The following is a 144,179-nucleotide window of genomic DNA, read 5'->3' as shown; positions in this document are numbered from 1 at the left end:
TTGGGGTTGGGAGTGAGGGAAAGTTGGCAGTCCAGCGTGGGGCTTTTCAGAGCCCCTACAGACAACTGCATACCCCCTGTGGATTTTACAAGCTTTGGATTCATCAGCTACCTTGGAGCTACAAGTTGTTTTTTGCACAGCCTAAGCTTACAAGGGTGGAGTCAGCAGCTCTTCTAAGCCTGGAAGAGTTGACTCAAGGACACACAGGACTTCTTACACAGCCTGAGACAGCCGGGGACACAGGAAACGGTGAGTGTGTCTGCAACACACGGCCAGGTGTGGTGTGGGAGGCTGCCGCGTAAGCGGCACGGAGCCACACGGTTTTGGCACATGGTTTCCCCCTGCCTGACCCGGTGGCCATGGCACCAGTGTCCTAGGAGCTGGTGTTTCCCAGCTCTGGCATGTGGCAGCCATGTGTTTTTTGTTTCTTTCTCGGCACCGTGGTGCATGCCCACGTGGTTTCTGGTGGTCCCTGGCTTGGCGGGAGGGGTGATGGCGCTCCCACCCACGGCTTTGGCCACGTGTCTTTAGCTGCTTGGCAGAAGTGGCTGCAGCTGAGTCTAAAGGACCCACAGGTTCTCTGGCAAGCAGTTGGTCCCTTATCCCAGTGTGTGTGGGGGGGAGCCAAACTGAGAGAAGCCTGCCAGTGCTGGCTGTGTTGTTTTTGCTGTGAAAGAATGCAGACTGGTTGTGCAGGTAACTTTTAACATTGAAATGGGCTTATGACTATCTGCACACGAAAGGAGTTGAAATTCCCAAGTTTGGGAGATTTTAAGTAGCACAAATGTTAAGATTTCTAGAATTAAGTTGAAACAGATTGTCTGTCGGCTGTACTGACGCTTTCCACAGCTAGACCTGCTAGATGTGGATCCTGTCTCTTCCTGGGACAGAACAGGAAGCTTGTTAACCCTTAAAGTAGAACAGGGAGACAAAGTTGCTTCCAAGTATCTTCCAATGTTTCTTTTAATTCAGAAAGAACTGGTTAACAGGGAAGTGAAGAGACAGTCACAGCACAGCCGTTTCCACCAGTTTCCCCTAATCCTTCTTCCAAACCCTCTGTTCCTGAGCTGAAGGAGATGCATGGAGCAGCCCAAGAAACACAGGAAACCCGGCTTGGCTGTAGCTCTTTCAGCCCCCTGTCTCTGGTAGCTGTGTGCAGACTAGCAGAGATCTCTCCCTGCACTCTTTTACCTTGGTTGTTACTCCTCAGTTACATGTTCTGTTAGTTCTAAAAGTGGTGACCATCCCCTATTCCCACATGGCTGGGATCCAAGGTAGTGCTGGCCATGTGCCAGCCGGCCATGTGGTGGGACCCCCATCTTACCCTCCTTCTCCTCCCCATAATCCCTTCTGCCCACCTGTCCCAGCCCACACCCCTCACCCCACCCACAACCCCTTCCTTCCCTCGGACATCCCTCTCCCCTCCACCCCGCCCTGCATGACATCACCCTGAGACCCCGCCCCCAGGCATTGCAATCCTGGTTCCCATGGTGACCCCACCCCCATTCCAGTCCCTGGTTCCCATGCCCCGTCCCCCTGTTCCCCTGGAGTGGGGGGGTGGTGACTCCCCGCACAGCTCCCATGGGGGTGGGACTGGGCCCCTCCCTGGACCCAGTGGTGGGCCGGGACTCCCCAGCCCCTGAGGGGGTGGGCGGGGGATAAAGACCACTGGGGATGATGAAGATATGCTTTCAGCTGTTCCTGTAATATATATTGGTAAAAGAAGGATTAATAGACATTATCAACCTTTCTCTTACCAAAATAAAAAAGAAATTTGCAAAGCCTAAAGAGAATTTGGTAGAAATAGTGAAATCCTTAAGGAAATGGTGGGAACTACTTTAACATCTCATGAGTTAGTTCCAGCTGATCTTGGGGACCTCTTCTGGTGTCTCCTAACCCCCTCAGAGTTTGATCTTTGGGAAAACTCATGGAAAAGGTCCTTAAAAAGCCTCCTGGCTGAGCTCAAGCAAAGCACCCAGGATGCAAAAGATGCAGAGGATAATGAAATCACTTTGGAACATCTGTGTGGGGAGGGGGTGTGGGCTAAACCTGAAGACCCGGCTCAGGTACTAAAAAAATCTATTTTAGATAAAATCTGTGGTGTGGCAGGAAAGGTTTTTAACCAGTTGGCAATGGTTGAAACCAAATTCTGCTATATATTCTGCTAATATTAAACAGTTTCCATCAGAAAGTTTTTTGCAATTTGTTGACTGGCTTTGAGTGCACATACAAAGGCAGGTGGAAGGACCAGTGGTGCAGGCAGAGCTGATTAAGGAGATGGCTCAGAGAAATGCCAACGAGGCCTGCCACAGAGTGATGCTGAGACTGCCCATTAATCCTCCACCCACTATAGCAGAGATGATAGAGGCATGTACCAAGAAAGCAGAGCTGTTTGGTGGCCAAGACAGGAGGTCGGGACTGACAAACCCAAGGACTGTAGCAGCAGCAACACCAGGAATGAAAAAGCCACAGATGTCATTGGAGCAGCTCCAGGCTATCATCTTCTTCCAGTGCAAAAGGCCAGGACAGTTCGCCAGAGACTGTCCTCAAAGCCAGCACCAAAAGAAACACCAAAAAGCAGCAGTTCCCAACCAACAAAAAAACTGGAACTAGAGTGCAGCCCCGCCCAGTGCAATAATATAAATGCAGTGGGCTTTAGAGTGAGAAAAGCCTCTCTTTTAATTGATAAGGGGGAGGAAGGGAAGCAGGGTGTGGGACTGCGAAAAAATAATTGTGGGGAATGTGTGCCTAATGAAGTCTGGCAGCCTCACAAGCAATCCAGACTTGCAACAGCCAAAGCTTTTCTTTTCAGGTCTGCTCGTTGGACAGTCATTGGAGTGGACCTGCAGGACAATTCATGAGACATGGCAGGACTGGATAGTAAGTATTTTGTTATTGGGGACACCGCACACACACCCATGGAAGTAGAGGTGGCTCCCATGACAATTAAGGGAGACCTAACACACCTCACTCTCCTGCCACGTTGTCCTCAGCCACCCTTCTATTTGTCCAAGGGGAAAATTGCCCAGGCCATTCCTGTTCCAGCAGAGGTCCCAGTAGATGACAAAATACCTGGCATCTACTGGGCAAAAGTGGTTGGCAAGGATGACCAATGGATCAGTTCACCTCCATGTGGAAAGGTTGATTGACGTCGGGGCAGATGTGACAATCATACCTGAAAGTGTGTGGCCTTCACATTGGGTGAACCCATGGCTGGCAAAATACAGGGTGTTGGAGGAGTGAAATTGGCAAAAATCTCTAAGAGCTTTGTTCAGATCAAGGGCCCAGATGGAAGATTGGCCAGTGTCCATCTGTTTATCACTAACTACAAGTGCCCCCTGTGTGGAGAGACACCATGTCCCAGTGGGGAGACAAACTAATTTTCCCTGAGACTCCCCAGGATTTTTAGGAGTGGCCGCTGTGGAGGGCCACTCCTAAAATTAACATGGCTGGATGATAATGCAGTCTGAGTAAATCAGTGGCCACTCAGTAAGGAAAATCTCAGGGCACTTGAAGAGCTTGTGGAGGAGCAATTGGCCAAAGGCCACATAGAAGAATCAGCTAGCCCTTGGAATTCCCCACTCTTTGTAATAAAGAAGACAGGGAAGGGTAAGTGGCGCCTCCTTCAGGATCTGAGAGAGATAAACAAAGTAATTGAGACATGGAGTCACGCCAACCTGGGATGCCCTCCCCAACAATGCACCCACAAAATTGGCAATTAGCGGCTCTAGACATTAAAGACTGTTTCTTCCAAATTCCCCTACACCCAGCAGATGCACCACAGTTTGCTTTCTTGGTTCCTATGGTCAACTGAGAGGCCCCAATGAAAGTGTACAACTGGAGAGTTCTGCCTCCAGGGATGAAATTCAGTCCCTCCATCTGCCAGTGGTATGTAGCTTCATTGCTGTCCCCAGTAACGCTGAAGAAAGAGAAGCCATCATTTTGCACTACATGGATGATGTGTTAGTGTGCTGCCCCAATGACACTATACTGCAACACACACTTGACCTAGTGGTTAAAGTTTTAACCTCCAACTGCAAGAGGACAAAGTTCAAAGGATGCCGCCTTGGAAGTACCTGGGCTTGGAGATCACTGCACAGACCACTGCTCTGCAGAAATTAGAAATTTTTAATAATCCCAAAGCCTTAGTGGATCTCCATTCCCTGTGAGGGTTTTTGAACTGGGTCAGACCCTGGCTAGGTCTCACTAATGAGGACCTAGATCCCCTGCTCAATTTATTGAATGGGGGAGAGAGAGCTGCTTTCTCCCAGGGAACTGACTCCAGAAGCAAAAACTGCTATTGAAAAAGCACAAAGGCCTTTAACAGAGAAACAGGTTCATCGCTATAAGCCTTACTGAGCTGCCTTTCAAATTCATTGTCCTGGGGAAACTACCACACCTACATTGGTTGATATTCCAATGGGCAGAGAGATTCACTCTTAATCATAGAGTGAGTCTTCCTCTCCCACCAATGACCCAGAACTATCACCAAGCCACAAAAGCTGATGACTCAGCTGATCCAAAAGGCCAGGGTGAGGCTGCAGGAACTGGCTGGTTGTGACTTCATGTGTATTCACCTCCTGGTCAAACTTTCTGGGGAGGGAAAGCACTCTCCTGAGAAACTGACCAAGGACATGTTTAAGCACCTGCAGCAGAGCAATGCTAACCTCCAGTTAGCTCTGGACAGCTACGGTGGACAAATATCCGTCTATGCACCATCACACAAATTATTTCATGAGGAATTCCACCTCATTCCTCGTGAGAAAAGGACCATTCAAAGTTCTTAAAGTGTTCACTTATGCATTCAGGGTGTCCCACAAGTCGGTGATGACTTGGAGAGATCCCCAGACTCAGCATGGGGAAGCTGATGTTGAGTTTGTGGAGGGGTCACCCCAGGTAGCCAAACTGGCTGCGGCCATGAGAGCCTTTGAGAAGTTCTCGGAGCCAATCAATTTGGTTACTGACTCAGCCTACATAGCAGGGGTGGTGTCCAGAGCGGAACAGGCAGTTCTCAAGGACATTGAGAATGAACATCTCTTTAGGTTTCTCTCAAAACTGATTAATTTAGCTTCAGCTCAAGAGCATCCTTTCTATGTGATACATGTGAGGTCACATACTGATTTGCCAGGCAAAGTTGCAGAAGGGAACTGTAAAGCTGATTCCCTTGCTGCTCCAGCTGAAAGGGTATGTCTTCCAGATGTATTCCAGCAGGCTAAGCTGAGCCATCAGCAATATCATCAGAATGTGCCAGGACTGATCCATCAATTCCAGCTGGCACAGAGTCAGGCTAAGGCCATTATGGCCACCTGTCCCAGTTTCCAGCTCCAGGCTGTGCCATCGCTAGGTATCAGGGTTAACCCCCAAGGCCTTGGGAGCTGCGAAGTGTGGCAGACAGACACACACATATTCCCAGTTTTGGTCTCCTTAAGTATGTGAGCATGTGAGAATTGATACATACTCAGGTGCAGTGTATGCCTCTGCCCATGCTGGGAAAAAGGCTGTGCATGCCAAACAACACGTGGTGCAGGCCTTTTCAGTGCTGGGGATCCCTAGGGAAACTAAAACTGATAATAGTCCAGCGTATAAATCCAAGGAGTTCCTCAAATTCATCCAGCAGTGGGAAGTGGAACATAAAACTGGCATCCCCCACTCCCCCACAGGTCAATCTGTGATTGAGTGTACACACCAGACGCTCAAAGAAGTCCTAGCCAGGCAAGGTAGTAAGACAGTGTGGATGTCACCACAACAAAAGCTCTGCAAAGCCATGTTTACCATTAGTTCCCTGAAATGTTCATTTGAAAACATAAGTCCTCTGGTGGCTCAGCATTTTAACAATGATGATCAATTTAAGTTGTCACAGCGAGCACCAGTCATAATCAGGAACCCAGAAACCTGGCAGACCAAGGGCATTTATGAACTTGTCACCTGGGGGCACTGCTACGAGTGTGTGCCCACCCCTGTGGGCCCATGTTGGATACCCCAAAAGTGGGTAAAGCCTTTTGTTCCCAAAAACTCAGCCCCAGCAAGAGACGGAAGACAAGTGGCAGTCACTTCCAAAGGAAGACACCGCTGGAAAGAGGGAGAAGAAACCTTCCTGACATCTGGTTACTCTCCAGCAGACACTTACTGACTGTTAATATGTTTTTAAAAAGTTTGTTTTTTCTTTTGCTGAAAACCTACCTCCCACTCAACCTCATGATGAGCCCTAACGCAGTTGTCATCCTGTTCATGTGGACTGGTTCAGTGAATTGGTCAAAAGCTGGGGACTCACGAGGTGTTGGACTTCAGTAGTTAAACCCTTCTTTTAATTTTATATAATTAAAAAGGGTGAGATGTTTTATTGCATTATGTTGCGAGAAATGGTTTCTCCCTGTTGTCTGCCGTCTGGATCTGTGATGTATTTGTCCCTTCCCCCTCACTCCTCCTCTTCCCCTGCCCCCTTTCCCTCTGTTCAAAAGTTCGGTGCGAGAGACTCTCGCTCTTTTTGCCCTGGAACCGTTCAGATTAAAACTGGGACACAGTCCCAGGAAGAGAGAGCCTCCTTTGTCTTTTATCTCTGTCCTTGCTGATTTCCCCCCTCCACCCCAGGTGGACTGCAGCTAGCCAGAAGAATTCTTGGGGTTGGGAGTGAGGGAAATTTGGCATAGTAATATGTGTGCTCTAATATGTGTGCTACAAACCCAGCCAAAAGTATATCCATATACAGTGCTTGGAGTTAAAAGATTTGATGGAAAGGCACAAGCAGTTGACTACTCAACATGAACAGTCTAAAGACTCAGCTATCCTGTTACAAGAGCAAGATCCCTGATCTGCCACACAGTGCACAGACCCATTTGCTGCTACCGAGTAAAACCTTGGATGCAGAGCACTGTTACCTAAATCATCTAAAAATAAAGTAGCAGAAGCTGTTGCCAAAATCTAAGTTGCATTCAGACTGCATGCAGGACTTGTGAGTACTGCCTAGTACCTAAGGTGGTCCTAGGAAGAATGCCAAGATGTACTATGACAAGTACAAAGCACACATTTTACTAAATCCTCTATGGAAAAAAACCCAAACAAACCAAAAAACAAGAGCACAGACTGAGAAACAGCTGTGGTACAACCTGAGAAGGTGTCTGGCTTGGTTGAGCAGCAAAGAATATATTAGCTTGTCTGAAGATAGCCAACCAACTAATAATTTCTGCAAGGACAACCAACAGCTTATGAGATAAAAAAGACAAATAATGCTAAGTATCAAGATTTGGAGGATATAAGTCACACCTTCAAGTATATCTAGGGTAAGAACAAATAGTTTTGACCTGTGTACAATGCATTGCAAACCTACAGAAAACCCATTTGAGACCAGAACCATCATAATTTCCTTGCAATTTACTGATCATTTGCTTCCAATACAAGAAATCCACTTTTCCTGCCTACTACATTAACTACTACTGATCTACCATCCTCTCACATTCACCATATATCTCTTTTGAAGGGGCTGTTTCATACTGTTTACTTCTCTGAAATAAACAACTCCAATCTGTGATTATTTTACAAATTCATTACATCTTGATAATTTTGTCAATATTTGTCTTCTGTGAGTTCTTGCACTGATTGTAATTCCCTTCTCCTACAATTGCTTCCAAAAATTCTCTTATATGTTGCTTTCATTTTAATTAGACATTTAATGTCTAGGAAACATGCTAATATATCTTGTTTGCCATGACTAAAATTATAGTCTAGAAGCATATTGAATCAACTATTCTAATAGTATAATGCATTGTCATAATAGAAAAATACTTTAATTTACAAACAATCACTGTGTATCATAGCTCACAATTTTTCTAGGTTTCTAAGCAGACATCTTAAAAATAATTTCTGATGCTGGAAACTAAAAGAATTATGGTCCCATATTTTAGTTAATCCTAACATAATTTTTGTGGATATAAAATTTTCAATTACACAATGTTTGTGAAACATTTTGCAGCCTCTGTCTGTCAGTTCTTAAAATTGCCTCCAGATTAAAACTATAATTTGGACAAGTGAAGTCCAACATTTCTCTGCCCTTACTGGTAAAGTAGTCACAAATCATTGCTCAGAATACAAATTACAGATGCATCATACCAGTATTGTCAGAAAACAAGGAAACTGCCAAAGCAGCACTCTGTTCTAGATTAGCATGCCTTGAGCATGGGGCTCTCAATGGAATTCTGTACCAAGTTCCTCACTAATTTTGTATAAGAAATTACACTATTTTAGAAAGGAAAAATGAAATAGTTATAGACTAGTAGTTAAAAGCAAGCAAAAGAATGAAAAACAGCATTTTCAAAGACTGGAAATAAATCAAACTTAGCTCATCAAACATCTCTGCCACAATTCATGCTTATTTTTTCTTTGAAGAACCTGGATAACATGGAAGAGGAGTCCATTTTGAAAAAGTTAGTCTGTGAGTGTTAGTCTTGGTACCATGGGAAGCAGAAGAATGAAATAAGCAGGATAAGGTCAACACATTAACATTTACATGAATTCAGATTCCATATAGCTTTAATCCTCTTCAGTGACAGGCAAACCATCAGAGAGGAGGAAATGAGACTTCAACATTAATTCAAAATGCCTGGTTTAACCTTTAGAAAATAATTCAATTTTCTCTTTCTTTCCCTTTCCTGTTCTCCTTCCCATACGCCACAAAGGCACTTTTCTGTTTCTTCAAAATTAACTATGTCTTTTTCAAGCTTTCATTTAAATTTGGAGAAACTGTCCATGCACATTTTATGAGACCTAAAGTACACATGTGGGACTTAAACTCCTTTCAAACTCTTTGTGCCTCATTCCTGTAGACTTAACTGAACTAACAAAGAAGATTGAGTCAGGATTAGCTTCTATTCACCCAAAATACCAGTGGACAAATGTTAGCAGTCACTGCCTGGGAGTTCCAGGTGAACTTTTCAGTAACAAATCACCCAAAAAGAGACAAACAGGCCTAAAGTTACAATGAAGGGCACTCACCAATTATTTTAGACAGAGGAGTAAAAAATTGTTGTTCCAGTGTGAGAAAGCAAAGCAGAGGAGTGGAGAAGGGAGCAGTGTGAGAGAATTTCAAATCTTAAATAAATAGAACTTTAAAATGTTTTAAAACATTGAGAAGACTAAAGCTTTAGAAAGTGGGGTTTTTTTTGCATGGTTCCTTGGGCCTACGTAGTCTAATAATTGTTCTTTCTACTGGGATCCTTCACATTCCCCAGGCAGGTGAACTGCAGCTTGCAGTTTCTAGCAAACTGCAGTTGGGAGAAGGACCAGTTTAAGCAAATCTGGCTCTCCTAGATCAGCATAATCATAATGAGATAACATAGTGTCATTGTCTCAGGTAGTGTCCCAAAGATCTCAACATACTCAGACCCACACCCAAGTGGATAGACACCAGCTCACCTTGCTGGTGAGACAGTCTGTAAAGATTGAAATTTTCCTTATCCAATGATAGCTTTTTTCTAACCACATCAGACTATGTTCCTCTTCTTTCTGAAAAGGTTTTCTGTTTACCTTCATATAGGTCAGTGTGCAAGTGTGTACTCATCTGCATCACTCTCTTAAATAAATCTTAATGGCTTCCAAACAGCTTGTCTTTCGTTAAAGACAAGCATCTCTTATTTCTCTGTAGATAAGGCGCTGCAATAGTATATATACACAAAAATGAGGATAGTCAGTTCCTACATAGGATGAGACACAGGAATGTTACTGAGGTTAAGCTCTTGCAGGAGAAGTGTTCTCATACTACAGGTAATTTGGAATGTCATGAAGCAGGACTGAAGAAATGTTTATTGAATTCAAAGGTGCATGCCAAAAAACAAAAACCAATCACATATTCCATTTCTTGATGAATAGATGAAAGTATATGTTTGTTCCACTTAATTTCTATTAAAAAAAATGAAAGAGTTAAAAAAAGGAAAAAAATAAGTCCAAAGCAAAACAATCTTTCTTTTAATTTCTTCTATCTTCACTATGGTCAAAGAAGTTCCATTCTTTTAATTTCTTGTCTGGCACTGATTTCATCTTAAATACAACCCAGTCGAGTACTCATTTGCCAGATTGCTGCATTTTTAAACATTCTAAATAGGACATTAGTTCTTAGCATGAATGTTTTGAAATCTGATCAACAAGCCGTTTCTCAATACATTAGGCAAAGCAAGCAAAATTAGGCTGTTTTATGTCAGGTACTTAGCACAAATCCCTTAATAATGTGTTTGAGTGCAGAAACCATTAATAAATGCATAATTCCCTAAGACAGGCTTGATTAATTAAGTCATATGTGTATCCTTCTAATTAAAAAAAGAACATTAGGCAGATGAGTGGAATTTCTGAGTACAAAATTCAAAGGCTGTTTTGCTTTTATTTGAACAACGAAAGAAAAGCTGCTCGTTAATATAGCTGCCAAAAAACCAGCAAGAGTGCTGACACAAACCCCCCAAACTCTGACTTGTTCAAAACAGCTAAGTATTTACTTGCTCATTTGTAGACCAATTTTTAATCAGGTAGCTGCTTGATTAATCCAGGCAGTTCAAATTACAAAGGCAGCTGGTGCTTATATATACAAAACTAGATGATATGTTGGTTGCATTTTTTCCAGTAAATTGTTTAAAACCAAAGTGTCACAGGTTTTTACACTCTCAGGAAAAACTATTTTATTAGAAAATAAAAGTCTAACGGTTGACCCCAGATTCTTCCCAAGCATGCACATGGTTGTGTGGACTGCAAATTTTGGTATGATAGCATAATATGCAATAATGAAGCAACAGTTATTTTTAAATGCATAGCTTTTCTTGCAAAACAATTAGTTTTTGGGGGTTCCTTGCTAAAACAAGTAAACAAAACCAGAAAGAGCAGAAAACATAATGTTATGAGATATACCATGAATATAAAAAAATTCTGCTAAGCTAACAGATACGGTTAAACATAACAATTTGGCCAAGGTAATTTTTGAGGATAAGTAGGACTGATAACAGTCAGCACAATTTGGTATAATAATGCTGCTAAGTCAAATACAAGCCTAGTACTGTAAGATTTTAGTCTTAGAAACATTAACCTGTTGAAGATAAATGGTAAATTTAGTGGCTCATAGGTGGGCAAACCTGGTACCTGTCAGACACAGACAACAGACTGATCTACAGATTAATCCCAGTTAGGGTAAGCACTCTACTGCTTTGAGTAGGGGGTTTGATATGAACTTCAGAGATCATTCTGTGACACTGGACCTTGAATCAATGCCCTCCTTTTCAGAACACAATGTTCTGTGGCTCTTTAATTTACAGGGAAGTGCCTTAATTTTGGTGAGAAAATGACCAGGTGTGTGAAAGCAAGAGGGAAAAGAATAGGCAACAGTGACTAAGGAGCAGAGACTGATAGATTTGATAGAGATTTTACAAAACATATTTCATCCATGGGACAGGATGGAGATAGGAAAATAGAAACAAGGGTGTAGAAGTGATGTGAGTAAGATTTATGAGCATCCCAAGGAATATTATTTTGACCTAACAGAAGGCTTGAATCTCATGGCCTGAAAGAAGCTAAAAGTCAGATCCAGATGTAAAGCCACTGAATTGGTTTCTCCAAATGCAACCAATGATTCAAAGGGATTAAGTCTTCTAATTCTTCCACTGCTGTATCCTAAACCATCAACATAAGCAACATTCCCAAATAAAAAGCAAAGCAGCTAAGCATAAAACCAGCCAGAAGGCTGTTGTATGTAGTCCTAATTGGTTGGTGCAGCTCGATTTCCAGTCCAGGCCTTATGTCTAGGCAATTACATAATTCCTAACAAGATTGACAAGACTGAAATAAGACCCACCATGACTGCCATTTTTTCCCCTGTGTCTTCCTCTAAAAGAGAGCTGGCTACAATGACTGAGAGTGTGGCTGAAACTTAGGCAGACAGGCTGAGTCTGCTGCTATGAAGAAGACAATACATTACTGTCACACAATGAGTGCAAGATGACTTGCTGTGTTGGACATTTATAAGAGGTTACATAAGGGCACAATTGTTGTGCAATCTGGAATGTGACTTTGAATTAAGCAGGAATGTACTTTATTAGACAAGTAAGAACTGCATACAGCTCATCATCTGAGTTCCAGCTCCTTGAGTTGCAAGTCTGAGATCTCCACTCAGAGATAGATTCTTGAGAACCTCTATCCAAAAAGACATACAACACTGCACTTGCCCTTGCCTACTTTTGCCATAACATATATCCAGGCATCTACCAGAGTTCTGCTTAGTAGATTGATACAAGGCTACCACTCTTTAAAAAATCCAGTAAAGAAGACTTAAACCAACAAGGCCTTCATCATAAGACAACAAATCCTGTTACTAAGAGGTTGGAGAATTGCAGGGAAATCTACAGAGACAAGATGCTGGAAATGAGGAAAAGGAACGTGTACAGTAAAAATCAGGTTGGAAAATGCTTATATTAGGAGGGACTGTTGTTACAAAAATCAGACTTGAAAGCAGCTTGTCTGTTGATGTGGTCAATAAATATGATAGGAATGACAGAGAAAACAAACACAGTCAGTCTAGATTTAAGTGTTTAATAGTAACTCCTGTTAAAAAACAGGCTCCAGCTTGGCCTCAGTTGGAGACAAGGAAAAGAAAATAAAGTTTCTGTATTCTAGAGGGGTTTGAGCTTAATGGAATTAATTTTTGGCATGGGAAGAAGTAACATTTGTAACCTACAAATCAGCCACCTTTTCCACCAATTTTTCTATCCAACGCAACTCAAACTCTCAGTGTCTTCCTGAACTGTAATTAAATCCATGTACTAATTTCTTCCTGTGAGAAAACTATGTTCTTTCTAAAGTTTACATGCAAGCCTAATATCTTCTGTTGTTCTAACCCTACCTATTATTCCTGTGCTATCTTCCATCTCCCATGCCCTTTGTCTGCTGTCCTCTTGAAAGATTTGCCAAGCTTAGTACACTCTCAGGAAGTTATAACCTCTTTCACATCTCCCACTCACCAAATTCTTCCCTTCCTCTCTTTCCTTCTACTGTTCCATCCACAGCCTTGTCAAAGGCCTATGCATTTTGGTTGGTGTTGTGGTGTTTTAATTTTGATTGTTTGCTTTGGTCTTCTGAGAAAAAACTCCAACATATATATATATCATAACATCAGTTATGCTGCATATTGTACGTGTGAAAATGAGTTGTAGTGTGATCTGGAACCTGACAGTTTGACTGATGAGGCTATTCCTGATTTAGGTGACCTCAGAATGTGAAGTCATGTTGATTTACAAATTGAAATCAAAATCAGACATTACTCTGAAGACAAGCATTGAAAAAAACTCCAATATGTAAATTTTTGTCAGTATTGTCCGTTTTCCTTAAACATTTGTTTTTTTGCTGTTGCAGCTCCTTGGCTCCTGGCTGGCAACACATAAAGTGCAAATCTATTCCCTGAAGACCAGGATTCTATCATAGCTTATCTTTCCTTCAGACTCTGATCAGATTATGATCCAGGTCCAAGTGATCTCGTCATGTAAGGTTAAATATCACATCACACTAATAAAAAAATAATTAAAAAAAAATAAAGTTGAGATACAGAAGTTGTCTTCTCTATGAAAAAATCTTCTTCCCTTCATGGTTTCTCTTACTGTCTTCTGGATCAAAAAGCTAAGCAACTTGGACAATTCAAGAATGAATTTTATAAGTAAGCATTCAATTTTCCTCTGTTTTTTGGTGTTTTTTAAATTATTTTTTGGGGTTGTTTTTGGGTTTGTTGTTTCTTTTTACAATATCTCTGCTTTGTAGACAATGCTTACATTCCAAGTATATACTCCAGGACACCAAAAGTACTCATTTTCACCTCCCCCACATACATAAAACTTTCCTATATATGTAAACCAGAATTTAGACTGGGTGTGTTGACACGCTTCAAAAAACAAGGAAAAAATATTTGTCAATTTTCTACTTGACTAAGAAGAGCATCTCTTGCAAGACCTCATTCTGGTTAATATCAGGGGCAGACAATGCAGCATGGCCATCCAGAGACAAGTTTCCTCAACAATTACATTTTCTTCCCTTGTACACAATCCCTGTCTTATTAAATGTTTGCAGACCATTCACTGCAGGAGACAAGGGCAGAGCCAATTCAGACCGAAGTCTGGAACAGGGATAAACACTGAAATTCTGGAACTCACCTAACAGCCAAGGGTCTGGAGCCAGGGCCAGAATACAAGCCAAGGCTGAAGCCAAAGACAGGAACCAAACAAGCTGCCAAGAGGCAGGACCCAGAGCCAGGATATGATCCAAGGGTTGTGAACCAGAGCCAAGATACAAGTCAAAGGTCAGGAACACGTGCCAGGGACTTGAATCAACAACAGGCTTCAACCATTCAACAGCTAAAGAGAAAATACAGACACCACTTTAATGCCCAGCAACTAAGGACATGGCCACTCATGTGACTGTGCTGCTGAAAAGCATCAGCCCTCTCTCACCTAACAATTTCTAATGGACTCTAGCTAGCACTGAGCTCAGGCCAAAGCCAGCAGTCCAGACTCAAATAAATTGCAAGCTATTTAATCACAGCTAAGTGATGGGGTACAAGCTAATTTCTGAAAGTGGCATCACAGTTTGCTTGTCCCCACCGCCCTGAATCAGCTTGATAACGTAGTTCAGTACACATGCATGGGGTGCTGTATCCTTGTATCTTTGGCAGGGTGAGTGGGAGCATCCACTACTGACAGGAAATTACAGATGTTTAGATGACTGGAGATAGGAGCACAGAAAAGTTACAGGTACACAACTACTTTTGAGGATAGTTTTATCAACAAACTCGTTGCTATAAAAACAGATATTCCAATGAAGCCAGATGGCAATCTGATCCCTTTTTCAAAAATAGTACTGTCATACCTGCTCAGACAAAATTTAGGAAAAAAGAGTATGTGTAAATAACATCCTTGTGTGCAGACACAGACAAATAGCCACAACATGATAACTAATTCACTTTTTCTTATAAAGTCTGAAAAGTCTTAAATGAAAATTAGAAGTTTTAGAAATCAGAGTAGGAGGACAGCATGAAATACCTTATCACAATCTTTGGCAAACTGGAGGAAAAGAAAACCGGTACCTGCATGCAAGCTGTAGACGTAAAAAGAGTGCCTTATCTCACTAGTAACAAAATAAGCCTGAGTGGTGGAGAAATGAACTATAACAGATAATCAGAGCCCATTGCACTGATGCCTCCAAAGTTTATTCAATTACAATGATAAAATAGTGCTGTCTAATTTGCCCGGATTAAACACCTGGCATTTTCCCAAACTTCATCCTTTCTGTATCAGGTTTGAAAGAAGTTTTAATGAAATAGCATATATTCCTTTAAATTAGCCTTCAATTTTTACTTTTGCAGATGAAAAATTTCAGGCTTTGTAGCAAGAAACACGTTGTATATTATCAGCATCCAAAATCATCAGGAGTCATGGTCTTCACACTCTTCCACATTTACGTTAAACATCCTGCTGACTCAGGTGAGGTAAATGACTGCTTTTGAAAGCAAAAGGTGATGGTTTTCACTCAATTTTCTTTACAAATAGTTTGTAAATGCATGAAAAGTTGAATTAAGTTTGGTTTAGAGATTACAGTAGTTTCTGTAGTGGCTCCTTAGGCAGGAAGGTGGGAGGTAGGGCTGTACACAATGTTATTCTTAAATAGGTGGGATAAGGGAAAAAAAAAAAGTAGAATGATACATGTTTTGAAGTATGTTAGAAAATACAATTGATAGGGTATATCAGTCCAAACCTCTCAAATAATGGCTGTTTTTCTTGTCTGCTAAAAAAAACCCCAAAACATGATTCTCAGACTTCAGATCATTTAAAGTTTTAGGCTTTCATGTGGCTGTGCTCACTAGAAAATCAGCGTATACTCTAAGACAAATTTTCTCAGTGAAGGAAGCTGTGAAATGACTGTGGAGAGGTTTCCAGCTAAAATGTCTGGGCTGAGGGGTAGAAGGCAAAGACAATTCCTTCTATAATTTTTTTTTTTTTTTTTTTGTGAGACTCTGTTGGGGAGATGGATGTAATTCTTCTTGCTAAATAAGCTATACTGCCCAGATAGCATTACTAAAGCCCCTTTCTTTCCTGTCCTTGAAGGTCTGTATCTTTCTAGTTAAATACTCAAAAATATCTACTATCAGTAGTGGTAATATCAAAAAATGATCAAGCATTTGTTGCATAGGTGTCAAGCATCTCATGAACAGCACTGTTAAGACTTTATATGGGATTTTTTTGCAGACTAAAGAAATATCTACATGTTGATAGGGCAAGTCCTATGGAGTGCTAATACACTTTAGAACAGCTAGAAAGGATTTACTTAGGCCACCCATAAAGCAAAAAAGGGTAAAAGTAGCTTCTAGCTTGTCATTTAGCCTGAGGTCTAAAAATACTTTGTGACAAGGTTATGACATATGTCCTACAAGTAGAAGCTCACTTCTCTACAGGGGAAGTACCTGGCTGCTATAAAAGCTGGATGGATTGTTAACAACATAGGTGCCCCTGTAATTTCACAGCTGCCTAGAGGGTTCATCAGGTATCTCTTCATTTAAACATCAGCAAGTGCCTGGAGGCAAAACCATATGAGATGAAAAGGGCTCTCCCGGTAAAGTAATTTCTTACTTGTAAATCCTACTAATTTATGAACCTGTGTTAATTCCTCAAGCTCTTTGAAGAACTATTACATAAATCTTTTTAACTGCATTATCATCTCTTGCACACAAATCATAATTTATTCTAAGGACTTCAAAGGTCATCAGTTATCCTGACTGCAGCTTCAGCCTGACGTGGCAATCCATTAAAAACAGAGAGATTTTTACCAACAAAGTTTTTCACTTTAAATTGCCAGATGACTGAAACTGTTAAGAGGTCACTTTCAGACAAATAGTCATCATATTTTTATCATCTTTAAAATCCTCTGTTAAATTCTGCAGTCTATTAAGACACCAACCATTTTCCCCATGGCCTGTATTATTCAAGAATTATTCAACACCCTCATTAATGATATATAAATGTATATTTGACCTTGATGAGTTCCATCTTCAGTATTATCCCAAACAAACTCTTAGAATGGAGCACACATCAAAGAATAAGCTCCTGCTTTGCAAACATATTCAGAAGAATTTTCAATGTATTTCTTTAGTGTTCAAAAAAGATCTTCCTGCTTCCTATCTGTTTATACCCCTGTTTTGAATATGCTCTGTGTATCAAAATGCTAAAATGTCTGAAAAAATATTTTGAGTGTTTATCATACAAAGTCTAAAACACACCTCCAGAGAAACTGGAAAAATGTAACAATGAAAAAGCCCAAAGAATAAAAACAACAACTACCAATAAAAAAAAAACAAAAATGAAGCAACAAAAAACCCCCACTGAACAACCAAAAAAAACCCCAACAAATCAAAAAGGCTTGAAAGCAAATCAAACAAAGAGGGATTTACCAAATGGAAAAGGCAGCTGTAATAGCTGAAGTATTTTTATCAGTATTCTAACAAATAACACCTCCTGTGCTTTAAATATTTAATGTGAAATCCATGGATTTATATAGCTTACAAAATGCCAGAGGCTTATTATCTTTACAGATTGCATGACAGGAATATTCATATAATTTGATTCCACTTTTTAAGACAACAGGAATTCCTCCAGGTGCTAATGGTAGATAACTTGTGTGCTGCTTCAATAATCTACTAATTATAGAATCCCTCAGGTAGAACAATGTCATTAATCTCATTAAATTATTTATATTTCTGGAAAGCAAAATCTTATTAGGTCTTTGGCATTTGACTGTGTATATTATGGAGCTGTGTTTGCAGTTTATATTGTGGAGGAAAAAGATCTATATTTTACCTAAGCATCAACATAACTGGAAAAGCACCAGAGTCTCTTCTATCCTAACTTACTTTGCCGTTCATAAATTCCAGAGCATACCCTGCATTGAATAGGTTGTCCATTTAGAGCACTATAACACTTCTGAGAATGAAGGTTTGTTGTAGGCATTTATTAGGCACCTTGTCTTCTCAAGAGCAATATATAAACAGACAAGGATGGATTCTCATCCACCCACTATATGGTAAGTATGATAACACTAGTGAAATTATCAGACACTCTAATGTAAGATCAGAATCAACCAACTGCCAGAATTAAAGTGAGGGTTTTAGTTTTCTACTAAATATAGCAGGACCAACAAAAGCAACATATGTTTGCAGAAAGCACAGTCTGATCTCACTTCAATAGCTTTGATTTTAAAACAGGAAGGAGCGTAGGGGATTGAGAGCTGGTATTAACTCATAGCTTAGCACATAATAATGATACTGAAACTAGATTCATTTTAAATTAGCAAAAACAGAAACTTTGATTAGTTCTTGCAGCAGGTAAGATACTTTCTGCAGCAAGCATCATCATATCACATGGGATAGACAATGTGGTTTTTTAATAGAGAAGAAAAAGATTCCACTGTCATCTCTGTACACCATTGTACAATATATCTTCTATTCTGCCACATGCCTCCATTTGAAACTTATCTTCCTAGATTTTCATGACAATTAGACAAGTGTAACCAACATAAATATGTTCCCATAGTAAAGAAATAAAAACAACAGTAGACTTTTAGTAATTTAAATATTAATATATTTAGAGATTTTTTAAGGATGTGATTTGGCGTTGCACCTGTTTTAGCTGCTATATCAGACAATTTACATGTACAATAATTTACTGAATATTATAAAACTGTCTCAGTAGGTCATTATTCTGCTAACATTTATTTACAGTCACCATAAATTCACATCCATTTACAGCTACAGACAGGCTTAAAAGTTAGCAGTATCCCTTCAAGCAAAAGATTGCTGTACTGCTTTTATGAAAAACATCAACTCATGATCATTTATCTTCTTGCCCTTCTAAACTTCAAGAATATTTAAGTACAAAATAAACTGTGTAGAAAAAGTTGAGAATACCAGTGTCCCATTTGGTGCTTATTAAAATATATGATCTAACTGTTCTTTCTTGCTTTAAAAATACATGAACTTTTACATTTCAGATTTTGCCAAGAATTCCAGTTTTGATATTGGAAATAACTTATAAGGACATACTGTATGTAGGCAGCCGCTCTAAATATTGCAAGCATTATTATAAAACATTGTAAGTCCTAATATTACCAAATAAAGTAGAGGGTTTTATTCCTTTATACGAATTACTAAAGATTCCTGCCAGTGCATTACTGTCCATCTATCAAATTTCTGAAAACGGATGAGAAGGGGCAGCTTCACATATTCAGCTGACTCTTCTGCAAAAAATAGTTGCAGTTTGTGAGTCATCTCACTTTCTGGCAACGATAACCTGAAAAAAAAAGTGATAACATATTTCACCTCTGTACTATGCAAATCTGGTCCTACAAAATGTAGGACGTTCATCACAGTGAAAGTGAGAAAGAGGAGTCCTCTTCACCCTTCTATAGCAACCCTTGCAATGTGTCATTGCAAAAAGCCCCCTTGCATAAAACACAGTCTTTCTCTCAGTCCAAGTTCTCTCCTAGTTGATCTGGCACAGTATAACTGAGATTAAATAAACATCAACCATTTGTACCATAAGAAAGTTCAGTGCTCTTTATATCAACAGGTTTCTGATGTGCCTCTTTAGAACAGACTTTCCCAGGGGAAGGCGGTTTGCATGATCTGAATGACAGCACGCTCCTGCTGATTATCACCCTGTTGGTAGACTTCCTTAAAATCTCTTAAGTGACATAAATGCCCATTTTTTCAGACACAGCAACTTGAGTGATTGCCAGAGGAAATTTACAAGCCATCTAGAAAAATGCTAAAGTGATGAGTCTTCCATCTGCCTTAAATCACAGGCGTACTAAGCATGTTCCTACAATCAGTTCACTGCTCAGTTGGACAACATTCTCAAGGTTTGGTGCTTTCTTATGCTTAAGAAAGTCCTCTGCAAAGAATGAGATACATAGATACAAGCACGTTTTTTTGTGACCATCCTCACTGTTCCTCAGGCCAAGTATGTCTGATTCATGTTTGGTAGATAGGGCGTGCATCTGTTAATTAGCCAAGTTTATAGAGAAGAGAAAAAACATGCAATATCTCACCTTCAAGTTTAAAGACCCCATTTCTTTACAGATCTCTACAGATCTTCTCTACAGCTACTGTGGTATCACAAGGCATTGTTCAGCATATATAATGTTTCTGCAAAGTCTACTTTGGAGTTGATTACTATATGGAGTGCTAAAAATCCAGGTGGGTGGATAAATAAGGTTGTTCAATGCTGAATGAGCAGTAAAGACCTGTTAAAATCTCTCTGCTGAAGGATTTGAGAGTGTGCTCTAGAAGATACTCTTGTTTTCCTAGGTCCTCTAGCCATCAAATCCCAAAACAGTGACTTTTTCTCACTTCTGAGATGTTATATCACCCATCAGAAGACAAATCTAGATTCTGAAAGCACTAAAACCATCACTGATTTCTATACTTTTTAGTGGGAAGGAGAAGATTATAAGAAATGACAGAATCACTGGTAGGTAATGCTGCCACACTACTCATAGCTCTCAGTGCAAAAAGGTTTTTGGCTTAAGCTATCATGCCTTCTTATCTAATGTGAATAGCTCTCTTTCAGTCTTTTATAAGATAAAGATAATGAACTTCACCAGGAAGATAAGTACAAGAACCCTGTTATTTAAAAAAAATTCTAAGGCTCCACTTACAAAATTTAATTTCTTTTGCCCTACACAAAGGACTGTTTCTGCTTATCCTCAAAAAAATCCTGAAAACTAGTAATATAAATTCTTAAAGCTTTAATTCATACATAATATTATTTTTCTTTCACTGCAATTTAAAAGGGTCTTAAGTTCTCATGCATGTGTACTCCATTACTCAAAGTTAAACTGTGAATAGCAGACCAACAGTTCCTCTCACCTGAATGCAAATAGAAATACTAATAGAGTCCACCTAAAGGGCACAAAAAACTGAGGGAATGCAAGACAGAATAGCATAAAACAGGACTAACAGATAATCTATTGTAAACAGCAGAAACTTTTCTAGCTCCAGTACACTACAATGGCTTGCACAGCTGAGAGTGTCCTGGGATGAGAGATGGGAAAGAAGGATCAGACAGAACAAGGCATCACAACACCTTGTCAAAACTGGATTTCAGTTAAACTTCAGTGAGAGATCTTTGATCTTCTGGCTATCCAAGATGCCAGAAAGATGCTCAGTGGTTGTGACTAGAAAGGTGAGCAATCAAAAACATCTGCCAGGCCAGAAATACTGTTTGCAGTATTAAATGTCTACTCACAATGGCTATTATAGTTGATTTTTTGTAGGAGGATAAAGGCTACTATTTTGCTTTTTTTCGTATATCACTATGTATTTGACTATGGTTTTATGGTTGCCATGATTTTTTGGCAGATTAAATAATTTTGTGTGTAATTGGAGGATATATAGAGTTGTGAATTTTAAAAAATAACTATTCTTGCAACATCAGCAATATGTACAAAATTCTTGTTCCTCCTACTCATTAAAAATTACAACCTCAGGTACAAAATCATTCACATTTTAGCCACTGAAAAAAATCTAAAATCTGATTCTCAGAATTTAAATGTGCTCAGGCAGGTCTTGTGCCTCCAGCAAAATGACACCTGATGTCCTTTATAGGAATTAACAACAAATACCAGCAAGTGTGAATGAATGCATTAGACGTCTGACTGTTCTTTTTGTCTCCATCATTTCTAAGGCTTCTTTTCCATCCAGTAAAACAATTATATCAGCATCACTCAGATTCACTCTTGGCTTTGTGCATAATCCATAATGAATATTGTCCCTCTGTGTATATCTGATTAAACTGCTAAGAAATTCAAAACAACAGCAACAAAAACCAAAAAATACTGATAGTCCTAACTAAAGAAAGCTGTCATCTCAGATACCTATAGCCCATTACCTAAGAATCCACCAGATTATAAATTCAATGACCATTTATAATAAAAATCACTATATTACAGAACTACAGAATACTGTAATTCAGAGACAATGCATCACAATATAAATTGTAAGTGTACTTGTATATTGTCGCTCTAGATTAGGAATGGCTAAGAAGCATGACACAACTCTCTTGTGAGGTGAACAGGAGAGAAAAGTTTATTACCTCAGATCTTCTTTTATAGACTGATACACAAAAGTTAAAACGCCTATTGGTCAGTGAACTATCACCATCATTGGTCAGTGGTGTACACCACCCCACAACCTTCTCTAAGAACAACAAGAAACTAACAAACAACGTGCAAGGCTGTCTTCTATCTCTGAGGATTATTTTAATTCCTCCTAATGATTTTCCAGGCTGCTTTCTCAGGTGAGACTGAAAAATCTATGCAGCCTGGTTTTCCACAGACACTGTTCTCCCTGCTTTCTGCTCACATTTAGCATCCATAGTATACGGTGGGTAAGATCAGAACACTTAATTTAGTTCTAAAAACTCATCTCAAACATATATTTTTATATCTTGGTTTAATCCTCACGTGCTAGCTGAATGCAATGTTTATTAGGTTTTGGGAAAAGAGGGGCTAATCAGCCAAATCTGCCAAAGAAAAAAGATAATTCTCTAGCAGTAGGAATGTGGACTATATATTCTTATTACTTTTTCTGTCTCTAGCTTTCATGGTTGTATGATCAACTATTTATAAATATTGTCTTTTCTCAGAATGTCCTCAGCAACATGTAAATATAATTTCAATATTATAATTCATTCTTGGTGCTTCAGATGATTCAGCAATACTCCAAGCCCCAACCCTTCTTGTGTTGCTCAGAAATATCCAATGCATAGAATTATGTACAACATAGTATTATTCAGGTTAGAAAAACCTCTAAGACTGTCATATTCAACTATTACACCAGCACTACCAAGCCCACCACTAAACCATCTCTGTTAGCAATATAGGTCTTTTACATACCTCCAGGGATGGTGACTCAGCCACTTACCTGGGCAGCCTGTTCTATTGCTTAGCAACCCTTTCTGTGAAGGAATTTTTCTTGGTATCAAATTTAAAACTTCCCTAAGACATTTTGGGTCCAGTATGGATCACATCTAATTGCTTCCTACTTGGGAGTAGAGACCAGCCCCCACCTCACTGCACCCTCCTTACTGGTAATTTTACAGAGTGATAAGATCTCCTATCAACCTCCTTTTCTCCAGACTAAACAATCCCAGCTTCCTCAGACACTCCTCATAGGACTTGTGATCCAGACCCTTCACCAGCTCGGTTCTTCTGCTCAGAACACACCTCACCACCTCAATGTCTTTCTTGTCATGACAGGCTTTATACTGAACACAGGATTCAAAGTGGCCTCACCAGTGCTGAATACAGAATGACATTCCTTTCCCTAGTCCTGCTAGCCACATAATACAAACCAGCATGCCACTGGCCTTTTCGGCCACCTGGGCACATGCTGGATCATGCCCAAAATGCTGTAAACCAGAACCCCCAGGTCCTTTTTCCCTGGGCAGCTTTCCAGTCACTTTGCTCTAAATCTGTAGGGCTTCCTGGGGCTGTTGTGACTCAAGTGGAGGACCACAGAGTTGCCTTGTTGAACCTCATACTGTTGTTCTCAGACTCAGTCCAGATCCCTCTGCAGGGCCTTCCTATGCTACAGCAGATCAACACTCCCACCCAACTTGCTGTCATCTGACTGAAGAGAGACTCATCCAGGTTGTTGATAAAGATATTAAACAGAACTGGCCTCGACACTGAGCTCCGAGAAACCCCACTGGTGGCACAGGATGCGGCACTATTCACCAACCTTCTCTGGGCCAGGGGTTTTTAACTCAGTGAAGAGTGCACTGGTCTAAGCCATGAGCAGCCAGTTTCTCCAGGACAGTGCTGTGGGAAACTGTATCAAAGACTTTACTGAAGTCCATGTAGACACATCCACATGAGTGAGTGAGTGAGTGAGTGCTTTCACCAGCTCCCTTAGTACCCTCAGGTTGATCTATTACAGCCTCATAGACTTGGGTGTGTTTAGTAGGCAAGCAGGTTGCTGACCATTTCTTCCTGGACTGTGGGGTCCTTATTTTTCCCCCCATCCCTGTCTTCCAACTTGGGGGCCTGGGTACCCTAACTATTACAGACTGAGGCAAAGAAGGCATTACAAGCCTTAGCCTTTCCCCTGTCTCTAGTTGCTGACATGGAATTGGCATAGTATTTCTATATGGCATCCCGTAAAAGCTGATCACCCTGTGCCACAATGAAATGCAAAGGCTACACCTCACCACATGAATTATTTTCTAGTACTTCAATTGAAGAGAATAAGCATAAATAAGGATAGCAAATGAAGCTCAGATAAGAAGTGAGGTTTAATTTTCTGACATTATCGTTCCCAAGGGTGCATTATCACCACTTAAAATAAATGTAATTAATTCTAATTATAATCCTGCTCAGAATTTGCATATCAGAATTAGGACAGGCCTAAATCTTCTCTAAAATAATGTAACATCTTTATGTTTAGTATTCATCACACCCATGTACATTTTTCAGGAGTATCTGCACTGTTTGGGATAATTTCAGAATGAAGACTGGTATGGTAGGTCTAGTTCAGAAAATTCCTGATTCATTTTCTGCTCCATAGACCACCAAAAGACCGAAAAGTTTTCTTGACACTTATTAAAACTGATGGCCATTTTTGAATGCTTCTCAATATCCACCCAAAGGGCTGGTGGATGGAGCTCCTATCCTTAAGACTCCTTGAATTCTCACTGAATCTACCGACCAAAACCTTCCTTCCTGGAATGGAAAAATATGACTCGCTTCCCAACGAATACTTTGAACTTTGAAATGAGGCCCTTTCAGGCCGAGGTTTGGGAGGAGTACCAGTTCCTTCCTGCAGGGGGCGCTGTGGCGCGGCTCCCTCACGCCGTCATGGCGGCTCAGGCGAGGGGAGATGGCTTCTCTTGTGAAACTCACAGGGAGCAGCCGGTCTCAGTGCCACTCCGGGTGATGAGCTGGACTGTAGCAGGAACCCCAGAGCAATGTGGGGGGACAGCAGAGGCGAACAGACCTGGGGGCAGCAAATCAAAGTATAGTAATAACCCCGGCACAGCAGCAAGAACAGCAGCCAGGTGGACCCCTGGGGGAGGTCAACCTAAAATGTAGTGAAAACCTTGGTGAAGTGGCAGGAAACCATGGGGACCAGGTGTGGGGGGATGTCAAGCTAAGTGTAGCAAAAGACCCCAGAGCAGTGTCAAGAAACTACATGGGCAGGCAGGCCCCACTGGGCAGAAATGGACCTTGGCGTCACTCACTGGAGCTGGCAGCAGTGGTGAAGGCAGACAGGTCCAGTCGAGCAGCAGCTGATGTGGGCAGCTGGTAGAAACGAATAGACAGACCCTGGGAGCAAACCTCAGCCCCATCCAGGGAACGACAGGCACCCTCTCCCCACACCATGTGTGGCTGCTCGCCCCTCTGATTGCAGAGAGGAAAAAGGGCTGAGCCCAGCCCCTGACCCCCAGCCAAGTCTCAGTTAGACCCCAACATCTCATGGTATTGCTGCACTTCCCAAGAGAAATTCCCCAGCCAGAGAGCTCACCTCCCAGCTAAGAGAGTGCTGCAACCATACCCCCACCCCTTCCTCTCCCAGGACCATCTCAGTGGAATTTGAAGATGCCCAGCCATGTTTTTATTGTTAATATTGTCTGTTCATCATCTCCAGGACAACAAATGGGATGAAAAATTCCCAGACAGAAATTAAAAAAGAAAAAGCTTGACCCCCAACACAAAGATATTTACTTTGTCTTTCTGTCAGAAAGTTTGGAATTTCTACTTGTTGTTTCAGAAAACTAGAATTTTGACTGTTGGACCAGCTTAACCATCCTATGTCTGAAGTAGACAAATCATTATCATAAGAAAAGGAACACCATGGAAGAGTATTTTCTGTGCAATTCACCTTCCTTTATTTTCCCATGGGTCCATTTGGTGTCCTCAACATTAGAATTTTAACATATTGGTCAGACCACACCCTTGCCATATTCTTTAGTTCCTTCTAAAGGCTGCCTGAGTGATGAAGGCAGCTAAGACATGAGTAGGTGCCTGATGCGAGGGGTAGCTGGGACCTATAGACCTGTCACCCTGAGTGCAAATGCGGAGGAAGATTTTGGCCAGCCAAGTTGGCTCAAACAAAGCCAGCAGCAGCATCAGCTGCAGCTCAGACAGCCAGCACTGGGTCTGCCAGCAGCACCATCAAAACCAGGGGGACCTGCAGATGATTTACACAGCTCAGCTCTCAGAAGAAGGAAATATCTAGCAATAAGAATCTGGCTGTACTCCTGATTCCCCCTAGGGAAAAAAGAGGGCACCCTTCCTCAAGGCTTTCCACAGCTGCTCACAAAAATCTGATGCAATCAGCACACTAACCTTGAGAAGAGGTATTTTGGCAGCAGTTGCCTCATGTATGGGGTCATCTTGCTGTGAGGCAGAGACACTCAGTTACATATTGTGTTTCCAGTTTATTTTCTTCAAAAGAAAAACATGATGCTGCTCCACTGCTGCTGTCCATTGTGCATGCAAGACATCTGCCAGCTTGCACTAAGCTGATTTACATCCAGTGGTGGACATGAGTAGGGAGGTGAGAAGATTCAGAGTTAACTAGATTCAGTCATAAGATAATTTTGGTGTTTATGATCATATGTCTGTGATGGGCATTACTCAGAGGTACAAGCCGTGCCAAAAGGAGAGAGATCAAGATTATTGCAAAGCTCCAAACAATAAAAATAAAGCCATGTTTGAGGAGGGAGATGCACACATTTCATCCTTGCCTAGACATGACTCATTAGTACTCCTCTCTCCATGCAGCCCCAGAGCTTCCCTCCCTCTCCCTCACTTAGAAACCATGTTGGCCATAGATTTACAGCTATATCACGTTCCCTGCACACAGACAGGCATATGCACATCGTGCATAGAAATTCAAGGACTAATGTTAAATAACTTTTTGTCAGTAAATAGGGATGCAATCGGATTAGCTTTCACCGCCTGACTGTTATAAATGACTCAGACCCCAAGTGGCAATGAGTTATAAAAGTTTTATTGAGAGCTAATAAAAAATTCACAAAGCAAAAGGGACAGCGCTGTGAGGGTGGCTGACCACCAGAGGCTCATCCACAAAATGGCAGCTCTGCCTTTCATACCCCAGGTGTTGCATCAGCCAAAGTCATATTCACAAATGGTTGTACATATTCAAACATTTTCCTTATATATCCCTGGCCTGTCCCAGAGTCTGCCAGTTAACTCTTCTGTACCATCCATTGGTGGAGACCTTCTTCAAGTTGATTGGAGGTGAGGTGTTGTCATGCAAAGCCCCCCCCAGAGACAAGCTTCCCTCGTTCCAGGCTGCCTATTGCAAGGGGCAGGGGTACACACCCTTCCCTCACATGTCTGGTAGCAACACTACAGAGAGGAGAAGAGAGGATTAAATGAAGAGCAAAAACAGGTCCAAAAACAGCCTACAGCAGAGTCGTACATCAAAAGATATTTAAACCTCAACAAAGCTTCTTTTAATACGCATCCATTCCTCATTTGCGAGAGCCGATCACCATACCACCCATCTATAACAGCGACCTTACAGCCACACTACCCACCACTTAGAAACATTGCTTCATTTTCCTCATAACATTGATGCAACAAAGAATGATTATAAACATTTTATAGAGACACAGAGTGATTAAGCCATTTGCTCACAGTCAGCCGCAGGCTTCCACAGCAAAAGTCATAAAACTTAAAATCCCACAATTTGAAAAGTACAGTCATCCATCATCTGTCTCCTTGATTACTCTGATGCTACATGAGAGAGTTTCCATGGATCATCATGTTCCACTGCATTCTAAACTCAATGACCATTTCTCAGATTTGAAAATAATAGAATAAGATAAGGGAGACACTATAGGACGGGTTTAAGCTTAAGAACAACATGCAGATTAATTGCACAACAAAACGTCAGGGGATTATACAAACAAGTACCACATTGTTTACATTAAAGCAGAAAGGAAAAAAAAGCCTAGTACAAAGGAAAAATACTTCAAAACTACAGCTATGGTCAAAGAACTACAAATTATTTAGAAGTATCTACTGGAAATCTTGCTGAGAGATTTTGGTCACCTTGGACAGAGCCTCCTAGGAGGAGTCTTCATGCTCCTCTGAAAGCAAGCGCATTTCTTCAAATTGCTCCCCCTCTCACTCTTGTCCTTGACAGCACATGTAGATCTATAAGAAATTTCCCAGATGAGAAGAACAAGATGCCAACTCACTGTATAACTTCCCTCTTAAAAGAGCTAATTTAAGCACTAAGACATCTAGTTTCCAAACAAAATCTTAACCCAGAAGAAAGTGTTTCCTAAAGAGAAAAGCACAAAAATTAAGACAGAAAGTTGGTTTTCCAGATATACAGTACCTAACTTGAAAACTTCTGCTGTTATACCACATCCAAGGAAAAACACTTCCTCTATTTCACTTTACAGTTAGAAAACACGTGAAATGAGATGGAGCTACTCATGAGCTACACAATTTCAAAGTAAGTGTGAGGTAAGCAGAAGAATTGCAATGCTCTTTTCCTGCCTTATACTGCATACTGATTTTTTTAATTCAGATAACTTTCCTTTTATTTTTAAGGGGCTAAACTTCTGCTTTGTTTTAATGTAATATGGAATATTATTAAAATTTGCACCATTTTAAATTGTTGCATAGCTATGTGATAGAAAAATGTAGTCTTTTGACCATTTATAAATAGTTTCTGCCACTCTACTCTTCTCCGGTGAGATCCCACTTGAAGTGCTGCATCCAACTCTGGGATCCCCAGCAAAGAAATTACATGAAACTATTGGAATTAGTCTGGAGGAGGCTACCAACATGATTAGAGGGGTGAAGCACCTCTCCTATGAGGAAAGGCTGAGACAATTGGCATTGTTCAACCTGGAGAAAAGAGGATTTTAGTGTGACTTAACTGTGGTCTTCCAGTGCCAAGAAAGGGGGACAGGGGCTTTTTGCAAGAGCATATATTGAAAAAGACAAGGAAGAATGGCTTCATACGAAACCGAGTAGGTTTACATCAGATATTAGGGACAAATTCTTTACTGTAAGGGTGATGAGGCACTGGAACAGGTTGCCCAAAGAAGCTGTGGATGTCTCATCCCTGGAAGTGTTTAAGGCCAGGCTGGATGGAGCTTTGAACAACCTGGTCTGATGGAAGGTGTCTGTACCTATGACAGGGGGGTTGGAACTAGATGATCTTTCCAACCTAAGATATTATGTGATCCTATGATAAAAATAAGTAAATTATGCTTATTTATGTGCTTAGTTTGTATAATAAGGAGATATTTCATTTAAACATTGGGTTACACTGAATAATGTCACTGTTGGGTGAACTTTAACATGGAAAGCTTAGTCTGGCTGATCTCTAGTGATTCATGAAAATAAGCTCTTTATAACTTCAATGAGGATACCATGTCTCACACAAAGGAAAAAAAAAACAAAGGAAGATGTAGCTGGAGTGTCAGGGAAAGTTGCTCTAAGTGTATAGAATAACTGCATCACACACTTCAGAGGGGAAAAAAAAACAGCAAAGGAAAAATACTTTTCTCTATTAAAAAACCTCACCATTTTTAGGATATTTTCAGGGGTTAAGAGTTAGGGGAAAAAAAAAAAAGAGGAAAAGATGAATAGAAAGAAACAAAAGAGAGAGAGATAAATAATCTATTTCAAGGCTATTTGAAATTTTGGCAAATAGGATAAATGTTTATTATCTCTCTCCCTGCTTCTTTGTAGTTAATCTGTGAAGGCAACTTTTAATTTCTTGTGATCTGGAACCCAGAAACCTTTTTCTGTGTCTAAATATCTACAGAGAACAACAGTTTCTGGAAAAATACTTCACAATAGAATAACCTAGAAACAGTGGAAAAGATACCATAAAAAGATACCATAATGTCCTTTTAATGAAGTTTCTTATATTCATGTTCTTGCTGGGACATGAAAAATATCAGTGTAGGAGGTTTATGATGGGAAAAGAATCCTTCTCTCTGCCCCACATGGTATAACATACACATCTCCATTATAAGCTTCCTTCTTTTGCTGTGTGAAAGAGCTTTCTCTGTGCTCTTTTCCAGCAGTTATGCACAAACCATGTTTTAACCTCCAAAGCCAGGATAGTATAACTGAGACTCTGCCTCGTGGTTTTCAGATTGCTCACACGCCTTGTCCTTCTCTTTTTTCTCACCATTCCATGCTTGTTCTGCAGCTATATATTACTACCACCCCGAGCACCTTTTACTTTCTGTCATGCAAGGGCCTTTCACCTTCTTGGTTAGTACTCGCAAGGTACTTGTTTGTTCAGTGACTTCTCAAGATGTGATTGACATCCCTCACTTTCTTCTAATTTGACGTCAGGGTCTTCATTCTTTTAACGTCTTCCACATGGAAATCCCATAGACAAAAATAATTTGAAGATGATGCAGTTTCATTTTCTTTCTCTCATTTTTAAATAAAAATTTCCAAATCCCTGCACTTGTCACTGCTTTCACTGGGCACTGATGGGGCCACCTTTCAGCACTATTGTGAATAGAAGTTCACACTCAAACCAAAAAAGGACATCATTCTGTTAATAAGTCATCTGAAGAACAGTTTTCTCTTCCTCCCTCAGATCACCTTCCTCTTCACATTAGGAACTTATGTACATGATGCAGACACATCAGGAAAATCTCATGAAAACGGATGCTCACAAATGAAGTTGTGCTAATGCATAGGTCTTGGTGCTTGGATATTGGCTTATTTATTTTCCCATGGGAAGATCAATCTATTTTTACCCTACAACTTTCTTCACTTTGTGTAGAGAATAAGAAATGTTTTCCGATTTCAAACATATGCATAGCATTTCTGCCCTAATCTCTTTTTAAACAAGCATTCATAATTTAATCTTAAATCTTTAATGTAACATTTTCATTTTTCAGATAAAAGCAGCCTGAGGTACTCAGGTAAAAGCAGACTGAGATGTTGCAACCATAGACCTCAGATGTCCTTAGAAAATTCAAAGTGCTTTAGCTAAGCTGTTCTCAGTTTCAGTATTGTGGGTGTTTGGAATTAGCACTTGTCACATTTATCTTATGTTAGAGTGGTTACAAATGCATGACTGAAACCACGACATTTTAACAAGCTGCCACTGTAGATTAGTGCTACCTAGCTTTTACATGGCATTTTAGATGTGAATCTCAAGCACAGTACAGAAGATGGTAAGCAACATGTCATTAAGCAGACAAATAAGAGTGACAGACAGTGCGGTTAAAAAGCCTGCAAGAGGCTGCTCAGAAAAGCCATTCGTGACGACTTAAACAGGGGTCAATAACATCCTGAGCCACAATGGTCTCTTCCTACCTGCCAGCAAAACTTCAGAAACAACTTGGAGACATGGATCCAAAGAGTAGGGTTTCCATTCCATGCTATGGATCTTGAACCCTTGATGCTGCAAAAGAGTAAGGGCAAGGCACAAGACACTTTGTAAGACTCCACTTCCACACACTGGCCTTCTTCTAAGATATATTCTCAGTTGCTGAGATGTATTTTCACCAGGAGTGCTTTTTCCTTTCTAGCACACTCAAGTGCCATATTTTGAGACTATTCAAACCAGATACTACTTCTGTAACCACTTGAAACCTTCCCAATTCATACTTGAAAAGCAAAGAAAGGCTCTAATCAAAACATGCTTCCATATGAAAATATCAGTAACCATCTGAAATTGCAATGTATTTCTTTAGCAGATGATTAGAAACAAGCTCGCTCTTAGCCAGCCACTCTACACTACTGTGCTGTACTGTATCTTCCTTCACTAAAGAACACTGAAGCTTTTTTACTAATCCCAGTCTCTAACATTGACAAAAAGCAGGTTAAGCTACAGACAAAAAAAAAAAAGAAAAAAACTATTTCAAACATCCTTTTGATCGAAGAAGATGAAGGTAGTTTATGCCAGTTTAGAAACCAGGTGGCAAAAATAGCAAACACTCCTGGTTTTTAAAAGCCAACAGTTTTTAAAAATATTTATTTTAAAACGTCCATGGGAGAAGTCTTTGGCTTGAATAAACAAATATTCCAGCTACATCTTTCAGGAAAGGGAAATCTGTGAAGAAGAACTAGATATTCAAACCTGAATTTCTTGGTTACTTGCAGAAAGAAGCAAATGCGTAACATAGAGGACTATGCTTAAGCATCTCTGAATCTCTGTGTGTCTGACATGTTTAAGATTACTTGGAAAGCACCTCAGAGAGGACTGAAGCACTGACACTGTTTACACCTGCTTGTGCCTCAGCACTGCATCTTGTGTCTCTGTGACAACTAAACATTTGCCAATTTTGGCAAAGGGATTGGAAAACCATAAGTTTTCTGTTGTTTTTCCTCTCTAAATCTTTTCAACACTTTGAAGAGTGGTTTCATGCTACTTCAGCTATATGATATGGTTTAAAAGTTTGCATACCTTAAGTACAGCACTCAGAATGAAAAACACTTTGAGACCTACTTTTGAATTGTTGGTCTTGCATGGAAACTTTGGGCTTCGAAAGAGGACTTACGTTTCCCATTTAAAATTACTCAAAGTATTATGAAGAAAGGGGCAAGATGGATATAAACTTTCAAGGGACAAAAATAAAGTTTTAAAATATATTTCATATCATATTACAAGGGGCTTCTAGTTTGAAGATTTCATGTTCATATTCTTCTTGTAGATGAGTCTACCCAGTTGGCCCATGTTTTCTTGTGATGCGTTACTTGTATTCAGAGTGGTGGCATTCCCTCTGGCATCTCCCCAGTGAAACTCAGTCAGGAATTTTGAGCACTAGGAAAAAGAGGAACCTGAGGACACAGAAGACTGCAGTATCTGAGAACAGAAGGAACAACAAAAATAGATTTTCTGTGGAAAAAATAACACGATTCTTGAAGACAAATGAGATTTTCAATTAGCCTTAGTTACAAACAGCAACGCCCTTTATATTGTTAGAGGTGCAGGAGATATTGTAAGTGAATTTCTGTAATTAATCATTACAACAACAAATAACAGATTATCTAGTTAGATAGTGATATAGAGATAAAGCACACTTCTAAAGGAATTACTTTTCAAATGAGCCAATTAATATATTTCTTGTACTACAATTTTCAACTTGCTCGGCTGACAAATAATGCAAGCTGAGAGAAAATTACAAATTTTAATGTCCAAGCAATTCTGTCACAACCTTGATATTTATTGTATATACACACAAGGGCACGGACAAAGTGAAATCATTCACTAAATCCCACTTATATTCATAGACAGGGAATTCAGTGAGTTATATTTAGCAATAGCTGTAAAAAAAATAAATATACATATTGATATTTCTATCTATGCATTGGTAAGTTTATGTATTTGTTCCTGGATGAAGGGCTTTTTGTTTTGATTTAATAATGTAATTTATTTATTTCAAAATGAAGAAACTGACAATAATATCGTAGTTTTTGGCTAAGAAAGGAACTCTGTATTGTTTAGAGTAACAGCTGAAAATAAACAAAAGATAAAAGCAAGAAAGCGATATTCGAAACCTTTAATGGTACATAAGGGGGTACTCAAACCATCCCACTCAACTTTTTGTTTTTTTAAAAAAAAGGAAATGGAAAAAAACAACAAAAGTATCCACAAGGACAGTGTAGGATTATTTATTTCAGCAAACAGGGCATTCACAGCCATCTTATTCCCTGAGCCAATATTTGGAAAACAGTGTATTCCAGAAGCAGTTTCTAAAGCCCCTTACATCTTAGCAAGACAGAAGAGGGTAGAGAAATTTCAGCCAGTATTATGACCTATATAAAAGAAATACAGTAAGTAAAATTACTAAAATGATACTCCAGGGATTACTATACTGAAGAGGTGTTAGATTTTTTTTCTTAAAGGATGATGGTTAAGAAAAAGTGGTTTCAAGCTCAAAGGGCAGCATTCATGCTACTCTCTCAGTTACACTCTTAATTTTTGTTTCTAAATCTTGTTCTATAGATATGCTCAATTTTTCATTCCTAGTTTCTTCTTCATAATGTCAAGGCTGCTTTCCTCCTTCTCATTTTTTTTACTTATCAGGTTGTTCAGATGTTGTTAGAGATGATCAGAAAGAAATTATTTTTCTGCTCAACTGAAAGTTGGAAACATTATTCCACGGAGAAATGACAAATTTACTCTTCACTACAAAATAAAGAAAAAATTAGATTTAACCATAATTAAAACATGTGCACTTTGTTTGCCAGAAATAGCCTCTTTCCTGTGCTTTCATTAAAAAAAAAATTAGTGCATGCTTTCCCTTGAAGTCTAGCCTTTCAAACAACAAAAAATTCAATAATTTCCTACCAATCCTAAAAATTCCCAATGCACAAGAAACTAAAAAGCTTCAATGCACAAGAGGCTAAAAAAAGAGGATAACACAAATCCCTCAAAAACGCCATATGAATCAAAAACTTGCCTTCATGAGAACATAGCCATCTAAAAGAGCAAAGTGGCCAACATCACTCTCCTTCAGTTTCTCCCCACTGCCTGCATAAAGAAACCTAGTGCTCTGCCTAGTGTCTTTCTTCTTCTCTGACTCTCTTCCCATCATCTTTCTTTTCCAAAGCCATTCAGTTTCAGTTCATTCAAACCTGTTCAACCAAAGCTTGGGGCAGGCTGCAGGGAGTCACATATGGGGCTCACTGTCACCAGAAACATAGATAGGATAAAGCAAGCCTCTTTCATGTTCGAAATTACTTACAAAGGTGTAACTTTTAGGTGGAAATGAGGATGGGTATCAACAACAGGGGTGACTCTTTATTTCTATAAATTTTCTATATATATTTCTATTTATTTTCTCCCTTTTTAAGCCCTTACCCAACCCTGTGGAGGGATGCATATGGGTAAGGAAGCTTTGTGCCACATGCCTATGCTCTCTGGGTAGTCAGTGGCTCAAAGTCAGTGCAATCACCGGAAGTGGAAGATGTTGTATTTTGGTTTTCTGGCCTCTGGGAATGGGTGCTCAGCAGGACTCTGGTAATTTCCATGTCCCCTACTCCCACGCTTCCTGTTTGCAGAAAAGCAGTTTCTAGATCCTGGAACTTCCTCCTGCTCCTTCATCTCCCACTGTATCAGTAGTCACATAATGGGTACGTTAAAAACAATTTTCAGATTAGGAAGAGTTAATCAAAGTATTTACATGGTCCACACTCCTGTTGATGCTTGGAGTGGCACCCTCTTAGCTGGCTTTCTATTATTTCTGTTATTATTTTTATTATTTTTTCTATTACTAAATACATCAGGTAATTTCCATATTTCTTCTAACAATGACATTTAATATGTGTTTTCATTATTTAAAAGCTTATGTTTTTCTGGCCTTGTTTAGCCTTGGTTTTATCAAATGCACATAAAATAATATCCACAATCATATCCTATCCTATCATATCCTTGTTCCCCAATTATCACACATTTAATTCACACTAACAGTTCTTGCCTTTTGCCTCATGTTATCTTCAAAGAGCAGTATAGTTGCAATTTGCAAAATCTCGTGAAAGCAGAGCCATGCCCATTCAGCTTTGGAAAAACAGAGTTTAAGTTGTACTGATGTGATTCAGCTTCCATTCTGGAGGCTGACAGCTGTGTAAGATGCCTTTCAACACAGTGAGAACAAGGATTTCCCCTCCTTGCTCGTACTGAGTAACCTGGAGATGTAATTTATGATGAATTCACACACAAAATGGTCAGTGGTTCAGCACAAACCAAACATAAGCAGACACATTTCTAAACCCATCCGTCATGCTGCTTACACAATCTGTTGATCCATTGAACAAATATACGTTGAAAGATTAGGCGGGAGTTGACTGCCATTCAGTAAAATAAATGTGGACTAGACTCATTTTCTGCCTGACTTAACACTTAAGGATTTGTATTAAAGGGGAGGGGGAGGGAATTCCAGCCACCTAGATTTTTGGAGTGAGGTTACCCTCCCAAGAACCTCACACAGAGGTCCCTACCAGCCCTCTTTCACATACTGAATCATCTGTTTTTTGAATAAAATTGCTAGGCAAGTGAACTGGTACTAAAGGAGAACTAATTCTGCCTATTCAGTTTTTTTTCTTGGCAGAAGAGAAAAAAAGCAGAAGGATGAAGTTGTATGGTGTACAGTTGTAAGTTAAAAGCACTAGCTGTGCTGTCATGGTCTTTGTTATACTGTTGTTTCACAACAGAATTGCAGAAAACTGAAGATCATTAACTGAGGAAAAGCACTCATGCTGCCTAGGGCCATCCCCTAGCATGCATTAAACTATTTACTCAGCTTCTTTTTGGTGACAGTCCCTCAAAAAGCAGCAGCTTTCCTAGAGGAAGACTCCTTGAGTTTGTCAGAAAAATCCTTCACCAGAAGACATACTGGTTTTTGGAAACTGTGTCAAAAAACTGCATTTAAATCATGATTTGTTGAGAATAGAAGTACCCAGAGGGAAATAAGCTTGTTTTATGGTTCAGGTTTCCCAGGAGACTTTGGAAATACTGGCATACCCAGTAAAAAGGGCTACTGATAGTTCAGGTAGGTGAGCTGACAAGAGCTCCAACAGGCCTAAAACACCTCAGGTAAATAATCATCACAAAGCATTACCTTTTCTGACAAAGAAACAAACAAACAAAAAGAAATCCAACGAAAAAGTTTCTCATGTGTCTTCATAGAACTCTAAAATGGAATTATGAATATTTCCACTAGGTCTTCAACAGACACCTTAGGAAATATTGAAAATAAAATAGATACAGCTGTTTTGTCAGGCAGACCTGAGTTTTAAAAACATGGCATGGAAAACTGTGATAAAATTCCAGATTCACTGCCATCAATGACAGCATTTCTGCAGGTGTGAATGTCTGTATTTTTGAAAAGCGTACCAAGAAACCCTTCATCCTTCCATTGTGAGTCTGAAGTTTGAATCCCACATGCTTCTGGGAATGCATCTTTAGTGATTCCAGCAACCTGTACCACATGTCTGTCCTGTGGTCCTAGGTCTCCTGGCAGCATCTCAGAGGTTTCTATCCCATGATACCTGAAATGTATTAGTAAAGATTTTGGAACAGGTGACAATTTTCTAAGCATTTTGATTCCAACCTCTAACTCTTGCTGCATTCTCACACAAGACAAAATTTACCAGGCTGTGTATGAATATCATTACACGACCCGCTGTAGTGGAGTGTTCTCTTGGACCAACACTGGCATGTTCCCTTGAATGTTTTGCTACTTCACAAATAAAAACACCTTGCAAGCACCAGTGTTTGTTTCTCTTGTGTTATAAAAAGGCTACCTCTTCCATTTATTTCTTTGTTTTCCAATAAAAAACCCCAAAACCTTAAAGTGCTTAACCTAGTCTACTACTCCACCTTTCTGCCAGATGGTTTAATTTACTCCAAAGCAGATCCTATAGTCTTTAGCACAAGATGCCTTTTTGGTATGCTTGTTTCAATGAGTGGAGCCTAATGAAATGCTGATTCCTACTGGACACTACTTCAATACTGAAAGCGGCATGTCAGCAAAATAAGTAAACCCATTGTTCCAGGTACAGCAAGCACTGTGCAAACATTACTATGGTTGATTGCATCTCACTGACTCATGTGCAAACACTAGCTTCTGAATATTAAAGTTCAAGTTCACTGTAGGAATGGAAGCATCATAGAAAATAGAAGAGGCTTTGCTTAACAACTGCGTAATACATATGATAAAAAACACAGGCATACTCGTGCATCGGTGCTAGCAGTTTGGTGTTTTCTTGGGGTCTTTTATTCAGATGGATTTTTTTTCGTCCACTAGTAGTCGCTCTTAGAGTGTCTTTACCAGAATAAATTCTCATATAAATATTTTCTTTAGTTTCTCAGAATTGCTTCATCTTTAGCCTGCTTTGATTAAACAATTAAATAAGTACCTCTGTACCAAATTTTGGGTAGTTTTGGCAAATCTTTGAAATAAGTTAAGAAAGAAATCCAAAATAATGAAAAGGTATAGGAAGAAACAGTCTGGAAGTGTAGGTAATGACATCTATCTTATTTAGGACTAATGTTTCTTATTCAATATACTGGTCCAGCCATGGTAGGAACAAGGCAGCAACACTGGCTGAATGCATTACAATTACAGCTCCATATTATTCAAACATCTAGAATAATCCCAGACAAAACACAATGTATTAGCTATCTCTAGATACCCTAAGTCAAAATTCAATGTTGTACACTGGCATACTTAGAAAAATAGAAAGGGGAAAGAAAAACTAGATGAAAAAATGATGGGAATGGAGGGAGAAAAAGATTAGTTGAATAGTTTAAATCCTTCAAAAACAAAATAATCAGGCACTTGAGATTAGTTTGGCAGACCAAGGCTTTTTAACCTAGCTGCTAAAATTATACTAGAAAAGAAAGCTACAATATGTTTCTAATGAATTTGCTGGAGACAGTTTGCATTTTAAAGAAAACATAAACTTGACCATCTGGATTAAGTTACGGCAGATTGCTGAGTATTTTTCTTCCTCCAGTCCCACGTATATGACTAGCAACATCATATTTGGCACAGCAGTAATCTGTGATAGGCTCCATGGCTCTTTTGAAAGCCTGCTGGTACCTGCTCCAAAATTGTGTAATTGGTAATCATCATGACAAATGACAAACAAGGAAAGCCTCATTTGGTAGCTTCCTTTCCTTCAGACAGCCACTATTATTGTTCTTTTTTTCATTATGTCATTGCATATACTCAGCAAGTAGCATCTCCAGACACCCAAGTCAGTGTTTGAGGCCATTAGTGTCTAAAAGGAGTATTTTGCACACACACACACAATTAGTACCTGCCCATAAGATCTATGTTATTCATGAGCTCCTAGGAGTGCAAAATATGCCTCAGAAGTTCAGAATAACATATTTTGAATTTATTGCTCTTTCTCCATTCTCCTCAAGGTAGATGTGTCTTCTACTTTTTGTCCCTACTCACCTGAAAAGAGGAGCAGACAAGCTATACTTGTTTTGTTAGGATTAGCAAAAAAAAAAAAAGCAGAAACCAACAAATAAAAGTACACAGACAGCACATAAGAAATCCTGAGCTAGAGGAAAGTGTTCAATAGCTTCTGAAGTAGCCCAGTTCTCCATTCGGCACAATGTACTTGCTCTTCACAAGGGACAACAGAATTATATACAACTGATACCCAAGTCAGGCTCATCTCTCTAAAAACTTTTAAACTTTCTGCCCTGGAACTTGGAGATGAATTTGCCAGCTGCTAAACCCAAGAATTTTACAACCATTTTCTTAAACAAAGATTGAAGTTTCAAACACATTTAATCTAAATTTTCAAGGATAACAAAACACAATCCTGTTTGAAAGACAGGAAGTTGAGCCTTGGAGTTTTTCTCAAAGAGGGAATCCCATTGTGTATTAAAATACCTGACCCAGCAAAAGGTAAGCAGTAGCAAGAAGAATGTATTTACTATGTCTTGAGAATACAGAACAAGTCGCTCCTGATTACTGTTTGCACTGCAGTGAACCTTGAATCTCCTGAAGCAATTTGTTCACCTGCATCTGCAAGCCACATTATTGACTGTGTTTTATGTGGTAGGCCACATTTTACATTACCACCAATATCCTCACATAGTTTTTGTTCTATGCTTATTTTACTTACACTTTACAACTTTAACTTACACTTGACAACTAGCAAACGTGATCTGTACGTCTCAATGCCATTGTAGAATATGTGGTGTCTAACTGGACAAGACCACAGTGGATTTTACAATAGCTGAAGTTACAAATAGCTGAATAAGGAGCATAAAAGAAGGATCTCTTCTGGTCTGTCACACTGCACCTTGGACACATGTGCTTATCTGACAGCATGAACAGGAGAGCTGAGTTCTCCCATCTCTTCTCCATTAGGCATGCCCAGAGGAAGATGACCATGAAAAGACTGCTATCCTTTTGAATCCACACTTTGCATTATTATCAATAGCCAAGTGCATTCCAGGGTTCCAAGTTCATTTCAATGTTCCTGTGCCTGCTCAAGTTATACAAAGACCTTTTAGGACAACTTGAGCAGAATAAGAGCTTTCTAGTGCTTCTGCAGTTCACCTGAGAATAAGTCCTTCTCCATAAAGTCCATGCTGCATGCAAGTGTTGTGTTTGAAGTTAAGGTAAAGTCATCTCAGCTGCTGCATGGGAGGGAGTGATTTATAAACAGAAGAGTTTTAACAGTTCTCAAGGATGGAAACCACAATGGCATTTTTAAGATAAAAATTTCTTCTTCATATAACGAAAGGGGAAAAAACCATGACATGATTTTACAGCCTACTCAAGACTGAGTCATAACCATAGAGGAGTTAAAATTACCATTTTTTCCCCCCTACTCAGGAGAAAGAATCATCCACAAATAGTTTTTCCCATCAAACTATTTCTGCCGGACAGGACAAGGCACATCTCTCTGGTCTGCACAGCAAATGGAAAAGAGGCAGCAGCCCTTATTCCAGCAGCATTATGAAAAATACCCAAAAAACTCCAAGCAAAAAAATGCTCCCCAAAAACCAGAGAAGCTATAATATGAGTATCTAGGCACTGAAACATGCTGTCCAGGAAACATTTGGTATCTCAGTTCTCAGAGTTAAGCAAAATCCAGCTGGACAAGTCTTAAGCAACTCAGCTTTGAAAAGGAACTGGCAAGAGGTGAGAAGCTTTTAAGACAAACATCAGCATAAAGATTATGTTTCCTCCTTGGTTTTATTGAAGTATTGAATAGACACTAGGGAGCAAGAACAATATATGGAGATAGGGGCCTACACTAAATAAATGAGGTAGTTTTATGGGACAAATACAAGAGAATTGGCTGAAAATTAACTAGATTTTTGCAAAAACTACCGTAGATGTGTAACAGAGAAGACCTACAGTGGCTGTGAATGTGTCATCCTCCCATTGGTGGAGTAAGTAGGTCTAAAGAGAAAGGCTTCTTTCCAGTCATTTGTTTGGTTTGGTTGTGGTGGTTTTGTTGTGGTTTTTTCCCCAGTAAATTTCCTGCTGGATGCCTGAATTGGTAGTTAAGAGACAACTTCCCTCTACCCGCAGCAGGAAATCAAGCACATACTGATTGCACAAAATGACATTCATTGTAAAGCTAGCAGAAATGACAAAAAAACCTCTTTCTGCAAGTACAACCAGATACTACACAGTGTGGCCTACTAAATTGCCAACACCCAGCAAATTGAGATTTAAAACTGTTTTTAACTAGTTTAATCTAAAGAGGTTAGTCCTAATTTACCCATTCATGCAGAATAGTCCAGCAGTCCAACCCAACACACTCACCACACGGATTCCTCAGGACTGGATATTTTGCTTATGTGCAGCACCAAGACAAACAAACATCAAGGAGGGAAAAAAAGTAGAAGAGTTACAGATGTTAGAGAGGTCCTTCAAATCTCCAATTAGATACACTGGAAAAAGCAAATGCTTCCTTTAAAAAGCTCAAAGCTGAAGAAGAAAATAAATTAGTGAAAGCTCAAAACTGAGGCAGAAAATAAATCAGTGAAAGTAAGATCAAATTAAAGCTGTTCATCTAGAAGGAAAAAGTTGATTGCTGTGGGATACTCAGACAATTGCTCGGAGCTGAAGCTGCTCTTATTGTTTAACTTCTGTTTTCTTTCATTTTGCTTTTGCAACATGAATTTCTTTACATTGGTATAGCAGCAAGCTACTTCCCAAGGAGCTGGACAGACAGTCAAATAGCTGGCAATGTTTTCCTTTTGATTGAATGTCTTGCTCAAGGCATATTTTCAGGCTTTGGATGAAAGTGTAGGAAATTGTCATTATAAGTCTTTGACTTTTAAAAGCAGTGTAGTGGGGAAGACACTGCTATAGTACATACTGTGGGACTTTTCAAAGCAACACAGCAGAACACTATTCTGTCACTACACATGAGCATAACAACTCACATAAATATAAAACCTACTTTCAAGGATTTCTATGGCAGCAGACATAGAAAAGATATGACGATTTTGAACAATACAAGTGATTTTCTGTATTATTTACCAGACTTCAAAAAATTAGAGAGCAAAGAATTTCCAGTAAGATTACAAAGGATTTTTTTGGGGGGGAGGTAAATGCCATACAGTGTTCAGCACTTTATGACATGGGCCTGTGTTACATCAAAACAGGAGCTTGTAACATCTTACTATAGCTATGTCATGCTAAAAAGGCAGAGCCTTCGTCTGGGCAAATACTTCACCTATGTATTGCTCTATATCCAGGTTTCAAAGTCTCCATCTTGACTGATCAAGAGTTAATAATCAACATGCTTGCCTTGTTTTCCGTCTTTTCTTGATATTGTATTCCTGAACAGGAAGATGAAACTCCTTACAAGTAAGATGTTTTCCTGGGAACAGAGAGGACCTTTGATGGTACTTACATGCAGCTTGTTTTCATTAGAACAATTTCAAGCAAGTTGTCTCAAACAAGAATGCTAAAATCTCTTCCAAAACCACATTATACTTTAACCCGATTGGTAGCCATTGCCTGGTTGGATAAGACCGTTTCTCAGGCACTTATCAAATACACAGATAAACATTTGCTTGGTTATTTGCTTTTCAACTGCCTGATTCCTGAGAATATTAAGAAAAACTCAGAACAACCAACAGTATGTTCCAGCTTTGCTGGAATTTGGTTCAACACAAATGTAATATTCCACCCAAATATCTTCAATCAAGAGTCTTGGCTTACCTTTTTGATGTCATGTCTTAATTGCTGACCAAGTGTACTGTTCCTAGTGTATCTCAATTTCTTCTGTAAATGGAAAAGTCTTCCATGCTGCAGAAAAACAATGTTCTTTTCCAATCCAATTCAGTTACCTTCGTTTCTAGTAAACAAGCCCCAGATAAAGTCCTTCACCTAGCTGGAGAAAGGCAGCAGAGCCAGGGTCTGCAATTCCTTCCCCTCAGGTACTTTGATTCCACTGCAGAGCAGTTTGCTGCAGGGAGGTGATGGAGATGAGAAGTTCACTACTAAATAGTGGACACCAAGTAGCCATAAGCAGCCAAAGACTTGGTGTCACCCCCACAAACACCTTCACTCCTATTTTTTTTCCTTCACTTGTCACTGGACTATCTTGGACAAGGCCAGACCCCCAAAAACACTTGATGATGGGGCTGTAAATTATTTTAGAAATTTTGTGGCTTATCCTCATCCATGAGAGATTTATACACAGTCTTTTGGTCCCAATCTCCCACTGCTGACACTCTCCTCTCCTGAATTTCTCCCACCAGGCCTCAAACATTGGTCCCTCTCCCACACCTCCCAATCCCTCAGCTCCTTGCCCAGGACTCTCCAGCCCTAGCCTTATCCCCAGCAGCACTGGGGCAGCCTGGGCAAGATGGAGGCCAAGCTACAGCTTCCATCTTGTGTGTACACTGTTGCTTACATTTCCCCATGCCCAACTTTACTAGGGGAACTGTACTAGGTGTCCACCAGAACACGGTGCCTCTGCTCCCCCAGACCTTTGCCAACCCTATCTTGGAGGCCACTGGTCTCTCCCAACTAATGGTCCAATTGGTTCAAAAGAGAGGCTTTGCTCTACATCTTCATTCCCTCCGTGCTATTTCAACCTACCCCCGCACCATCCCAGCATGAAAATCCTTTAGAACGGCTGTAGTTATGCTATATGCCTCCTTAGTGCCTTTTTATAGAAGAAAGATGAATCTTTGATAGAATATAAAATAAAAATGTTGGGAGAGTTCATAGAAATAAAAGCTTTTTTACTAAATGGACCAAGCAGTTTTGGATTTTTTTTTCAGTGTCAGACTCTTAAGAAAAAATGGTAGGGACCTGGTTTTCTCTCAGCTAGAGTATCAGGAAGGTATGGTGCAGGAGAAAGGATTTTATCACAGAGTTCAGCAATACTCAGATACAATTTTTTCATAAAAATTAAACACCCAGTAAATGCCATTGATGAAGAACTTGAAAAAAGTTGTGAATGAATGACCATGAATATGATTCTGGGTACAATGAATAGTAAAAAAAAAAAAAAAAAAAAAAAAAAAGAAAAAAAAAAAGAAAAGCTAAGAATTTTTGCTGGGGCTAGAAAAAATGACACTAGCAAAAAAATTAATGTTCACCAGCATACTGCCGTAAATTAGAACCATTTTATTGTTCTGCACTTGGAATATTAGAAATCTGAACAGAGATGAGTAAAAAACCCTGCATTTTCCTAGTGTGGTAAGTGAGAAGCATTACCCAGGAAGACATAATTAAAAAACAAAATCAAGCTGATTAAAGAACTTGGATAATTTTTCTGATATGCTATTAGCTGTAATTATGCATTATGAAAAACATGGTCTCACCAAAGTTGGACTGACCAGAACTTACATTGACAATAATCAATATTTGAACTAACTACAGAAAAAGGAAGCAAGCACAGTTTAGTGTGCTGTCTTTTTTTTGCTCAACAACTGTTGTAGGATAAAGGTGCTATTTATGGTTTGCACATCCTTTCCAGTCATTAAGTGTTGGCTGAGAACTGGTTTGTCAGGAGTTGTTTTTCCCCCCTGCCAATCCTCTTTTAAACCAACCAGCTGTCCAGAGCAGCTTTAGGTGCACTCCAAATTCCTCACAGCCCAGTCTGAGTTTTGGTTCTTTCCATAACAGAACAAGAGCTTGCAGACTTGAATTTATGAAAAGAAAGCTTCTGCTTTTCATACAGAATGATTTGTTACCTCCTTGCTCTGTGTAGGATAATAGGCTTAGCCTCAGAGTATGCGTGCAGGTAACACACAGTGCCATCAGCCAGAAGAAATTAAATTCTGAATACTTTATCACCCAATTTAGTTTGTTTGTTGCAAGAGAAGACAAATTCAGTGATTTGCCAGGGCAGATTTTCTGTATCCTTTAAATAGGGAAGATTTTCTGTGTCCTCTAAATGTTCTTTGCTCATCCAATATATGTATTGAACTGTACAAAAAACCCAGTTTGTTACTAAATGGCAAGGTTTATTTTGAGAATGCAATTAATATGTAGTACCTTGGAAGATGAACAGCTATTGTAAATACAGAATCAAGGCTCAAGCACCACAGCTCTTCTGTTCCTGTATTTGTGTTTTACAAGAAATGACACACAGCACTAAACTGCATAACTTTCATAAAAGGTGTTATAACTAATTTAGAAAAACAATGCCTCAACGAATTAGCATTTCAGACTGACATATGTGTGCATTCATGATCACAAGAATTCAAAACAGTGGTCCAGAGAGCCCCACAATGTGAAGTTTTCTTGATTGCCTTCAGCTGTGCTTTGAAGTATGCACAATACCTATTTTGCCCTGCTGCCTCTGCCTCAGCTCCATAAGGCAGGCCACTAATTTTCTTTAATCAGCGGTGTGAGTGTTCGTAAGCCCTGTTAGCTCATTTACAGCAGTGGACACTAATACAACAGGAAATGAACCTATTGGTTTCACTTAGATCCCTGGGCAGCTGCCAGTTTCCAAGAGATCTTGTCTGAGTATGAAAACAGCAATGCTCTTGATTGCAAAATTACTTTTTCCCTGCTGCTGCTGCCCTCCTCCTACTTGCTTCTGATCGATATACCATTCCGATTCACAACAACATCTTCCTCAGGAGGCTTTGAATCAACTAAGTATAATTGTTAGCTCAAAGAAAAAGCTGGCATTTATTTTTATGTTGCAAACTAACTCTACATACCCCCTCTCAGAATTCTCAGAAAAGTTGAGTCTTTATTGAAAGGCCCTATAAAACTGAGGTAAAGTACAAAATGATAAAGGTAGCTGTAGTAGAAATGACAGAGGATGAAGCTCATTGTATATCACACCATAAAGAACACATAGGAATCAATTTAAACATGACAGAAGTGAGCTTCCCAGCAGCAAGGAATTTAGTGCTAGAATCTATGGTAAGTATTGTGTATTCCATGACTTTTTACAGTTTGCAGTTACAGAAACAAATCAGTTCCTTTTCACTGTAACTGCTCCAAAATCACATGTATAATATGTATATACAAGTAGAATGAAATAGCCCAAAAGCTGTTCCTAGTCTGACCAAGACTTGACCAAGCAGAGGCACCTATTAATTTTTTTGCAATTAGCTTCATAAATTACCTTTCAGCTTTGTCACTAAACCTTTGAATCTGATACGTTCTATCATTTAAATACATAATGGGTTTTTGCCCATCTGTACAACAAAATTTTTGTATAAGGCTCTAACATATCTTCTCCCAGCTTCCAATGGGAATGAGCTGGGGGGCAGCAAAATCTACCACTGATGCTTAAGCTTCCTGGAACAGGCTGACTACAAGCATAGCTAGGATAATAATTCCTTCCCTCCTTCAACCACACATAATACAGTCTTTATTCAGCAAAGTCGTTTCACACCATGCCAAAGGTCAGCTTTTGCTATATTAATAGCTGCTCTGGGAGGATCAGTGTTGTGCTATCCTACATTTTTTCCAGGGCCTGGAGATGCAATTTCCTACAATCTGCAGGCAATTTCCCACCAATTTTCTTGGGGAGCTAATAGGCTGTGACAGGAGATGGAGCTAGCTAGCAGCAGGCGGTTTCAGAAAAGACAAATTGCATCTCTGCCACCTAACTGGGCAATCTAGAAAGACAGAGTTTATAGCTTTGTAGTGTTATTGGGCCCCATGCTAACAGTAAATCGTTCAAGCTGCTATCTGAATTTCATATTCTTTTCCTTCCAAATTGTTATCACCACATATCACTTTGTTGCACTTTTTCTACGAATGACAGTTAGACACAGACCATGTGTGATTACTGTTTTAACTGCCCTTTGACTAGACAAGCCCTGCTAAACGCTATCCACATCACAAACAGAGAAATATAGTGTCTCTGTCAAACAGTGATATTTTGATTATTTTAATACTTGTTAAGGTACAAAGCAGACACCTATGAAAAGGGATTAATTTGTAAGTTAAATTCAAATGAAACAGATGGAGCAAACTAGGGGAACATTAAAACTGTGAGCACACCTACTGTGGTACGAAAGTCCCACCGATATATAGTACAAAATGAAAGCAATAAAACCCGCCCCCCAAATATAACTGGTAATTTCTCCCTCTACTCTAGCAGGTTTTGAAACCTAAGAAGTTAACCTGAACAGTCAAATCAGTTCAAAACCATCCATGCAACAATTTACCTTGCAGATTTAAAATGAGCAAGACAAGTAAAGCTCTAAGAATGTATTATCATATCCACTTTAGTAGAAATGAAACAGATTTAAAGCTGCTCACCTCACCTAAGATTACAAAAAAAATTAGTAACTAAAGCAAATGATTCAAAGGCACATAGCACTAGCAACTATTGCAAGTGGTATCTATCACTGTACTTCCCCTTACTGTTATAGCTAACCCAGGGGATAAATACTGTAAACACATTCTATTACAGAACCCTGTATATCTGGATGTTTTCTTCAAAACACAGAGGAACAAATTTCTGAAGGCATGGAGGTTATACAATAGTAATGAAATTATTATAATTAGCAAAATTTGCAAGGTTAATATTTTTCCCCTTCCCCCCTACCCAAGAATAAATTAGGTAGAGTAAAAACAATCCCATCTAAATTATTGCTGTCCACTGGGAGACAAAATTAGTACTGAGATGTATAAAATTTTACTATAATTCAACCCTAAGGAGTTTTTTTAATTACTTAAGTAATGAAAAAATGTAAAATTACAGTGAACAAAGTGTTGAAATATTCTAACATGCATTTTGGAACTCTCACATTTAAACCACTTGTCATTAATATCCCCATTTCATATTTGTGGTTTTTAATAAGTTACAGCTACATAAAATACTGAAGAACCAGGAAGATTTATAAATAGAATACAAGGTCAATAACTTGTACTCAACAAAGAAGAGTATCTACATAAGCAAATAAAAAAAGCTATGAAAACCATTCAAAATCCAGAAGTATTTCCTTAAACAGATTCACTAATAAAAATACAAGAGTATCAGGACTTGAAAATCTTGAATTTGACAAATGAAAATCAATGTTTTATCTATACAAGTCTATAAACTTCTTGAAGTACACATTCAAAAATTCAATTATATCATATATTTGTGAATATTCACTCAACTGCTGTCAGAAATACACATCTCACATAATTAACAATCAGAAAGACAGAGAAAAATTAGAAGCATTATGTATGTATAACTCATTAAAACAATCTCTAGAGATCTAATGTATATTCAGGAGGAAACACAAAGGAGCATGGTAGTAAACTGATTTCTGTATGAAAAAGGAAACTTATCCCAGTAAGTAAATTTAATGTGGCCACAAAGTTGAATCACTCCGAAGTTTTGTTGCATGCATGGCATGCTAAGCAAATACCAGGCTGACATTAAGGACATTTACATACTTAACAGCAGTGTTTGGCTGATTTATCAGCAATTAGAAAATACTTTGAATTTGCAAAGCCATCAAATTATGCATCTCTTTGAAACCTAAATTTTAAAAATAAATTGTGTCCAACTGCAAAAAAACCCCAAAACAATAGCTGACTATTTTTTTAAGAATAAAGGGCATTTTCACTGGTCTGCAAAATTCTGTACTACAGCAAACCAAAAAATAAAGTTATTAGCTTATCATAATTGCAGCCAGTTTTTAAAGTAAGGGGGTAATCCACTGTGGATCGCTGAAGGAAGTGTGACAAAGACTGTGAAATGAGCAGATGCATTTTATTTTAAACAAATTAGGCTCACTACCAGGAAAGTAACAAGGATTTCTCAGTTTCCAACTGCTATGGCTTAACTTTCATTTAAGACCCCTTCATTCTGCTTGTTAACTTCTTTAAACTGCCATTAAAATCAGTGCTCAAAGGAAAAACAGCATTTATTGTTTGCAGTTACAGGCTATCATCTTCATTTTCTATGTTAATGGCAGAGTAGACAAAAGGGATAATGATAAGTGTGTTTGATTACTTGCTCTCCAGACTATGTGTTATCTTCACCTCAAACTCATTTTTGGCAGAAAACAGATAGAAACAGGGTTTGAGAGATACCTTTGTGCTGTGAACACAGCAAAGGCAATCCTTGACAAGCTGTACACAATAGAAATATCTAGTGTTCCTTGCAGCATCTCTTCTATAAATCAACATAACCTTACAAAAATATGGGCAAAATCATATGTGAAATTATAGGACAGGAAAAATCTCATAATTTTAAGTTTTACCTCAGAAGCCACCACAGAATTTTTTCTAGGAAGAGTCAACTATGCCAAACCAGGAATTCCATAAACAATAAAAGTATGAGTATAGAATAATGCAGGTATCTTATATACGAGTGCTTGCTTTAGTAAGGAAAATCATTACAGCAGACACTGCTCAATACAATTACGGAGCTATCACTAAAATATTCAATTGGATTTTCCTGTATACTATGTATCATTAACAGGCAACTAAATTCTTACTAATGCATAGCAGAGCACAGAGTCAGAAAGGACACAGCTTCTTTTCAGCTTCTTGGAGTGAACTGTGAGAACCAGATCTAAGAATTATGGGGAAAAAAAAACCCCAAACAAACCAAACCCCACAAAAAAAACTGCTCAGGTTTGAAGATGATAACCAACATTTGTCCCTGCAACAGAATTTTTTTGGTATTTAGTTTTCTGAGCAGCACTTTAGCCTCAAGGAAATAGAAACACAGCTCTCTCATGAATTAACATATCAAGAAGCAATAGGTTCTTTGCTTTGAGATACAGCATCTTCAACAGCATTCTGCCCTCTGAAGACTATTATTCATTCTTCTGATTTCCCTTCATGTTTTCTTGTTGTATTCAATTTATACTTTTTTAAAGTTATGCCAGAAGAAAAAAAGAAATAAATCAACAGAAAGTAGTAAAAAACCACAAACCAAACCAAAAAACCCGTAAGTCCACCTGTGTGCTTAAAATCTGTTCAAAACACACTTTTTGCTGATTTAGAAAATGTTTCAGTTAGTGTTTGAGCTCTCCTATGCAGCTGAGTAGAAATTCTGGGTAAATTTCTCAGAAGTGTCAGTAAGATAGACCCATAGGGCAGACTTTTCAAGCACCCAGTTCTTGTATGTCTGGTTTCCCGAGCAAAAGCTACCACACTGCACTAAGCACTTAAGCTGCAATGGGACATTTGGGAGCTTGTTGCTTAAAATGGGATTATCAATTGCTTGGAAGCAGATCTTTAGCTACAGAAATAAAAGATAGTGGTACATGTTGAGAACTGGCTGTGAGTTAACTCCCTTTCCTCTTAGGATGAGATGATTAGATGTTTATGGATATCAAAGAAATGTCCACTTTCAACTGGATTGTTTAGCCTAGAGAAAAGGTTCAGGGGAGACCTCATCACTCTACAACTCCCTGAAAAAAGGCTGCAGCAACTTGGGTGTCACTTGGCCTCTCCTCTCAGCCACAGGACAAGAAGACACAGATTCAAGCTGAGCCAGGGGAGATTCAGGTTGGACACCAGGAAGAATTTTCTCATGGATGAAGTTGCCAAGCATTGGAGCAGGCTGCCCAGCGAGGTGGTAGTCACCCGTCCCACAGGTGTTCAAGAAATGACTAGATGCAGCACATAATGCTATGGTTTAGTTTACATGTGATGTTCAAAGGTTGGACTAGATGGTCTTGGAGGGCTTTTCTGAAGCAATTCTGTCCATTAATTTTCTGCCATGAAACCCTCTTGCATTCTGGTGTTTGTCAGGTTCAACTCTGAGTTGCTCACACGCCTTCCCCATTACATAATAAAGTATGTCTGTCTGGCAGGACAGAATGAATTGACTGAAGTCTTACATAGACCTACCTTCTCAAATTCTCTCTGTGCACTTGTGGTAGCAGAAAAAAAAGAAAACTTCAAGGAGACAGCACAGTTGGAATCAGTCCAGATTATCCAGTGAAATGATTTAAGGGGTAAACACTTTATCAGTAGTGCGAAATCAGAAGTCAGTACTCCTCCTTACCCCAAAAACTTCAAAATCCACCTTTCTTAACAGAATGGTGGAATTTCCCCATCAACTCAAAATTGCACCAATATAATAGAAAACATGAAAGACTACTCTAACTAGACTACATAATCCCATGGCACCTAAGTGGGCCAATCGTTCCACAAAATTACAAACAAGCAAAAAACCCTATCAAGAATTAAACACCAAAACCAAAAATCAGTTTGTCAATTTGAGTTGTTACTTGAGTAACTTAAAAGCTTCTGAAATTCTACTTGTATTGCCAATGCAAAAATGTGACCCAAAAATTACTGTCAATCATTCATACACAGAAGTATGTATGAGACTACATAACAGATTCTACATTGATGTTTATATTAAAAAATAATGTTTGTTATAACAGTCTCTGAAAAATATGTTCATTTAGTGCCTCTCTTTCCTTTAAAGGAACAAAAGCCTTTGAAATGCCAAATGAGTTAGAAAGAACTAATGTAGATGAAACTTCTTTCTCAAGTACCAGTGGCTTGTGGACTAACATGGCGAACTGTTGTTGCTTGGAATTATAATCAAAAAGAAAGTCTGTCAAACTGACCAATATATTGTGTGGAATGATATAATGACTTTCTGCACAATTGATTTATGAAGGGTTATGCCAAGTGCACATATACAAAATATACATATTAAAGCTAGCAAAGGATTTTGTTCAGTTGAATTGGTATTACCACAAATCCCCTCTTCATCAGTTGTTGTTTGCACTGACAATCCAAAATGTCTTTTGCAAGGACACCCTGCTTCTATCCAGCACTAGCATTTGCCAGAGTGGCATTCAAATATTTCTGAATACTGAAGGCCACCCAGCACACAAAGACTGTCCCAAAAAGGGGCAAACCAAAGGAATCTTTTAGGACTGTAATTAAATTGACCCACCTGCCTCCCCCCCCCCCCAAAAAAAACCTAAAAAAACCCAAACAAACAAACAAAAAGAAACCAAAAAACAAACCTACACAATAGTTACTGGTGTACTTCCTTTTTCCCATATGGTTTTCCCAGTGCCTTTTCTGTTATTGCTGATCTTGGTTGGTCTGTTTCTTCATTCAATAAGCAATTATTTACACCCACTACTTTGCACAGGGCTACAAGAACTTACAGAAGTTTTAAGCTTCACAAGCTTTACGTCTTTTAGGTAATTGCGTAGACCAGACAGGCTAGGAGTGTCTATCTTCTATTTTTTCATTAAAAGAAATCTATATTTTCATTAAAAATTACATCTGCAAGTAGAATATGCTTTACTGTCTGACAAATGAAAAAAACTCACAATGTTTTATAAATATTAAGTGAACTCTGAAACAGCAAATGGAGAGAACTACTCATCCACAAGTATGTATGATCCACCCAGAAGCTTTCAGATGCATCTACTAGTTTTTAGACTCAAGGCTTAAAGTAGATATGATGGGGGAAAAAAAAAGAAATTAATTACTTAAATATAATCAAAAAATATATGTCACAAATATGATTAAACTCATTCACATGCATAAATTTCTGATTCCATAACTGCTCTGACACATTGCATTCTAGAAGCCAAGCAAACAAGGTATTTTGTGATTTTCCTGACACTATGATTTTTAATCTCCTGATTGACAAGAATGTGATCTTACTAGCAAGCACTATGTCACAACATATATTACAATTACACTTGTGAGATTTTTTTTTTATTTATATGGACGTGTAGGAATACTTGCATTCTTGGTTCCTCTGATATTGACTTCAGAGAACAGCAAAAGGATACCTATAAAGTAAAAGCCAAGGTGATAGCAGTTTGGCAAAAATCCAAATGGTCCCAAATAAAGCAAATTTGCCAGTGCTGCTAAACTCAATCACTGCCAGAGCCAGATGTTCAGAGAAATTTCAATATGAAAATCGTAAAAATCAAGTAATCTCATAAATCCTTTTGATTTAAAACTTTCCCTTTTAAAAAGGCATGGCAATTCCCAGTATTTCAGTGTAGCAAATATAGTTAACTCTTTGAAGTCTGATCATTCTGCTTTTTGCCCCACCATGTCTGAAAGCCACATGACCAGCAACTAAACTGGTCTTTTTCATATAGATACAAATTAACAACTAAACAATCAACAAAGATATACATGGATACATACTGATAGAATGCTAATTTTAAATGTTATAGGAGACCAGATTATCCTGAAGGGGTAACATTTTACATTCCGAATGCAATGTTAACACATTAAGGCTATTACAGTTCTAGATGCTATAAAATGGTTTTAGTAGAATGGTCATGTAAATTGAAAAGAAAACCTGTGTCTCTTCAGACTAGAAACTTAGATAAAATTTGCCCCCAGATGAAAAATTCCATAACCAATCAATGCATCTGTTAGTCAAACTTTTTCTTCCTAGCTACATGTCTTTGAAAGAGCAGGGACATAGGCCATTGTCAAATGCTAGCAAAATGAGAAAGCAGCTCTTCTGTCTGCCAGTTTGTGTAATCTAAATTAGCTGTTTAAAGACACCCTTCTGTTCAGCTGTACTCTCCATTAGCAACAGAAATTCTAACCAAATTACAGAATGTAGGAAATGTATGGCTCTCACCAGTGCAACAGCAAAGTTTGTTGTCTAGCACACAGTGGTAGAACACATTAGACTGAAAAAATAATAGTTAAGTAAAGTGAACACATTCTCTCCTCATCCATTGCTCTTGAGTACACCAAGAAAACTTGAAGATGCATAGCTTTGGTAACTGGCTGCGTATCATGGCTCTTCACAGATATCACACAGCGATGTGACAATGGAAAGGACTGAAAGATTGCTCAGCATGAATACATACATAGAGCCTAAAGGCCTGCGTAACATGGGACACTCAGGAAGATTAATTCTAATTAATTTGTAGAGTGGATTAGTTAAAAATCAAAATATTCCTTTGTCAATATTTTCACAAGAAATTAAGAAGCGAGTTTAACCCAGTTTAAGTTAATTCACTTCACTTGCAACCCTGCAAGTATTTATCATCTTTAAGCAATCCCCTGTAAAACTCATACTTTTGGTAATTTAGTTAAATTTACCTGAGTATCTAAGTATAGACAAGACTTTAAAAAGGAAATGGTCATTAACTACCACTTCTCTGTAAAACATGAAGGATGCAATTTATCTAGCTTATCTAATCACAGACATCCTCATATAACGAATAAAGGCTCTGATGCACTTAGTTGAAATGCAGTCTCACATGAATTCTGTTCAGATGGGGGAAAAAGGACAGGGAAGTCACCTCCTCTCCTAGAGAAATGACCAAATGAGTTATGATCAGGCACATATTTACTGTATCTGCCAAAAAACATATACATGGGACATCAGAATAAACTTAAACTGCACATCTTTATGAAATGTTCAATTTTTATATTTACACTATGATTAGTACAAAACTGCCTTTAAGTTTCTGTAGAACAAGACAATATCTACTGGACTTGATACCCTAGTATGTCAAATCAACTACTTTGAAGTATGATAAAGGAATCTAAGAATAGTTATAAAGAATAAGACACCATTTTCAAACTATACATAGTGTTTGCTTTTGCTTCTAAAAAGGTACTTATATCCCCAAAAGGTTTTTAATTTTAAATAAGCAGGGCAAGCAGGGAGGGGGCAAAGGGGAAGACTGGTTGTTGGTACTAAAGCCTTTACTGTAGTAAACTAAATATATTTACAATTTATACAAATGTTTGACCTTCAACAAAAATACAAAAACATATCACAAGATGCAAAACCAGGAAACAAGTTCATCTGAGACACTGCTGCTCTACACAGGACAGAATGCAACTTGAAATGCAAGAAACAGAAAGGTATTTATCCCCCATATTCAGGCAATGAGAAAAATTTGCATGAGGTCACAAAAAGAAAAAAAAAAATAAAAGGCTCCAACATTCTTCAGTAGACTTGGCTTTTTAAAAATAATGTCAAAAACCTAGGCTACATCTGTCCGTCTTGCCTCTGTGTTCCGTCTGGTCCACGTAGCCAATACTTAGTTGCTGGATGTTGCCTTCTGTTTTGAAAAACCGGAGTAGCTTCATGGCAAGGTCTGGAACCTCAACACTTTTGTTCCTTTGAAAAAATTCAAAACCTTTCTACTTCTACAAACAATTTTGGCCCAGTTCAACCACTAAAAGAATATCCCCATCATATTTTTCAGTAGATAACTTCATAGACTGTAGCCTTTTTGTCTCCAGAGCCAGTGACAATGTACTTATCATCCACAGAGATGTCACAGCTAAGCACTGATGAAGATTCTTTGGACTAGAAGAAAAATAGAAATATATCATTAAAAAGAAGTCTGTTTACCCTCATTCTATCTTCTCACTTTAGGTAGATCACATATATGAAGACATCTGAATCCAGTCTTGGAACTCTGCCTATTTTTTTTTCATTAAAATCAACATCATCCTCACCTGGAAGATACTGGCTCCATAAGGAGTTCTCCATGCATTAAGAAGGTTATCTTTCCCAGTACTCACAAACCATTTACCTAGAATACAAACCAGAAGGATTACAGAATCATGAAAGAGACATCTGACAAATTTTGGGTTTTCAATTCACATAAATTAATCTGTTAAGTAATTACCCTTATAAAAGCTCTTTCTTCTAATCAACACAGTACTTTTGCTTACAATCAATGTGGATGCTCAGTGCATTTGCAGTGTGTTACATACTAGGAAATCCCTAAACTCTTCAAACAGAAATAGCTTTTTACACATGAATCAATCCTCACAGCAGCCTCTAGACAAACAGATGGTTGTTTGTAGATAAGTGCATTTGAATTCATAAAGCAGAGATATTTATGCATTACTTAAGAAACTGAGATGTAATAACTAATGACTATGAAATAACTAATCAGCAAAACATGAATTAAGAGCCCTGACCTCCAGTTCTATGTTCAGGGCAACTTACCACAGTAAGCAAACTTGAGTGACAATACACAGCTCTCATGAAGGTGCAGTTGATACTTGTCCGGTTTATTTACATGTAGCACTTCGACATTGCTGCTTTCCATTCCCACAGCTAGCCATTCACCAGTAGGACAATAACCAAGGGAAAATATCTGAAAATTAAACCATATTTACACCTTTTAATTTTTTTTCCTATAGAACATTTTATTCTGCAGCTAAAATTATCTGGGAGAGGGAGACAGAGATAAGGGCAAATTCACACAGTACAATAGCAAAACTGCAGTTCAAAATTCTAGTAACTAAATAACCGCTGTTTTTACATATTAACTTAGAAAAATAGGAGAAGAGTAGTGTCAGGTCATCATTTCCTTCTGTAATCTAAGCAAGCACATAAGAAAGCTTCAAAATATTGTGTTATGAGCAGCAGGGGAAGAGAAAGGAAGAGAGGGAACAATCTGCCAGTTCTACTGGGCTCTGTCTTACCTTTGATCCTAAGGGCTTCCTTCCCACCCCACACATTGGCAAAAGCTGTAGGAAAATCCAGTTACCTGTGATGTGAAGTCATGCTGTTGTAGTTGTCTCCCTTCTCTCAAGTCCCAGGATCTGACAGTGTTATCCAAACCTCCTGTCCAGAGCTTGGTACCATCATTAGAAATGTCAATACAGCTGGCTCCATCTGTGTGGCCCTGGAATTGCCTGATAAAACAAACCAGATTGAATAATGATTTCCTGCCAGAGCTCAAGGTAAACACTGTTGTGGTGTTAGTTTTGGACTCTGTACATGTGTCATCTGTTCTGTGTCTGACGATGAGCAAAAATCAGCCCCTCCCTCTCACTAAGCATTAAATACCAGTATCACAAAAACATTTTACAGGTGCTAGAAGAATGAACTGCATAATGGCTAGCTGAATAAAACCAAATATTTCCTATCAGCTTTTGAAAAAAGAAAACAAAAACCTAAAAAAACCCAAGCCCACTTGTGAGAATACTAAAGCACAGTAACTACAATAAAAACCACTAAGGATAACTTGGATTAAATCAAAGCGGTCAGAGAATAAACCCTCCAATTTCAGAAAACAGCTTCTGTATTTTTCTTTGGCTGCAAGTCAAGAAGATAAATAACAAGCAGATATACTAATAGAAATGGATCCAGATGGAGATCCAGATAGTTAAACATAAGCATTGCTGAGTCACAAAGTTGCATTCTCTGTGGCAGGAGATTAGAAAAATCTAAATGGTGCAGTTTGTTTTATAACCTTCTCATTAGCAACTCTCAGCTTTCAGCAACCAGAAGGTCATCTCAAGTTATTCTTAATCCTTTGGCAAAAGCATTCTGAGGCTCCTGCATTTTTCATCAGCAATTAGCTTTAGCAAAGTCCTATGCCTCAGTGTGAAAGGTGGAGGGCGGGTGGGGAAAAGACAACCAGCTTGGGAACGAAGGGTATGAATCACCAAGAGCTGCCACAGAAAGGTCACACGACACATTTTGTTTAGTAGCTCTGGTCTCAAAATTCCATGTGCTATCAACCAGCAAGATCAGCGTGCAAGTGGTGGGAACACATACAGCAGACATTTAAAAAGCAAGACATTCATAAATGTGCATAGATGTGGCAGAGTGCACCTTTACAGGGACTAAGCATGCACATGACAAAGTGAAAACTTTATATATCTAAAATTGTATTTACTGACCTAAAGATTCAACAGAAAGTAAAATTTGCATGCATATAAACATGACTCTCTGCATGTAATTTTCAGCTAACTATGGATTTACAGGAAGTTAAACTAAGCATATTCTTTAGTTTTTGTGTTCAGAACTTTCCAATTATCATGGCCTTTTCCAAATTAGATTCTCTTTTTTCAAAATATTTTAAGTCACCACTACTTTGGTAAGCATAAACTAAATTTATCCTATATAAGCCCCTTGCTTTCCTAAAGAACTGAGAGGATCCACCCTTTCAATCACTTTTTTTAAGACTAATTTTACTACTTACCATTGCTAAATAAGAATTAAAAATACTCTTTTTCACTTAACAAGGCTTAAGACAAAGGAAAAGAACAAACCTCAAAGCACTCCCTAAAACGCATGTTCAGTCCATATCAATAACAAACCAACAAGAATGCTGCTTGTAGAAACCTGCACACCAATCCCAAATAATAGGAGCTTTAACATTGACTACACTAGGTTATGGACCAACCCTGAAAGCACATCTTCCAGGACTAGGCTGAAGCTACCAAAACCAGTTTCTGCCTAACTTGGGTGTAAACCACCCCTTTGAATAAGAGACTATTTACTTAGCTGTCATAAACCCTATTCAGGGAGATAAATATTTATGTAGCTGTCCAAAGAGTAACTTCTATTAAAATTTTCTGTAAACAACGACTCACCTGACCAATGTCTGATTGTGCAGATCCCACACTGCGATGTTCCCATCACTGCAGCAGGAAAAGCACACCTTGGAATCAGGGCTGATAGCTAGGGCATAGCAAGCTGGAGCAGAAGATGTCAGCTCTGCTTTGATGCGAGGAGTTGGAGCTGCCAGGTCCCAAATGGATAACGTGCTGGCTTCCCCACCAACAATGAGAGTGCATCCATCGGGAAGCAACTTACAGGAGCGGATGTAGTTATCTCTGTTCTGTACAACACAAATCACCTCAGTTACATGCCTGCCAATAATGACCACTAATATAACTCTGACTGCATCAAAGTTTCAGTTTGGTACTTTTTCCATTACCAAAGTACTGAAGAGGAACCAGCAGATCCTAAAAGGTTGTAAACACCTACTTCTCATCACTAATTAGAAACTGCAGCTGCAGAAATTAAAACTGCAGACTCCTGTTGCCACAGTCTACTCTATTTCAAACGTGACGAATGGCAAGTTTTCTATCTCATTACACAAAAACAGAGCCAAAGTAAGCTTGCTTTTTTGCAAATGTACTCCATCAGTGAAGGTTAGCAACAATAGAAATATTAAAGCAAATGACCTTTCATTTGGCATTTAACAGCCCTGTATGAAAATGTCATTCTAGTCTCATGCCCTTCAGATTTTTGAATTTTTCTTTCAAATACTATTTTGCATTCACAGTATTAAAGTTGAAAGATTAAGGATTCCTGTATCAGTCCTGTATTTATGTTGGTCCTTTGTTGTTCAACATGATTCTTATGGCACATATTGATCTCTCATTTGCGATACTATTGTTGATTTGAGAGGTACTGTCGGGGAGTTAGTGACAGAAGACATTTCTACCTTTCCTTATTACATCCTTGCTTGACTGGCAACAGTTCTTTACAAAATGGATGAATAAGATCTTTAAATCAAAACATAGAAAAAAAAACTGCAAGAAGTAGTTAAAAGCATTTCTACGTTTGTTTTTTTTTAGTTTTCAACAAGGGAGCAGTAAGTAGGGCAGTGAAACTGTTCACTTAATCAGTCATTACTGCTCCATAACTAAGATGAAGGCTCTGCATCCAAACTGATACCTGCCACAGAACAGAATATCTATTAAATTTCACTACTACCACTAGACAATTACAAAATGTAAAGTTAATGCAGAAAATAATGCAGTAAAGAAAAGATAAAGGGTAAAAAATCCCAAAAGCTCCCACCACATTTAATTGGATCAACACTGAAGCTAGAATTTTCATTTAAAATACGTATTGCTGTGCTTGACAATGTTAAGTCTTCTCAGCTAACACTGCACAAATCTCTATGCTGCTTCTAGTGAGAAGCATTACCTTTCTTGAGTTAGCTTTTCAGCTACATATACCAGCACCCAGTCCTTTCTGTACCCTGCTCATGCGAAAATAATTTGCCTGTATGTATAACTAGTAGATCATGAGCAAAACTTAAAGTAACCTTTGGTACTGTGTCATATTATTTCAGTATGTGGTTTCTATCATCTTACAAAAATGAAGTTTTTGCTCCTTATGTAAATAAAAGGCCTAGGAAAGTTCTATGTAGTCCTGCATAAGACAAGCTACATTCCTTTTAAACTCATGCACAAGAATCATCAGTATAACTAGAAAGGAAAAAAAAAGTGTAACATTCTATTCAAAACATGATGTACACATTCTATTCATAAATCTGATCTAATCTGGTATTTGACAGCAGATAGTTAGTGATAATTATCACTAAACAAACCAGCACTATTCTCTGTAACACCGTTTATGTGTGAACAAAAAAAAGGACATCAGGAAACAGATATGCCTTCTATTTCCTCCTAACATGAACAAAATCCAAACAAGGCCAGCTTTTTTTTAATTTTTTTATTTTTATTTTTTTGAGCCTCTAAGGAAAAGTTACCCTTGTGCATAAATTCCTGTTCACCTACCAGGCAGTCCAGCTGAGAGACAGGGCTCTTGTTGCCAGGCTGGCTGATGTCCCAAACCTTGACACACCCCTTCCCACCCGTGTAGACGTGTCTCGTGGGGTTGCTGATGGTAACTGCACACACAACTTCCCCGTGGTTCAGGGTGTTGATCTGACGGGCATGGCGAGGGATTCCTGGACCGATGAGGGCATCAGGAGGGAAAGGAACTGGCTGCATCTGACCATCTGCAGTAACATGAAAGGAGTAGGCTCTTTTGGGGAAGGGAAAGAGAAGACAAAACAATTTAAAAAATAAGCCATTACATAACTTCAGTGCAAGAAAAACACAGTATTTTTAATTTTAGTTCTTTGCTAATCATCCCACAAAAATCAGAGCTACAGTGCCAAGTAATACAGGCAGATGAAATCTCAGAAGGAGACAAGGATTCACAGGAGAAATTTTCAGTTTGCCTCAGCTGAAGTATTTGTGTAATGGGGAAGCAGGTTAAATTCCACCCTTAACTCTACAGACCAAGGTCATGGCTGCTATCCCTCAGCTACTTAGACAATCAAAAAACCTTTCTGGTTTCTAGCTAGCAGTTATAAGTCTCATCACCATAAGTCCGACAGCAGCAGTCCCTCACCAGGCACTACTCTCATTCTTCCACGAGGCTTGCACCTGTTGCCTTGCAGTATCACAAGCAGAAGTTTTGCTTGATTCCTGCATCTCATCTTTAACGTCACCACTGGCTGTGCTCATATACCCATCTTTCTAGCCAGTAAGTAGTGTTTTAAACAGAACATAGAAACAGATGGAGTGGTTGCACACAGATTTCATCAGAAAGCTGATAATATCTTCTCATAATTTTGTTTTTGTGAATAAGTATAATGAAAAACATGAACAGCTCAGTTTTCCAGGTACTTTAAGCACTTCAGAAATGTTTTATTTGTATTCATTGTATGATTTCAAGTTTATGGAAACTGAGGGTTGAGGAAGTGACATTCTAACACTGAATAAAAACAGTGTATGTACACATAGAAAGTACATGAAATTATTTTTTCATGGTCACTGAAAAGTTTAAGTTCAGCTCTACTCAAGGACAAGGCTACAAACACCAACTAATAAAGGTTTCAGGTGCAGGGGTGTTGTTTGTTTCCTTATTTTAACTAATTATGAACACACTAGTGTAAAAGGCTGGGTTTTGCTGTACTAGTGAGATCTTTTTCTTTTACTTGTGTTGTAGGTGCATCTATAGCTCATGCTTTTGTTACATCAACAGCATCCTTCAAGAGGCCAAAGTGGATAAAAATGGTGAGACATGAGTATTCTTTTTTTTTTTCACTAATGAGCTGCCATCTCCCTACTGATATTAGATCTTTTTCTAATATATTCCTTTGTTCAGAACTTCCCTTTCTTTTCCAAATCTACTTTCTTCCTCAGAAATCTTCAATCACTGTAGCTCAACTATTAGCATCACATCTATCTTCCAAGAACCCAACAATAGATATTTCTATTAAATCTTCTGTTCTGAATAATGAGCTAGTATTTTCAAGATATTATGTGTTCCCAAGAATTTTTTTGAAATAAAGGAACAAGGAACAAGGACGATGCCTTGATGTTCTGGAACAGACATCACAAAGCAACTGAATCTGCTCTACTCCTGGGCATAAGATATTCCATTGAAAAAGCATGAGGAGAGATGAAAGAACTCTACAGCTTTTTCATACAGAAAGTAAGACTGGAAACAATCAACCCATGCAACAACACAGTTTTTCCTGTGAAGGGTAAAAGCTGGTTAGCAGTAACAGTAACTGGACTTAAACAGAGGAAAAATTAATAGTGCATATGTATGCAATTCCTGTATTCATTTATGGTTGGATTCCTGTATTCAACATGGTTGGATGTACAAGCAGAAAGCTTGCTCAGAGAGTACACAGAAATAGAAGAGGAGCAAGCACAAAAGATGACGTATTTTTTATCACAGAAATGTCGGGAATGGGAAATGTAAGATAAGAAAGGAAGTGCAGTGTTCATTCCCTTACATGTACATAAGGCATACAGTATATTAAATGTATTTTGTCCCACTGGGACCCTTTCTGGCTTTTTGTATGAAGAATTACAGAAATGATAGACTTAACTAGAAACCCATTCCTTTCTGTGGAAAAGAAGAGAGACAAGATTGTCCCGAAGTAGCTATTCACTAAACATATCGGACACAGGACAGGAGAGGAAGCAGAACAGGAGTGACAACAAGACTGCTTGAGGCTGAACTGCTCGGGTTCATCTACGGAATTCAACAAAAGAGTCATAGCATTTAAGACCTTGAAAATCTTGGCCCCATCCTGGGCTCCAGATCAAAGTCAGTTGCAGAGTATTTGTTAGCAGTAAGAGTACACAGAACCGCACAACTTTGAAGTTTCAGCCCGCCCTTGCTTTTATCATGGACTGAAGCAAAACAATTAAGCACATATTAGGCAATTTTTTCCAGCATGTCCAAGATGAATAATCTACTTGTCCATGACTTTTTTTTTTATTTGAAGGTTACAGCTTAAATGTTCTGTTCAATTCAAAATACCTAAATAATTTGTGTTTTGAAATGCTTAGGTGTGCACACAGTTCTTGCTGAGATGGGGTGTGGAGGAAACAACAGAAATATTTTTCAAGCACTTCCTGTTTACTGTAGAATTGTAATGACTCTTATGCTTTGAAACATCAGAGATACAAGGCTGTATTTTTTAATCATGCAGAATTTTACCAATATGTCTACATTTAAAGTGCAGCTATGCTAATTTTAGAAACAGTCGCTCTTTTTCAGCATTTGTTTCTAAGACTGGTTGATCAGGAGACAGGATGACTGAGTTTGATGGCCTAACAAAGAGACCAGCGATACTCTCTTACAAGCCAAGACAGCTTTTTCTACAGTGCAAGTTATCTGCAATCCACTGTAGAAAGAAATGGCTACACTTTGCCAAATCACTCTTCCAGGAGAAGCATGTGAATCTGTGTGTTGTTCCTGTTTGCAGTATCTGCAGTAAATGTTCCTGTTTGCTTGAAGATACGTGGCATGTAATGCTAACATCACCACTGCCAGTATACTTATGGTACGATAGTCTAGTGACTTGTATTTGCTAGTTATTATGGTATAACTTCCACTAAACAATATCTTTTAACCTGGAAAAAGCTTTCATCATTTGCCAGACTGACACTCCTGACACTCCCTGGACAAGGAAAGTGTCTCTCTCTAGAAGAACACAGGACTGGAGACAGCAGTGCAAATGACTATTTGCAGCCCTTCGCTTTCTCGTCATCAGGTCACCATGAGACAGATCCTGCTTCTTCTGAGGACTGTACTTACAGCTCTACACCTACAGAAGACTCAACTTTTAATACACTAGACATAGTCACAGGCCTCAATGCTCAAAAATGACAAGAATTTTCATTATCTAACCTCAAACGAGTCAACAGCTAGCAAAATCTGGCAAATTCTTGAGTTCCCTAAAGCTCAGAATTTCTTAACAGGCCACTTGTCTGCCCATTTTTCTTTTAGAACTGAACATGTATGCCGGAAACTGCTGTTTAGTCTCATGACTAGCACAGTTTTCTGTCTCAGAGAACTCTATGTATGGAAGACAGCTATGCTATGATGGATTCCATGATTATCCCTCTTTAGTCAAAGGAGTGTCCTTCCTTGTGTTGGACTAAGAACACACAAAGAAAATTATCTTATAAAAATGCAATTAAAATTAAATATAAAATAAGCTAAGTATATATCATGCAATACATAAATATACACTTTTAATTAACTGAATACTATGACAAGAATGATTTCAAGACAAACTTCTGTGCCTTTTACTTTGAAGAGTTCTGACAATTAGTATACTGTCACTTATATTATTTTGAATAATGGGAATAGTCTTCTGAATTACTGCATCCAGACTTCTCTCAAGTGACAAAGCAACACTGGGAACCTGCAGAGTTCCTATGCACAGCAACATGGTTAAGTGATACTAATATAAACCAGTTTCTCAGCTTAACTTGCTAATTTCAAAGTAAGTGTACAGCAAGTATCATCTGACATGCTGAGGAGAGTTCAGGATAATTCACTACCCAAGAACATAGCAAATTAACTAAACTACCTGCCATCTACTCCAAGTATTCAGTTTGATGTACAAATGCACTCACTGCCTACTAAAGTACTATGCCTAAAAAAATCCCTGAAAAACTTCCACTTCATCCCTTCAATTCAAGTAGACTTCTTTAAGTAGCACAACCATACCCTGACAGCAAAACATGAAAGCAAAACGTTCCTCCCATTCATGACTGCATTTTGCTTTCAGCTTTTCTTTGCACTCCAGCTCATTTTTAACTGTAGTTATCACAATAAACAGTTAATATCTGTTGTTTCATCATATAGAACAAAAGGTCAAGAAATAAGGATAGAGGTATTTGTGCAGAAATGACTGAATTTTCATCTTCATACATGTCACCAAAAAATTCTATTTAGAGATGAACGGCAGGGATGCACACAGCCCCTTAATCTCCTACAATACAATAAAATTAGGCTTCCTTTACAATAAATATCTCTCATTATCCATTCACTATAAAAGTATGAAGATCTGATGAACAAAACAGAACTGAAATCAAGCAATTCCAATAGAGTATAGTAGACCTCTAAACACACAATGAAAAGTCAGCTTATAAGTAGAAGGAGAAAGATTTAACATTTAGCATGTCAAGTTTCCCTGTCCTACTAAAATGAAAAATGTGTATTTTCAGCTCTTTTCACTGTCTGGGAAAACATGGTGAGAAATATATTTGTCCTCAGTACTACCTTTAATTCAGAATTTTAGACATCAGGGAAGCAAGTACTGTGGACATAAATCTTAGCACTTATCTTAAAACTCTGTATTTAGTCCACAATCCAACTATTAGAAGGCATGGTTCACACAAACCAGAAATCCATAAGAATGTTAATTTAGCAGCTAAAGAATAGTAAAAGCTAAATACTTATTAGAAAGACTATGCAAAGCAAAACATAAAAAAAAAATAATAAAAAAAAAATATTAGAGCAAGACACCAAAAACTTCAGTCCAGGGCATATTTAAGGTCATCAAACTGAAAGAGTTCAGGACTCAGACACCACATGTTCATGTCCAAGTGGGTTTTTAACAGGCTACATGTTTTTCTAACAAGCAGGTCATTAACAGATCTCAGAACATACAAGGGCTATAAAAACCTGGGTGCTACCAGAAGCGTCTGTCCTTTAGAAAGAAGGGAACATAATTTTCTCTTGGATGAAAAAAACAGTGCAAGCGTAACCGTTGATAAAAAAATGTGCAGCCTAAAGCATACACATATGAGTGGGGATTCAATAGTTCAATTTGAAAATTCCCTGCACCACTTGCAACAAGACTCACTAAAATGTCACATTTAATAAAACAAATTCAATGTGTCACCATATCTGCACTCAAGCAAAAGGCTGATTTTGAAAATAAACAAGGCGTACTCCACCAGTTTGTATAATTCTATCTGCAAATATTTGCATGATTCTATCTGAAAATACAGGAGGAAAACCTGAAGTTGGTGAAATACTCGTAAATGCTGCAGGTAGCAGACAGCCTCTAGCCAATCAAGACTAAGACATGACATTGTTTTATAGCTGTCAGTGGAAAGACAATTCCATGAGTTTATGGAATTTTAGGCTTGATTCACTAAGATAAGCAAAGAAGTAATTTTAGAAGAACCGTACAAGTGACATGACCGCAAAAAGCCCCAAATATTGCAGAACACATGAAGTGGAGTTAAATGAAGTGGAGACTAGGGAGTATGTATCAAAGTAGGCAGTACATGAAGCAGTGTGAATAAAGTGGTAAAAACATCAGAAAAATCCAAGCAACTCCCACCCTGCTTCCTCCCACCCCTGACCATAATTTAGCTAAATTACCAGGATACAAAGTAGAGCAGTATACATATGCTGTCCTTTGGTCTTGTACAGTGTAACAACTGGAACTCAGCCACAGAACATTTATGATTGAACAAAAATAGGTTTCACTAGATTACAACGTTGCAACATTGCAAGGCATTAGTAATGAAATATGTTATTGAGAGCTTATGAATACACTTGTTTAGAAGTAAAAACTTAGAGCCACTCAATTATGCGATTTTCAAAAGCATTTTAAGTATGTCAAGTTCTATGAAAGTCAGCGAGAATGTGTCTGAGTTTTGAGTAAAAAGCCTGATCCTTACTGCACTAAATTTAAATACACAACAATTAGATACACAACACCAACTCATTGAGCCTTCACTTCACTAATCTTGTCAACACACCACCAACTTTAAGTACAACCAAGATTTAACAGGTTTCTCACACTGTCAACAGATAACTAAGAATCTATCATGCTTCCCAGAAGCATAGTGGATAACCACAAAAACACAATCAGGATGGCTTTCCAAACTAAGTCTGCTGCTTTCCTTTTGTTCTAGGAAAAGATCAGAAGAAAATGTACACATTTTTGCCTGTAATCTAGTATGCTTTCAAGGATGTTTGTAGGACTGACATTACAAGGTATCACTAGTTACTACTAACATGAGTCCAAAATCAAAGAAAACAGAAATAGGTGAGTATGTAACTTTCACCACAGCTTGTCTGACAACTTAGCATCCTAAAAATAATAGTTTCTAAATGTTTCCTGAAATTGCAAAAGGAAAAATTAAATTTGGATTGAGATGTAGACATTATGTAACACATCCCCCCCCCCGCCCAGAAAGTGCAACATATTAAATAAGTTTCAAAATTATGTAAGTACCTAAGTAGAGAAAAACTACTCTAATTGCAAGTTCCTGTTGAAAGAGAAGTCAGGGCTGACTGCTAAGTGTGAACAAAGAACAGGTTCTAACAGAGTGTTGAAAAAAATGTTAAAATTCTCTCTGCCTCACTCTTGTCCAGAAAAACAGCAGAGTTAAATTTGCTCTGTTAGCACCTGCATGGACTACTTATCCAGAAATACCTAAACATTAATTGTGTATTTTCAGAGGTCACACATGCTCGTGAGTCTACTGTGCTGGTTAACCTCAGGGTCAATGGTCTACCAAAGCCAAATTACTGAAACACTTCATGTATGCTGCTGAATTTATTTTATTGAAACATCAGTAAGTCACAGAACCACAGAAGCATTTTATTTAATAACTGCTTCACTTATAACCAAAACTTTTAAATAAAAAGAACTTACTGTGGAAACTCTTCTATATCTATGCACCACCTGTTCCACAACTGCTTCATCATCCTTTTGCTCTCCAGCTGCACTCACACAAAAGTTCTAAATAGCTTGCTCCATTATGCACGGTGTGTGTAATCTGTTGCTAAAGTAACTGCTCCAGATACCCACTGTCATCAGTTGCAGACTCCCATGATGGATGAAACAAGTGCCAGACAAGGAGTCTGCAAGTCTGCACGACACGTTTATCCTCAGTGTAGTGCAAATTGTAATACACCAAACTCAGTGTAGTGCAAATTTTAGTTTCAATATATTTTTATCTAACAGGTTTTACCAGTATTTACCATTCGGCTTGTAGTCCCCTTAACTTCCCCCAGAAAGAAGGAAATAAAAAAAACTTAAAAGTAAAACCAGCAACTTTTCCTTGGAAACAGGACATACACACACACACGCACACACGTTTTGGGATATGACAGCCACCATTTGAGAAATTTTATGCTGCAGATTTTACCTGCAGAAGTCTAAAACACCCTCTTAAAAACAATCGGACACTATCCCCTTTGAAATCCCTGTTCATTGAAAAATATAACTTCATTCCCTCTAAGTACTGCAGATGTTACCAAAATATTAAAAGTTACTTACGGTTTTCCCCCAGGAATCCCTGCTAGATTTGGAGGGATTCCAGGTACTCTCATGTGAGGAGGAGGATCAAACCCAACCTGACAACGAAAAGGAAATTAATCTCACACTTGGAATTTGTCATCCATTTCTCAGCAACTCTTTTTTCTCCACTCCCAAGGTATTACGCATTTAACCAAAAAAGTGGCTTTTACCCACAGTATCAGATAACTGCATGACCCTCCCCTGGGGGGCAAAACCCAGACCTTTTTCCCTAAGCATACTTCTGATAGAAGCACTCATATGAAAGCAGAAAACAATTTATCATGCATTCACACCATTGAACATAACCCAGCAGTCCTGGTTAGCAGGGAGAGTCCTGTGTTAGCCCTGGAATTAAGAGTCCATGTCAGCGCTCTTTACTCCTGAGAGAGCTAGCACATACTCAGGCTGGCACAGTGTGGTGCTGGAAATTAGCCCTGGGTGCCAGCTAGGATTTCACTGCCTCCACAGCATTCTGTGTGGGCACAGCAGCTGAGAGATCTCTCACAGAGACACACTGTGGGGTGCAAACAAGCTTGTCCACAGCTTAAAAAAAACTATATTCTCTTTACATACTGCAGTTCCACTGAATTTTTATATCGAGTAAGCATATTTATCATAGTCCAAGCAGAAATTCCAAACCAAAAAGACTTTTTTTTCCTCTGAACGTTATACTAGAATAAACATTGTTATTGCTTTAAAAGGAGTGTGTAGGCTATTTAAAATTCACACATTTTCACATAAAAGTCCCTTTTACCAGTTCAAAAACAGTGGTCATGCAAACGAGTTGACAAGCCTAAATCCAATTTTGCAAATTTACAAGTAGGTAAGTTTGTCTATGCAGAAAGCTGCCATCAAGCTCATGTTTGCAGAATCAGGCCCCTAAGTTATTTTCTATTGTGACAGCCACTAGAACTGGCAGGTTCCATTCACTTACTACACCCTCAACAGCAACTATTCTTAACATACCTGATCTTAGAGCTCCAAAATAGGTACTGACCAATTTCTCAGGTTGATTTCCACAAAAAAAACCAACAAAATACAGGGACAGAGACCCAGATAAAAAGACTTTTACATGCTTCAAGATTAATTTGTTAAGTCTACATGGAACACAAATGTGGTTCAGCAGCAAAAAAGCTACAGTGACATACTTTGTATCTACCAAAACTATTTTATTTACAGCAGCACAAAATATTTTTTTTGCATTTATTCATCAGTTAAAGCCCTGATGAAGGTGAAAGACAAAAAGAAAACATACATTAATACACTGATTTTCTTTGTTTTCAAGGTGCAAATTTGTTTCTTCAGCCACGCAACGAAGTGAAGCATGCAGCGAAGCACGCAGTGAAGCTGTCAAGCCTCTGGCACTGCTATGAGTTGGGAATTCTGCAGTGCTAAATGAAGCATGTAGCTTTTCTCAGTGAACCACAACTCACAGGGCTGAGATTGCATGCAACGTATGGCCTACCATAGGAGATCTTCCATAGGCAACCACGGCAGCTGCAGCAGCAGCAGCACTCATCTGGGGTGACATATTGTGCAGGCTGGCATAGGCTGCCCCTGGACTGGTTAACTCTCCGTTCATGCCAGCATGAGGTACCATTCCAAATGGAGCTGGGTATGGTCCTGGTACTGCCAACGGTGTCCGCAAACCTGCAGCTACAGAACAACAAAATCAGGTGGGTTTATATATGTATTTCTGCATCCAGGAAAGAAGCCCTTTTTTTCTCCCCTAGAACACCTCACCTTTCCCTCTCACCCACCGCCAAGAAACACTGCCATAATCTGTCAGTACCACCAGCTCTTTTCAGTGTAAGTAAGAACTACTGAAGTCTGAACTTGATGATTACTTCTAGCAATCTCTTCTGGCATTACCTATTTCCATTTCTGTAATATTCCCCTGTTTACATTAATCTCTTCTTTGCCAAATTAAGCAGTAAAGCTGACAGACATGGTTTACACAGCTCATGTCTGAAGCAACTGTGTGTACCAGCCTGAATAGCAAAAGTAAACTTCCCTCGGCATTTGTCAAGCTGTGCACTGCAGCAAATATTAGTAGACTCAGACAAAGACTGTAGAAGAGATTGCATGCAGAATAAGTACCAGAAACTTCTGAGAAGTCTTTTTATATTGCATTCAGTCCCTGGACTATTTGCAAAAAAAAGATAAAGACAAAAGTAAACAAGACTAAGAGACAGAAAGATATTCAAACTCCTGATAATCCAAACATCTGCTTCTCATCAAGCCCTCTCTTGATATCAAGAACAAAGCAATATATTTAGTTAACAACCACATGTGTAAAAAAAAGATTAATTTTGGAGCCATAAAAACACATGAGGTAATGCATTTACCAGCTTGGTTAACCAGAGGGTCCATTGTTGGAGGTTTGCCAAGGCCTGGACGGAGTCCTGGAGTTGCACTAGTGCCTGGGGTTGGCACATCACCTCGAGGAGTCGGTGTGCTGGATTTCAGAACAGGCGTGCTGGCTTTTTCATGCTGGTATCATTAAACAAATTAAATGAGTATTATTTTTAATCCAGGCCATATTATACAATTTATCACAACAGCAGCTGGGATGCTGGGCACCTACTAGCTAGTCCCTCAGCCAATTTTCATAAATCCACACAATGCTGACAACATTAACTCGTGAGAGAGAAATGTTGACCTTTTTGATTGCTGCCAAAATTAAAATAAGAAACGCAGAAAGTTATTTTTCCTCTTCTACTGACATAAAAAAAGGAATGCCCGAGCTAATTTTTTTCTTCAGGAAAATACAGTATGCATTACCGAACTACTTTAGCTTGAAGTCATTAATATCTCAATTATTACTGGACACAGAAAAAAATCTAAATACAAAAACAAAATACCACCATAGTTGATAGTATCCAAAAAGAAAAAAAAAAAAAAAAAAAAGGCACAAAAGTTACAGAGAATCAGATGAAATTATTAGTGATACTATAAGAAAAAGTCTCCAGTGAATAACAGCTTATTTAGAAGAGTAACAAAAGCCTGAAGCACTTCTTAGAGACTACACACAGGCCATGTTAAACCATAAGTTATTGCTCCCAAAAAGAACCAAAGCAGTGCTTAAGAAACTCTTGCTCCTTGCAATAAATTTGCAACTAGTTTGACAGAAATGTAGGAAATACAAGAAATCAAAACAAGGCAGAAAATACTGCTCAGTAATACTTTAAAGATCTGGAAAAACAGTGGCCAATTTCAGCTTCAAATGTTTAATACCAGGTAATTTGTTCCACAAGTACAAGAACGAAGATGATCTAGACCACAGACTGCTACCTACCAGGCCCATTTCTTTGGATTTGAGGGAAGTGGAACTTCCTGAAGAGGCTGTAGATGCTGGGCTGCTGGAAGCATCCTTCTTCAGTAGGCGGGTTTTATCTATACCGTTTTCACGTGGTGAATGAGTGGGACTTGCCCTTGGGGAAGAAGGATCCTAAAACAATGGGAAGGGAAGAACAGCGTAGAACTGTGTCATAAATTGGTACACAAACACCACTAAGGAGTCTAAGGGAAAAAGAAAAAAAACTAGAAGAATTTAAGCAGTAAGTGCAAATGACAAGATATTTTGTTATCTCCATAGAAATAAAAGCTGAAATCCCTTCATCAGCCTAGGGAAGTAAATAAAGTCATATAGTAAGCAATCTGGTATTATTTTACACTACATGTAATCATAAATTGTTTTCAAGTACAAAGCTTGCAAAGCATACCTAAGCACAAACTAAAGCAAGTGCGGAAAATGTGGTAAGAGCAAGGAAGACCAACAGAAACTTCAGTAACTTGACACTGTTTTTATCATGTACATTCCCCATGCTCTGCTAGTCTTAATAAACATTTCAATAACCTCTTTGAGGTGATAAAGTTCTTGCTCATCTCTGCCTTCAGAAGAAGAGATAGATGCATGCCTTCACAGATTTCACAGAATATTTTGAGTTGGAAGAGACCCACAAGGATTATCGAGTCCAACTCTTAAGTGGAATGGCCCATACAGGGATCTTTATATGCCATAATAGCTGTCACATTTTTGCTAAACACCAGCTTTAATTGCCTTGCCACTTACATCTATAGGAAAACCAAAATCACCTCTCAGGTGATTATTTTTCTCTGTTCCAGAGGCACTCTCTGCACTTACTTTAACTTGAAATAGCCAGTCCCATGAGTTACAATGCTATCAGAGCTCTGCAGGTTCTCCACGCTCCTTTGGCTCATAAGAATAGCACCAGGGAGAAATCATACCTCACAAAAGGGCAATAAGTCTACTGACTGATTATTAAGCAGTTTCATTGTAAGCCAACCTTCTGAAAGGATTACTAAAATCACTAGTTGGATACCCATTTTTCTACTTGGCTGACATCATTTGGGCACCTGGAGCTACTGAGGACACTTCTCTACCAGCTTCTCTCCCTGTGCTTTTCACAGACCTGAAGAACATCACTGCCATGTTCAGGCTTCCTAAATCTGTGTATTATATAAAATAAATGATGAAGAAAAGGGAGCACTCATCCCTTTACCTTGATGCCATTACCAAATATCTGCCCTGGAGGAAAAAAATTGCCTACAATCTCTGGAAAATCTTGTAAACTAACTTCATGCTATAAAATCAGTATTTCTGGGAAAGGTCTTTAACGCAGGAGATTAAAGTACCAAGAATTTTTAAGGTAATTTTTTAAATAACAATTCTGTTATGAAATACAACGTTAGATAATGTCTCCCTTTTTCATTCAAAGGCTGTAGTCTGAAAACCTCAGCCTTCCACCTGCACTTCACCACAACTCTCTAACACTACAGAGCAGCTGTGAAGTGTCATAATATTAACTATGGAGAGAACAGACCTGGACAAAGCAGAAGGAAAGACGGAGAAGGCAACCAGATAAAGTTCAGAGGAAGACACAGTACTAATAAAAAGGAGAAGTTGTGAATATTTTAACATATCCACACAGCGCAATAATTTTCTTCTAACAACTGAATGTACTTTTCCTTTCACCTTTGGGCAAATGTCAAGACTACAAAAATGAAAAAAGTTACCTCATTGGATACATCTACAACCAAGTTATCGTCACTCTTGTCCCCATCACTGTCCTATTAAAAATAAATAAATATAGTGTTCATTTCAATTAGTACAATAAGAGCCCAGACAGAAAGACTACGCATCTACTCAGACATTTTTTGTTTTTTCTAAACAAAAAACAAACAGCCTTTCATTAAGTTATAAGTAATAGGGAGAACAATTTAAACAGAAACACAACACCTTATTTATGCTACATTCGTGAAACCTAAGTAAGGTAGAACTAGTTGAAAGATGGGGACCATCAGCGCAAGATGGTCCAAAACCCCTCTTTATTCCCATCATAAACAGTGTTATCACTACTCCTAAAAGAGAAAGGTACTCTGTTCATACACTAATCTTGCATTAATTTAGACAAAGTACTGCTTGTGCATACCTGGAAAAACACCAAAAAACAGATTGCAGGAAAATGGAACTTTCTGGCACACTTGATGAATCATCTTCCTTAAAGTAATAGTACCATTTTTCCCCTTTTTTCAGAAAGGCAAGTTTTGAAATCAAAAGTTCTGGGAAGAAAAAACTTCAGAAATGCCAAAGCATTTCAACATTTCTGCCCAAGAAAAGCAAAATACTCAGATGTCCCCGAACAGAAATGTTCTACTGAAGCTTGTCAAGCTGCATTTTGACTGCTTCACCTAGATTGATGTTCACCTGAGCTGGTCCACTAAAGATTGCTGTTACTGTAGTGCCTCCTGGTCCCTCTCCCCAACAGAGGCCAAGATGTCCCAGTAGACCCTTTCTGACACACAGAGGTCTAGTGATTTCCACAGTACCACAGACTGTTTCAATCAGAAGGCAAGTCTTTACTCAAAATCAAACAAAGAAATGAAGTGAATGTCAAAACTAAATTTTTGTGGGAACAAGTTTGACATTCCCTATGAAAGTACTTTTTGTTAAAAAGCTTCTGCGCAAACAAACCAGACATACAAGATTGCTCAAGTGTTCTCCATCTCTTGCTTTAAAAGTGTCTGAGCTTTCCCATGTAACACTAGATCCTTCCTCTCTCTTCAGGCCACAGTGCTTTAAAAAAACAAAACAAAACTGAGCCACACAGAACTAACCAAACAAGAAACCCCAAATCAACCCAACAACCAACAAAAAAAACCCCAAAAATCCATCTGAAAAAAAACAACCCCTAACCTACAGGTAGTTTCAACTCTTCCCTTCTGTTACTAGGTGAATCTTGCTCCAAAAAATACCACAAACATATTAGGGATCCACTGGATACGGCAAGATCACTCTATTTGCTACGCAGGTAGCAAATCCAATATCCAATCAACAGGTGCAAACAAAGGACATGAAAGCTTTAGCTCCAGTTATCTGCCACCTCTTGAGAAGTACGAAGCACCTAGAGTGCTAGAACAGGAACGTGGGAGAACATGGGAGAACGTGGGAGAAGGGACACTTGTTTGCCAGAAACACTCCTCTAGAGTTGGACAATGTTTAAGTGAACACCATGGACTTTGTGCTCTTAATAGATAGAAATTTCCTGGGATTATCAAAGGCATCTCCTGTAACTTCTACTAATATCAGATGATTCTCCTCACTAATAAAGTCACACACTGAAACTACATAAGTAGTAATATGAAAATTAGTCAAAAGTTAAAAAGGGGAAAAAAAATTTCACTTTTCATTCTTATTCCAAAAGCTACAGGTCCCACAACTCATTTATGCCCCTTCTCACAAAAGCAGTATTTCCTTGTCCCTAAAAGGGATTCATCTAAAATGAGCTCTTAATCAGCAGCTCTGTATTTGCTTAATTGGTGGACCTTCAAAAAAAAAAACAAAACCAAGAACCCAAAAAAAAACCCCAAAAAAGCAAATCAATCATCTTCAAAATTGGAATAAATCTGGAACTTTCAAATATCCTTGCTTTACTCCATTTTTTAATTTGATGCTGCTTTTATCTGTAAAATCCATTTAAAACAAACAGCAAATAGAAGCATATTTAAAATGTGGATTAAAAACTGATTCTACAGTGCAATAGCATCCTTTACATTTCTTTATGGTAGAAACACAAGAAAAACAACTAAATTAAGCTTTTTCTTCTTTTTTATACCAAGTGTAGCTTAAGAATGCTTAATCTCCAAATATTTAAAATGAAAAATGTCAGCAGAGTATCAAACCCTTAAAGCTGAGGGAGTAACATGGGGAAGTTTGCCAAACCTTTCTGTAACCATAACATTATTATTATTAGAAAGTGGTGGAAATACAACTTGTAAAACCTTTAACAGAACTAAAATATCTAAAAGCTGCTCAAAGATATTATCCAAGTGGAGAAAAATTACAATTACCCTACCAAATACTGAGAAAATAAAATGGCACCTAACTCTTGGGTTTCTGTAACTAAGAACTAATTAGTGATCTGAAATCACATAAACCAGATAATTTGCCACATTATTGCTATGTCAAAGTACACTATGTTCTATTAGATTTAAATTTTGCTTTTCAGTACTCTCTCACACCAGTCCTAGTCTCTTCGGCCTGTTCAAGTACCATCCTGTATTTTGGCTGAGCATTTAGATTTGAAGTCAAAAGCCTATGTGAACTTTCTGGTGTTCACACACATTGTTGTACTGAACCGTCTCTTTGAAACCAGGCAACAAGCAAGCTAGTCAAAAATGCAGAACACAAATCTCCAAACTTTCAATATTTCAATTTGCTTTCTGCCGAAATCGGTGTATCAGCCAAAAGTAAACTTCAATAAGTTGGCATATGCCTGACAGTATATGCAATTTTGAATGATAATTATAACTCAGCATGATAATAGCTACTTATCATTAAAATTTACCAAACCCCTCTCAATCACAAAATCCTCCATTTCAAACAAACCTGCAGTTTCTAGTGCATTCCAGAAAGAACACATCACTTAAACTCTAAAAAATGCCCCAGAGCACGGGTGAATCCCAAACAGCTACTCCTACTGAGGACTATTACTTCACAATATCCCAAACTACTGAGCCCACAGTTTGAATCCTGTGCCCCTCTGGCATGAACTGCTTCAGCCACAGGAAAGTTGCCTTGCTCTTCACAGCTCTTTTACTCCTCGTACAAGCACAGTTTGTGCAAATAAATTAATCATTTCCTTGACACAGATTTGCTTACATAGTGGCTGGAATCCTTATCATCCACCTTTCTCTTTTTGATGTCATTGGCATATTCAGGGCCATTCCTGCGTTTATCTGTGCTTCGTAGACTGTCGGGGACCAACAGAGAATTACTCTGTAAAGACAAAAAACAAGGTCAATCAAAAATGCCTTTTAGAATTCCTTCATATATTCTTAAAAACTCAAACTGATGTGATAGATGCTTTAGAAATGTGATACCTACTTAGACTTTAATTCAATTTAATTCAAAACAAAGTCCTCCAGGCAAACATGTACAGATTCATGCATTCTAAGAAGCTTGGCTTTTCATTGTTCAACTTATCAAAAGTTCAGTTCACTTGTCAGTCACCATCTATTTAACTAATTAATTCAACTGAATTTATTGTTTGGGAGAAGAAGCAGGCTTGTGGTTTATTCATGAGCAACGATTTTATTATTTTTTTTAATATTCAGATGCCATATAATAAAAGAGATTTACTACACAATCTGATTGATCAGTCACTTTTAGAACATCATAAACAGATGAGGCTTTGGTGTGTACACCTACAGGTGTGGACAGATAAATACCAGCTTGCCTTTATGCCTAAAATAACAAGCATTTGCTGAATACGGTTAGGCAGTAATCAATTGTTAGCTGGAGTGAACTCCAATTGGATTCCTTGAACAAATGTATTGCAAACAACGATCAAATATTTTTACTTCCAGCATAACATTCACTACTAGTGTGAAATTAAGGCTAAAGTGTTGCTTAATCAGACTTGATCTGAAAAACTGAGGCCAACACAGGCACACAAAAGACAAAAGCAAAGACTAATCTTTTCCTCAAACTACATGGACTGCTTTCATTCATGCTAAGTTATGCTAAGTACAAACTGTTGACCCAAAGAGCATTTTAGACATTTTTCAGTCACATGACAATTTGATATGCCTGTGATTCCCGATTCCCATCTCCATCTCAGTTCCAGCTAAAGCATTAAAATGTGTTACAATGAGTTCTTTTAAGTGCAGGATTAGCATATGCAAGAGGGCAATTTGTTCACTGATGTGTTAATGCTGTGAACAATACTGAATGGGTTGAGAAAAAAATCTCCTTTCACAAAGACCTGGTAAGCCTAGATCCTAAAAGCCAAGTACATGCTTAGATAAATAAATATAGGCTCACATAAATATATAAGTAAACACACATTTACATCCATACACGTATCTCTCTCAAGAGAGAAGTCTAATACCAACATGTACTTCAGTGTAAGCCCTCAAAGGACATATTTAGATCTACCCAAGAGACAGAGGTATTTACTTGTAATATATCATAAACATATACAAATAGCCAGCGAACTGTGCATTGAATAGCTTCCTCTTTAAAACCTGAAGACATCAAGGTAGTTTTGCTCAGAGAGAAATGTTTAGCCCCAAGGAGAAGGACAAGGAAACGGGGTACATAAGGCAATCTGAATCCTCTTTTTCCTAATTCAGAAGCTGCACTTTAAAGCCAACTCTAAGCTCTTTTATTCATGACTATTCAAGCTAAACAAATGCCAAAGGGCTTACATAAAGCATATAGGAGGGCCTATTGAAATTCAGTATAAAGAAGCTCAAAATAATGTCTTTACCGAAATGTTTTGTAGCTAAAAGGTGGGCTTGTTGGATCATTGAACTAATTGCCTTGACAAATACTTGGGAATTTAACCCCTTATCTCCTCCCAGATGGACACAAATTTAGGTATTTAGTGGCCTGAAAACCATTAAAACTAATTTTCAACATTTTAATGTTGAATCCATGATGTTATAAGCAGTAGAAACACCTTAAGAAGCAAAGTGTCAATTCAAACTTGACCGGAGATTCTTTTCCCTTAAGGAAGAAAGTCTTTTAGTTAAAAGATGCTTTCCTTAATAAAAATAATTAAAAATACCTATTTTACTACTGAAGAGTTTAGATTAAAACAATTCAAGAAAATGCAGTAAAGAGAATAAAGTCAGCCTCTCACTTTCATTTTCTAAAATAAAAGTGTGAATAGCAGAAAGGTGACAAAGAGGAAACATCTGGAAAAAAATTAACAAACCCACTATTTGGAGTTACAGCTAGCAAAATTTGACAAACTATAGGCATAACTGCAATAGTTGATTTTTTTTCCTTTTAAAATTTAGTCTATCTAGACAATGCTGACAATATTTTATACTGTTTGTCTTGTAGAATTTCAAAACTGTGAAACATAACATAGGAAATTCCAGCTCTCACTGTGTCCTAAATGCCAAACAAAGATTATTAGATTTGTTTTTTGTCCAGAAGACTGATGCTTTCTCTTATGAACATGTAATTATATCACAAGCCTATTCTGCAAAACATATCCCCTATGGTGTAATATTTACACCCCTTTTCTATAACTTACCACATTGATTTAAACCACTGTTTTCTGTGATCAGAGCATCCATGATAGAAGCTGGTGTAGAGCAGCTCATTTCCCAACAGCTGCATCAGAAATTGCAAATAAGACTGTACTCTTTTTATGGCAAAATCTATCAGTAAACTCAAAAAATAAAAAGTTCCTGTTTTGTTTCCCATAGAAGCTCAAGAAAGTTCTAACAACTGTGACTAAAATCAGGTAAAGAAAAAACAGCTTGCTACTGTAAGCTACTACCATAATTCAAACCACCAAATATGTAAGATTTCTGTCAACAGTGTGAAAATTTGAATCCTTTAAAGCAGTGCAAATGGTAAATCCAGGACTCTGAGGAAGAAATTAAATAAATGAAAATACAAACAAGAACTGGTAAAGAGATGATCATATAAGCCTTGGGCTACTGATATCTCTCACCTTTGTAATGTTAAGGTTCAGGGAACAGTGAGGACAGCATACTAAAAGCCACCTTTCCTCATTTCCTCAGCTCTGGCAGAGTTGCTACACATCCACTATCAAACAGGGCCAGCCAGATGACACCAGAAAAAGCTTCACAATATTACTCTCCTTCTCTTCAGAAAAGTAACCTGTTTAGTTCTTCTACCTAGGTCTACTAATAACTTATTTTCAAAATAATACTTATTTTCACAAGTAGGACAAGAATTTTTATTTTGGCTGTAATTTTTTTAAGTAACTCTACAGAAATTTTCAGGTGGTATAGATCTTCAATAATCAGCTTACACAAAAAGGGAAAAAATATATATACATGCATAGTTTATTTCCTAAAGAGAAACTGCATGGCACCAATTTTTATTTTGTCTTAATTTCAATAGATTAGATACATGACTGAGGATATTTCTTTCATACTTACAAGTTCAGTTTATTAAGGATTACCAATGCAACATTTGCAAATCATGAAGCTCAGATCAGAGCAAGTGGTCAAAATCAGTTTTATGTGTTTTCCTTTTCTTCCCATCATTTGTCTTATACACATGAAGCCCTTTTCTTCAAATAAGTCCCAAAAGAAAATAAAAAGGTTAATGTAAAAGTAATTCTTCCTGTCAGAATTACCAGACCGCATAAATGCTGTACAACGGGCAACTTGTGATCCTAAAGCAACTCTACTGCCAGCAAAAGTCAAATACTGAAAACAATCAGAAGGCAAATGTGAAAGAAAAACCTAGTCTTGATGCACAGAAAGAAGGCAGGTCCCCTCTTAGGAATATAACGCACATTATTCAGATGCACCTCTTTGACTGCCATACTCTTCCCCACAGGAACCACTTCCAAACCTCAACTATGTGTGCCAGATGTACAGGCTGAGACCACACAGTATCTCCTTTATTCCATTATCCCATTTATAAAACAGCACAGACAATTCATACAGAACAGTGCACACAGAACTAACAACTGACTTTATGCTGATCATTACAGCAATTAAATAACCGTATTTACATTACAACTGTGCACATGGCTCAACTACACCTGGTCCCAATTAAGATCTTCTCTAGTGCTGGGCTCCCTGGTCCTCTCGCTCCCCTTTCCCCCAAAGATGTGTGCACACACATCCTTGCTCTGTGCTTGGTCATCCCCTGACTCACTGTACATCCATGCCAAAGAGAGCCACCAGCCATCACAGCCAGCTACCACAGCTAACAGCTTGGGCTTGCCTGCTTTGCTCAGAAGAGCCTCTGTGTTTATTTTCCTTAACCATGCACTGAACCTCTGCCCTGCTGCTGCACCACACACATCTGCTGTCTAGAGATGTGCTCATATAGACAGGAGCAGGTGCAATTCCTTGCTGAGTAGGCAAAACAGGATCAACCCTAACAACTACACCCAAAACATCAGTTGTTTTTTTGTTAGGATTCACTGAATCCTAACAAAATACAGTAAATGCTGGAATATGGACTTTAATATCCCCCAGACAGGCAAAAGAAGATTGCACTCAAAGCTATTCTACTCCAGAACCATTAACTTAAATTGGTTCAATATGCTTACTGCAAACACGCATGTCAAGAACCCAAAAGCTGACTTATGAAGTCTGTAGGTTTTGTGTCAAATTACTCCTGATGGAAAGCTACTTGACTTCACCTTCTTTTCAAGCATCATTTGAAGTTATACTGATTTTACAGTCAGAAGATATTAACAAAGAATAAGTTCATTTCAGTATTTTTGAGCTACTGTTTCTCAAAATCAAGGTATCCATAAAACCTTTTACCAGACCACCTCATTATCCTTTGTTATCAACCTTATGCCGCCTTCTATCAGATACAAACTAAATTGCAACATAACAACCCACAGCTATTACATATGAGCAATCTCTGCAGTAATCTGGAGCCATTCTTCCTTCAAAAAGTCCAAGAAACATGCTTGTGCTATGCTGATCAGTACCCTAAACTTCCATATAACAGCTTTTATGAATTTCCTCCCCACCATTAAAAGAATTAAAACACAAAATGAAAACAGCTTGCACATAATATCTTCCAAAAAGTAGCACTCAGTTGTTCACGCTCCCCTTCTCCAAGACTGCAAGATAAAGAATAGGATAGAAAGTTCAGGGCACAGAATATTTTTCTACTGTAGGAAAAGAGTATTTGCTTTACAAAAAAATAGCAATATTTAGGCTTAACAAAGAAGGCAAAAAAATGTCTGCAAAAATTTATGAATACTTCCCAGGTCTCAGAAAATAAGTTCAGTATTTTTCATAAGGACGAAAGATAAACACCAACTAATGCAAATCCTAAGCACACAATGAAGTAAGAGTTCACCATCTGAAAATTACTACTGTTACAACAGAGTGCATCAAAACGTTTGCATTTCTGTGCTGTCCAAACAGGATACTAGAACAGTGGGAAGACAAGTTATAAATGAAAACCTACAATGAGTTTGAAAAGTGCTGCAAATATATTTCCTAAAGAAAAAAATGTGGACATCAAAGTTCTTTCATAATGACATCTCCAAAAGCTTTCAGTTTCAGTTGCAAAACTTGCTTCCCTTGCCAGGCTTCACGACTTGCAGCCACAATTTGCCGCACTAAAAGGGACGCCTATATTGGCACAATAACATGACACAGTTTGGGGCCGTCAGCGATCCATCAGCCAAAACCCACCAGCCATTACCCACACAGGCACACAATTTAAATCTGACAAAATAGTTTTAGCTTTCATATTGTTCATATTTATTAGCATATTATTTATACATATTCAGCATACTATTATTACTAACTTATACGTTACACATTACACAAATATGCATTTACCAAAAAAACTTTTTGTCATTTTACTTCCCAGAACTTGAACTAATATATGAAAGAAAAATTTAGCCCTTGCTATTTAGATATAACAAAAGTAGTTAAACTGGTCAAAATAAAAAATAATGAAACCATATCTTTATATTTATTTATAAATACTAGAATTTCACAAATGTTGGTGTATTTCTAGATATATAATAGCTTAAAAGCTTGTGCCTGCTTATTTATCTAAGGGTTTTTCTTAAAAAAATAAATCTAAATACAATTTAAAAATCAATATGCGTATGTCACAATATGCTTTACCTCAAAGTTTATGCTACAAAAAGTCAATTTAAAACCCCATAGACAAGCACTAAATTTTAACTTTTCGAACTTTGACATTTCAAGCTGTTAGCTTCTACTGGTAGTGCTTGAAGGTCATGCTAGACATATTTGATGGAAACCATACTGTAGAACTGCACAGTAATTCCAAACATCGTGGTGAATTTAGGTAACTTACAAACAGCATGGGGTTTGATGACTTGGATGATGAAAGCGTGCCTGTCAGGATTTTTAGCAGCACCATTGCTTTTAAAATGTCATTCTAAAAATCAAATTTATTTTATCATGGTGGCTCAAACGTTATAAAGTGATTTCAATCACACACAATAACCAAACAGACCTGCTGCTATCCCTTATGTATTTGAGACCCATTTCCTATTATCTTTAAAAATATATATTACATTTTAAAAAATCCCATTAAAAATACAGGAGAATTGAAGAAGTTTGAAGAGTCTGTAATTTCCAGCTGATCACTTTAACCACAGTTGAACCTAACTGTCTCTTGAATTATTCTTTCATTTAAGGTGCCCTGTGACTGTTAAGTCAGGATTTTGATATAACACTGTATTTAAACAATTTTAAGTTCAAGTTCACCTGTATTCAGCTTAAGTTAAACTTTAAGTTAGCTATGCAGTATTGTCCTACACTGAGACCAAAAAGAAACTAGAATGACCACAGTATAGCATTCAAAACTCAATACATCTACATGTCAAAATTCCTTTATGATATAAAGCCTCAGATTATTTAAAAGTTAATTACTGATAAACCCAGCATAAAATCAGTCTGCCTCAGGTAATAGGTAAGCAGTCATCAGTTAGACATATGGATACAGAAGCAATTGCAGCAACAATTTTACATAATTGAAGTAAAATTTTCATCTCTAGTAAACTAAGCAAGTGATACTGCAACTCTCCCACAACACAAATGCCAGGTTAATTTTTGATAGCTCTCCTTCCATAGGCAAGAGCTATTCTCAGCTACAAGATGAATTCAGAGTCCAAATTTCACAACGCTAAGCATTTGCTTTTAAATTCAAACCCTTGACTAAATTACATGATGGACAGGGCAGGGACCAGGGCAAGGACAGGAAACACAACAATCAAAGCAAAACACAGAGCCATCACTAGGTAGGGATTCCTGCAATCAACTAACAGCACTCAAAGAAGTATGCCCCACACAGAGCAAAAAGTACTTAATAAATCAGAGATGTCACAAACACCCAGCTTAAAATTATTTCTGCAGATACACTGTCATTAATAACATCAAGCAAGCTGAAATGAATGCTTCTTGCTTAGTAATCTAAAACTAACAGACTGCTGCAAAAGATATTTAGATAGTTTCCAGTAAATAAATGTTGTACTGTACAGCTGTCAAATAACTTCTCATAGTTCTTGTCTTTTTTAACTGAGAAATGGAACAAAATAGAGCCCAAGTTTACCTCTGACATAAACAAACAGAACGAGCTTTGTTACTTGAATTGACTTGCACATGACCATCTCTAATAGATTAGTATAGCAATATTAGTCAAAATGAAACAGCATGAAAAGCAGCAAGTAGCTCTTTAGAGGGCTTTTCAGATAAGGACAATTCTATTACAGCTCATGTCTACAGAGAAAAAAGTGTTGCTCTAGGAGTTATACCTGAAGCACAAATTAAGCAGTAATGACATTAGTACAGCTTAAACAGATACAGTTAAAAAAACCTCCCAGGGCCAAACACCATCTCTACACATTTAAAATTCTCACATTTAAATTTCTCACCTGCTCTCCAACTCTAATTCCTGAAAATCCTAGAAACTAAAAATCTTAACTCTTTGACTAAAAAAAATATACTGTATTTGCAATGTTCTCTTTGATTTGCAGTTTCATTCCCCCTTTATGCCTCCAATAAGCAAACTAACATTCAAGTTTATTTAATAGCATTCTGCTCGGAAACAAAACTCCTTCATACAGTTCATCAAACAAATTCTGCATAAACCAAGACATATCTTAACAGAAAACACATACACCTTGCATTGTGAAAATAACTAAAAGGAAGACAAAACAGACAAATAGCACAAGGTCTGATTATTGCATTATTGGAAATGGAAACACTAGCAGGAATGTTGGTACTTACTGTGCCTGGCTCTCTGTCTGCTCCCGCAGTAACCAAGAAATGGAAAGACATGCCCATTCAGACACAGAGGCAAGAACAGAAATAAAAAAAGGGGGGAAAAAATTAGAACACAAACCACAAACAGTTTTAAAATGGCTTTTATTTATATAAGTCATTGCACATTCCTAATACAGTGATTTCCTGAAAATTACAGTACTTTGTAAACATGATTTACAGTTTAACCGTACACAAAGCCTAGTTTTATTTCATGACAGAATAAATTATTTTCTTTTCAAAAATTAGTTAAGTGCAATTTTGCCCAATATCTGAGTACTAGAATTTAAGCTTACGAAACTAAAGTAACAGATGCAATTATCTAAATCTTTTGTTTGAACACATTCACTTCAAAATTTAACTTCTTGTTCCCCCTACCTTCCCACCCACCCATTTAACAACATTACTTTCTTTGAAAAAAATCACCATTATGCAGTTTAACAATTTTCCACAATATGGTGCAGGCCACTGCTATTACAACTAAGCATTTAACTAGGATGTCAAAAGGCCCTGCAAAGTATAGAGCAGGTGACACCTAGTGATCCCCTTTAAAATATTGAGAAATTCCAAGCTGAATTTTGCTTCAGTGGTTTATATGCAGACATTTTAAAGTTTGCCAACAGTTTTTTCTCATTCTATATAACTTGAATTCTTTAGAGATGCACATAATTTGCAGCAATGCGCAAATTTGGCAGTGTCCTAATCAGGCCTGCCATGCCTCTCACCTCTGTGGTGGTCTGCATCGTGATGCTTCTTGTCATCTTTTATTGCCAAGTGAGACTGCCCACCCAAAGCACTGGAGAGGGCAAGAAGGCCAGCACTGCTTCCAAGTGGAGGGATTCCTGGAGGCTGAAGTCCTGATGGGTGTGGCGTTAGAGGCACTGGAGGTCCGTGGCCATGGGAGAGATGCTGAGCCTGCAACTGCTGCTGCTGTTCCCAGCGGTATCATCATCCCCAGAAGAACAACGTATAGCACATAGTTTGGGAAGGATAAGGCAGAAGTTTGGTTAATTATTGAGAATCTAGAACAGATTTTGACATTTATTTGTTTCTTCTTAATCTAGCCCCTCCCTTTTAACCCACCACACTATATACACTGCATTATATCATGCTGAGGACAACTCTGGTCATGTCCCAGAAAAAGCTAGCTGGATACTCATTTTACAGCCTGATGACTAAGTTCAGCAGCTATAGGTTGTATTGGGCAGCTACTGCCTGACACAGCATCTCTGGCAACAAAGAATAGCAGCAGAATAATCAAACACCTTTCCTTTTCTAGAGAAAGCCTTATCACTGCTCTGAAAATAAGAAGTTTCAGTGGCAAGACGGATTTAAACTCACATCCCTCTTCTTCCCCAGTTTGGAAGCAGCAAGTACACTTCTATCCTGAATATAAAAAAATGTAAAAGATATGCTGAACTTCATATTTAGTGAAGTTTAATTTGTATTCTAGTCTAGCCAAGGTTTTTAGGGGAAAGTTATTTTTCATGACTTAACACTGTGTTTAGGAGCCAGCTTTCAGCCGAAAATACATGTATTTTAGATAGCATGGAATTTTCAACAAGAAACATGATATTAATGAATACCTCCACCTGTTTTAGAAGGAGCTTTTAAGATCAAAATCATAATGAGTGGACATACAAGCCTGGAACCAATCTCCTAAAATAATCAGCAAGCAATTTTAGAAACAGAGTTTTTACATTAGAACGTCTTCCACATAGTTGAAATATTAAGATAGTTTCTAGTTAAAATTTCAAGTTTTATTAATGTTTACCAAGTTTAGCTACCCATTTAATTTGTCCAAAATGCCCAGCACAGTTTTTTTTTTAGAAATGGAGCTTCAAAAGCAGCTTTAGCTTAGTCATAGCTCCCATAATCTGTTCCAGGTTAACAGATATTCTGCCTCTCTCTCCTGCTTCCTTGAGTCTGGGCGTATAAATGGAAGACAGAACAATCCTCTTCATCTCGGCCACTCACCACTATCCCTCTGCTCACAGCAGACACCAGGAAAAAGCTAGAGTGCTGTCCAATTCATGGGATTGAAAAGGAGACAAATAAACGTATATCCGAACAGGATGAACTCAAGTTGGACCAGGTGAATGCTAGTGGCTCTGTAATAGCATGTAAAATTGTTACTGTGCTGCTGGCAGCTACTGCAATCATACCTGAACTGCAGCTTACAATATTTCACCCATCACTCCAAAAATAATGCAGAAATATTTTATCTGTTTCTTTAGGTGTAAAGACTTTTCAACTGTCAACAATATCTGTATAACATCTACTGGCACAAGAATGAATTTTTTCATTACTATTTATATCCATATAATTACTGAACTCCTACACTTTTACATCTCAGAACCCCATCCCGGGATATGCCTTGAGCCCTTGATAAAATTATGCAGACACAGGCTGACATTCAAGAACTGTGGACTGCACTTACCAATTTTGCACTTTTCTGCTGTCCCAACTGTCATGCAGCAATAATTTACTTATTTTGATATATAAGACAAACTTTAAATTTGCCACAATCCACTTAGTCAATTCTGTAAAGCCACACGTTTACCAAATCTTTCTCACACCATGTATTAGAAATTTATTTTTGTGTGCTGCATGAAAAGCCATGCTAGTCTACACTTCACAATGTACATCTGATCACCACCCTTTCTAGTATGTTTAGAAAACAAGGTAAAAGAGAAGTACTTCTTATTCTTCTAATTTAATGTGTTTACAACAACACAAAGGGCAACATTTTGAAGGAATATTAGGAATCATTGATTTTAAATAGTTAACACAGTAGTCCACTTTCTACAATATCAGTCAGTTTTTGCTAGTGAAGCTTCACTTAACTGAAGAACTATCAGTAAGGAGCTCTAAGTTCTGACAGGTCTGCAGAGGTTTGGTTTTGGGCATTTTGTTCATTTTTTGGATCCAGTCTCTAAAGAACAATATGACACCCCTCTCCACACACACTTCCACAAGACTTTAGTAGTTTCCAGCACATTTCCTCAAAACAGGTGATAACCTGATATTTTGGCAGCCTCTCTGAGAGATGGTAATTTAGTCACCTCTTTCCTCATTGACCAGTTCAGCCAGGTCAGTCATCTGCACCCTAGCACTGAGGCAACATGAATTAGCCGTACTGTGCAGCATTGTTGGCTTTGGTCTTACTTGTCCCTAGCTGCACTGTCACCCCACATTAACTAGTTTTGGTGTGCAACTGCCTAAGAATAAAAAGCAATTTATTCCTTCCAAAGTGGTTTCATGGAGAAAAGCCTTCTCTCTTCTCCAGCAATAAGCTGAAACTAGCTTGTTTTATAGCGTGACTGTGGGAAAGTTGAAACAGGGAACAGGAGTCAAATTGTTTCCATTCTTGTCCCTAACATTTGGGAAGTGTAGGAAGATAACATTTATTCATCTCTCTCTCCGCTTGATTTAATTAGCAAACATGCTAACTCATTTGATTTTGGGAAGCATAGAGTAACATTTTAAGGAATATTAGCGACACATTACCTACCATTTCCCTGGCTCTGGTTTGTAGCCTACATACCGCATATTATGAAAGTCTGAGACACGAGGAACAGATTAATGCTCTATAAAAGGTTCTGAAACTGAGAGTGGGAGGGTTGTGCCCCGCGTTTGTTGGTGGTATTGCACACATATAGTGGGGAGCAATGGGAAAGGTGTGGTGTGAGAGCTGCAGGTGCATTGCAAAGCTGCTCTGCACGTTTTTGTAGCTTTGTAAGTGGTTTCTTACAGGCACGATTCTGTAAACATGAAACTGACTTAAGACAGAAATCCTGATCATGGTCTTTTAAGCTACCAAAGTTATGTCGTGATTTCATGTTTATTATCTGATGTTCATTGCTGTTTAGGACTTTAATATACTGATCTCTTGCTTATATGTTATTTATTCATAATAGGTTTGAAGCTCTCCCTAAGAGACGAGGGATCATCCATAAAGATGATCCTTTCCAGAAGTTCATAGTCTTTTCATTTAAAAACCTTGAATTTTCAGAACCATATTGTATTATCTTTGTAGAAGGGATAAAAGGAATATGTGCTGCACACAAAGGAAGAAAATAAAGACCAGGGAGAGGGATAACAACAACATTCACCAGATGCATTTAGTAACTAAACATTTGCCATAGTAGATCCTACAAACAATTATGTTATGCATATAATCACTTTCCCATCACTTCAAAGACACTAATGCCTGCTCTGCAACCTTTTAAGAGCTTAGCAGCAGTGAGATATAAAATGGAGTAGGTTGGCAGCAGTATCATGGTCTACTAGGCATGTTCATTAGCAGTTAATTAAAAACTAGACATCTGCCCTAAGAAATGTGTTCAAAAAAGGATGAGTAACAGGTCTGTCTTAGTACCAATTATTATCATTACTTGCAGAGCAAAGGCTGTGTCCACTTTCAGAGGAAAGTGGGAAGGTAGAGAAGAGTGCAGTGATGCATACTTAAGTGACTGCACTAAGATAATTAGCTACAGCAGTGATTTTAAAAATATTGGTAGTTCACCCACCATTTTGTTGCAAACCCAGAAGTTCATATTTGCAAAGGGAGAAAAGGAATTACGAACACATTACTGTACTGTTTCAATGTAGGTTTTATTGCCCCAGATTTTTATTTCCTAGTGTCTCCATAACCAAACCATAAAGACTCAAAACTCAGCATATAAAAAACAGCATTAGTGTCTCTGAGCAAGCACCTCCTAACGATTTTAAAGGCATTACAGCTTTTTATCTCCCACATTTTAGGGTAAGTCCAGCCATGAAGAGATCTTTCATCAGGACTTAAAGTGTGGAATTGCATTTTCAATCTCTGTCAAAGACTTCTAAAGACAGAGTTAGTATATGTCTGTGAAACAGAGTTCCTATAATTAAACAGCGACAGGTCTCCTTTGGGTTCCCTGCTCATAGAGAACAAGCTCCTACAACCCCACTCCTCACCTTAAAGCAGCTCTGTTGAGGTCTCAAACACCTGATTTTACTTTAACACCTTTTTCACTTAAATATATGGCTTTTTAATCCTTATCATTAAACATTTAGAGCATTCTTCCATTCTTAAACAGATGTATGGTGTACTCTCCTGTATCTCCTGAAAAGCACTGAATTAAAAATTCAGATGTGATTGTAAATGAACAGTGGAAAAAAAGTTACGCTTTTTCCCAAACCACAGTAGCTGTCTTCTCTTGTGCTGTTCTAAATAAACACTTGAAAAGTAAACACAAAGAATTTTTTCCAAAATCTTATCAACACTAGCGTCAGTAATACTATCAACAGTTGCCTCCAAGCCCCATAGAGGTGTTCTGAAAAACTATCTGGAAAACACAAGTCATTTAGAGACCTAAAATGTAAAGGACACTATTTCATATCAACTTTTGTGTAACAGGGAGAAATGTGATTTTGTTCAATTCAAGGAGATGGAAAGACTTGAGAGAAAAACATGTATTACTGTGTTCAGTTTCATGATCATATTCACTCCCTTTCCAAAGGGCCATCTTCCAATTTTCCATTTACTTCCTTGAATTTCATAAGGAAGTGCGAGCCTGCATCAAATATCTGTGGCCCAACAACTACAACAGGGCCACTGTCTGAGCTTATACTAGTAGTTGACCAAGGAATAGCCTTTTCCCTCACTGTTTAAAAACTGTCTTAAAACCAGTATTATAAATATAACCTTCCAAAAAATGGAAGTAACTCAAGACTATGCTCCTGTCACATCCCATTTTTATCCTCATCCTGAAAAAAACCAAAAGCCCGGCATGCACAACCCACTATACCAGCAGTCAGATTTGGCAGGAGGAAACTCAATAGACACTCTAAGCTGTTAATTAATACTTACATTTAAATTTCTGGAAGTACTTTCCAAACAGTATTTCAGATATAGGGAAGAACATATTTCAGGACAACAAACAAATTACTCAGAAGAATGTATTCACATTCTTCTAGAAAAGTATTCATGGACATGGGAAGAGTAACAGATACCATCTACTTAAAACTTCTGGCATGTCTTTGATATGGCCCCTCACAAAATTCTTGCCACTCAAACAAATAGTGCATTGAGAGTAATGGATTATTACATGGATGAGGAACTGGATGGATGACTGTATCTGAAGAGAAAATGAAACTTAACCCAAAGAGTGGCTTCACACCTCTGTGGAAGACAGTAACTAGTGGCATCCATCAGGAGTGCAAAATGTGACCACCACAACTCATCAATAACACAGGTAATGGGACTGACTGTGCCCTCTCCAAGTTTGCAGATGACATCAAGCTGTGCTGTGCAATTGATTCACTTAAGGGAAGGGGTGACATCGAGATGGACTTTGACAGGCCTGAGAAGTGGGACCATCTCATGAGGTTCTCATGAGATTCCACAATGGCAAATGCAGTGTCTGGCACCTGAGCTGTGACAATTTGTAGACAGGGGGATGAAGGGCTTGGAAATGGCCTTGCTGAAAACGACTGGCAGGTGCTAAAAGAAACAAATCATTAGATTATTTTATTTGCAGCCCAGAAAGCCAGCTGCATCCTGGGCTGTATCAAAAGTATTTGGCCAACAGGTCAAAGGGAGTGATTCTGTCCCTCTTTCCTCTGCATCATGAGATGCCTATTGGAGTACCATGCCCTGCTCTGGGGTCCACAGTGCAAGAAAGACATTAACCTGCTACAGCAGGTTCAGAGAAGGCTCACAAAAAATCATCTGAGAGGGCTGGAACACCTTTTCCAAGATAAAAAAAAAGACCAAGTTGGGGTTGTTCAGCCTGAAGGCTCCAGGGATCCCAAATATAAAGATTTGTGATCTTTATATACAAAGTGGGTCTGTAAGAAAACGTAAAGAGACTTTTTATGAGGGCCTGTAGGTACAGAACAAGGGGCTGTGGTTTTACACTGAAAGATGGTGAGTCTACATTGGACACAATGACAAAACTTTTTGTGTTGTGGGTGGTGAGATACTGGATGCCCCAACCCTGAAAGTGTTCAAAGTCAGGTTGGATGGGATTTTGAGCAACCTGTCTCATGGAAGGTGTCTCTGCCCACAGCAGAGGGGTTGGGCTTCATATTTGACCATTTCTTCCAATCCAAACCTTTCTATCATAGGTAAACAGATTTATTTATAAAATACCAAATACGCACTGCTTATTGCTCCATTTCCCAATTTTGCTCTGATAGCAGCTGTCATGTTTCCTTCTTGATGCTTCTACATGCTTCTTTTTCCTTGATAATATCACCACACAAAGTGTGTTAATAGTCCCCACAAGACACTTCCTTCTGACCGATTTCAACCCTAATATTCAGTACCGCTGCAGCCATTTACAAAACTAAGGTCTGAGTTTGCTTCTTTTTGCTGACAGTATACAACTGTGAAGAGTGGCTGATATGCCAGACAGCTGTGATAACATTCAGAGGGAACTCAACAGGCTGGAAAAATGGACTCCCAGGAATCTCATGACAATCAAAAAGGGCAAGTGCAATATCCTGCACCAGGAGGAACAATTACATAAACTCATACGTTGGGCTCCACACAGCTAGGAAGCAGCTCTGCAGAAAAGGTCCTTCCATACCAAATTGTGCATGAGCCAGAAGCAATGTTGCCTAGTGGAAAAGCAGGTGAATGGCATCCTGGGTTGCCTTAGACAAAACACTGCCACAGCAGGTCTAGGGAGGGGATCCTTCTCTACTTATCACCGCTGAAACTACAGCTGGATTATTATGTCCTCTTCTGGGTTTCTCCTTACAAGGGACACAAACAAAACAGAGAGCATCCAATAATATGTCTGGAGATGGCTAAACAGTCCCAGGTCTCTCCTCATATGACATACCCCAGTCCCTTATCTTTATAGCCCATCATTGTATGGCCCAATAACAAGACAAGAGGCAATGGGTACAGACCCAAACAAGGCAGGTTTGTCTTGAACATTGGAACACACTCATATTTGACCGAGCCCTTTCACAGGCTACCCAGGGAGCTTTGGGGTTTTTGTCCTTGAACATACCCAAAAGCTTTATGGACACAGTAATGCATAAGTGGCTCTAGGTGGTCCTGTTTGAGCAGGGGCAAGTAGATCAGACGACCTACAGTAATTTCTTCCAACCTTACCAATTTCATGATTTGCAGACTGCAGAATCACAGAATGTCTGAGGCTTTGAGGGACCTCAGGGGGACATCTGATCCAACCTCCCTGCTCAAGCCAGGTCATCCCAGAACACATGGCACAATCCTCCATGTAGTTCTTGAATATCTCCAGTGAGGGGGACTCCACAACCTCTCTGGACAATCTGTTCCAGCACTAGGTCACCCACAAACTAATGAAGTTCTTCTTCGTATTCAAATGGAACTTGCTGTGCATCAGTTTGTGCCAATGGCCTCTTGTCCTACTGCTCAGCACCACCAAGCAAAGCCTAGATCCTCCTCTGACACCCTCACTTCAGACACTGATAGACATTGTTGAGGACTCCTCTCAATCATGTCTTCTCAAGGCTGAACAGGCCCAAGGCAGTAAGCCTTTCCTCAAAAGTGAGACGCTCCAGTTCCTTAATTATCTTTGTAGGCCTCCTGCTAGTGACAGGTCTGCCATGTGCCAATTCTTATGTTGTCTCCCTGTTTAAACAAGTTTTAGAAAAATGAGTCAAGTACAACTTCTTAATTTTCTAACTACTTCCTTTGCAATATTTGTTTATTTTGGTCAATTTGGTTTTCTCCCTTCCTTGTCTTCTAAATCCTTTATTCTGACAGGAAGAAAGCCGCACTCTACAACTGTGAACAAACTTTAAAGTGTCTACGACTGAATGTCTAGCTAATGAGCCAAGAATGTGGGTTTGTAGAAGTCGTTTGACAACTAACCTTAGGTGAACAAGAGCCACAGTGCCTAATGTGGGAAGAGAATGTCTCTTCAGAAAAAAAGAATAGTGTCTTCAGCAAGTCTCTTCCATCTACAAACCACATGAAATGTCATTGTGCTACAGAAATTTAAATCCATAAAAGGACAACATTGGCAAAAGCTATTCAAAGCTGTATACATACAGAATCTGTGTGGCACTGGCGTGATTATTTAAAGGCCCAACTTCCCATGGCTAAAATCCTGTTCCTTTTTCGCGCTTTATTGAAGGAGATGTATAGGGCAGTGTCTTGGGGTCTCCACATTGATTTTCCACTCCCACAAAAAAAGCAAATGAAATACCACAACTTTACTGGAAAGAGAATTTATGTAAGAAAGCAAATACCCAAGTAAGAAAGAAGATGTAAGTTAAGACAAGTTTGTTAAACTTCTGAACAGGAAGCTCTTCAAAGTTTTTCCCATTTCCTGTCTTCGCTTGCTCAGACAACATAAACCACACTAGTAAGTATCAATTGCACAACAACATTTTTAAGCAGTTAAGAGTTGAAAAAATTGCCTCTCATAAAACAGAATGATGCTATACTGGGAAAAAGGCAGCTTGCCACACACATTCCCCAAGCAGTCCTTTTTTCTCAAGTTCAGCTCTAAGGAAACTGAAATAAGACAGAGAAGTTGTACTTCAGTGCTCCACTGATACAATGGTTATAAGTACAGTAAGCCCTGGTGTCACTTTAACTATTAAAAGAAAAAAATAAGATACATAAGGTCTAGTAACATGCTCTAAGTAATCCATGAAGCTTCTTCAAAACCAACATGAAGCCTAGCTGGAAGCCCATACCCCTGGGTTGAAAATAACCCTAGTATTATTTAACTTGTTCATCAGTGACTCGGACAAAGGGACAGATGCCTCCTCAGCAGGTCACTGATGACACAAAGCTGGGAATAGTGGCCAATACCCCAGAGTGCAGCATTTCAGAAGGGCCTCAAAAGGGGTGGAGAGATGGGCAGAGAGGAGGCTTTTGAAATTCAACAATCAAGGGCAAATACACTGCACTGGGGAAGAACTACCCCAAGCACTAGCTCAGCTGGGGCTGATCTTCTGGAAAGCAGCTCTGAGGAGAAGGACCTGGGGCTCCTGGTGGACAACAAGCTGTCCATGAGCCAGCAGTATGACCTGGTGGCCAAGGCCAATGGTGTCCTGGGGTGCATTAGAAAGAGCACTGCCAGCAGCACAAGGGGGGTGATCCTGCCCCTCAGCCCAGGTGAAACCTTCACCTAGTGAAGTTATTAAGGCGTCAGATAACAGATGGGTGCTCATCAACGACTGTGAGTATCTGAAGGGAGATGACAGAGCCAGGCTCTGCTCGGGGGAGCTGAGCAATAGGACAGGAGGCAATGGGCACAAACTGATGCACATGAATCTCCACTTGAACACAAGAAAGAACTTCTTTACTGTGCAGGTGACCAAGCACTGGTACAGGCTGCCAAGGTTTTGGAATCTCTCTCAAGGGAGATATTCAAGAACCATCTGGACACAGTACTGTGCCATGTGCTCTGGGATGACCTGGCTTGAGCAGGGAGGTTGGACCAGATGTCCCCCTGTAGTCCCTTCCAACCATTCTTTGATTCTGATTCTGTTCATGTATTCATTGGTTTGCATTCTGAAATATTTTCTACTTTTATGAGAAATTTTGAATTTTTTCAATGCAAAGAGAAAAAAAAAAAGTCTTCCAACACCAGAAATGCTTGGGATGCTCTTATTTAGATGGTCAGTAACAGTACACACACAGTACTTGTGCTGAATCGCAGGATGCCAGCTCTTAAATTTTAATACCGTAGTTAGCTTTACACGTACAGAACTAAGAAACAGATCTTCAGTGCTTCCCAACATAATTCAAAAAAGTATTTAAAAATTAATATTCAAGGGTATCTTATTAACCATTTGATTAGATTCCACATCACCACTACACATTGCAAGGGAGAAAGGACTCTTTCCCTTAGTACAAATCTGAGCAGAAACTCTTATCTTTGCTTCCTGTCTTACTGTAAACAGCTATGTTTCACTGCTTTTCATTTGGGATCTTTGAGGGCAAGCTGGGGCACCAGAATTAGAAAGATAAGTGGTAATACACTTCAGATCACTTTTGTAAACAGTAAATGACAGGTGTGGATGACCTCACCCAAATGATTCGCCACCACACCCAGTGAATAAGCCCATCAGCTGTTTTTCCAATAAAGTGGTTAGCAATTAACTGTTTAAGAATTTTTTAGTGATAATTCTTAAATGGCAGGATTTCCCACTGCCATAGAGGGAATAATTATATAGCACTGCCAGCAGGACTGGTGTTTTCACCAGAGTAGGTCTGCACTAGCAGCCTCTCAACGCTGTGGAGCCTCTCTGGATCATCCCAGCGCATGCAGGCAGAGTCCTGCAGCGAGGACGCAGGGCATTGCCAGCAGATGGAATTCTTCCAGTTCAGTGACATCTCCTCCCCAAGGTGCATTAACAGTCCACTACTATAGCTGCACCCACACAAAAGCTTTTGCGGACAGAAAAGGGTTTTCTTCCTTCCTCTGTGCTTTTAGGTAGTGCAAGTCAACTTAAAACTGTGGGGGTTGTACCACGTGCAGACCCACTGAAGCATGAGTAGAGCAACATAACAAGCAGCCCACAAACTAAAGAAAAGCCCTTTTGCTAATGTAACCTTTTATGTATGTACAAACACACAACGTTTTATATGAAATATGCATGGTATTTTAAATCTTAAAAAAATGTGTATTCCAGGGCTTGTTTAAGAACAATTCCTGTCTCAAACAGTTCATAGCAAGAAAAACCCAACAAAACAAAATAAATAGAAATTAATCAGAAGACCATCTTTGTAAGGGCCCTTGTATTAATTATGTTATTTATTTGCCTTGTTTTTAACATAGATAAAATAATGGATTTTTTTTTTCTTTTCTTAGGCTAAACTCTGAAGAAATGAGGGATAAACAGCAAAGCTGAAGACAACCAGGAGAAAAGGAATGGAAGAGCCACACAAGCCTTTGTGAGAAACAGATGCCACAGGACAGGAAGAGTAGAGTTTCTGTCACCACAGAAAAAATGATCCTTGCTCAGGAAAACATATCTCTGCCAAAGGACTCCAGATGCTAAAAGAAAGTAACAAATTCAGAGCCACACTCTAAAAGTCACAAAAAATGACCTTAAAATCTCCTGATCCAGACAAGTCAAAGGCTGCTTTTCTGAAACCAGTCACATTCCTCTATCACTGTCAGTCTAAGTCAGTTCAAGAGCAAAGATTTTCTTTAATTTTAGACAAGTACATATTGCCTTCTCTGAAGGCTCAGATTCAAGCCTGAAGTCTCTAGAATGAAGCTGTCAGCACACACTGCTTCTGCTCTGCAGAAACTGCCAGCACATTTCACTTCTGCGGCAACCATAAATTCCTGCTATTACTCACCTTCTAACCTCAAATCTATGTATTTGCCTTTTTAGCTACTGTTAGCATACCACCACCATCCAACAACACTTCAAAAGCATGCTCCTACTGCACAGCATGCTCCTACTGCACTGCCAAAAACAACTAGTTCAAGCATGCACCAATTTGGAAATGACTTACAGATATTACTCTAGAGGGTTTTATTACTGACGTATGATTATCTTAAAAAGTATTTATTTTCCTTACAGGCTCTTTCAGTCTCCAGAAACTTAACTCTTGCTGAACATGACAGAAATTATTAAGTAGCAAAACTTTTTGGTAAATTAAAATCAAGAACTTGAATAGAGGATTTGAAATTATACAAACTACCCTTATGTCCCAGCTACTAATAAATATAAAAAGAATTCAGAGACGCCAAAAAATGAAAAATATGATAGCCATAAGAAAAGCATTACACCAATCTTTATTTAGTGTTCCAAGCCAAGACTAGAATCTTGTACATTTTCTCTACATTCCATAATGACTTCAACACACCAAACAGTTACTTCTGAACATGCATTTAAGCACTATTGCTAATTCTTGCTTTTACTTCCTCACTACTGCTGCTTGTAAATACTCATTCTGAAGAGCCAGTTAGCCAGCACCTTTATAAATAGTACTAGATACTGTTTCAGGCAGTTGAGTATTAATTTCAGGCAATCAGCATACAAAGATAGCAACCTTGATAGTTCAGCAAGTACTCTGAAAAATTCAAAAATAATGCAGTTCCTAGAAATTCTGCAATTGAAACAAACTCTTACGCATATTTAAGAGTTACAGCAAAATACTGTGGAAACTGTGTCTTTGTCGCACCTTTACTATTTCCTAAAGTTATCCTAACTGTCTATGCTAGCCTCTCTCTCTATGCAAAACTAAGGAAAGCAAGCTTCTTGTCTAGTCCTCCCACACAACCCCTATCTCAAGTCTGTCTTGCTCCTCCTCCATGAAAAATACAACAAGCAGGTTGCTGTTTTCTTGTACATTTACAATGTTTAATATTTACATTTATAAATTGTATTTATCTTGTGTCCCCCTATATCTTTCTCCACCTGCATCCTCCTCTGCACCTGCCTACTCTCAATGACTCCACTGGCACCTAGTTAGAGATATATTTTGCCTTTGCAGTCCACATCACTCCCATTCATGCAGAGGCAATTAGTTCAGTTTATCAGTGTTTCATTCTCAAAATCTGTATGGTTTGCTCTTTGCACCACTTTTACTGCAAAGTAAGCCAACCTGCAGCTCTACATCCTTCAACATACTAACTCCCAAAAACTCTTCCTATTCCTACTCATGCTGGGATAGGACAACTCCATGAACACACACATCCTTTGTCCTTACTCAAAAACAAGCTAAATTTTTCTTTTGTCTGCACCAACCAATTCACCTCTCCCACCCAACTCCTCTCTCCTCTGAATATACCATATTTCCAACTACTTTCCAGACAAGTACTGAAAGATGCATCACATTTTATCTCAGCCTGACTCTTTATCTACTCCAATTCCCCCATATATCCCACTAAGTATGAAAACAAAGCAGACATTTTTAAGAGAAAATTATGTACATGTCTTAATTTTGTCTCCTTTTACTTAATAACTTCATTTTTATTAATATTATCCACTTTAACACTATCTCCAAAGGTAAGCTATTCTGCCTATACACTTGAATCAAGAGAGGTTAGTTGAATCGCCTTCTAGAGGAAGTAGTACCTTCCTCTAGGATTAAATAACTTACTCTCTGTGCCAATTACATATATGAATACACATGCATACTGCTCCCAACCACATTCTGCAAATTCTTGCTTTCAACTGCACTATTCCAGCCTTTATATCCAACTTCAGTCCTTTATATTCCACCAGAACCATTCTTTCTAAACCAGTCTAAACTGAATCAATCAACTCTTCAATATCAAATCCTTCCATCTTAACCCTTCCTGAAACCACATGTTCCAATTAGAATTTCTTTTGTTCTTTTCTTATTATCACACACGTTTTTCCAAACTTGCCATTCACCTCTGCTGCAAAACAGACCAGTTTTGAGCTCTACAGCATTCAAAGTGTACACGCTATATCCCCAACACCCAATCAGTAAAAAGGAATCTAGCAAGAAGTACCAACTCATATTTGGTACCTCACATGTTATTTCATAAGAATCTACCTTTCTGCATTCACAGTTGCAGTCACATATCTTCAGGTTTTAGCATTAGCTAACAATATTTCTGTTCATACTGTTACTCCTTTCCTGAAAGCTCTTGGGCTTCACAAATTTGTAACTGTACACTTGGTCCACCTTCAACTTGTAGTTTAGATACTAGATTTTGATGAGAGACACCTGAAGCTCTTTTGCTTTTCTTTTAGGGCAAGATCCAAGGTGAAGCTTTTTCCATCCACCCCACATGAAGCCTTGCAAGACAAGGGAGGTCTGTCCAGCAATTCAATTCCATTTGACTTTTGGATGCAATTTTGCCCTCTCCAAAATGACTGAGAATACCTTCTTCTGCAGAAAATTGTCTTGTTTAGATACTACCTTCCTCTACATTGCTGCTCCAATATTCTTCATTTCCCATCAGGCCACAGAGACTGGGTGTGTGGGGGTGGGGAGTCAAGACAAAAAGTTTGGTTAATCCCATTCTTTCAAATTTTACACACCTTCTCCCACATTTTCTCTTTTGAGTAGGTCAAGCTACCAATACACATCAATACCACTTCCATATTTTTCCTCCAAGCTTAGTGGCACTAAGAGTAAAAATCTGACCATTGAGGGCTGGTATTTTTAGAATACTGCCTATCATGCTGACAAATACCTTCCTCCGTTGCTGTACACTATAAACTGGTAAACTACGTCAGGAGCCTTTGTATTCTAAAAGTAACTACCATGAATCCTAAGATAAAACTAAGGTTTCTATGTGTTCTAAAACATGAAGAATAAAACCCAGGATGTTGCTACACTATAGAGTTCCCATTGCCAGAGTTCATTGATTTAGACTTGGGGTTATGGAGTTAAAAGTGAGGAGAGTGTCTTGTGCTCACCAGATCTAATTTTATTTAATTTAAAAGAACTAGGCAATTTCCCCTCCCTCAGCACATAATGCAGATCATGGCTGAGAAGGATCTAAAGTAATGCTACAGCTGCTTAGCTCTTCCCTTCCACTAAATTCTGCATTCATTTCTGTTCTAGTCTGTATTTCTATTTTATAATGAAACATACAGCCTAGTTATTTATAGGCTTTCTAAGGATTAACTACACACTCATAAGAATAAACCCTCAAGAGGTTAACCTCATCCTCTTAAGCTTCACACACTACAATCCCAGAGATAGCTGGCAACCACAGCCAAGAGAGAAAAAATAATCCCACATCTTGCTAATCCTTTAGCCAATCACCTCATGCAACAGTGGAGAGGCCTCTCGGAGGCCAACAACTCAATCTGTCTCAGGAGCACTGTCAGTCCAAAAGATACATATTTCACAAAATCATTAGCAACCCATCTCAACAGGAAAAATAAGACATACCTGGCTTCTCAGTGGTATGCTGAAATCATGCATCAAAAATGCAGTGCTGAAGTTTCCTGCTTGCATTTCTCATTTGCATATTTCCATATTCTACTCATACTAGTTAATTGATTAGAAAGTAAATCTAATCTTGCATTGTTCACACCTAGACATACCAATTTAACTGCCACTTAAAACTCCCTAACATGAGCTTGCTATTTTCTACATATCTCAAGAAAACAACCCTACAAAAAAACCCCAAGCAAACAATGAAACAAAGCACAAAAAAACCCAGACCACCCACAAAGAAGCCAAAACAACCATTCAAGTTAAACCATAATATTCCTTCATACCATGATCTAGATTTTTCCTTAACCACAGAAGTGGACACTGCCTGCAGCTGCAGCAATGCCAAGTAGTTAATGGGGGCACTTATCCTTTTAGTTAGGGTTTCTGCTTTGTTCATTATTTATCTAGCAAAATTGCTACTTCATTCTACTCTAATATAATAAATATTAAATGGTGCTATTTAAAAAAAATTGAAAGGAGATGGTTAAGCCACACTGTTACCCCATGGCTGAAAGCAAAAGCCTTCAAGACCACGTAGGATAAGTGCAAGGCCAGAAGTATGACTGTTAATAACCAAACATCATTCAAGGTTTTTCCTGAAGTAAGAATTTTTAATCAACACAGAGGATTAGCACTGCTTGCAAGCTCACTGAGTCCAACTATATTACTTTCTTGAAAAAATGTGTCAATTTATTCATTCTGTTTTGTATGTGCTTAATATACACCTATTCCCAAGCCCAGCTTTTGATTTTGTAGGCAAATTCTCTGAAAAATGCCAGTCCTGTGAGACTGTAAGTCTCTATCCTCATAGTCTGTCCTCTAATAGGCTTCTCTCTTTTCAACTGGAAATAAAAAGTATAAAATAAATATAGTTCAAAATAATTTTGTATTTCAAAACATTATTCCCAGTAATTAAAAAGCCTTTTTTTCTCCTTCCACAATTCATACATTGTATAGGAGTAACAGGAATTTGTCTAATGAAGGAAGCCAAGTGGGAAACTCTTGAATCATCTGGTGTCATGAAACAATGGTCCTTAAGGACAGAAAGGAAGAGGGGGAAAAAAGGCAAATCCTGGCAGAAATGCAGAATTTTTTTTAGTCAAGAGAAACCAGGCAAGCTAGTGCCAGCTAGCAAAATGAAATTTCCCTCCTATCCTCAAGAATTACCATATGCATGTATTTTTGGTAGAGGGACACCAGAAGTGCCTCAATCACATCTTCTACTGTTACAGATTGGTCCAGCCTATCTGCACCCTGAAAAGAAGTCTGATGATCTTTCATGCCCATAATAGGTATCTAAACCGTTAAATTACTATATCTTTTCTTATCTTGAAAGACACTGCACTTTAGCAGCATGGCCCTTCCATTGTTCTTTACACTAAGTCGGGCCCCTGAACAATACTGACAGCTGCTATCAAACTGTGCCGTGCTCACCCTCGGTGCAGCTGCCGCTTGTAGGAACAGACAGGCTTCTGATGTGTCCTCCCCTCTGGGAAAAGGGCTTGACACCCTGAGTGCTCAGTGAGGGGGAGCAAAGGTCCACTGAATTGTCAGCCTGATTTTATGCTATTCAGATTTTCCAGGGCATACACCGTCCCTTTCAAACAAAACCAAGCATATGTCAGAGCATGAAACCTATTGTGCGGCACAAGGTAACTATTGATTAATAAGACTGTAAAAGATCACTGGGACATACCTCTAATTTTGGCATTATGTAAATGCATGCATCTACATGGTCAAACAAATGTTGTGCCCAGCATGTTAATTTCCTCACTCACAGTTTTGGATTTGTATGGCTTCATTCAGAAGTTTTTCATGAGACATAGGAAAGTATATCTTCAGCTAAATCTTCAATAATAACAAAACAAAAACTGTAGAGCCTACAATTCCTGCTTCCAAAGAGCTTTCCCTCCCTGCTCCCCCAAAAACCCTAAAGTTCTTAATTGCATGTGGCACTTGCAGATCCTATGGCTTTTAAGACTGTATTGTGTGGACTTCAAAAAGAAGCAGATGACATGCTTGAGATAGCAAAATTTGGTTTGCCTAAGTAGCACTATTTTAAGATGAGAAAGAATCTTTTAAAATATATTTTAGTATGTTTCCTTTTACTGCATAAACACTTCTTTAAAACTAGTTCATAACGAAGAGTTTTCCATTCCATTTTCATTCCGTAAGAAGCCATTTGTTTTAAAAAATGCAAGAAAGTACGGTTCTCTAATCTTTGCTAATCAAATACCACAAATGTACATGTAGTGGTGTATTTCAAAGATCAAATCAGGTATTCATAAACTAATTCATTACACAAGCAAAGCATAGAGGAGATTCTGACAAATACAGATGTAATTGTGTGGGTTTCTAAGATGTGATTAGCAAATCAACTAAGTAACAGTCAAAATTTGATACGAAGGAAAAACAGCACAGATTTGAAGGGGGGGTATGTTTATGCAAAGCTAATCTGTCAAGTGTAATAAAGCAGCTTGAATAAAATTTAAGCTGAAAATCCACTGAAGCTCCCCATTTCAGGGAGGAAAAGCTATTAAAAGGAAATGAAGGTCACCCTCCCAGTTTATTTCACCTAATTGACTGCCAATAGCTTACCACAGGCAAACCGACTGCAGATCTGCAATTGAGAAACTGATGAAAGGAGCATTTTCAAGCTGAGGCTCATTCTTTTAATCCTCCCTCACTCCTATTTTTTTTTCCCATCTCCAGTTGGGATGTAATTTTAAGCACAGATGGATTAACTGGTTCCATTGTCTGTAGACGTCATTGGACTATGGCACTGTTAATCCGTACAGCAGCATGTCTAATTATCATTACAAAGTGTCTGAGGGAACTATAAAGACCAGCAGGGCATCTTCTCACAAGCAATTAACATAAATTGATAAATGAGTAATTTGAATCTGCTCAAGGCGCTCACATATGAATAAAATAAGAAAGGACAGGTTCTTGTTTCGGCTACTTCTTTCACTTAGTTGGAGGGGCAGAAAACATGAGAAATATTCCAGACTTAGTGGCAGGGGAAATGAACTCATACAGTGGAAGGAATGTGTGGTTCAAAAAGTTCATTAATACAAAGCAAATGACTTGTGATTGACAACCAGTCACAAGCAAGTAGTATTAACTTTTTTAGCATATTTAAAAGCACATTCTTGGTGAAAGGCTATTAGAACACTGTGTCAGACAATTAATACTACTTCAAAAGCAAGTGAAGTTTCTATTCAGTAGCTTGCTAATTTAAAATTCATGAAAGATTCACAAGAAAGGGAAAGAAAGAAGAATGAATAGTTGTATAAGCTCCAAGAACTCAAGTGTCACAAAAAGCATGAGGAAAAAGTATCTAGCTCAACTGACTTACAATACCGATAAATAAACAAGCAACTCTCCTAAAACTATTTCTTGCAGAAAAAGTTTTGTTACATGCAGCACTGCTGGACAAAATCATGTTCTGACAAAGTAAACTATTATCTTTATCTTTGCTAAAATCTGTGTGAAGCAAAAACACTTCAGCAATGCTAGGCATCAAAACAGTGTTACATATCAAAACATTTCAGTTTATCTTAAAAATTGCAAAGCAGTAAGATATGAAAGCAAGTTATACACACTGTAGGAGGTAGACCTGGAAGGCCACGTACCCCGATGATGGCATTCAATTCAGCCATGGTCACTTGTTTGGCACGTTCTACAGCTTGGGCCACTTGTTGCTGATGCTGTTGAAAGAAGAAAGGGTATAAGGAGGAATTTGAATTAAGGTATTACTACACCATATCAAACTAGGATCACAAATACTTGAAAAACCAGTTTGTCTGCAGAAGCTCACACTACCTATTGCAAGACATCTCATGCAGATAAAAGATAACAATGCCCTATTTTTCCCCCTGTTCAAAAGGAAAGAAGAGACCTGAAGGCTGCCAGCTTATCTCTTACCCTACATCCCTTCATTATTAGTTTTCTGGCAAATGAATAATCATTTTTAATTGAGCTGACAGGATAATAAGGTCAACTTTACCTCAATTTCAGTTTTAACACTTATAGACTCTGTGCCCACATAGCAAAACAAACTGAAATTTCAAACAGGGAAAATTGACCACTGAAATCAAAAATTGCAAATACTCTTTGTAAGACCATAAGAGTTACAAAATAACAAGTTTCAAAATGTAACAGCATCTGCCCACAACATGCTAAAATCATAGTCATTCAGACCAAATGTAGGTTTACAAACTTAAATAGTGTTCTGCAAATGAGCTAAACATGCACCTTTGATATAAACTATGTAGAGAACATAACCATGCTTATTTCATTAGATCTACACTTGACAATGAATATCTAATAAACAAACAGAAATGATCAGAAATGAAAGCATTTTCTTGTATTGCTACTATTTTACAGACTCGCACTCTCCTCAGGAAATGAATGAGGCTGAGCCATTGTCACTAGTTTGAACTCAGATTTGTTAGATCAAATTAGCAGGGGGTTTGCACACTTCAGCTGTAACAGATGTTCCTTACACTTGTGTATTGTGATAAAATTAACATCGTAAAACTAGCTAATTTGCAAACAGAAAAACAACATAATTGCACTTTAACAGCTGAACAGTTTTACTTACTTCCTGAGACAAAAATGGGATGACTTGTGCACAAATTGTATTCAATCTCTTCGCGATTTCTGTCTACAGAGGAAAAGTATTTTGATTAAAAACTGCATTTTAGAAAGTTTGACATATATTAACTAGTATATAGGATTATATTAAGTTCAGACAGTGAAGAAAGTAACAAAAAAATTACCCATTTTCCATAGTACTGCAAATATAAATACTTAGTATATAAGCCCAGACAAAGAAAGAGATTTTGTTAGGACATCTGCCATGTCTAAAGCACCTAATCTGTATACACATTTAGGCACAAATCTGGTCCTTGTATATAGTACATTAATAAGCAGAGCATTTTTGAAATCCATTAACTCAAAGATAAAGCCTTTTAAAAGGTAGATTTATTATTACTCAAATTATCAAGCAGCATAACATGAAGGCAACTGGCTCAGAAGAAAAATGCTTCTTTCATGATCAATTTTATCTGCCTAGCAGAAGGTAAAATGACAAATGCACCATCATGAATACAAGTGAAATACTAAAACAGAAGTGAAGAAGAATGGAGACAAAAAGTACAGACTTCTAAAATACATACTGAAAGATAATTAAAATAATGCAAACATGGCAAAAAAACCAATCAGAAAATGTGTAACAGCAAATCTGTGAAACCATGACCAGCAGGAGAACAAGGTTAGGAACCAGTAAAGAACAGAACAATCCTTCAGTGAAATTAACAGAGATTACAGCAGTACAAAGTTTGAGTCCCAGTTTTCAACAGCTTTATATATCTTGTACTTCTGTATATCCCATTTTGGCATGTCAACCTAAACACTGAATTCCTGGTGGGGTAAAGGGATCTTTTTTTCTCATTACTCAGTGTTATCTGTGTTTACAGCCTTTCAGATCTATACATCTGCTCATAATTCAGAACCACTATTATAATTAACTCTCAAGGTACCTATACAATTCCCTCAGTCTTCCTTAAAAACAGCTATTTCAGTCACTGTAGCACAGTTGCACAAAACCAAAATCAGCAACCAGACAAGAGCACAGCTTATGTAAAAGGCACTGAACAGCTCATGTCAGTATCTGTCGTAACCCATGAAGATATTTCTTGGTTAGCTGGGGGTTTTTTTATGTTTCTAGACAGAAGAAACAAGCAGTCATTACTGTGAATCATTAGGCCTTCTATGAAATAACATGTATTAAAGCTGAACAACGATAAATTCACTTAAGTCAGACTACAACTGTTACTCTCTTCCAAGCCTTTTTTTCTGAACCTTCTTGTAATTCTGAGGTTTTTTAAGAAGACACTTTGATATGTTGATCTTTATACATCAGTCACATAATAACTGGGATACAAAATCCACCCTCTAGCTTTATGTCTCAGGAGACAGGTGATTTGGGATCTAAGTATAATTATCAAGCTTTAACATCTCCTTCCCAACCTCTGACAGACACAGGGAAAATACATGACAGCATCTAGACCTGTAAAACACCTCAAACTCTCTTGACATGAAGCAGTCCACCTGACCAAAGCCTGGTATTTGACACACCTACTCTATAAAGTTTTACAGAAGCTTCCAAAGAAGTTCTGGGATGGTTTTGTCCTAGGATTAGAAGGTTTTCCTTAACTAAGGGCAAGGAAGTGACCGTTGCTTCACAGGAAATCTTTACTCCCTGCAACAAGGTGAACATTATTCTCAACTGAAACAGCTATTATTTCACAGAGTACCACAGTGGTCTTTTCCATTCTGTCTGGGCCACAGTCATAAAACTATCTATAGTCCCATGTTTAGCCTTTAGTACTAGTACTACATACATAAGAGCAAAGTCAATACTTGGAAGTTACCAGCTGAACTATTACTGGTTATCAGACCTAACTGTTAACCAAATCTGTTGGTATTTCCCGGTTACAGGAAAAAAAAAACCAACAAAACCACATGTACTAATGTGAATTTTTCCACATGCTTAATATATCTCTCCAGAAAGCAGGGTACATCAGCTGTGGAAAGTTAGTCTGTTGCATAGCAATCTGTTTGGCTGATGTTTAGCTAAGATGTTTAGGATCCAAGGACTTAATTGCCCCAGACCAATGGGATTAACTTTGTTTTTCAGGCAGGAACAAGTATAAATCATAGCAGGTGACAAGAGGGGATAGAGAAAGAATAAAATAAGAAACTCACTTGGTGTCTACTGAAAAGTTCTTTGGCCTGAATTATCTACACAAGTCTCCCTATTCTGAGGTAAATGTCTTTATTGTTGCTATTAGGAAACAAAATGCAATCCTATTTTCAGTGGAGTCTGTAAAACATGCAACTTGTCCATATTATTGGATTTTTCTGTCTCAAATATCTGAGCTACACTATAATGACATAGCATACGTAACATAAAACAGTGAGACAAAAGAATGCAGTATCATGTTAATCAGGTTATAACTGCCTTCCAATGAAGGCCAGTTAGATATTTTCTTTATTTTCTAAAAATGAGGGCATAATCAACTTACCCCCTTCCCACACTAATCTTCTGTTAAAATTATTCTGTCAGTACTATCACACCTGATTTAGCATCAGAACAGAAAAAAAAAATGTGTATTCTTCTTAGTTTGTCTTTAAACTGGGCATCACTGCTAAGCATATATGAACAGCAACCTTAATTCAACTACAGTGCTAGATAAACTTAAATGTACATGCCATAAAATAAGTTTATTTTGATATTTCTTGCTGCTGTTACAAGTGCCTGTTAAGAGACATCTGCATTGAAACCTGGAATGCCTATTCTATTAACCATAAAAAAGTCTGCTTGCATGTAAAAAGCAGTTTGTTTAAGAGAGTTTTCACAAACATGTTTAAAGTGCTTAAAACTATTTATCTAATATGCAATTTCATGCACCTCCTGTTTGCTGCCCTCTAATACCAAGTAAAAAATATTTTCATTCACAAACACAAAAAAAAGTATTTGTTGTCTATCAAAAGTTCTGAAAGTTAGGTTTTAATGCACGATTTGTGTGCATTACTATTTTGCTGACCAAGAGTTGCAAGAGGTTGTTTTCAGAATCGAGAAAAAGAGACATTTGTTACTTTTAATGTAAATGCAACAGTTCAATAGACAAAGTACATTTGCTTTTTAAGATGAAATACCCTTGAGCATGCATGTGCACGTGCCTGTGAGTGTACACACATTCATTCTGGAAAGCAAAACCCCTTTCTGAAAGAGTCAAGGACAGTTTCGTTAATCAAGACTAGACATCACTAACTGGTATCATTAGAGTAAGCCCCCAGATCTGGGGCTCATGAATTTGAAAGTCTTAAAATAAAGGTACTTATCTCCTGTTTCTAGAGGCCTTGGAATATAACATAACTATTACCTAACTGCTAATCTTGAGACATACAGAGAGATCCTAAGGATGAATAAACAAAGGAAACTTTGCAGAAAGCTGCTCAAACATAGACAAACATGACTAATTGCCCATGTTCTATGGCTCCTTGGTAAAGCAGGCTACAGAAGCCTGCATCTCTCATGAAAGTCCTCTGAGCTCTATGGCAGCTCTTAGCAAAGCATCTGAAGTGCCCTTAATTGTTTGTGTTCTTAATGCAGAGCCTCTTGAATACATTCATTTTTAATAGAGAACTTGAGTGTGAGGCCCATCAAAGAATAACAAAACTACATCATTCACTGGTTCTTGCTGCTGTAATGATTGTCTTTTGATTTATTTGCAAATTACTAGCTTGTCAGACCCCTCACTGAAGTGCTACCCTCCTTTCTGAAGTATCATTAAAAATTAACATGAAGGAATTCAGCTGCATTTTGTAAAATTAAGTTGAGCTGATGGATTTTTTCTCTTCACTTGTGTAATTTTTTTTTGCCTCTGTTCCATTTACTTAAGGACTTAAATGTTTTGACCTCACCATTGCCAAACTCAAGTGTTTGTACTTAAGTTTGTCTTACTCACTTATTAAAGTGAATTCTTAACCTAAAGACAAAGAACAAAGCAGCCAGACTAGTTTCTAAATATAAAACTCATTTAAATAAGGCATTTTACTAAGGACTTCAGCTTGTTTGTAGAATTGAATTTTTTGTTCCTTCTGCATTGTTAGAAGAAAAAGTATTGACTTGTTTTCCTTTACAATAGTCTATTCCAGATAATTTTGCATTTTGATAGCCTGTACTTTCCAAAGCTCCACGTAAGGTATCATACATAAATCACCACGATTTCTTGAAAACTACAGATTTTTGCAATGAAATTAAAAGAAAGTATAATACAAGTATACAAATTCTATTTCACAGCATAACAAACACCCATGTGTATTTTAGTTCTAATATAAGAAGCCCTGGTTTATGGGAACCAGCAGTGCAACTTCTGACTGAAGAACAAAGACTTCCTCTGAGGAGAATTTTAATCCCCTTTCAGCTTCAGAGGTTTCAACAGGAGTAATTTTGGGTGTGCTCCAACCAGTCTACCAATACATATCCCAGTGGTAACTTCAGCTATACCATCCATGGTGATTTAAGACAAAAATTAAATCTTACAACACATTAGTTTAGTGCATCACTTGCGCTGCAACAGCTGCTCCATTATTATTGCTGAGACTCAAAGCTGTCCAGGCTTTATTTTACAAAGCAAGGCTTTGCTAAAAATGTCCATTTTATGTCAGAAGATTGTTACTGTTTCCTGCACTGAACTTCCAGTATCACAAAGCTATATCAGATCTGACAGCACTCTATCACCAGTTCTGAAGGATGCATTTATGTATCCTAATTTATTACATTTTTATTTATGCTATTATTTTGATCCAATTTTGAAAATCAAATTTGTAATAAATTCAGAAAAATACAGCTTAGGAACAACATGATTAAAAGTAAAGCAAAAAACACAAAGTTTTGATAATACCAAAGAAGCATGATTCATTCCCTTCAAGCAAAGGAATCAGAGAACCAGCCTTTCATGAACAGAAAGGAATATACTGTTAAATGACATTCACAAAAGCTTTAGTAGGTAATTCTTAAGCACTCTGCTTACTCTTTCAAGACTTAGAAAGCCAAGTACAACACTGAACTCCTCCTGGAAGGAAAAAATGGACTTCCTGCCATTTACAGCATGTAACACAGTAATCCACTGGGGAGGAAAGGTCAGTGTTGCACTTTTGGTCATTACTGAATCATTTGAGATTATCTGTGGTAGGGATGAGAAAAAAATCGAAGCCTATGAGAATGCTGCAAATGGCTTGACCTCAGCCCAGTTTTCATCTCCATCTGTCTATAAGGCATGTGAATAAAAGCCTTCTTTATGGGACACGACCATTTTTTTAACCCCTGCTGTAAGCCAGAACTCATTCAAATACCCAAAGACTTATGAAATGCAGTAATAAACTGGATATTTTAGTCTTGTGCTGAAGTTTAATATTAATTTAGTGTTTTAATTTTTCCAACAGAATTGAACTGAAAACAAGCAGTGCACTTAAATGATAAAGCTTTTATTCTTTTTGTGATCAAGATCTTCAAAAACAACAGAAAGCACACATATTCAGAGAGCAATTACAAAAAAAGACATATTTCACTGTGCTTAGCTTTCTGCATGCTTTGTTAGTACTTGCTGTAGCAAGACTCTAGCACCTCCAAAAATTTGTTGCTAAGAATTAAGGGGATGAGGGGATGTTAGAGTTATAATTAAATCTCAAAACTTAAACACTCAAAAGCTTCAAATGATTAAGGCTAGCATTCTGTGAACTTTGCTATTCATGAGTTATTGAATCCAGGTTGAGCACAGAGATATGCATATATTATGAATGCCCTTTTATTTAAAATTAATACACTACATTCCATTTTGGCAATGGCTGCAAAAGAAAAAAAAAAAAATAAATGCAACATGCCATTTAAAAGTTTAGGCCCCCATAGTATATCAATGTCAAACAACAGCATGTCAAGCTAAGATTCAATTCAGGTAAGTGCCACTGCCAAATTTTCTTGTTCCCAGACGTGCTTTAAGATTATTTTATTGCTTAAAATTTAATTTGTTCCAACTTGCGTTTCCATGACAACGTTGGCTAACCCTGCAAATCATTTGGGTAATTGGATATCTTATCTTTCTATTGCTCTCAAATCCAATGATTCTGGAAGAACTGCAGCAGCCAATCAAATTTACAGGCCTCCTGAGTAATAGACTTGCACAAGTAGCCACATCCATCTCCCCTTTACTGCCGTATTAACCAACCTGTGACAAACTGCGGAAGTCAGCCTTCCAACTGTATTTTAAATTATAAACACTGTCATCACTAATACTCTCACCAATAGGAAGGAATGGGAAGGTTTATTCTCAACAGAGAATATTCTCAATAGATTGATATTCCATCTGACAAGAAGCAGTGGGTAACACTCATTTCAGCAACAGAAATAATCTCTGTATTTTGGGCATAATTTAGCATGACATATAATTAATAAATATTGTTTTCCTTCTGCCCCACATTTGTACTTCTCACTTTAATTGTGAGATCAGTCACCCACAAGATGATTTTAAAATCCCAGAAGACTGGGATGAAAAGCCTTTGGCAATGAAAAAAACCAAAACACAACCATATCACAAGTGAGAGTGGGGAAAGGAAGAAGCAGCAGAAATATTAACAGAATAAAAACTCAAAATTATAAAGCCACAAAATGCTTAGCTATCATAAAGCACAAAATACACAATTTCCAAAGTAAAATTAGAAGGCTTTAATTCAGTACCTGAACTACTTTTACCTGAATCCTCTTAGATGCTTGTTTAAATTACAGAAAGGTCACACTAATTTAAACATAAGCTACATATGATGCACAAGACAACAGCTACACTTGCCAAATATCTACTACAGATTTGGATCTCTTTCAAGTGCAAAGTGACTGGATATATTTCAGATGTCTAATTTCAATGCTTTATAATAATAGAGAGAGGCTGTGTGTAACTCTCAATGAACCACTGTACACAACTGCCCATCCCATTTCCAGCTGTAAATCCTGTTGAAACAAAGCCAACTGGCAACAAAGAATCTGTTGTCAGGATGTCGAAGCGCTCCTTTCACATATCTTCACTATGTCAAGACTCTTCTTAAACTTGGCCAAAGAGGGCAGTTACCACATTTCTCCTTTAATCTAACTTCAGCCCATCTTGCTTAAGCACTCACAACTACAAAAGGTGTGTTTATCTAAATTTTAGTTCCATTGTTTAGTTTCCAAGCCTAAACTAACCTTAAATACACACAGAAGTATTTAAATCTCTTAAGTGAGCACACAGCTTTGTTTTACTTTCAAGCTGTTTTCCAGGACACAGAGTTCCCTCTTTTATTTAGATTCCAAGAGATGCTGAGCAAATCAAAGGCTGACTCCAATCCAGAAGAGGTCTTTGCCACCTTTGCCTCCAGGGACACAACTTCTTTGAACCATACTGCAGACATCTAGAGACCTGCCAAGCATCTCAACAACCAGTCAGGCAGAAAACATTACTATAATACAAAGTGGGAAAGGGCCAGCTTAGTAGACCACTACATCAGGGAGCTAAATAAACTCACAGGAGACATCCATCCAGCAGGAGAACAGCCCAGCTATCAGGAGAACCAAGATGGGAGCAGAGGTTTTGGGGAGAAACATAAGCTATCAATGAGTTCTCCTCATCTGACTACACTCAAACTAGTTGTTATAGTGTTCTATGAGCAGCATGGTCTCCAAAATTATCCAGCACATTTTGTAGTATTATCTTTAAGGTCTCTAAGACCTTGATTTACTCTGGACAATTGAGCAACACTGCACTACACAGTAACAAGGAGGAGACAAAGAGAACAGAAAGATAAAAGAGCATAAAAAGTATATCTGTAACTGCTACACTCCTACCAGGAAAGAGCACCAGTGGCTCTTCATTTAGTTCAGGATGTTATTTTAAAACTACTTCCTATTTTGCTCTCACTCCCATAAGCCACATTGGAATTTCTGAAAATATCTTTTCAGTACTTGTCACACTGAGCCACTTGATTGGTATGGCAGTAGAAAGTCAAAGCCCTTACACAGCTGGAGAAGTAACTGGAATAACAGCATCTAAAAAATTAGAGCATAAAGTTCCTCAAACCAAGCACATCCATTTACAGTATGCATGTCAATAACAAAGGTCCCAGTCAGGACTCTGTCCTTATCAACATTCAAGTGAGACTGTAACAGCAGTAGGACTAGAATTTATTTGCTAGAACAATAAGCATGCCATCTAACAAAAGAGAAATATTAAGAAAAGGGTCTCAATTATTTGGGGGGGGGGGGAGGGGTGAATTAATCACTATGCTACAATCAGACTGAAGGAATAATTACCAAATAAAGCATACCAACTAAGTCACATGTACTACTCTAAGTGTGGTTTCACCATTTTAAAATACTTAGTAGATTCACAGCTCAGTTTTCAAAAATCTATCAACTCAGAAAAACAATTTAAACACTTATTCATATCAATGCTTCAGGTGCCATCAGGTGACTCACTAATGAATAACAAGAGGATTGAGAACTCCTTTGATAGTAACTAGCAGAACTACCTACCACATAGGATTTGTACGGAAGGTGAACATAATGAATATTTTCACTGTTTGTGGAAAAGGGTTTGCAAATCTGTCAGCAAAACTTTGGGAACATGACAGTAAATTCCTTACCCACTTTATTATCTTTTATATATATTCTGTTGCTTACAGAATAGAAACAATAGTAAAAAGACCATCTAAATTGCATTCTAATTAGACAAGATTGTATTGGAACTGTCCAAACACAAACAAATTTGATTAAGACTGAAATCACTGCAATTTAGGATTGGGAAAAGAAGGAAATGCAAACCGACTAAAACTTCAGAAAAGCACATCCCAACTGGTAAGTTCAACTTTATAGGACTTGCTACAGATGAGGGAGGTCAAATGGCATTATGGAGAGACAACATTTTCTTTTTGAAACCATATTAAGGACACAGATGACAGCTGATAGACCTACACATGGAGGTGGAAGGGAGAGAGGAAAAGCAGGAGGGATGGAATAGTGCCAAGAGAATAAATCCCAGATTCTTCACTGACTTCACACAAACAGGAAAGCATACATGAAGTGGAAACTTCAGTGAGGCAGTATAAACATATACAACCTAAGAGCACACATGCCATTCGTAAGAAACAACTAAAGTAAAGCTTCTGCTGACAGATTAAAATAGTCAGGTTTAATTCCCTCATTTAGAAAAGGGAAGATATGGTCAATGGACATCAAGAAGGCCAGAAAGTACATGTTTTTTTTCATGCACCTTAACAATATTAGAATTATTACAAATCATTTATTATAAATTACTAGTTATGCAAGGTCAACACTGCAGCTTAAACTGATGCCTTACGATTTTAGCTTCTGTATTTTTAAAACCCTGTACTGCTTTAGTGTATAACTCTAAACTCCATATAGAGTGTTAGTCACTGTCTCCACATTTTGGTCAGACAAAACAATTCCTCTAGGCCTGAAACTCAAGGACACTCTACTGCCTCAGGTCCTGAAAAATATAGACAAAAGTGAATTGGGGGAAAGCAAACAGGGAATATGACCTGAATTTGTAATTGGATATTTAACCCCTGATATGTAAATGGACCAAACATATATCTCTCTGAAAAACTCATAACCACTGTCCATCTTGGGCGTAGCCCCTCTTGGAGGCTTCTTACTGCCCATGGTATACCTTTCAAAGGCCTTTAATAAATATCCACTTTTATTCTCTTAATCTTGTTTTGCCTCTATTCTAGGTAGCCACTCCAAAGTATCAAAACAGCAAAGAAATGCAAGGAAGAGTTCCAAGTAAAATATCTTCATATTGACTAGAACCGATGAAATACAAAAAGCACACTAGTGAAGAGTGAGCAGCTAGCAGACACCTTGCAGGACCTTAAAAGTCAAATGGATAGGAAACTATAAGAAGACAGTGCCTAACAAAACACAGCAAATTAAAGAGCAAAAAACCCCAGCTCGATTACTCAACTTTAGGCATTAAAAAGCCTCTTATCCATAAAAATTGAAGTGAAACAGATAAAAAAACCACAGCTCAGAAATATTTTTCAGCAGAAAACATCAGAATTATGTGAAGTCCAAAAAAGGTGAAGTAATTACAGGTAAGAGAGGCATATGATGTTTACATCTTTGCTAAGAATCTGACAGTTATAGCGTTATTAGGAACAACACTAGCAGCACAGCAAAAACTTCATGGGACAAAGGACAAAACTGCTTGATTATAAAACTAGGTATGGACAAAATCAGTTGGGTTTTTTTTGAAACTAAGAAGTTCTGCATTCATGATAGGTCCAGTATTTTTTATTATTTCCCACTAACAAGCAGAAAGATCTCTTCATTTACCCTAATCCTCAATTTGCAAAGTTTCAAGCTGAGAAAGACAGAATATGCTGGAGAATAGCTTCACAACTCACTTTACAGTGAATGGAAAAATGGACTGAAAAGTAAAAAGGACAGGGATAAAGGCCCATAGCATGCCTAGACAGGAACATAAAAGAAAAGGAAATAATGGGCCTTAGGAATGAATCTCTCGGTCACAGAGGATCAGAAGTTGAACATAAGTCAATAGCAGGCTGTTGCAGAAAAGGCTGCCACCCCAGTAAGCCGTATTCTAAGTAAACCTTCTGTGCTACCCAGCATGACATTTCCTCCCCTGAAGTACTGTACTTCAGCTCAGCAACACCATTCAGAGAATGGACACTCGACTTTAGAGGTATGCAGCATGGCTCTGGAAGGCAAGGGAATGATTTGCTCTCCTTATTCAGGGTGAAGAAAATGCATAGTAAAGAGCTGAAGCTACAACAGAAAAGACTGAAATTGTAACTGAAGAAGCACTTCAACAGCAAGGACATAAAAGCAATCTGCTACCTGAAGAGCTTGGGGGTTGCCACTACTGTTGAAGTATTTGCTAACAGATAGAACAAGCATCCTATCAGCAATGACACTGGTATAGCTGATCCTGCTAGGAGGACACACGGAGGCACCAGGTCCCTGCTAGTGACATGATTCTAGAGTTCATATTTCAGTTTGAAGAAACAACATTAAAGCCTTCCATACGTCCTGTTGAAAATTTTGCATTTGTTTAACTGACAATTTACAGTCACTGTTTGAGGCCACTGACAGCGAGCCTAGTTTACTGTCTGAAAAGTAATGGTTGGAAATCTTATAACCAGTTACAATAATAGAAATTCAGAAAGACCTTACACCCTTATACCTTAAAGAAAGATGAATGTCTTACCTTTCTTTAATGAAACAAAAAATTTTGTTATATATAGAAACTGTTGGAGCAAAAGTACAAAAGAATTATCTTTCTGTAAGTAATTTCTTCCAAGAAAGTGTACGTTTTTCATCCCTTCTCCCCAGCTTAATTCAAATTTCAACACTTAAAGCTGAGACCATCATATCTTGAAACAGAGAGCATGGCATTTCAAGGGGTTTAGAACACTTAAAAAACAAATTCATAAATAGGCAGATTTTCACAGATCATAAAACCCACTCAAGTTTCAGACGTCCTTTCTTTTTCTTGAGGTAACAAAAGCAGGTTCTCATAGACTTAATATCCTATCAAGATGCAGCTCAGCAAGCATACCCATTCTTGCTCCCATTCTGCAAAATGAAAGCTATCTTTTGTTTTTGCTTGCTAATCCATAGGAGCCTTTAAAATGGCACAAGTAGAGATGGCAGCATTTTGTTCTCTAAATCAATTTTATCCTCAGCCATCAACTAGATGTTCCAGCACACAGAAAGATCAGTCCTTCCCTTCTAATTCAAAAATCCATACTACCTTGCCCTTGCAAACTGCTAAACAAGCAGTATCGGCAATGCACTTGTGTTCTGTAATATATTTACTGCAAATCCCAACGCCTTGCCTCCTAATGCAGTTTCCTATTGTGTCTGCTCTTGTCAATACAGTGACTGGTCACCTTACAAGTAAGTTGCTTTGACCAACTGTTTACACAAACATCAAAAAGCTTCAAGACAAAGAAAAAAAGACCAAATAGAAAAAAGAGAACGTCCATGTTGTTAAGGGAGGGGGACAAAAAAAAAAAAAATAAATCTAAAAACCCAAACAAAGAAGTCTTAAACCAAAACACGAATTAACCTAAGTTTTCTGTTTTGTTATCACATAGCCAAAAAGGCTACTTAGCTCTTCAGATTGTGTAAGAAGTACTAAATATTTTCAGACAGGCAGCCCTGACACAAAGCTTACGTAACACCCCTCAAAGAAATTTAATCTGTAATTTAATCATCAGTGCTAACTTGTTCACAAAGAACAAATGTTCTGAAGAACATAAAGAAAAGGTGGGAGCAACTCAGCCTATCCCCAATTAGTGACTAGACTCTTCTAATACACTCTAATTTCTCATTAGACATAGAATATTATCATTATAGAAAAGTTCAGAACACTCACCAACCACATTAATTTCCTGAACTGATTTCCCCATACTAGAAAGTGTGTATTATAAGTAGGCTTGCTACCTACTGAAAGACTCAACACTCGAAACAAAAGAAACCCAAATAGCCCACTTGGATGCTGTCAAGATTCATATAAACCTATGGAACAACATCAAAATCCCTAACTTGAAAATATAATCACAATACTTTCAAGTGAAATTGGAATAAAAAAGGCCTATAGAATTATTTCACAGGATTGTAGTACTTTAGGTTTTTGTTTTGTCAGAGGTTTTTGTTTGTTTGAGCAGCACTAGGCTTCTTTCTTAAAAGAGACAACCTCAGGAAATAACTGATTTTTAAGTTTAACCTGATTTAACTAGAGTTCGATTAAGATTAAACACAATTTCAGCAAGCTCTAATCCACTTTTCAATTGCCTCCAGCACTATGCCAGAAACAGCTCACTCACTGGTGAAACTGTGGAGTTTCACAGGGGCCTTTGCTGCAATCTGTTTTACTAATATGATCAGCAGCAGAGCCTGGAAAAGACAGCAAGCAGTGAGTAAGAAAACTTGCTCCATAAAAGAATTAGAAAGTAAATAGAAAGGTTGCAAGGAAATAGAAATACATTATTTTATCCATAAGAAAGTAAAGGCAACAGCTAAAGAATTGCAAAGAGACCTTACAAGAGTAAATGGGCAATGAAACAATTGTACATAAACAAAATTTACACACACTAGGAGTAGACATCCCTAGCCACATAAAATGATGATTCCTGAGCTTACAATTATCATTCAGGAGCAAGAACTCAAATGTGAAAGGAGATTCCAGCAGTTCAGCATTTCATGGCAGTCAAAAGGAAAAACTTAGAAATTTTACTAAAGAAAAAAAAAAATTAAGACAATAAAAAGCATCCAGAAAACAGGAAAAGGTGGTAATACACATCTCTGGTTCACCAGCATCCTGAGAACTGCATATAGTTCTAGTTTCCTTATTTCAAAAGTCTAAGTTAAAAATTAAAAAAGATTGAGTGGAAAGCAAGGAAAGTGATCAAAGAAAGCTACACAACTGTTTAAGCTGGGACTGCCCAAACTGAAAAGGAGTCAACACAGACGGGCTGCAAGAGATATAACATTTTGACTCTGCTGAAAACGCAGCTAGGCATCAACGGCTTCTGCCCTGAGAAGCAAGGGCCATCAAATAAAGACAGTGGAAACCAGGTTCAAAGCAAACAAAGGTGGGGGGGTTGTCCTAAATCAGGAACAACTTTCTCCCCACAACATCGCAGCAATGGTGGGAACACACTAGTAAGCAGTTTCACAGAGAAGGGCTCTGGAGAACAAAGGGAATATGCATCAGCCCCACATGTGCAGATGAAGGCTACACCTCATGTGAGGACACAGGAGAATGACTGTAACCAACTGGTTGATTGAAATAATTCCCTTTTCTGGTCCCCTTGTTTAGCAAGAAGGTAGATGTTGGTAAACTGGAGCAAGTCTCTAAGTGTCACCAGTAATATGATCAGGAAATCAGATCACACATCATACCAGAGAAAAAATAGATCTGATCAGCTTCAAGAAGGGGATTAATAGGAGATGAGACCTCATTGCTGACAAATAAGTGATTATGGAGAGGACTATGTCGCTCCCTCTCAGAGGTGCACAGTACAAGAACAAAAGGCACACAATGGTTACCGGTGCGGAAAGGCAAACTACCAGCTGGTGAAGGATAAAATTCTTCACAATAAGGACAGGTCAAACATTAGAAAGTTTTGCCCCGACATGTCACGCAATATTACCTCCAGAAAACTGTTTTAAGTGGAAATTTGATACTTACAAGAAGACAGGTTGCAAATTCAGCTTGACCATGGCACCAGCTTGCAAGAACTTTAAAAGCCATAGCCTCCAAGTAATCATAAGGACTAATCTGTTAAACTAGCTGTTTTGACAATTAAATGCTGACAAAGTTATTAATTCTCCATGCCTCTGTTTTTCCCCTTTCTGTGCGGAACTATGTAAGCAAGTATTATTCAAATACCTACACCCAAGAACCCAAGTAAGTGTAACACAGAAAGTGACAATAGTAGCATTCGACATAATCACCATTAGATATCCCTAAATCTTACCCCAAGTAGAAAATAAATTTTATTAGTTCCATTCAAAGCTGTCATCATCTTTAAAGTCGGTGCTGTGCAGTCTTCTGATAAGTGCCAGTTGATCCAAAATTGGTTTTAAAGGCTTTTACTGTATGCCAATGGTGATCTATCAAGCCTAAAGTATCCTAATTTTCCATTTTGCACAGTAGACTGCAATTTTAGCACTTTGCTGCAAACAGTTAGAGAGGGAATGAAAGGCAATTCAAATGCTGGTATAACAACCAGCAGAAGGAGGAAAACCATTATGCTTTCCCCACAGAACCTGTTGTGACAAAAGGATATTACACATTCACAAAGCATCTCCCTTTCTCACTCTTCCCTGAACCAGGACTTCTTGTTTCCTTCCCTCCAACTGAACACAAGCACAAAGTAAATCAACAGACTTGGCCATTCATACAAGCTCCAGCAATGCAAGTTTAACAATGTAGCTGGTAGGCATAGTGTTCCTCACTCTGGCTCTGTGAGGAACCTGAAACCTGGTAGACTAAGTCTAAAATGAGAGATGATCAGGCACTCTTTAACATATGTACAGTGTTTACACTGTGACACACTTTTGAATTAAATTCTATACGGAGCTGACATAATAGATGGTATCTGACAAAATGGTTATGTGAAAGCCACATGGAGATGTACTTCACAGTGCCCTGAATCTGTCAGATAATTCCTTCATGATAATGCTGGCCTCGAGCTTGAAACATGGTTCAAAAGTCATGAAAGTTCAGGTAATTACTCTAGTCTTTTCTCCTCTTTTGAACTGGCAGCTCTATTTGTGGTTGAAATGGCTGGGCTGCTGACACAATTGTACTCATTCAGAAACCAAATATTTGTAGAATAAGTATAATCTTTTCAGGGAAAAATACTGTCAAGATCAATCCTAACATTTCCTTTTTTAAATAGAAACAATTTTTGCATGTCTTTTGTGGCTGTGCCAACTGTAAAATGCTCTTGAAACATTCGCTGCACACCACCAAAACCTTAAGGAGTTTTTCATTCCAATAATTAAAATGTAGGAAAAAAAGAAGAAAATTAATTTATCTTTAAAATCCTTTTCAACAGCAAAGCCATCCGACTCAAGAGCTGCAGAGAGCTAAGTAAGCTCCTTAATTCCCTCCTGTTTAACCCTCTCCTGAAGGCTGATGTTCTAATGAGATATCATTAGAAGACTTTGTCCTTTGCCATGAAGCATTAGAAATGATTCCACAGAACAGCCCAGGATAAAATGGACACGCAACTCCTGTAAACTGGTTAACACAATGCATCTTTGGAGTTTGTATACTTTTCTACAACAGGCAAGCTACTGAATGACAGGTCTGCCTCCAGTCAGGCCACAGAGATCAAAAAGACCCACACAAAGAGAAGGAAACCTTGCCATAACTGTTGGGATACCAGAAACCCAGACACTGTAGTAGTTTATAAGTCTAGCACTTGGTTCAGCAGTGATGATTTTTTTTTCCTGTGGCTGCCCGCCAACGAACAAAAGATAATCTTGCTCCTAACCAATCTAGACATTAAATGCACAGGAAACCTTATCTTCTGACTTACGACAGAAGATGACAAGCAGAGCTGGCAAAAATAAAGACACAGTGCCCTAGAAGCCAAGGGCAACAACTCTAAGTACAGCAGGATTTTTAACACCAAACCAACTCTTCATCTTGGCACTAGGAGCTGATTCATCTGCTTTGCCAGCCACAGATGTCACATTGGGGAAAATCTCACTTGGGCAGTATAACACAGAAAATAAACTGAAGACCACACAATGTTCTTATTCATTCTGTCTTGACACATATGAAAACAATATCTAAATCAACCCACATCTTCGTAAACAAATCCTCAGGTGGTTGATTCTGTTTCAGGAATGCAAAACTTGGTCAGTTACTATTCACCTTAAAATAATTTCTAAGAATATAGAATAAGTGTTTACATAAAACATGCCAGTAAGAAAAAAAAAATCTTTGAAATTCTTAAAGAAGTTTAAAAACCTACGCAGAAAAAGAAGGAAACAAACAAAACCAAATCTAAATCAGACACAACAGTGTCAAAGAGATTATTTCCTGACCACCATTCAGGCAGCAGATTGAAGCACAGCAGCACCTTGATTTAAGCACACATCATACAGTTAAACACTGCAAAGGGCCGAAGCTAGATTTGTGAGGAAAGCTTTACCATGGCCATTTCTGGACTTAAATGCAACAAAATTTAAGTGAAAAGCTCTGCCAGCACAGCTGTTTGTGTATGCAAAGTTCACTTCAGTTAAGTCTGCTTATAACAACATTCAAGTCTTGACTAACTTTATTTTAGTTAAATTTTAACAGATTACTAAATTAAATGAAGACAGAACTGCTGACACAAATCCATCAGTGCAAGAACTCAAACTCATTTATATGCAGGCTAACTGCAAGTACTTCATTTTATCTAAGTGACTGTATCTTAACAGTGATGTACACACCACACTCCATAAATAAGCTCTGCTGCAGTGTAATTTTGTTTTTCAAACAGCAGCCCTAGCAGTCTGAAGAGTTTCACACAGAGCAAGTACAGCCCCCAGACAGGAGGAAGACCTTAAAAATGTTAAGGCTTGTTCACTGGAAAGTTTCCCCATCACTGCATTTTCCAGTAACAAAGATGTTGTCAGAAATGACAATTTTTCCTGTCCCCTGATGATGCCTTGCTAGCATTTGGTTATAAGCCATAAAGCAGGAATAATTTCAGCCTGTCAGGAGTCTAGCTAATGCCCAGTTTCCCCCTAGAGAGAATTCCTGTCAAATGTAATGAGAGCTCCAAAGGCCCTTTCTACAACATAATGAGCACTTAGGCCATGCTGGTGATCAGCCAGCAAAAAGCATCAATTTGAGCCTGGCTACACCCTTGGGGGTAGACGTCACCAGTTAATAAGAATTATGATTACTATCTGTCAAAAGCCTCCTCAGAACTTATCGTTAGCAGCAGAAATTCAGAAGAATGTCATTGTTAGGCTTTTTTTATTTTTTTTGCTTCCTGTAATCTAAGGCCACCTACACACTGAACTGCAACACCATTTGGCATCCCTCACTGCAGGCATGTAAATCAATAGCCTTTAGCATGAAGGTGCTACTTTTACCAGAAATTAGAATTACTTAATATGTAAAAGAATAGTATTTGAGACTCACATCCAGAGACATGTATTTGTAACTTCAAAAGCCTATTATTTTCTTAACAGCATGCACAGAGCAAGTGTGCACTACTCTCCCCAGCTACAACTAACACAGATATAATGCTCTGTCATAAAAGCTTCTGAAGCATCACTGCCTACTGGGTACATAATTCTAATTGCCATACATACAGAACATTAAACCTTTATACATATGTTAAGGTCAAAGTGGAAACCTTAGTCCTCACCCACTTTAACCCTGTGGGTTTAATTGATTTTACCTAAAGTTAATTCCTAGTACACTAACTGAAATCACAGATTCTTTTCAAAGACCTCCTGAAAATGATATCCATTTTGCAGCAAATGAGCTTCCTAGCCAGATACTGGCTTCCTCACAGGTTACAGTATGCCAAGAATTGGTTGAAGAGAAAATATGCAAGAAAAAAATAATCTCAAAATCACAAAGCTATGAAAAGCCACCTCACAGAAAAACTGACATTCTCCTAAAGCACAAGCCACAAGAAAATTAGTTAAGTTACAGTACAGAATCAAGTCAAATACTAAGCTTGCTATTCCATCTGGTTATTTAGTGTTTTAAAAAAAAAGAAAAAAAAAGAAGTTGTCATAATACAACTCCTCTTAATGGCATTTTGAATTGAAACAAGTGTACCGCCAAAACCCTAAAAATACCTACCCAGATTTGCAGACAAAGTATCACGGAATTACAATGCCATCTTACCAAGTATGATATTTTTGGGGAAAACAAAACAAACAACGAAAAAAATTCAAAGAGTTCAGAGTTACAAAAGCAAAATTCAACTCCGTAATTCACTTGCTTAATGAATGTCTTTGAATATACTGAAGATCTGAAGCCTGAACTAATCAATTTCTTCGCTGTGCCCTAGCCGGTCAGCCATGCTCTTTAATTTAATGAAACAAGAGTTTTAGATGAAATAGCACATACACATCAAGAAAGAATTGTATTGTTGCACTTTGAAATGTGTCCAACTGTGCAACTTCATCTAATGATAATTTTTTTAAGAGGCCATCGATTTCTGAAAGACTTATTGTACTAGCATCTTGATGAAAAAGTGAATGTCAGCATATCTACAGAATACTTACACCCTGCCATTAATGCTTTATTTGGCAGACAATGACTACTCAATTGAGGGTCCTCTGGGCTGTGCAATCATTTAGCTTTTCTTCTCTCATGAGGTCCTTAGTGTCTTGTTCCAGTTCAATACTCTTTTTATTCACCATTATAGTGGCCATAAGTGTGAATTTTATGGGAACTTGCAAACTCATAGTCATAACTAGAGCTTTCCAAGTCACTAATCTCTTCATACCTTTATAAGGCAGGGATTTGAGTAACTATGACTACATATGCTACACAGACATAGGATCAGTTCTACATGTCAGAGCCTCCACCAGTAACAAAACAAACAAAAAAAACCCAACCCAAAAAACCCCAAACTTGTAAAGTACAGAACTTCATTTTTAAAACCACAAAAACAAGATCTTTCCTTTTTGTCACAGTCTTTCAGAAGCAACACCAAAAAAGGCATTGCTGCTTAACCCAATCTACACCTCATCTGACAGGAGGTAGGCAAAGGTCTACTAATCAGGCGATTGATTCAGGCTATCGATTCAGACATGATACAGTCATCTGAGCATAAACAGCACAGGTACATTTAAATGCACCACACATTTAAATGCAGATTTTGTGGCTTAGAAAACAAAATGTCTTACCTGTTTGTGCATTTCAATGTTTAATCCATACGACATTTCATAGTACTGCAAATAAATGAGCATACATTATTTTCTTATGCTGACTTACATTGTATTAGGAGATATTTACTGAAATAAAGATAAAAAACAAATATACTTACCATCACATAATGCCTCTGCATTTCCGTCTTTTCACTTGCCAGTTTCTCACATTCCAATTTAAGGCTACAAAATAGACCATGCTTTAATGTAACATGTCCTTTTTTTGACACCTATCCTCCCTATTTGTATTTTGACAGAGGCTGCTAATTAAAAAAAAAAAAAAAACACCAACTCATAAACTAACTTGCAATATAGAAAGACTTAATTCACACTTTAAATAAAAAGGCCAAAGAAAAAAATTAAAGAACATTTCATGGGTGCAGTATGCGACCTGAACTGTCTACAGAACCTAAACATATCCACCCTTCATACTTTGACAAGGAGCTGCTATTAAGTGCTACAACTTAGAATTTAGAATAGTATCTCAATTTCCCTGAAGTACTTCATTTCTTTCTATACAGCTGTTTAGTAAATGACTGTCAAACAACATCACTTACACTTACAATTACAATTACAACTTGAGTAATATTTTTATCTCAAATATATTCTAGCAAATGTTACCTTGCCCAGTGCTCAAAAACTGGTAATTCTGACTATCATTTACTGGCAAATTTCTTTTCCATTTTTGTTTTCATAAACAAAAATAAGTTGCATTTGGCACTCACACACCTCATCACAAACAGTGATATAATTCTGACTACTTTAACTGAGAGACTCAATGTTCCCTTTGTTTTCGATCAAACGGATTTTTTTTAAATGATACTTGAAAGCATCCTATGGAATAGTTAGTGCGCGAGCAGTACTTTTCACTTACAACTACAAAACCGGATGCTTAGAGTTTACATTGTATTTCTTAAGCAACAAATGGCTTAAGCAAGTTAATGATTTTTGGTAAGACTACAGTATCATAGGTAAAGGAAGAGGAAGCATAACCAAAACCAAGTGATTTCTGACTGGGAAACCTGTAAAGCTTTTATTTCTCTTCAAATAGTCCAGGTGCACACAGGTACAAAAATAAAGGAAGGTTAGTGCTCCTGAACACCAGATGCCCAGGGTCAGAAAGATCCTGTACCCTAAATCTCTGAAAAGACCTCAGCAGCTAGCACACACCCACAAAGAACTTCTGAAGGGCAGAGTAGCAACGAGGAGCACATCCCACAACTTCCATAGATTCTGGTAAAGTTTGTGTTGCTACTCTAAGTATTCCCTGGCTCTTAACCACGGGACGCTGGAGTTTTATTAATTTTTGTATTGACACCACACACAAATGCGCAAACATGAGAAGCAGGTAGCCTCCTTAACGCGCTCTGCCACAGAATTGGCACAGGTTCTTGTATCCCGTTCTTGATATACTGAAATGACCCCTCCACACACGGTTTCCCCAGACACACTACGGTTTTTCCAAATGCACAGAGGTGCCGAAAGCTCCAGTTTCGACAGTTCAGCTTTCGCAGCTGCCCGGGAAATACGGGCCCGAGCAGGGCAGGGCAGGGCAGGGCAGGGCAGGCTCCCCGTACGCGCCCGGAAGCCCCCGCCCGGCCGCGGCCCGGGGCCGCCTGCGCTGCCCTCAGCGGCCGGCCCGTCGGGGTCCCTCGGCGGGGCCCAGCCGCGACGCCGCACGCCACCGCCTGGACGCGCCCGTTCGGTGCAGCCCACCGCGCCCGGCCGGGGGCCCGCCAGCAGCCCCTGGTCCCGGGGCGGCCCGCCGGCTTCTCACCTGTGGTACTGCGCCTGGAGGAACTGGAACTCTTCTTTGATGCGGTCCAGCGACTCCGGGATGGTGAATTTGAAAGGCTGGCCCGCAGCCTGGTGCGGGGTCTGGCGCGGTGGCGGCACGGGAGAGAGATGCATGTTCAGACACTGCGCGGCCTCCCCGCGGGGAAGAGGAGGCGATGCTGCCCATCGCGGCCGGGCCGGAGTGATGCAGAGAGCGCCCGGCCCGGCCCGCCCCCGCCCCGGGGCGCTGCACACTTGCTACCCACCTTCCCGTCCCTCATCTGCGGTGGGACCAAGGTTAACCGCGCTCGGCTCCGACCCACCCGCTCCTGCCGCCGCCGTCTACACGAAAGCGGGGCGTGCCAGCTCCTCCCCGCCGACCCCCGTCGCGGAGGCACAGCCAGCCCCATTCCAGGAGCTGTGTTCGGCGGATGCTGCCTGGCCACCCCCGTCCGTCCTTCCCAAGGCAAGTAAGTTGCCCACGCAACAAAAAGTAGAGGGGGCCGTTCCGGCAGGCAGGATGAGCCGCTCCACCCCGGAGGGAATGAACTTGTGAGAGAGCGCCTTCCTCTCCCTCCCCCTAGCTCCAGCCGAGCAAGCGAGCCGGAGGTGCGCTCCCGACCGCGCGGCACTCGCCCCGCGGAGCGGGGGCCCAAGCCGTACTTACGGGGTGCCGGCTCTGGGGGAACATGGCTCCGGCCGCGGCGGGTCTCCCTCGCAGCGCGGTTCTCGCAGCGAAACTCTCCGCCCTGCCCCGGCTTCACACCCGGTGCGCCAAGGGGACAGGAGCGACGACACCCGCCGGCCGCCTTCCCTCCGCCGCCGTGGGCAGCAGCGGGGCGAGGCGCGGCTCAGTGCCCCCGCCGCGGGGACATCCCCCAGCCGCGGCGTCCTTTGTTGCTGTCGTTCCAAGGAGGGCTGAGGTGGCCGGGAAAGGCGGACGGGCCGCGCTGGGGACGGTCACAGGCGCTCCGAGCTCCTTCGCCGGCGCTTCGACCGGCGGGCGGCGCCCGCAACGCCCGGGCGCGGCGGGACGGGACCCGACGGGGCGCAGGGGGGAGGCAACAGCCGCCCCTCAGCGGGAGCGAATAATCCCCTTCACGGACTCGCAAGTGGTCGATGCGATTGTAAGGCCGGAAACCCTAAGCAGAGGCGACTCCTCTCTCCACTTCTGCCCCTTGTCAAAAGGGGAAAATCCAGCCTGAGGGAGCGGGTCGCAGTGTCCTCGGCGGGACCGTCGCAAGCCAAGGGGGTGAAATAAAGTCTCCAGGGAGGGTCGCGTTGTTCCCAGGCGTCGGCTGAGGGGCCAAACCACCGGCAAGACACAGAGCGATGAACAAGGGAGGAAGGCAGGAGGAGGAGAAAGGAGGCGGGCGGGGGCTCTTGCACAGCCGTTCCCGATCGGAGCAGCTCCAATAGCACATGCACGAAACGCTGGAGGGCAGAGGAAAGGGTACCACACACGCAGCACAGACTCTTCCGTTAGTTGCAGAGAAGTCCCTAGGACAAAAGGAAAGCAAACCCCTCAAGATGCTCGCTGGCTTTAGCGTCCAAGCAGCCACAGCCCCGTTGGGGAAGATTTAAAAAAAAATAAAAAAAAAGAAAAAAGGAGAAAAATTTAAAAAAAAAATAAATAAATGAAAGCGTCCGTTTGAGGTTCAAATCAGACGGGAAGCTCCTTCGTGCAACAGCACCACTACAGCCTCCTACAGGCGGGCGCGTATCTGGGAGGTCCGCGTCTCACCAGAGCCCCCCGAGCGCGATACATCGCGGCAACATCAGCAGCAGCAGCATCATCCTCATCCTCACTCTCCTGCGCGGTGGCCCGCCGCTCCTCGTCGACCCGGGATAAAGTTCTCCCCAGCTGAAAAATCCGAATCCGAGCGGACGGGAACACCACCAGCTTCCTTTGCCCTGTCCCCTCCGCGCCGGCCAAGGGCAGAGGGAAGGGGAAGCCGAGGCGGCGGCCTGGCGGGCAGCGCTCGGCGGGACCTGAGCGCGGCCGTGGCCGAGCTGGACACGCCGAGCTCGCCCGCGCCGCTTACATTAGCACGCGCTTTCACACTCCGCCGGCTAACCAGCCGCGCGGCCCCGCCCACGCCGCCGCGAGGGTGGGCGGCCGCCCAATCGCCGGCCCCGCCGCCAACGTGGGTCCGTGACGTACCCCGGTCCCGCGGGCCAATGGCGAGAGCCGGAGTCGCGCCGCCTCTCGATTTTCTCTGGGAAGAGTTTTTGTGGAGGAGCGGCGGGAGCGCTCGAAGCTGGCCAATGAGAGGGCGCGGGGAGCGCTGCGCCGCGGGGGGGCGGGGAAGGTCGGCGGGAAGGAGAGCGGCGAGGCCGAGCTGTCCATCAAAGTAACGTGGGGCCGCTGTGCGGGCGGGCGGGGCTGTGGCAGCAGGCGCCCGGCGCCTGCGCGCGCCCAGCCCCTGCCTCCGCCAGAGCCGCGGGGCGGCCCCGTGCCGTGGGGGCAGCGCCCCCCTCACCACGCACCGCACAGCGCCTTCACACCGCGCCCTCACGCCGCGCACCGCGATCCGCAAACCGCACACCGCGCCCCGCACCGCTTCTCGCACCGCGCTCCGCAGCACACCGCGACGCGTGCTGACACTGCGGCGGGAGGGTCGGGCGCACGACCCCGCCTCGTTCGCCAAACGGCAGCGGCAGGGCCGTGGCACCTGCTGACAGTGCACCGCAGAAAACACCGAGAGGAGGGATAAGCCCTCCCGCGTGCTTGTGCGGATCAGGGCAAGGCCAACTGCTGTGTTGGTTGGAATGACCCTCTGATCAGACGGAAGTTGTCCTTTGGGGAAAACTGGCTTCTTTTTAAGAGGGGCCTGATAGAGGAAAGCTGTCAATAACTTTGGTTTATAGGCCCACTTGAGATAGATGAGGGTCAAACAAATTCCACAGACTATGTGTGCTTGCTGAGGAGATGACAAATGGTGACATAGCTTGCAGAGGGAAGTAAACTTCAAAACATATCCACTATTAGCAAGTACCTTATTCATAGCAGAATTCTGCAATGAAGTGTGAAATACCTTTGGACTTAAAACAGTGCCTTAAGACACACTTTTGCTATTGGTATATACTTGTGTGCTACCTAAAAAAGGTCTTAGAATGTTGAATCACATTGTTTAAACATGGTAAGAGTAATGTTATAGTCTGCATTTTCTTATAATTCCTCACTAGCCTTTACTAGATAGGTATTACTTCCTTAGAACTGTATCGTGCTTTATCTTCTATCCGAAAGAAGGAGCAGTCTGTGTTTAAAATTTGATAGGAAATTTAATGTTTTGCAATATCAAGGTAAAGCTTCACTCATTCAGAGTGATAATTTCCCATTATTATTCCCAGAATATTCCATATTCCCAGTTTTACTTAAAAACATCCAACATAGAAGGGAGTGAAACTGTCTCAGTCTTCTGCAGTGAAAAGTTTGGACTTCATTCCAGGACTGCAGAGTTTTGTCAGTGAGCACTGATACATCTATGTCTCCGTGCATGTCTGTGTTCATGTATATGTCTGCATGTAATGGTGTCCGTAACCTGTAGGTGTGCATATGTATGTGTGTTTATGTATATGGTATATATGTACATACATCCTGGGGAACAAATAAATAAATATGTGGGCTTTTAATGGTTTTTAAGAGATGAGGCAAAATACCCTTGATAGTGAGCTTTGATAGATTGTGGTTCCCAGGGCAGGAGTGTAAATTTGCCTGGTGTTCCACCTGCTTAAACAATGCTGAAAATCTTGCATTCTGTTCCCAGCTCTTCCCTTGTTGTCTTGGACAAGCCAGTTCGCTGCTCTGTTCATGGCAATGGAAAGCTTAATTACTTAATGCTTATTAAAGTACTTAGATCTTCAGATGAAAGGTGCCATAAAAATGCAAACTATGATTATATACTTTGTGTGTGTACCTAGTAGCTATGGGTCTATAATAATGTAACACCTAACTTTCGTTGTACTTTGCTTAACCTGCTGGCACAAGTTGTTAATGAGATATTGACAGATATGACATTAAAACAACACAGTGTTTTGGAACATAAACAAGAGGGGTTTGTTTTTTTCTTAATTGCTTACCTACATGAAAGTTAAAATGTCTTGTTACCTGTATTTGTCAATATTAAAACATCCAAGGCATGTTTTAACAGAAAGAGAAAAGCTCTGTTTTCCTGGTTCTTACTAGCAAGTACTTTTAACCTACTTTGATTCTGGAATCAGACACTTAAGGGCGTTTTGAATCTTATCCATTATATTTGAGATAGAAGAGCCATACAAGCAGAAGCAGAATCAAATGTGCTGGATTTTTTTCAAATGAGAGCTACTGACATTACATAGCAGGAGTAATAACCAACATGATCTGATGTTTAACTAATTTATAATGCAGCATCGTTGGCTCATTAAAGCATAAAAAAAATCTTTTTGTTGGATGGGTATAAACCTGGATTAATTCCAGGAAACTGAACATTCACATTCCATGGCAATATTCACTATTTACACCATAGAAAGGCAGCAAAATATGGCTAAGCATGTTTTATTCAAGTAGGCAGCATTTTATACCAGATCATTCTGCCACGATGCTGTATATACTCTACACAGTTCTCCAACTGGATTAAAAATACTTGTTTTTAAATGTCTGTCTCATGTTTTAAAAATAAAAATATTGCCTTCAGTATTAACCCCCCAACTGTTCTGTCCAGTCATCCATTTTACTCTGTTGTTTAAAATCAGGGGTTTTTTACTGTAAAAATTTTAGTGTCATCTTCCCACCTCATTAAAGCAAAGAACCTAATCCTAAACTGTCTAGGTACTGAAAATTCACACTGAAAGCAGTTGGAACTTTGAGTAAAAAAAAAAGAGCTCTTAGGCCCAAAATGTAAGTTAAATATACTGAAAGGGTTTCAGATGTAGCATCCATTCTTTAGCAAAACTACATATTGTATCATGTTCTGTTTAATGCACTGTTTGTTATTTTTTTCTTTCACTGTTTACAGTACTATTTACAAGCAATGTTTTTTAATTTTGTGCAAACTGGCACATAAAACAAAGATGTTGATAATGTTAATCATTAGGTGTTAGCTGCAGGTGGGCAGTAAACAATTTAGTGTGATTTGTCCCACTCTTATACTCTATTGTGAGAGCAATTCAGTGGAGGAAGCAATTCTGGAATTCAATAGGGTTTATGCTTTCAAAGTTTCATATAGATCACTGGATTTTCAGCTGGGAAATATGCATGTGTTAATGGCCGTGGGGGTTCTTCTATTTGTTTTAGGGTTTGGTTTGTTTGTTTTTAATGCCATTGTGGTGCAGGTGAAATAGGAAAAAAAAAATACCTGAATCATACAGTACGTCTAGTATAATAGTGACTGTCTATACAGCTGAAAGAATAATTATTATAAGGGCATGCAAAACAATATTACTTTTAAAATATTCATTTATTTGTGAAGTGCAAATGATGTAAGCAGGGTAAAGCAATTACATTTCCAATTATTTGCTGTCTCTTGGCTAATAGCCATTGCATACCTTCTTAGTAATTTGATTTCTTTTTAATTAGCAGCTTTCTTTGTAGGCAAGAATGTTCAAAAAGTTGCACAAGGTCATTTTACCATCATGACTGTATTCACTTCCCCCATTCCTTCACCCTTAAAAAATCCCTGAGCTGAATTAAAAAAAAAAACAACAAAAAAAAACAAGTCAGTAGCAGATCATGCAGCAGTAAAACCTCAAATAGAATCGGATCCAAAGAATCCCTTTTGGCTTCACACAATATGGTAAAATTAGAGATTGCAGGAAACCAAAAAAATTTAACTGGGAACATTTGAAAAGAAATGACCAGGCTTTATGAAAATGACGCACTGACTGGCCAGTGTGTTTTTTTTATCGACAATTTCTTTGTTGAGGCATAGATCAAAGAAACCTGCATATGTTTTCATTTTGTTCTAAGTCTAACTAGAAAATTACATCCAGATGTTTAATAGGCATTCTGTTGGTTTTCTGCATTGATTAGATATGTTGGTACTGTTTGCTTACAAGTGTAGCCGGATCATTAGCTAATGCAAAGAAATGTTTGTAGCGAGTTGCTAATTAGGTCTTTTGGAAACTCTCCATACTAAGGAACAATTTGTACAGTGGCCAGAAAAACTTGCGGTACTTGAGAAGTCGCTTTCCCTTCTGTGTCTGGGAAAAAACAGTCAGTTGCTTTCCCTAATCTTCTTTTGCCTACAGGGATTGCAGCTTGATCCCAGTGGGTTGAAGTGCAAATAAATTACGAAGAGACCACACACACGCACGTACGCGCGCGCGCACACACACACACTCCCCACACACACTCCCCCCTCCGCCCCCAATCTGCTCCTTTAGTCAAAATTCAGTTGTACAGTCTTACAAAAAGCTAGCCAAAATGGAGTGCTTAAAACTAAAATGTGTTAAATTCTCAACATTCATGTTATCAAATACACAGCATTTTTGAGCATACTTTAGAGACAGATGGGGAAGCCCTTTATGATAAATAAGTGTACTTGAATTCATTACTGTGGTACTTATAATTAAAGTAGCTCTTTCTCAACTTCACTACTTCTGCAGGGTACTTCAAGACAAAGCTTGGGGAAAGTGTATACATGGATGACAGAAGGGTGAAAGAGGCGCAGAAGAACTTCTATCATCTGTGTTTTGTTAAGTCCAAAAAAGGTCAGATGTATTACCTGTTTACAATATTGGCAGAGAAATTGTTGTAGACTTCATGGCTCTGGCCTGATAACCTTCTAGGTGCAATGTCACCTTTCAAAGGATGTTTGACAGTGTCAATGACCTTTCTAATAAAGACCACTTGCCAGTGGATCACACTTCAAGCCCATAGCAGAATGAGGCCTTCATTGCAGGAGGTGACAACTAAAGGAGCAGTGTGTGTATATTTTGTACAGTAAATGAGAGTGCATGATCATACCAGCTCCCCGATCCTGTCATCACACACATGACAGAGTTTTACTCCTGGAAATGGTCCCTTTGAAGTCCATGACAACACTTGCTTGAAAAAAGATGTCTTTGTGTCAGACTTCACCAGATCAGGACCATGCATACAGAATCGTAGGTTGCGTGTGGCATACATATGCAAAACACATGTGTTTTTACCAATGATGCCATGCAAGCGTAGAAGTGTTATCCCGTTTTTTGGGAGCTACCTAAAAGGGAGGGTTGCCACAAAAGTACAGTTAATCATTGCACGTCAGTGGACTAGTTGTGGTATGCTATTTTTCCTTGCCTGGCAAAATACTGAAACTTTTCCATCCTCTTTTAGTTCCATATGTAAAGTCTTTTGACATGATTAATAGGAGGTTTTTTTCCCCCCTAAGCTGTCAATAGCATTAGAAGGAGCCTACAGATCACCAAAGACCCTTAGACTTAAAACCACAGGGGAAATAGCATTGAGGCAAATGGTGGAAATGATGCTTTGAAAAGATTTGTTGAAATGGCTGATGGAAGTTTCACTGTACAAAGATAGGGATTGTCTGAGAGGGAGAGGTGGTTCCAAGTGCACTGGCGTTTTAGGATTAGGGACAGCACCTAGCTTGCTGCTGCTAAGTTACATGAAGCCCTATCTATCCTGTACTTCCTACTGTCTGTTCTCCAGTAAGGAAAGCAGCAGCCTTTAGGAATCTTTAAAGTACAGATGTGGTACAGAAGTACTGTGCGTGGAAGCATGGCTGTCTGTCAGCCAATAGGAAGCAGATTCAGCTGAAAGTTGGCTAGAGTTTGGCAGCTGTTTTCCGTAGAACTTCTGCCTTCTCATTCCTTCAGAAGAGGTTCTTGCCTATTGAGGTTATTAACAGCATATGAGCTGCTCTTATACCAACCTTCTACTCCAGACCTCAGATTTCAGTCTGGTAGAGTCTAGATGAGAGCAGACTGTCCTATCCTGCTTTCTCTTCATAATTCAGATGCTGTAATGCACTGGCATGCTACAGCTGCAGCATCTGTGGAGATGCTCTTCCAGCACTGGTAGCAAAAAGGCATTAAATCTGTTTCCAACCTTACCCATGCCCTAAAAGATCTGGGGTCCCATATTCTTACGGGAATGGAATTAACAAGTATGTCTCTTAGGACCCAATGAGAAGTGGAGAAATTATGTGAAAGAAATGGCTGCACAGGGATAGTGATGGTAGTGATAGGGAGGAGAACTATGGAGAGGAATTAAATCAGGAGGGAATATTTCAGTACCAGTATGATGCAGTTCTTAACAAATGTGGAAATTTCCTTAATAAGACACCACTGAACTTCAGGGAAGATTCTAACAGTTGCTCACAGTATAAAAAGAAAATAATTAATTGTCTGAGTCATCCAGTACTGTCCACCTCTCTGTTTTTCTACTTACACTACCCTTACATTACATTCAGTGCAGGAGTCTCAGTTTATGTCCTGAGTAATAACATGTAATGACAACTGTGATTAATAATAGAGTATATCCGTTTTCCAAAATATGAAATAATAAATTTCACTATTTGACATACACATAGAATTTTCACTAATACGTACCATCTACTCAGTCCTCAAGTGAACGTTCACATGAAGCGTCCAATCAAAAAGGTATGTCTTGCAACTATCCATCTATTCTGATACACTGGTATGCTCATAGTCATTGGCATCACCCAGTAAAAAGTTGGTATGAAGGTAAGGAAAAATAGATCCATCCTGTTCAATTCCACTTGCATATGACTGCCTCTAAAGTACTGATACACCTTCTATTGCAGAAAACCACATCATGATTACACAGAGAGTTGAATAATCATGGTTAGCAGTCCAAATATCTGAATATTTATATAGCAAATATCTGAATATCAATAGCAATGAGAAAGCATGATGAAGAGTTAATACTGCTTGTTGAGAAGAGAGCAGCCCAAGTCACTGAAAGGATACCTTTTGAAAACAAGAGAGCTAATGAGTACAGTATAGGTGGGATATTGAATATAGCTTGGGTGTGGAAGGGATGGTGGGGGCAGGGAGGGGTTGTGTTTCATTGTTTCAGGTCTCTGTTGGGCTTTTCTGTTGTTTGGTTGAGTTTGTGTGTGTCTTTTTCACAAGGATTGTCCATCTGCCTGAGTTCAAAAGCAATGAAAAGTATGCACATATTCTTAATTTACTCTTATAAATTCAGTAGTTGGTAGGAAGACATTTTCTACCCAGCCTCTCACATTTTCTGCTGTTGTTTAACAGTAGTCTGTTAATGTGCTTATGCATGCTCAGGTGCTCAGCTGTCTGAGTTAAGTAGCATCAGTGCAGGAGAAAATCTCAATGCAACATGACCCTAGAGCATAGCTCAGGAAAATGTCTATGCCCTAAAACTGGCAGTAGATTGTACTTTGGGAACAGACTGAATCTCATAAGTGAAACCATTATATCTTCATTAATTTTGCAATAAAATAGTTTGCAAATCTCACCCATATAAACTCCTAAAAGCTGAGAGTAAGCAGCATAAGATATACAGGAATAGAGGTGCACATGCAGCATTTAGCATTATTATATATTATTATATATTATATAATATATATTGAAGAAAGTATTCTTGTATTGCCCCTTTTTTTTTTTAATAAAGTGTTTTGCTTAAATGAAGAGATACATTATTAGTCTTCTTAAGGTGGGACAGTACAAGAGGACTTTTATCAATTCTTGTCACATCTGCAGGTGAAATGTTTCCTCTCCTCTCCTCTCCTCTCCTCTCCTCTCCTCTCCTCTCCTCTCCTCTCCTCTCCTCTCCTCTCCTCTCCTCTCCTCTCCTCTCCTCTCCTCTCCTCGAGTCTCCTCTCCTCGAGTCTCCTCTCCTCGAGTCTCCTCTCCTCGAGTCTCCTCTCCTCTCCTCTCCTCTCCTCTCCTCTCCTCTCCTCTCCTCTCCTCTCCTCTCCTCTCCTCTCCTCTCCTCTCCTCGAGTCTCCTCGAGTCTCCTCGAGTCTCCTCGAGTCTCCTCTCCTCTCCCCTCCTCTCCTCTCCTCTCCTCCCCTCTCCTCTCCTCTCCTCTCCTCTCCTCTCCTCTCCTCTCCTCTCCTCTCCTCTCCTCTCCTCTCTCCTCTCCTCTCCTCTCCTCGAGTCTCCTCTCCTCGAGTCTCCTCTCCTCGAGTCTCCTCTCCTCGAGTCTCCTCTCCTCTCCTCTCCTCTCCTCTCCTCTCCTCTCCTCTCCTCTCCTCTCCTCTCCTCTCCTCTCCTCTCCTCTCCTCTCCTCTCCTCGAGTCTCCTCGAGTCTCCTCTCCTCGAGTCTCCTCGAGTCTCCTCTCCTCGAGTCTCCTCTCCTCGAGTCTCCTCTCCTCGAGTCTCCTCGAGTCTCCTCTCCTCGAGTCTCCTCGAGTCTCCTCGAGTCTCCTCTCCTCTCCTCGAGTCTCCTCTCCTCTCCTCTCCTCGAGTCTCCTCTCCTCGAGTCTCCTCGAGTCTCCTCGAGTCTCCTCTCCTCGAGTCTCCTCTCTTCGAGTCTCCTCTCCTCTTCTTTTCTTTCCTCTAGATTTTTTTTTAGAGCTCAACAAAGCTGAGAAACACTTCTCTAACAAAAGAAAGATGTGAGTAAACATTTAAGGTGTTTTCTGCATGCATTTTTCATGGCAAATTCTACAGTCTTGCAGATCAGTTCAGAATATGGCATTTGATTTTCAAGAGAAATGTACTACCTGCAGTGAAGAGCACTTACTTCAATGCAGCTCCTTTAAAAGAGCAGAGGTCCATTTTGGTTTTATTTACATTATTTTATTAGGAGCTCGATTTTGCCTGTGTTTCTTATAAATTCTGATGTGTCTGAATGTATAAAGTCACCTGAATGCCTATCTCAAGTCTCCATTTAAGTAAGTAGATTTTTTATTTTGAAATTACAGCTAGTTTGAATTAGTGTTGTACATTTTCTTTTCTTAAACTATCAGTTTACTGGAGGAAAAATACAGCAAATAAATGTAGGGGGTAAAAAAATATCACAGATTGTTGAACTTTAAGTCTCTCTTAGCCGGAGATATTATGTGAAGAGAAGAGACTGTTTTCTACAGAATTTTTCTTTAAGTGGTTCACATAGGGCCCTTGCTGAACCAGCCATATGGTGCAGACAAGGTCCCACATGTCTTTATATAAGTTTTGAGAATTGGTTGTTTCTCTCTGAACTAGCCAGCCAAACCACAAGACAACTTCTGAATTCTCAACTGAGTGAAACTCCCCACAAGCAAATTGCTCAACAAAGCCTGGAGTATTTTGCCCCTGTGTTTGAAAACAATAGGCGAGAGAAGCATGTTTACTTCTGTCCCAATTTACTTCTATCCCAAGCTGTTGGACGATTCACAGAAGGCCCTAGGAGTGCAATAGGTCGTTTATGGAGTATTGCACAGGGATGGTTGTCTTCTAATGGTTTCCCTTGAATGCAGGCTGCCAGCTGCAGCATAGCCATAAACCTCATCCCCTTTCTGTGCCTCACACATTACCCTACCTTGTTTAATAGCATAAGTCAAGCTGATGTTTGTCCCCATCCCCTGAGTCATAAAACATGACAGACTTTAAATGAGGTATATGGCTACCTATAGGGCTCTATGCATTCAACAGGTCCCATTCACTTCAGATGAGGTACGATTTCATCCTAGGAATCTGACATGTATGTACTGAATGCTCAAGATATACTGAGAATTTTCATTTCTCTCAGAGAGAAAAGCACCTATCTTGACCTAATTGTCAGGCATTGCTTTCTTCTCAAGGAACCTGTGCAATTGCAGAAATATTGCTAGCTGTGAAATTTTACTGTAGGGAATATTTTTCCCTCTTTGTCCACCCTTTTATATGTCAAAATATTTCATAATTTTGCTTCTCTGTATTAATATATTCTTATTTTGCGTATGAAGGATATCTGGGACTGGTTTACTTACTTGCACAAAGAAGTGCTAGAATATGGTTTATCAGGAATACAGTACTAGAAAATATTAATAAGCAGCTCTTGAATTCACAAAAAGCAATTATTTCTCAAGATATCCTGTCACTTGCTTTTGTTTGGGTGGGGTTTTTTTGGGGATTTTTGGGGGGGTTTTTTGGTTGGTTGTTTTTAGGAGGACTTTGGATTTTTTTTGTTGGTTTTGGTTTGGTTTCTCATTCATTTGTTTGTATTTTTTATGCTACAGAGTTTTTAACTTCTAATAGGAATATAGCAGAACTTTAAAAATAAAAATCTTCAAATCAATCAGCTGATTATATTGGTAGTGCCCTGAACTTTTATATATCATTGAAAGATATCTACAGTAAATTTCCAGTAAAAATGAAGAAAAAACTTATTGGCATGGTAAGTATTTGAAAAGAATGAGAGAGTGAAAAATAAAGTTTAATATAACTTTAAGTGCTGCTTTAGGTATTTTGCTTTAGGTATTTGCTTTGTTGATTTTTATTTTTTTCATTGAAAACATTTGAGAAACCATTATATGATGTCTTTGGCCTGGTTAGATATTTTCTTACTGAGTGGGAGATTATTACAGAAAAATGGGCTATTAGCATCTGGCCTAATCCAGGAAGATTTTTCCTCTATAGAAGGCAGATTGTACTTCCTCAAGCCTCTGTTTGAACTCCATCTTCTATCTATTATGTAACTATGTGTTGTCCGCTTAGGAATAAGATATATCACTGAAATGAAAAAGTATTTTCCCAAATTTCCTGGGGAAGTATATTTTATAAATATCTTGAACATATGAAATAATAGAAAAATAAAGAAATGCTATTCCCAGCTGTCTCATGCATTAGCTAAGCAAAAAGTTCAACTCAAAGGTACTGTTTACGGCAGTAAGTGTGGTGTATACAAAATTAGTATAATTTTGTTTCTTGATTGTTTTAAAAAACTATCTACTGTCCTTCAATAAATCAGAAGGTTGTTTATGCATATATATATATATATATGTAATTACATCCATGTAAACATAGACATGTACGTATACAACAGCATGAGATAAGAACTACTGATCTGTTTAATTCCCAGGCAGGTCATTTGGTGAACCTGAAGTGTTGGGAAGAGAACCTGTTCCAGAGGTGTTAAACTTTCAGTTTATGCCATGATCCATGGAAGTCAAACCAGAGTAGCCTCACTTTCTTTTTTTTTTTTTTTTTTTCCCTCTCCTTTTGCTGTTCCAAATGATTATTCAAAGTACATGTTAACAGTCTGGCTAAAAATGTTACTTTTAAGAGCGTGAGATGCTAGGAAATGCTGTTGTCTTCTGCTTTCAGCATTTTATATCTTCTGTTCCTTAGTATAAATGGCAAACTGCAACTGGCACCTGAAAAATAGTGTTAAAATGCACTGAAATATTGGCATGACATTGATAAATGAAAACAGCCTGCTGGGAGGAATATCACCTTCATTTAGATCATCTGCTTGAAAATGTGTATATCTGTGAAAACGGACATATTAATGTAGCTTCTACCAGAAAATAAATATATGGAGAGTAATTTAAGTTAAATGATAAATGTCTGTTGATATCTTAAGAGGAAAAATGCTCCTGGAGATAATTCTGTAATTAAGAGTCCAAAAGACTTTAACTTTTTATCATATGATAAGGAAATGGTGGAACATTCTTGTTGCAGATTGAGTTCTTGTTTCTTTTTTTTTTTCCCAAGGTTTTAGACAAAAATAAGGCAACATATATTTCTTCCTTTTATTAAACAATTTGATTTTATTAAATGCAAACTCAGTTGTAAAAGTGACACTGTATTAACTGAGTCCAAGTTGTGCTTTAGACATTTTGTGGATTTTTTTCTTACAACCTAGAATCTAGGGCTATATGATCCAGTCAGGTGGGTCTTACACCTATGTTTTTAGGTATGAGACACTGTTGCTCCACGTTTTCTCTTTCTCTATATACACAAGTCTGCATGTTGACATGCATTCACACAAACAAATACATCACAGATCAAAAGATGCTACGCGAGTATGGAGATGCAAAGCCACTGGGATTTATGATCAATTTATGCAGAACAGAAGAAATTCCAAAAATATTTTGGTTGTGTTTTGGTGAAAAATTATTTTCTAGTCAATATATATACTTGGTCCTTTACCTTATGAGATGGAAGGTTGATATGATATTTTATGTTTACAGATAGGAAGGAAACAAACTGTGAACTTATCCTTGAGTCTGGTTAAATGAGAGCATGAGAATAGATTGTACCTTTTCTAGGTACAAAGGGCAAACTGTGAGACCATGTATATTTCTTATGTGTGGCTCACACTGGGTCTGGTCACCAAGAGCAAAGCTGTATGCAGTACCAGACTAAGATTTTTGTATAGTATTGGAGCTCATATAGGACGGTGATATGTCTGTATTTTCTATTTTAATTTAAAGCTCTCCATTACTGTTTTTAGAATACATTATATCCTTTTCCGCACACCATTATCTCTTTTCCCATTTAAATTATCCCTGCTGCTTACTTACTGGTGAGAGGAGGAAAAGACATGTCTTTCAAGGCTGCAGAAAATCATGGCAGGACATACGCAGAAGTTAAATCTTGCTCTTCAGCTGATGCACAACAAAATTAAAGAGTTAGTGGTTCACTAGGGGAATCCAAAAACTTCTACTGTGATGTAGTCCTCAGGTTTTATGAAAGAACACTGGAGCCAAAAAATTCAGATATTCCTACACCACTTCATGTGTATAGTGGTGTTGGTTTGGTCCCACAAAATAATCACTGGTTGGCTTCTTTTTTTCACATACCAACACCCTCAGGTTTCAGGGTAAAAACATCTACAAATATGAAACCCTGTTTCATCCAGTCTTGTAATTCCAGATTGAAAAAAAAAAGTCTGGCTTGATGTCTATTCCATTTACTTTAAAGGGAAGTCAGAATGTTTCTGTGAAACAAAGAATAAATTAGTCAAATAACCTTTTTCATTATATTAAAAATATTCTAATTCAAAATTTTGTTTTAGACAGTCTAGATCAAAGTGTCTGTTGTGGTGTTACCACTTAAAACTAATCTTTTACATAAATCTGCTGAATATTCATGTGTCAGAGGTATTTTAAGAAAAAGGGTTTAGTCAAGTGGAGTTATTATTTTGATGCAAGTAGGTTGGGCCCAGTAATTTCTCTGCTTTTTGTAAATCCAACCTTTTATCCATGGGTATCTGAAGTAGGGTTCTGTCACTGAGAATAGAGCTGGTTATGTGTCTAGTGATTCTTTCCAGTTCAGTAAGAACATAAAGATCCAGCTACAGCTCCGTGCTAAAAGACATCTCCTTTTAGTTCAAAAAGAGGAAGTCTGTAGTTTGTAAATTAAGTGATAGAATTTAGTTCCATAGGTGTTGAAGGTTATTAGAGGGAAGCAGTCATAATAACAAGGTTGGGGTTTATCCCTTTTGATTTTTCTTTTTCCCCTGAAAGAAATCTCATAGAATTTATTTTTAAGGCTGTATCTCATTCAACTAGAATACAATAAAAATGTCGGCTAAAAAACCCTGAGTACTTATTTTAAAGTACTCTTTAAATAATTGCTTTTGAGTATTTTGCAAAGCACCTAGGTTTTAGCTTCAATTCCCTGATTATTGTGTGATCTTTGTAGGAAGATATTTATCTTTTTCTTTCTTGTCATCAAAGATGTGCTTTTAAGGGGCAGAAACAAAGATTCATGTGACCAAAGTGCTTTCCACAAACCCTATTTAAGATTTTTCTTCAAAATATATGGGTCTGTGGTCATATCGGTTGTGGAAAAGATTTGAGAGGGAACTGGAGGCATGCCAAAATACAGTAAGGAGGCACAAACCTGCTTTGCAATTAGTGGTCACAGATAGGTCTCAATTCCAGTGTGCATGCTATCTCATTTAGAACTTGTTATCAACCATGTGCTGGGCGTTTTGGTGGAAACTGGTTCTTGAAGCACTTCTGCAAGGAAAAAATATTCTGTGATTGCTTGTACTTTTGCAGTACACTGACTTCCCTTCTGGAGAAAGGGTGAAGTAGTTCAACCCATTGCAATGGGGAACTTGCTGTAATAACCACAAAACAAGCTTGAAGAACTTAAGAAATATAATTGTGTACTAATGATATATTAATACAATTTTCAAAGAGCACACTCAGACCTCCACTGGAAAAAAGCAACTGTAAAAACATTGAATTTTTCATGTAGTTGAATTTTTCATATGGCATTTACAACTGCTGAAATACAGAAATAGCAACCATACTTTATTGATCAATGCAAACTGCTAAAATGGCACTAGCACAACAAGCTAAAGTGCCAACATGAGAGAGGACCAACAGCAACTATTGGGAGCACTGTCTTAGCTTTCCACAAAACATAGGGATAGCCAACAGGTACACCAAGAGGAGAAACTTGCTTTTTCAGAAGAGAGTTGTGTTGACATTCCTCTTAAAGGAACACTGCAAGTGGGTCCCTTCTCCTTGTGTCAGGGGGGATGCTATTATCAGGTCCTTTCACCTGGTAACTGCATAACAGTGCCTTTGGCATGGAACAGTTCCTTTACAGGTTCCTCTGTACTGCCCCAATTTCATCTACTTCATGAAAAATTTGGGGTGTGTAGTCAGATGTAACCACAAAGATACATTAAGATTTTAGTCAGAAATTCATGACAGAAAAGAGGTGCAACTGAAACAATAGTAAAAGGCGCCTGGTGTACCCAGAGATTTAACAACTAAGCCAATATGAGAAGAAAGAATTCCAAGCAACATGAATCACAGCTTTGTGTTTTTAAACATCTCACTCTAATAGAGCTACAGTAAGTCCGAAGGGAAGGAGCCACATCTGTAGACAAACAGATTTCATGCTAGCCACCACATGCTACACTGATAATGTAGTGGTCATAAGCCGTGTCTTCTTCCTGGTGGAGTTTCTCCTAATCTTTTGCCAAAAACAACTTTAAACCAATCTTTTGCTGGAAGTCATAGAACTTTGGCAAATATAAGCAGACATTTCTACACAGAGTGTGTGGTTTGTTTTATGTGTACTAAAAAGCTCTGTTTTATCTAAACTTCAGTGATAAAAACTACGGACAATATGAAAAAAACAATAAATCTACATTTTAAATAATTTTAAAAAACATGTGTTGAGCTTTCTCATAAACAGCAAGTCACAGGCATTTGTATGTGTTTATATGTATGTTTGAAATAAAACTCATTTAGTGTGATTAACTTAATCCTGTAGTTCAGGTCCTACATTATTTACAAAAGTAACTTCTGAAATTTTTTTTTTCATATTAGCCATTTTATAAATCTTGACTCAGGTTTCATAGACCTGTGATGTATCTTAGGGAGAATTAATAAGACTTTCTTAAATAAGAACAAAATCCAGTTGCTGTGAGTTGCTGTTTTGTGGTAGAAGTCAGACTTAATTATCTTTCACTTTGACAATACTCTTATCTACCATGACACTCTTTTGAACCTCTGCCAGATGTCCTTCTTCATCTAGCTTCTAACGTCTGAAATGTAGTATACTGAGGAAAAGCAAAGGCCTAGTCTGTCCCTAAGAAAGTCTTATTCTTTCTGGTGGGCAAAAAAACCCCTCTGTCAGTCACATATGATATTTCCTTAGGACTGAGACTTTTTATAGTGGTCTTGACTGGAATTAGTGTATTGGTCAACAAATGGTCAGAGCTTTCAGTATTCAACAATCTCGATTGTGTTTCCTGCTATATTATTGCTGCTACCTTAAGTTTACTTCCTTGTCTTTCAGAAATCAACTACTTTCACTCTCTTTATTAAAAAAAAAAGGAAAAAAACCCACAAACGAAAATCTGAACAAAACACCAACCAACCAATCAAACCAAAAGCAAACAAAAAATACCAAAACCCAACACAATGGGTTGTTAAAGAAGTACAAGTGCATTTAAATTGATAAAAGACATTGAAGTTCTGCATTTTTTTAATGTCATTGCTTCTTCATAACCTGTTCCCACGATACCTACCAGCAGATATTATGAAGTTGAAAACACAATTGAAAAATTATTTTAAAAAAATCTCTTTTCCTAAGGGACAATTGTAATTTTTTTTTTTTTATATTAAAGTGGTCTGTTGAAATTCTCTGAAATTTTCATATTCCCTTGAGTTATCATTGCATGTGAGAACGATTGATGA

The 144,179-nt window shown here is 38.8% G+C and overlaps 1 protein-coding gene across 3 annotated transcripts; it reads right to left on the bottom strand.

Moving 5' to 3' along the window:
- Positions 1-52,167: 52,167 nt before the first annotated feature.
- Positions 52,168-128,152, bottom strand: TLE1 (TLE family member 1, transcriptional corepressor). 3 transcript variants are annotated; one of them, XM_014252341.2, is made up of 20 exons: positions 126,788-128,152; positions 126,122-126,222; positions 124,464-124,527; positions 124,324-124,368; positions 104,893-104,955; positions 103,892-103,996; positions 85,123-85,327; positions 84,365-84,381; positions 76,278-76,394; positions 73,133-73,186; positions 71,391-71,543; positions 70,441-70,585; positions 69,558-69,748; positions 68,072-68,148; positions 60,237-60,486; positions 58,293-58,540; positions 56,456-56,603; positions 55,909-56,059; positions 55,410-55,486; positions 52,168-55,257 (listed from the first exon to the last, which is right to left on the bottom strand). In XM_014252341.2, the coding sequence occupies exons 1-20, from the start codon at positions 126,809-126,811 to the stop codon at positions 55,150-55,152; spliced, it is 2,343 nt and encodes a 780-aa protein (XP_014107816.2). In that variant the 5' UTR covers positions 126,812-128,152; the 3' UTR covers positions 52,168-55,149. The 3 variants fall into 3 exon arrangements, with proteins under 3 accessions (XP_014107816.2, XP_014107817.2, XP_014107819.2); XM_014252342.2 differs by having other exon boundaries at positions 103,922-103,996; XM_014252344.2 differs by having other exon boundaries at positions 85,123-85,324; positions 103,922-103,996.
- Positions 128,153-144,179: the final 16,027 nt, after the last annotated feature.

The sequence above is a fragment of the Pseudopodoces humilis genome, chromosome 4, assembly GCF_049639895.1.
Source record: "Pseudopodoces humilis isolate 2021_Gansu_Grassland_sample_001 chromosome 4, ASM4963989v1, whole genome shotgun sequence".
Classification (NCBI taxonomy): Eukaryota; Metazoa; Chordata; class Aves; order Passeriformes; family Paridae; genus Pseudopodoces; species Pseudopodoces humilis.
Note: the sequence above shows the minus strand (reverse complement) of the source record. Positions and strands in the feature narration are given on the sequence as shown.

Coding starts and splice junctions, on each gene's coding strand:
- TLE1 (XM_014252341.2), bottom strand. CDS start 126,811: ATGTTCCCCCAGAGCCGGCACCCC. Junction 126,223..126,787: donor TCCCCCAGAGCCGGCACCCC/GTAAGTACGGCT, acceptor CCACCGCGCCAG/ACCCCGCACCAGGCTGCGGG. Junction 124,528..126,121: donor CTCCAGGCGCAGTACCACAG/GTGAGAAGCCGG, acceptor TCTATTTTGTAG/CCTTAAATTGGAATGTGAGA.